This window comes from Haliotis rubra, unplaced genomic scaffold (genome assembly GCF_003918875.1).
Source record: "Haliotis rubra isolate DU_JTF1 unplaced genomic scaffold, ASM391887v1 Scf707, whole genome shotgun sequence".
NCBI classification, from domain to species: domain Eukaryota; kingdom Metazoa; phylum Mollusca; class Gastropoda; order Lepetellida; family Haliotidae; genus Haliotis; species Haliotis rubra.
This window is the reverse complement of record NW_025767421.1, coordinates 1718-145896: the sequence shown is the minus strand read 5'-3', so window position 1 is coordinate 145896 and position 144179 is coordinate 1718. Positions and strand designations below refer to the sequence as shown.

At 40.5% G+C, this 144179-nt stretch overlaps 5 protein-coding genes across 7 annotated transcripts; 1 reads left to right on the top strand and 4 right to left on the bottom strand.

Annotated features, from left to right (window-relative positions):
• Positions 1-1320: 1320 nt before the first annotated feature.
• Positions 1321-22321, bottom strand: LOC124259017 (methenyltetrahydrofolate synthase domain-containing protein-like). Of its 2 annotated transcripts, XM_046693089.1 has the most exons (9): positions 22176-22321; positions 20039-20310; positions 18422-18433; positions 9912-10015; positions 9419-9532; positions 7826-7939; positions 7371-7461; positions 6689-7014; positions 1321-5590 (listed from the first exon to the last, which is right to left on the bottom strand). In XM_046693089.1, exons 2-9 carry the CDS (start codon positions 20271-20273, stop codon positions 5021-5023), a joined length of 1566 nt encoding a protein of 521 aa, XP_046549045.1. In that variant the 5' UTR covers positions 20274-20310; positions 22176-22321; the 3' UTR covers positions 1321-5020. The 2 variants fall into 2 exon arrangements, with proteins under 2 accessions (XP_046549045.1, XP_046549046.1); XM_046693090.1 differs by lacking the exon at positions 18422-18433.
• Positions 22322-24645: 2324 nt separating this feature from the next.
• Positions 24646-50022, top strand: LOC124259028 (hydroxymethylglutaryl-CoA lyase, mitochondrial-like). Of its 2 annotated transcripts, XM_046693104.1 has the most exons (10): positions 24646-24777; positions 28740-28808; positions 36584-36691; positions 38257-38352; positions 40924-40982; positions 41481-41570; positions 42838-42901; positions 43462-43650; positions 44669-44794; positions 48837-50022. In XM_046693104.1, exons 1-10 carry the CDS (start codon positions 24691-24693, stop codon positions 48939-48941), a joined length of 993 nt encoding a protein of 330 aa, XP_046549060.1. In that variant the 5' UTR covers positions 24646-24690; the 3' UTR covers positions 48942-50022. The 2 variants fall into 2 exon arrangements, with proteins under 2 accessions (XP_046549060.1, XP_046549061.1); XM_046693105.1 differs by lacking the exon at positions 24646-24777 and having other exon boundaries at positions 28740-28818.
• Positions 50023-62685: 12663 nt separating this feature from the next.
• LOC124259030 (uncharacterized protein PF11_0207-like) lies at positions 62686-65624 on the bottom strand. The gene is made up of 5 exons (XM_046693108.1): positions 65515-65624; positions 64872-65009; positions 64373-64532; positions 63297-63991; positions 62686-62755 (listed from the first exon to the last, which is right to left on the bottom strand). Exons 1-5 carry the CDS (start codon positions 65622-65624, stop codon positions 62686-62688), a joined length of 1173 nt encoding a protein of 390 aa, XP_046549064.1.
• An 8946-nt stretch (positions 65625-74570) lies between these two features.
• Positions 74571-89168, bottom strand: LOC124259026 (moesin-like). Its single transcript, XM_046693102.1, has 4 exons — positions 89064-89168; positions 77665-77749; positions 76638-76934; positions 74571-75620 (listed from the first exon to the last, which is right to left on the bottom strand). Exons 2-4 carry the CDS (start codon positions 77719-77721, stop codon positions 75570-75572), a joined length of 405 nt encoding a protein of 134 aa, XP_046549058.1. The 5' UTR covers positions 77722-77749; positions 89064-89168; the 3' UTR covers positions 74571-75569.
• A 27322-nt stretch (positions 89169-116490) lies between these two features.
• LOC124259027 lies at positions 116491-134943 on the bottom strand. The gene is made up of 17 exons (XM_046693103.1): positions 134875-134943; positions 134132-134195; positions 133811-133918; positions 131810-132955; positions 129742-129826; positions 129417-129523; positions 128698-128996; positions 128308-128395; positions 127801-127877; positions 126922-126958; positions 126701-126798; positions 125911-126036; positions 121043-121194; positions 120590-120725; positions 119926-120033; positions 119644-119748; positions 116491-116690 (listed from the first exon to the last, which is right to left on the bottom strand). The coding sequence occupies exons 1-17, from the start codon at positions 134878-134880 to the stop codon at positions 116667-116669; spliced, it is 2766 nt and encodes a 921-aa protein (XP_046549059.1). The 5' UTR covers positions 134881-134943; the 3' UTR covers positions 116491-116666.
• Between the last annotated feature and the right edge of the window lie 9236 nt (positions 134944-144179).

Here is a 144179-nt window from a genome sequence, read left to right as displayed (position 1 = left end):
ACTTTTGACTGATGACTTGAGAGAAGTGTACATGACAGTAGTCCAGACTTCTCAGATCATTGTGCCTTAATGTGGTGTCGACAAGATTTCAGGATGCCAACATAGTCAAACTTGACTGTAATCAAGGGTCAAGTGTTTTGGGATGGGATCAGAAGAGCTCGAAGTACTGCTCATGATAATAGTTGAGCACTACAGGGATGTAATTCTGGGTGTGTATGTGAGACAATATACCAGTGCAATTGACCAGACGCACACACGGTAACACACGACTTCATCTCACTGGGGTTATTGATGCCTACTTTGAGCAGGAGTCCATTGTCTGATTGAAGGGGCCAGCTCAGTCACCAGATGTAAATCCTATCAAAACATGAAAAGAGCTGCAGATCGTCCTCTGATCATGCCTTGTCTTCTACAGGAAATCGGCAATGCTCTTACTGAAGATTGGAACATCCCCATGGCAACCATCCAGACATTTGTTGGGAGCATGAGATAATGGTGTCTGGCTGTGATCACATATCATTGACAACATACATACTGAGAATTGGGTTTTTGTTCACACTGAATGTATTTGAGGCCTTTAGATGTTTTTCTTTGGTCAGCCACTCTGATCATCTTATTATTGGCCATATTTGTTGGCATTGTGTCGCAGATGACAGACTTTTGTTCATTTAACATATCTTCAATCAACATTGTCTTTGTCTGGACATACTCAAACTCAATGCAGCCAAAAACAGTTCACTGTAATTTCTACTCGCATCAGCACTCATACAGTTGGTTAGGAATCCATTCCAATCTTATAGTCCGTTTGACTTCATTTTAGACCGACTAACACAAAATCTAACAAAACCAAATTTTGCAGTCACATGAAATCGACAGACCAACTCTGATGATTTGTCTCATAATTTTGGACACAAGAATATAAAAGTTATTTAACAAACGATCATTATTTTGTTGTCACTAGTCGCTATTTCTTATGAGGGAGGACCACTTGCTGGTAGAACAGCCAGGTGTGCGAGTTGTACGTGTTGTATGAGTGAAATTTCAATTTCACTGCACACGCTTGTTGATTACCTGGCTGTTCCATGGCCTAAAGACCCATCTGTTCCTCAAATACTGACAATTGGTTAACTTTTTAGTTGTATGTGCTTAGAGCATCACCAAGGGCGAGAACTTAACATACAAGTGGCCTTATTATTATGTGGCTATTTCAAAAGATGCTCATGATTTGATGTATTACCTTATGAAATGGTGATCCTAAGCAGACCTAGAGTATCATAGGATTTGTTAAAAGCCTGTGAATATGCAACAGATACGCTTGGGTAAAATAAGGAACTTTATTCACAAATGATATCAAATATAAATAAGATAACATTCAATTACATTAGAAAATCATCTAAATGACACAGTATTGCTTACAATGATTGCAACTTGCACCATTCTCTTTTCTGTAAGCCTGTGTACAGCATTAACAATTTCAATGTAAATTCTCAAATAATAGTTCTCAGCCCTCTACCATCCAGTGCCCATGGTTTCTGATATCTGTGTTGATATAAAATTTCAAAAGTGATATTCAAACAAACTTCGAATGCACAGGGGAAAAACTGGAAACATAATCGAGCTGAACATGTCTGAGGGACCCTCCACCAAGAACTACCTCACATGCTTTCCACTTACTCCACACTGAATGAATTCCATGTTGAAGTGAGTTGTTAGACCCATTTTGTTTTACTTTATTATTTTTAAGTGCCAGACCATTGAGCCTGGATTGTTGTGGGAGTGTCACACATTCTAACACACAACAAAAAGGCATTCATATAGATGCCAACATTTTAGAAAATGAAAGTGAATAATGAATTTTCTATTTTCAAAATTTAATACTTATATGTATAATCAGCAAAGGATTACTGAAAGAATGTCAAACAAACATTGTTGGAAAAGTGCATAAGTTCAATTCAATGTATCATAGTTCTGGCTGGTAATCATTCTCTAACAAGAAAATAATATATTGGGCTCTTGGTAATTTCAAAAGGATTTATATAAGCAATTAGCCACATCAAACCATGCAATTTATCAAATATATTCACATAAAGATGAGAAATGAAAACATATTTGGTGCATGTTAATAAACTGTAATGATCATGAAAAAGATATATGGTTAATTCATATCTGTTCACTCGCTAATGTTAAAGCTTCTCAAATTGGTTCTACATGAAGGACTATGGTTGAGTTTTGTCAACATTCACAACACAAATATCTTTGTAAAGAATTTTCAACAAACTAGAAGCCTTTGAGCTTTCATTTCTCTAAAATAACATCACTTTCTTCCGACCTGAACACTGTGCCCAAAATATGTTGATTTTGAAAAGTAAATTTTGTTTCTCCAAAAACCTTTTGTCCTGACATGAGGAATCCACAACAAACACTGAGATAATGTAGTTGTCAGGCACTGAAGAGTAGGGTGAATAGTCATTTCAAAATACCCGAAGAAACTGAAATGATGGCAAATTATCTGTGAGAAAATGTATGTATATATGTTATTTTGCCTCCGGGCTGCCTAGAAGATAGTTGCACTTTGTTATGTACTCAACAATCTCACAATTTCAATAAGGAGATTTCCGCAGTAGACATGTCATACTGACAATTTTAACAACCAGAATACAGATTAAACTTTGAATCGGAAGGTCACAAAGTATGAACTTCAGAGATAGTAGCTGCACATCTAACTCGGTGCAATCTCTATTGAAGAGAAAGTCAGATGATTGAGTACATATTCAGCACCACATTTGTCAACACACAATTATTACAAAGGGAATATGGGGATGAAAAGCTTTCGACCACTATTTCTTCATACAATGTTTTCCTTAAGCAACTGTTTCAACAATCAAGAATAAACAAACGAACCCAAACAAGCTTAAGTAGGTTTTGCCAATGTCAAAAAATGCAACGTCACACATTCATCTATCACCCTACACAGAGAAAAAATGTACTGCATTGAAAAGTGATGTTGAAAAATACTAAATTTTAATTCATATTAAGGCAAAACAGATATTTTTACACTGGAAGACAATTGGTAATATTCAAAACAAATATGATAAACAACCTTGACATAATTTCTTCCATATTACGACAAACTTGTGACCAAATAATTTCTAAGTGATGACAGTGACAAATTTAAGACTTCATGACAGGTTTCCGTGAGTGAACAGAAAGGTAATACACCATAAGTGACCCATACACCATTATAAAATATTTTACTCTCATTTCCTAGATATTTATAACTAATGATGAAGATGTTAGCACTGATTGTATTACACACATTTTCGATTTATCCTTTAAAGACAAAAATGACAATTAAAATACCCATGGATTTTCCAAATATAAATTTCAGTAGGTTTATTGTGATATGCAAACAGTAATTGAGCATGTTTGAATGCTACCATTCTCAAAAAATATCTTGGCAAATTCCAAAACATGTTAATTCAAAAACACTAACATTTTTACATTTCATTGTTTCATTTACAAACAATTATCTCACAAACTGAACAATAAACAACAACCCTGTTTTGATAATTATTGTAACTAAACATATTTAACAATACATTCAAATACTGTAAGAGATTTCTTCAGAGACACCCAACACAAACTTTCTTTGAGGCCTCTACCATGTCTACGAATGCCGGAAGGTAATTCCGTGACATTCATGTGGTCAGCGGAAACAAAATGCCTTTGAACACACTTAGTAATGTAATAACAAACAATCAAATAATGTGCTGGCATAGCCATGATGAATTATGTGAACTAGCATAACTGTTTAACAACAACATAAATTATGAAATTCATTCATAGCTAAATGATCAGATTCCAAACATCTCCACACTCTCATTGTACTGCATTTATTTATAACAAACCAGACACACTTACATAAACAGAATGCATATACATGCCATGTCAAAAACTGACCCAGAACCAGCAAAACCTAGTATATATTGTGCATCAGTGTCATGTAGATCAGGCCATTTAGAATAACATCAAAATCATCTTGTTTGAGAAGTACCCTTATGAACATAAACAGGGGGCGACTACTTTTGCTATTTCTACGGAATTTCTCTCCAGCAAGGTGTCTGTTCACAAAATTACTAAGTTATAAAGAAATGAAGTACATATTGCTGGCATGGAGTTGACAAAATATTGTATAATTTTCTTAGTTTGCATAAAGCGTAACTTCATGACACGCAAATAGTATGTGTGCAAATTATGCAGTGACTTCGTTAATGGCAATTTCTGCAATTAACGACATACAAGTAAAACTCTTACCTGAGTTTATGTAATCATGGTATGGTAACTATAATCATTCAAATTCTACAAACTGAAAAAAATGTCCATTAACATGTTGCAACATATGATATGCAATATATTGTACACAGGCCAAACCCTGAAACTGACAAATAGAATCATGCAACCGCTAGTTTTTCTGCTTCAACAAATGCAAGAATTAACATAACAGGAAATAACATAATACACTTTTCTCTCCATCCTTCCAAAGGCTTAAACCTAAGAAAACATTAAGTGAAGAATATATAATGTTTCTGTAATGCATCTGAGTGAAGCTTTCTAGATGCCAGATCTCATTGTCCAACTTCAGGTTTTAACCTTATCAAACTACACAAGCCTTCAGAGCTAAACAATTCATTAGAACTCACTAAACAAACCTTGCCCATAATCTAAAAATAAAGAGAACAGATCCTCTTTCAAGAGAGTTAAAACGACCTTTCTTTGAAAATATAACTGTCAAGGATCGTGGTACTGGCTCTTTTCAACAAAAGGAGTGTTTTCTGAAATGCCTCATTAATCAAGCCACATGTGATGCAATTTTTCTGATACAAAATCTAAAATATATTTTAATGAGGCTTCAGGTAAATTCAACATATTAAAAGGACATTCTGCCCAAGTGGTTAAAACTTAGATCCATTAGCAGTTACATGAGTAAAGAATAGACTGTACATACATACAATCAATCGTTTTAGTCGCTGCCTGCATCATTCACCTCGCCATCAGCTTCGTTCTCATTTCTACTGTCCTCATTATCACCACGATTACTCCTTGCAAGCTCCACCTTAATTTGACGCCCTCCAAGGTCAAGGTCTTTCAGAGCTTGAATGGCTTCTTCTGCTATGTCGATGTTAGAAAACTGAAGGAAAGCATGACCACTGCCACCATGCCATACAACCCGCAGAGGTTGAACACTACGGTCATGTATCTTCTCCTTAAACTCGCTCACACGCAGTGACCGAGGTAACCCACCTACATAGATAGATGGATCATGTGATCTTCGATTAACACGACCTCTACGTGCTGAATTACGAGGACGCCTTCCCTGACCCTGGCCCTGACCTTGACCTTCTCCTTCCTCTGTTTGCTCTTCTGATTCAGAATTCCTGACGTCATTGCTCCTGCGCCTTGGGCGTCTGTAATTGTTGCGGTAACGTCGTCTGGGTGGGCCACGGCGACGGTAGGAGTTCTCATCATTTTCACGTTTTTCTTCTTCTGGTTCGTCATTGATATAGTCTTCACCATCATCTTCTTCCTGACCCTGCACACAAACATCAACCTTTCAATAAGGAGGGAGTGGAGAAGACTGAAGGACTGAACAGACAACTTTTAGCTACATCTTTCTGTTTGCTAAAAGTAATTTAATTTGGTAGTAATTTGGATACCTCATTCCAGCATGTATAATGTTTGTGTTTTAACTTTTATAGCATTATACAACTAATAGTTACAAAATTCTACTTATATCACTTATGCATGTTTCAGCAATCAACCTCTACAAAATTATAGATACATTGAGATGCTGGATACAAAAATTCTTTTGTTTAATGCCACACTCAATAATATTCCAACAAAATTATGGCTTCCTGTTATATTTAAAGCCTACTTACATTACAACTGTGAGAGATTATTGTTTCCTACACATTCTATGGGATTCAGCATTAGAAAAAAAGCATTGTTAATCCGAAATTCTATACTTTGAATGAATTCTGTTTTATGCCACTGTCGGCCATAATCCAGTTACATCACAGCAGCCTGTAAATAACTAGGTCCAACAGAGACAAACCAGAGACTCATAGATTGGGATATAATTCATGCCAGCATGGTACAGTTACACACAGTCAACTCCATGAAAACAAGAAGACAAAGTCATCAATATCCCCTGCAACGGCAAAATACTCTTTATGAATATGTCTACTAGTTATGATTATGTCAAATGTTTTGGAGTGTAAACAGCAAAATGGAAGGAGAGTAGTGAAAGGTTTTTAAGATCTGCTCCAGAAAGGAGCATTACCACCAAATTCAGTTGAAGCCTAACGTGTTGCCATGGAAATGCAAATTATAAAATTCATATCTGAGGCTAACGCAAAAGGCACATCTAGGGATCATGCTTGACATATGTACCAAGTTTGATGAAGCTAGCATGTATAGTTTGGGAGATCTGCTCCGGACAAGATGACATCCTCATAGTGACAGCCTAAGTTTGGTTAAGCTATCTAGAATAGTTTAGAAGATATGCTTCGAACAAAGTGTGACGAACGTACGGACGAACGCACGGAAGGAACCCGTTTCTTCATCGGGGGATAATAAAAGAATTAAGGAACAAGGAAATTATTTATAGTAACAATAAAAATTTCACTACCTTCAGCCTAACATCTGTGCCCTGTTCACGCTCCCTCTTTCTCAGAAGTTTCAAAACGGGAACTCGATTCAACTTGTCACGGTCAAGTTTGGACCATATGATGCCAGCTGGCTTTGGTTTGGTGCAGTCTGTCTTAATGATCTCTGTTGGTGTGACAATGTAGTCAACTGTCAGATCATGCTCTTCCACAAGGCGCTCAGGTATGCTGATAACTTGGTGGTCATGAACTGTGGTCACTACGACTGTATTCTCATTCACAGCGCCCATCGTTTTCATCATTGCAAACTCCAAGTCAGCAAACCCTTCTCCTTTTCCAATACGGTAACCTGGTAACAAGAATATCAGTGAGACACATTTTTTAACACAACTGAAAGCTTGATTCCATTTAGTCTTCATTCACTAATACAAAGGTGATTTCAATATTTCAGGCAAGCAGAACGAACATGCCTTCAGTCAAATTGTAGTTGATGTCAATATCACATGTTATTCTCAGTGTAACATACAATTGCATCCTCCACCCTCAAAATACAATTTGAATCTGTAGGCAACAGATCCTGCATTTTTTGTTTACAGCTGTGCTATTTGTGACCTGCACGCATTAGGCTGGATCAAGACATTTGATTCACTAGGCAACTAACAATGGACATCCACCAAATGTCATTAGTGACCCCCCAAATCTCACCTTCCCTGGACACTCCCACAGAGCCAATGATGACCAGGTCGATTTTTACAGCATCATCAAGTCCAATTGGTGTGCTGTATTCACGAACCCCCTACAACAGAAAATCATGTACAGTGTGATCACTGTTCATTTCAGAAGAACAGAACATGCCAACAGTATTTTGTTCTACATCAATTCCCTATCGCAATTTTCTTAAGGTAATGGAACACATTTATTAACATTACAACAGAGGCAAGACAAGGAACAAAAGGATATGGTTTAAACAGAAAACACTTATATGCTCGGAATCTTTAGATTTCAAATTTACATGACAATGAGTAAATGTCAGTTCATGGAACTAGCAGTGTACTTTATTTTTGAGAATTTTTCTCATCTTTCATTTTCTTTTCAGATATATCAGAAGTGGCATAGGCACCAGATATCACAAGGCCCTTGATTTGTTTATGACTGCGAACCTGTGAGGTAGAGCATGTTCTCAGGGTCTCCTTGTTGCAGTCAGCTGGAGGAGTAATCTTGTTGAACAGTCCTTCTCTAAGCCTTGGGGTAGGCACAAGCAGTGTCTTCTGTGACTAAAACACACATCAGTTGTCATGGTCAAATGAGAGTAAGGGTTGCAGGGTGGAGAATGGATTATAAGTCAGTGTGTGGGTTGTAGGATGAGCGATTGAGGAGTTGACTGTAGGGCAGTTGAGTGGGAATGTGGGTTGCAGGGTATGTGAATGAGAGTGAGTGAGTGAGTTTAGTTTTAAGCCGCACTCAGCAATATTCCAGCTATATGGCGGCGGTCTGTAAATAATCGAGTCTGGACCAGACAATCCAGGGATCAACAGCATGAGCATCGATCTGCGCAATTGGGAACCGATGACATTTGTCAACCAAGTCAGCGAAACTGACCACCCGATCCCGTTAGTCGCCTCTTACGACAAGATAGTCGCCTTGTTATGGCAAGCACATGGGTTGCTGAAGACCTATTCTACCCCGGATCTTCACGGGTCATGTGAATGAGAGAATGGCAGTTGTTGGGAGAGTGTAGAACTTAAGAAATGAGCATTGATCGTAGGGGAGTTGAGTATGTGAATGCAATGTTGGGTTAGTGTATGGCAGTCGGGTTTGTCGGATGAGAGTGGAGGAATGACAGTGGAAGGTACTGGTTGTAGGTGTATATGTGAGAGGGTTGATTGTGGGGCAATTGTTTGTCCCACACTTGGCACTATTCCTGAAATATGATGGAGGTCTGTAACAATAATCAACACCACTGAGGTACAAGGAAAAGCTATCAACCAAGTAATCAAGCCTTACCCCCTGATCGATCTGGTACAAGTATGTGGTAGTTCAACTTATGTAAACATCAGCAAGCAGGTTTTTTAAAATGAAGTGGAAAGAATACTCCACTACAAACACTGCAACTTGCTCTGAAGTGTTAAGTATTACCACCAACTGATGTCTAATAATGTAAAGGTGAATAGCAGCCAATTACATCACCTGGACCTTCTATCTAAAGCAAGACTGGTTTGTTGTTTAACGTAGGACTCTTAGCAATATTCCAGCTATATGGTGCCGGTCTGTGAATATACAAGTCTGGACCAGACAATCCAGTCATCAACAGCATGAGCATCGATCTACACAATTGGGATATAATGATATGCGTCAACCAAGTCAGCAGGCCTGACCACTCGATCCCGTTAGTCACCTTTTATGACAAGCATGGGTTGCTGAAGACTTAATTCAAACCCGCGATCTTCACGGGTCCCTAAAGTAAGATCATCCTCCACATGTGCAATGATGTATGCTAAAATTCAATCCTTGCAGAATTCATTTACCTTCTGATTTCAGACATTTAGATTTCACACAAACATTTTTTATAAATTAGTGGTTTATTGCACACAGACATGTTACCTATAGTTGGGTGTAACTGTGTAACTATGTTGTTATATTCATCCAACTCCACTCGCTGTTGTAGAGCTTTCAGGAAAGAGTAGAAGTGTGAATTAGGATCTGTCTCTGGTATACAATGCTTGGGCAATGAGCAATGTCACATGGTACATTACCTCCAGTGTGAAGAACCTAGCATCCTGTTGAGGCTTGTCAGGGTTGACCTTCACAACCTTGGCCACCTGGAACTCTTCAAGTTCTTTCACCTTCTCAGCAGCATTCACTGCTCCCTACAAAACAAACACACAAATACCATACCCGAGTTATTTTGTAATTTGTCATTCTGATTTAGAGATTAGCGATAGAGTTTTATTTTCTCTTACACAACGGAGGTGTCACAGGCACATATTAAGGTACCGGTAGGTCTCGGTTTATGGAAATAAGAGTGCCGGGGATAAATAAAAGCGGATGATTCAAATGAAGGAAACTGTAATGTGTAGCATCAAAAACCTAAAGATTCATTGGGTTTCTCAATTTAAATACAGTACACAGCAACACACCAAAGCTTCAATACCAACCATTAAGGATTCCCATTAAATTTACACAGTAATGGATAAACAAATTTCTGATGAAGTGGAGCCGTGTAATAGATTTTCTGAAACCAGTTACCTTGAAGTTTGGTATTCTGTGGTGCACTGGACGTGGAAAGTTAGCCAGGTTGTGATCCTCAATAAAGTCCCACACCTGTTTCCTAATGCTCCATTTAGTCACCTCTGCAACAAGATGGAAACATGCTACACAGCCCTGCCTGTGTGAGTAAAGCCACAAAACAAACTCATGCATTTTGGGGGGAAATCTTAAATGACCCAAGTCTAAATAAACTGTTAAAACATGTTTGGGTATTTGTAAATTCTAAAAACCTTCAGAGGCATGCATTAACAGTACGTGACTATGAGTGAGGGAGTGAGGGAGTAAGGGAGTTTATGACTATGAACTTATAGTAGCTAGCAGTGAACTTATAGTAGCTGACTGATCATAAAAGTCTGAAAACCACTTTTGGTCTACGACTGTAATATTTCAATTTAGTATATACAGAGGTATGCTGACATTTTATTAGGTTAAAACATGTTACTTTGTTACAGTTTCTGAAGGCTAATGTGACAATATTCAGAGGTAAAAAAATAAATAACAAAATTAATGAGATAGCTGTAATACAAATGCAAGAAAATCATTAACATAATTCATTTGATTTTGGAAGAATTATTTATTACAAATTCATCATATTCAATCATTTCAAAGCGACTTAGCTAAAATATGTTACAAGAATTACTTAATTATCCTCACAGTTTTGTTACTTTACTGTTTGTTGCAAGACAAACATCAGAGATGGAACTTAATTATCCTCACAGTTTTGTTACTTTACTGTTTGTTGCAAGACAAACATCAGAGATGGAACTTAATTATCCTCACAGTTTTGTTACTTTACTGTTTGTTGCAAGACAAACATCAGAGATGGAACTGCAACCATGTGTAAAGTTATAAAAGTTTGAAATTTGTGAAACTGCTGGAAAAATAAAAACTTTCAATGCTTATCATTTGGTAACAAAAGGGATCAGGGTTAACACCACATTTGTTATCTGTGAGCAACCAATACAAGTGAGGCCAGAGTTTTACATTTCTCAAAACAATCTACCGCTGAAGATACCAAATGTGAAACTTTTGAAATCTGCATCAAAAGGTAATAATACTTTTAATGTAATGACAGGCAATCGAATCATTCCTGTTACGTTTTTTTCTGTATTTACCCAAACGGATAATGTATTTGAAAAGCGTTACGCAAGATCCTCGGTAATCAGTAGTTTGAAGAAATGAAACTGAGGCCAATGCAATATGTCAGACTACAAACTACAATAGTACATCCTACACATGCACCCCTGTATAAACCAAGGATTTCTTCACTTTCATGTATCAACCAGACTTAGCATGCACCATTGTTGACTACAGGTCAGTTTGAGAAATCCATGTGCAAAACATAAGAATGTATCAATAACATATCTGTAAATCAGTGATCGTGTGTTTACATATACTTGGACATGTTGAAGACCAATAGACATACATGATTCTATCCAAGAATTTTGCTTAAAATCCTTCAACATACTGAATAAAATTTCCCATTACAATAGTAACATCTTTGGCTTCCTGAAACGTTTACCTAGCAAGGGTTTCCAAATTAATATCAATGATAATTGTTACATATGCTAAGGACAGTATATATAAAGCCTATACATATGTATGAAAATGATCTGATACAGCCTAAGCATGCTAGTCTTAGCATGTTGTTAATACAATGAGATTCAACATTGTTGCTATGACAGAGTATATTACATTAACTGCAAAGCTTTAAAGGTCTCAATCAGCTAAACTGAATGTGGTAAAGTGAAAGTGAAGTGTTCCGCCTGATCCTGACATTACTGAAGGATTGAGTTCTAACTGTAAGTGCAGAAAAGGGACATGTAATGGACAGGCGAAGTCAATATGACTGATACAACCACACAGACAAGACTTTACTGAAGTATTTTTACCTGTAGTCTCTACAAAATGTAATTTTTCAAGTACAATTGATATTTTTATACTTATCCTGACTCATGATCTTTTGCTTATCTCCCTTTCCTTTTCGAATGGTAGTGGAACACTTGAATCCCTTGAAGTTCCTGAAGCGGACGTAAAAATACACTCACCCATGAGTTACCTCCCTTTTACCCGTTTCCCGCGCAAAGTCAAAATTTAAAAACAAATTCTTATCCTGACTCTTGATCTTTGCTTATAGAATCCGACGGGATTGGTGGTGGGTCAAGCCACTTCGTGGATTCATTAGCTGTCCTTAGATACGTCCTGTATCCCCCCCCATGGGAACTGAGAAATGGCATTTCCGTGATCCTATCCTTCCAACTTCCGTTATAACTTGGGGGGGACCACTTTCTTGTCTTACTTCAGTCTCCGACAAGTTGAATCATGTTGATTCATGTGGCTACAGATAAATTAGTATCTTCTTATTACTAGACATCTCATAACAACCCATAGATTATGATCTTTATCATAAATGAGTTGCGACCCCTTCACGTACAGGTAAGATCTTTACCCGTACAGGATCTTTAATCACTCATGCTAGCCTGTCCTAGACTGTGCGCATGGACTTTCAAACTAATACTTTTTCCTTAGTAAAAGTTATAAATAAGTCAACGTGATAAACGGTGAGATTTTCCAACTCAGCAGCGCCTTTGAGGAACCGTTAGTTGCTGTGCTACAACGGGAGGCCCACATTGGTGAATGCCTGAGACGTCTTCAGTGGCTATGTCTCGGAGGTAGTGGTTGGCAAACACTGTGTCCGACTTCCAAAAGCAGCCCTTCATAATTGCTGGTATAGAGCAATTTCCGTGCAGAGCCAGTGTTGACGCCAGTGCCCTGACTTCGTGTTGGTTGGAAGCTCTAGGAGGTTCTAGTCCTGCTGCTTTATAGGCTCTCAATATGACGGCTCTCATCCAGAACGATATGGTCGTTCTTGAGACTTCTGCTGATGTCTCTGTTGATAATGCGATGAACAGGCGCTTGAATTTTTGCCTCCTTGTCTCAGTCCTTTGAAGATATATCTTCATGGCTCTGACCGGACACAAGGATAGGTCTTCTATATCCTCTGGTCCAAGGATTGTAGATAGCGCTGGTACGTGGAACTGTCTATCTGGCTGACCAGGTAGTTGGTTCTTGGCAATGAAGTCCCATCTAAGTCCTAGATGAACTGCAGCATGTTGCCCCCTGTCAAATCTGGGTCGACCAAAGTCCAGCGCATGTATCTCTGATATTCAAGCTGCCGTGGCTAGCGCAAGCAGGAACAGAGTCTTCTGTGACAGCAGCTCGAGGGTAGTCTGGTCTAGAGGTTCGTAGGTATCACTCGTAAGATGACGTAGAATTACATTCAGATCCCAGGCCGGAGCTCTGCACTTCTTTTGCTGGTCCTCCAGTTTAAAAGATCTCAGCAGAGCAAGTAATTCTGGTACTTTCGTCAACTTGATGCCTGTTTTCATGGTAATCACTGTACTGATGGCGGCGAGGTATGTAGATAATGTCGAACCTTTCAGATGTCTGGTCTGTCTAAGATGACAGATATTCCGCCACTGGAGGATGAGTAGCTTTCATCGCAGTGAAGCCTTTCTGCCTTGCATAAGTCTCAAACTTCAGCCATTTGTCATCATACAGGTTACGAGTAGATCTGCGCAACGCTAGCGTTACTGCCTTGGCTGACCTGGCGGAGTATCCTCTTTTCTTCAAACATGTTTTGATACGGTCCAAACGTGTAGCTGTAACACTGTCGGGTTCCCGTGGACTTGCTTGGTGTGCGGATGTATGAGTAGGTTCAGCCAATCTGGTAACTTGATTGCTGGACTTCCGAGATCTTCTATTAGGTATAGGAACCATACTCTCGCTGGCCAGTATGGCGCGACCAAAGTCAGTTGTAGCGCCTGTGTCTGTTTGATCTTCAACAGTACTTCTGGAAGTAATATGGAGGTGGAAACGCGTAAGCGTTTAGTCCTTCCCAAGATATGATCAGTGCATCTGTTGCCCAGGCTTGAGGATCTGGAACTGGTGAGACAAACGTCTGTAGTTGTTTGTTGAACCTCGTGGCAAACAGGTCTATACAAGGGTATCCTATTTCCCTTATGATGAGCCGGAACGTTTCTGGATGGAGCATCCATTCCGTAGGTGATGGGTGCAGTGGTCGGGAGAGAGCGTCTGCGAGTACGTTCTTGGCTCCCGGGTATGTGACACGCCTTTGTCCAGATGTTTGCTTCCTCCGTGATGTGGAACAACTGGAATGTGAGCTGTAGCAGGCTTGGAGACCTTGTGGATCCTTGCCGATTTATGGAGAATGCCACTGTAGAGTTGTCCGTGTGGACCATCAGCATTCTGTTGTTCAGCGAGCTCGACCATAGTTGTAAGGCGTTGATCACGGCTTTCATCTCCAGCAGATTGATGTGAAGATGCTGTTCTATTTTGGACCACCTTCATGATACAACTTGATTGTTGAGATGCGCACCCCAGCCCTGCATCGAAGCGTCTACGTAGAGATGTGTGTCGAAGGCCGGCTCTTGTAAATAGGTCCCTCCGCAAACATTCGACCTATGCTTCCACCACAGTAGATACCTCTTGAGGTTGTCTGGCAGCAAGATAGGGTCGACGCTGTCTAGATGTTTTGTCAGGAACCGTTGCAGCGGTCTTAGTTGTAACCTTCCTGTGCGAGTCAAGTCCTGCGCCGAAGTTAGTAGACCCGAGTAGAACTTGCCATGATCGTAGTGTTAACGGAGAGATGACTGCTGGTGGAATCATGGCTTGTATCTTGACCCAACGATCTTCTGGGACGACAATACGATTCTGTGTTATGATAAACCTTATCCCCAGAAATTGCAGATCTTGTTATGGTTCCAACTTCATAAGGTTCACCAGCCATCCTAGTTGAGTGAGCAACTTGATCATGAAGTTCATCTTGGTGAACCTGAATTCCGTCATCCGAGTAGAACGCATTGCCTAGACCTCGATGATGTAGATATGCGACTATAGGCTTGGTTACTCGTGTGAATAGTCACGGAAGCCGAAGATATTCCAAACGGTAGGACGTTCCACTGGAAGTGCTGCCCTCTGAATAGGAATCGTAGATACTTTCTTGATTCCGGATGTATGGGGATGTGTAGATACGCATCCTGCAGGTCTATGCTGGCCATGTAATCTGCTGGACAGATGAGTAGTTTGAGTTGAGGTAGGTGGATCATTCTGAACCTCTCCGGTTTCAGTAGATAGTCTTTGTTGAATTTGCGCATGTTGTCAATCAGTCTGAACTTCTCCTTGGAGTTCTTCTTGGGTACTAGAAATATTGGAGAATAGAAGACTGGAGTGAGATGATGCTGATCTATTATCTCTACCGCCTCCTTCATAAGTAGTGAGTCGATGGCTTCTTGTAGTTTGTCTCCCTGTTCCTCTGCATAGTCGAAGACCATTGGGCTGAGGGTTAGCGGAGGTGTGGCCTTGAGTTGTACTCTGTATCCTTCTCTTAGTACTTGGGAGACGTAGTCGTCCTCAAGTATTTCCCAATTTTTCCAGTACCTTTGTAGACGTCCACCCACTGTAGATAGTTTTACAGGAACGGCTGGGGGTGGAAGACTCCAGTCGTTCCGAACCTTGATATCAACGTTTAGTTCCTCTGGATCCTCTGGGAGTGAGGCCTCTCCCTGAGTTTCCTCTGTAATTTCCGGATGGGCGATGAAAAGATCCTTTGCCGCCTCTGAAGCTGGGGTACTTCTGAAGCTGCCTTCTGTATGCCGGAATATTTGGACTTGCTGTTATACTTTTGCGAAGTATGCCGGATGACGTTGGCCAGAGTATCTATGGCTTTTATAATCATAACTTCTCTAGAGTCGTGCGTAGTTTCCTTAGCTGCATCCTCTATTTGTAATCCAAAGATAGTAGGCGCCTCCCATTGAGCTCAGTAGCGGTTGGGTGAATCTATCACTCCATGAACAGGATGCAAGTAGCCCTTGTCTGCGTAGTAAAGTGAGACCTGCAGATATAGATGCCAGATGGTCCGATAAAAAGTATTGGTCCTTCTGTGTTATGAGGGCCGAATATATCATTCAATCCTCTTCCGAACTCGAGTTCTGGAATTTATTGATCAATGCTTCATTGATGGCTCTGGACCTGGCCAACCCGAAGAAGGATCTCCTTGTAGCAGTATAAGGGTTGATATAACTTTTTATCTTCCACTTTATACATCTTGTTTCGGGAGTCGTTGACTAACTTTATGTTATCATCCCATTCAGGCGCCTTTGTAAATGGATCCATATGATGTAAGGGGAATCTCTTCACATTAAATGATGGTAGATGCTGATTCTGGTACTTGAATGCTTTCGCGAAAGCTGTGCGTAGGTTAGAGGGTACCTTGGATAAAGGTTCAATCAGAGGGATAGTGACGGAGTCGAAGTCGTCGTTACGCATCATATAGGTGTAGACTTCATCTTTATCCTTATCCAAGTTCAACCCGTTGGCAATCCACGCTGTAAACTCTGAGTCTGGGAAGACGAAGTCTGCTTGCTGATCCAAAGTCTCCTGAATATTAGTGCTAGGCCTCTGCGACTCATCCATCTGTGAACCTGTATCCCTTTTCGAACCTTCATCCTTTCGCGAACCTCTATCTGAAGATTCCTCCCTATGCAAACGTCTATCTTGAGAGTGCTCTCTTCGCGAACCTCTATCTGTAGATTCATCTCTTCGCAAACCTCTGTGATGTGAGCTATCCCTTACGCTAGATGTATCCCTTCGCGAACTTCTGTGATGTGAGCCTTCTCTTCGCGGACCTCTGTCTTGTGTTGAGTGACTTCGCGAACGTCTGTGAGAGATATGAGATCTCGATCTAGAGCGGCTAGGTGTAGGAGATGGATCTTTCAATGTTCTCGAACGTTGAGGGATTGCGGATGTAGAACTGTGAGTAGGCATCTCATCTCTTCTAACCTCTTCCAAGATGACAGAGTCGTCCGACTGTGGAGACCTTCGCAAAGGTGTACGTTCGCCAACGTAATCTTGAGACGTAGTTCTATGAGGAGTAGGTTCGCGCAGGTCCATAGGTTTGCGGACGGTGTTGGTAGATGAGAGGCTTCGCCGAGCCTTCGCTTCTTCCTCGAACCTACGTTCCATCATGGCCATCATCTGCTTGGTGACTTCTCATAAATTCACCCGGGTCAAAGTTCTGCGTTGGTTGAAGCTGCTGCGGTGTAGACGAAGCGTTCGTGAACGCTGATGAGTTCTGCGCCTCAACTTCACTCCGTTGAGAAGTAGGTGGTAGTTCGTCTAACAGCTGGCCTGCCGTGTCCGTTGCAGGGGACGATCTAGTAGAAGTAACGGGGATCATCAAAAACGTCTACTTCATGTGGAGGTAATATCTCTTCGTTGAAGGATTTCTGCTGCGTTGACTTACTAGCACGCGTAGATTTACCTTCCGATCTGGTAACAGATGCTTTCTTCTGCGATGTAGAAGAAGAGGACATCTTTTTCTTAGCCTGAGACGGAGTCAACTGAGTTGTAGTCGATCTCTTCTTGGCCCCCTTACCAGCAGACTGCCCCTGCCACTCACTAAACATAGCACCAGTATTATGAACTTCAGCAGTAGCAAGCAACATACGGTTTGCAGGCTGATCTCCTGTTTTATCAGCCGTGACTTGAGATGACTTCCTCACCCGATCCATGGCACATCTATAAATATAAGACAAATATTTATTAAATTGAAAATTTGATAAATCAACACAATAAGTACAGCGCAAGCTGGAAGAACATGGTTTTATGCACGATGGGCACTGGATAACCTGTGCCTGCAAACACTGCAGAGTGAAAAGTAAGGCTGGTCACATGACTGTTTGCGCGGGAAAAGGGCAAAAGGGAGGTAACTCGTGGGTGAGTGTATTTTTATGTCTGTTTCGGGAACTTCAAGGGATTCAAGTGTTCCACTACCATTCGAAAAGGAAAGGGAGATAAGCAAAAGATCATTAGTCAGGATAAGACAAAATTAGACATTTGTTTGTCATTCCTTGTGTGCCAAATTCAATTGTTCTTAGTATGCCATCTATGTCACTTATTTCTCAAATAAATGTGGCAAAAATATTCTGGAAAACTAAACCTGTGGTATTTAATGATCTCCCAGGCCAGTGTCCATATTGCTTTTGTTAAAGATGAAATTTCTTTTACAAACAGTGGGACAAAGTTGTCAATTACTGCTACAGCTGAAGCTTACCATGGTTACCAACAAAGGATATTTAATTTGACTCTGGTTGTCTATCTGACTATTGCCAGAAACCATAACAATAAGTAACAAAGAACATAACAGAAAACTGTCTAAAATATTTCAGAAAAAAACCCAAATACTAAATCAATATGAAATTTAGTGTGACACATGATACTAGCATGAACCAGTGATCCAAGTTTGTAAATCTTGATGTTCTTTTGGGTTGGTTACAAGCCACAACCAACCAAATACACTGGTAACATGGTAAGAATGCATTATGAAAGATGCAATTAATGTTGTACAGAAAGAAGAAAGAAAGACTAACTAAAGATGCCTCATCACCACACAAAAAATGGATCCCTACCTTGACCAGTACCTGTTAGGGTGGAAAAACACTTTGTCAAAAGGGAATCAGGTATACATGGCATGTGAAGTATATGATTCACATTGTGTACATAGGTGAAAAGGGAATTCAGAAAATCTAACATGTCAGTCAGACAATTCTTGAATGGCAACAAAACATTGATATACACAACTGAAGTCTGGTGTAGATTTCTTGGATTCATTTACCAGGCCAATGCAAAAATTAACACTGGATGTTCATTTGATTCAAGGCATGAATGGCAAAGGGCCTGTGGCAACAAACAAGATCTGGTACAATATGTTAAGAAATCGGAAACGTAAAGGGTATGAGTTTAATATTATATATTGTTTGCAATATTGAAAGCATGTTTCTTTAGAGTGGAAAGGTAGAGCATCAGCAATGGCAGCCTGTTGAAGAACCCTTAATGACATTTGAAGGTTGATGCAAGATGCCATCATCAGTGCAATATGAATACTTGATATGAATAAAGTTGAAAGTGAGGACAGCAGCTCATCTGAAGTTTTGGGTCCCATATTATAGATGAATTTGAACATTTCTAATTGGTAACAGTGACCTTTAATATTGTCTGAAAATTCTCTCAGAAAATCTTAAACACCTTGCAATTCCAAATGATACAAGGGAACAAAGATGCATCAATTTCCAGCTTGGACTGAGTGAGAAAAAAAGCATACTTAGCTCAAGTGTCAGGACAAAAGACAAAATGCTTTTCCAATGGACCGAAATCACAAATGTTAAACATTTACAACGGCTGACATCTCAGCTTGTTATTGAAGGTGAAACGTATTTGATGCTAGCGATGAAACAAATCCATGAAGGACTGATGACAGATGAAGAAAAACTGATGAGCAAGATGGAGAACTGATGAAATTCCAAGTTAATGATGTGACCAGATCATAGGACTTTTTACAAAACGTCAAATCTGCCTCAATTCACTTCATTTCACTTTACCACATTCCTTGTTGAAATTCACACAATCCAAAATGTTACAGACCTTGTTGTGCCCAATACTTTGCTTTGGCATGTCTTTACTACAATGTCAACCTAGAGCTGAAGCCTACTGATTTTCATTAAAAATGTGAACATATCTTTACACAAATATGGATACTGATAAAGAAATTTCAATGTAAAGTTGATATCATAATAATGTCCGATGCCATTTGTCTTTAAGTCTCTGCTACCATAGAGCAGAATAAAACAAATCAAATATAAAAAACAATTCTTATTTAGCCAATACTGTTTGCATCAACTCACATCAACATCTTAAAGATCCAGATGCTTTCTAACAGGGGTTAAATATGACTTAATAATACCAGTAATGAAATAAGTACAAAAAGCAAATACTATTATTTCTTATGCTGAAGACCTTCATGGAGAATTTGAGGAATTAGGGACCTGGTCTTAGATTTACCAACTCAGGTTTCAAGCAAAGGGAACTCGCATATGTTTTGGAGGATGCATACATTTATGGTTGTTATGGTACATCTGTGCAAAATGGTTTGCATTTTAAGTGATGCACACTACTGAACATGGCAACATGTTAACCATACCAGCACAGCATTGAACTGAACCATTGACTTTGTGTAACTTTAATTTTACCTTTCCCGATCTCGATAGGCTCAATTGGTCCTTCAGGCTCTTCATTGGTGTTTCTTCTCCTTCGTCGATTTCCTGGGTTCCTCCTTTGTCTGCGATTTCCCCTCTTAACTTGCCCATCGCCATCACCATCACCATCACCACCCCCTTCTTCGTTGTCCTGGTTCTCATCCCTCACTTCTTCTCGGTCATCAACATCATTGTCGATGATGGGTGCTTGTTTGTCAGCCTCTGACATCGTAAGGTAAGATGAATAAATTGACTGGAAGCTTCAGCTGAAAAGAAATAAGTACTGATTACTCCTCATGGACTTTGGATAAAATCGCTGTGCTTCAGATCAATCATGCTAATGTCAGAACCTATGTGCCTGGTTACTTACCAGTGAAAATAATGTGCCATGGATCTGAATTGCTGGGCAAAGGTCACACTCATGCAGTGATTTTGCAAGGGACAAATGACATTTGGACTCTTTCATTAGTTTCAAGATTGTCACTTTTTCATAGCATTCTTCAATGAAAAATAGAAACTTCGCTAAAAATTGAAACTTGTATTATTATGAAGGACAAGTCAACATCCTACAAATGAAACCCTGAGTTTTAGGATATTAACAATGTTTTCAGGGGACCATGACCCAAGCCCCTAGCCACTTTACAAAAATACAGATGGTGTAGTTATATTTCCATTTGATGAGAAGAAAACTATTTGTTCACAGCATTGGGGTGATGAAACAAAATGACACTGTAACCATGGTAACACTGTGTACTCTATCAGTACACACCATAGCACTATAAATATTTAAAATCAAAATCTCTCATTCAGAATTTTCACTAGACTGCCACTGAGAGCAAATGATAGCAAAATGGTAAGACTGCTGGGACGTAATGATTTGTACACAGAATAATTGAAAGTCAAACAGGACTTCCCTCAACACTTGTAACATTAAAAGGATTGATATTTCGGTTACAAAGTTCCCATTTTACTGCATCAACTATATTCTACCAAGTTCCCTTTTCATTGTAATAACTACATTCTTTATTTCACCTTGCATTGAAACAGACCAATTGTTTACAACGATTTGTACCATACATCCTATTCCTAATAACTTTGTCATTTCATTCCACTATCCTGCACATTACATGGCTCTTAACACTGGGCTGTATTTATTACTGAACATGACAGTGCAGTCCTTAATGATGATTTCAATGCACTTATACTTCATTTAAACTGCAACTTGCCACAAATACAATAATATGAAAGTGATAAACCAGCATGGTTAAATAAACTAACATCCAAACATTGAGGGACATTTAACACACAACAGGAAAACAATATCAATCTTTGAATTTTTATCATTTCATATAGTCTTGCATGTGTTCATTGTGAATGTTCAGTCACATCTAACTTTTAACTCAATCTTAATGTTATATCATAGTATACTACATGCAATGACATTTTCTTACCAAGTAAGGTATGAAAAGCAAGTGCAGAAGCAAACAAAGAAGAAGTTCAAAACATCACTGAATTCATCTTAAAAATGATACAACTTTAGAATGATTGATAAGTGATATCTCAGTCATGTAGTGCAGTTGCCGTCTGCTAAAATGTCAAGGAAGAATAGATAAAATAATGTAAACAGACCTATTATAATCAAACAACCTAACACCACCTACTTCAGTGACTATTCAGTTTTAGTTTGGGGAATCTAAGAACAAAATCCCCATTTCTCAAGGACAGCAATTAATACAGCTGTAATTGAGAAAGCAATAAGCCTATCATTATTTGATGAGGATGTGGCAAATTTGTTTTGATTTGGAATGGGTACAAGCTATATTCCTCTGACGTCATTGTCAAGCTTCCACGTGACGTCACCAAACATCCACATGGCACGGCATGTTGTGCAAAGTCCTCGTTGACAGACTTTTAAATGTTAATATTGTATGAATAAACACACTGCAACTAGTTTGAAAACATTCTGTCGTATTTAGTGTGTTTTAAACACGAGTAAGAGAAAGGAGAGGTGTTTGAAACTCGGACGAGAGGAACGACCCACATCAACCGGCATCCATTGAATTTCTCGCCAGGTGAAGGTTTTAAGAGCGCCCAAAAGGAGTTATTTCTACAAATGCGTTAAAAGTCATACTTATGCCTTATCTTGGTTGTTTGCACAATCAGGAAATTGATATTCAAAGAGCACTGCGCAACTTGTAACAGCTGACACTTCTACACGTAAGCAGATGCCGAAAGTTCTACTTTTGCAAGGAGGCAGCCATATTCTGTCTCACGCGGAGTGAAAGTTGTTACAAAAAGTAGAATGCATCACGGTCGGGGGGGAAAAAGAACTTGAAACGGATTACAAATCGAAAATTTGGAAAGGGAACGCAATACAGTCATTATGGCAGTGTTCGAGAGTCTTTTTGAGATGTTTTACATTTTTTACACAGTATAATACTGAAACTAATGTTTTCTCAGTTTGGCGAATGTACGACATTTAGCTTCGAGGACTATCTTGTGAAGGACAGGTAGAAATTCGGAATTATTTTTACATTCCTCTCACCAGGGAGAAGAGAAGAAGCTGTAGATTATCCCTTCTCTCACATATTATCCACTAAACTGGTTTGCATCAAATCTACACACATAAAAACGTATATCATGCCATATGTTCCAAACTTTGGCTGCATATCTGACTTGAGTCCATTCTTTTAGCCCCGTGTATGCTTACCACAAAAGAGAAGGACCTCGTTATGGTTTGGTTGTGAAGATTGGATCAGATGCAGTGTGCTCGGCAATATCGAAATAACTCCCTGGGTGAACATTTAGGGTTCACAGAAAATGTCTTGTCCTCACCTGTGCATTACTTCATGAGATCTTAACAAATCGAAATATATATAATGTTTAAGGTTTCCTTCTCACAAACTACACTGTCAGTATATGTACACCATCATGAAAGTGACTTTGACTTCATTAGCCATGTGAGTATTTAACAGGTTTGTCTAAATTACATTCCTCCATCATAGCGTACACACTAATATGCAGCAACATAAGGCTGTAGCAGTTCGTGAGCGGATGTCTGTTTCCTTTTAAAAGCGTTCATAGCAATGGAGATGAGCGGTCGAGGTACAGCTTCAGTACTCTGCATGCATGTCGCGGGTACACGTGGTCAGTACCTCAGCCGTTATGACAACATACGCACATGATGCAGAGCAAGTCAACATTTTCCCCAATTTCCAAACTCACTGGGGTTCCCTTTCAGATTAAAATTCCAACTCTTAAAAATGCCACTCAAAGAAGTTAGAAGATTAAAATTAGTATATTAACTGAAGATCTCCTTCGGATTTCGCCAATGACGATTAATACAGTATCATACTTGGTTGTCCATTTTGGTTTGAGTCAGATTAGATTTACACAAATCTAAAACTTACCGTCCAATCATATTAATCTCATGGGCGATCGAAATTCTGTGCTAAGGGACCGTTCATAATTTATGGCTATTTATAATCTGGGGAGGTAGGGGAGTCATCAAATTTGAAAACGTGTACTCTGTGCACACATATGTGTGTGTGGTGGTGGTGTGTGTGTGTGTGCGTGCGCGCATGTCGCGGGTAGGCGTGGTATGTACCTCATTCATTATGACAACATACGCACATGATGAAGAGCAAGTCCACATTTTCCCCAGTTTCCTAACTCACTGGGGTTCTCTTTCAGATTAAAATTCCAACTCCTAAAAATGCCACTCAAAGAAGTTGGAAAATTTGAAAACATGTACTGTGTGCACACATGTGTGTGTGTGTGCGTGCGTGCGCGCGCGCACATGTGTGAGAGAGGGCAATTTTGTGCATATTAATTTAAGAAATTATTCTTACAAATTATGGGAGGGGGTGAGGGGTGAGGTCATTGATTTTGTAAATGACATTCAGGGGGGCTCATTTACTTTGTACGTAAATTGGGGTGGGGGTGGGGGTGGGGGTGATTCACATTATACATGCTTGTCCATAAAATTATCATCACCCCCCTAGTCATAATTATGAACGGTCCCTAAGTTAGAGATATGGGCTTTGGGAATGCTGACGTCATAGGGTTTATTCTTGGTGAGGTGTGGGACAGTGTGTGCATGCGATCCTACTGAAAAAAGAAACATTTAAAGCGACCCAATGACCCGTACGTTGAACCGATATGACATACATGAGTGAGAGTCCATATTCGCCATGTCCCTGTACCATACTGGGTCGCATAGGGGCTGGTAAAACGTAATCCTGTATTTATTTCAACTAATATGTGGAAACTGATAACTACAATCTGAAGCCAGTTATGTCTTATGACTTGATACTTTTGAAAACGTCGTCATATGAGCGAAATATTCTCAAGCACGACGTTAAACCCAATTTCACCTCACCTCACCTTTTGAAACATTCTTTGTTTCAATTGCAAACATAGCAAGGCATCTTTCGTTTCACTGTGAAGTTGCTATTTTTGACACAACTCCGTAAACTTCTTAATGGAACGAAGAAAAACTATTATCATATAATATTGGGAATATACTGTTTTCTGTTATGATGAAAAAGAGCTGAATAGTACTTACAATTTGCATTTTGCCAGTTCGAGTTTTGGCCAATAAAAACGTTCCCGTCTGCGTTTTATTTTTGCTGCGTTCTGCCAACATGGCGGCGTCCATCGCAAGTCGGTTTTCTGTCAAATCGACTTTAGGGATTTGGAAGCACATGTGCAGACACTTAACTCAGGTTTCAGTGAGTACTTTATTTACTTATCTACAGTTCGTGGGCCAGTTCGTTTAAACTGCAGTTTGCTGATCGTATGCTTGCCACTTTCGTAAACAAATCGGCTTTATCATTTATGATCAACATGCATATTGAACTAAAGCATAAAAACAAAAGTCAAAACTTGTACCATTGACAATTTTGTTCAGTGCAGATTACCGGGTGCAGCCTAGGCGTGCAAGCATCGCACTGTCTCGCTATGTGGCTAAACTTGCTCAAGCTCAAGTATCTACACCCGTCCTAGTCTGTCTCACAGTCCCATATTATTACCCTCCCTACAGCCTAGCCCTCCCTGCAATGCTAAAGCCCTAAATGAAGCAAGTCTAGATTTCTCCAGGTAATCTCTGGTCTCCCTGGGGCTCCTATCAATTTAAATGGGTTTATTTGTTACAAACAAAATATTCAGAGACTAAGCGTTAGTCTACACCTGTCCCTGCATCAGGTTGGGGAAACCATAACGATCGGCCTATAATAGGCCTTTCTGACTATTTTTCTATAGGCGGATCGGGCTATATTTGAACATTTGACTAATTATTTCACAAACTATCAATTTCCGCACGAAATGGTTTTATATGATCATAGAGATTAGTTAATGGACCTCCTCAGCTTGAAAAAAATAAGTTTTTGGACAAAATAGAAATTTATATCATGTTCAGGAAAAGATGTTTCATTTAAGAACACAATTTTGCTCAGATTTTCTTTTTGAAAACTAAAACTGAATATCTATGTCATTAATTTTCAGTGAAAATTGTCAAAAAATATTTTAGACTTATATTTAATTAGCAGTTCCCAAAATCCTTTATTATGTAATGAAAGTTCTCAAAAAGGGTTTGAATGAAAACCTAAGGACATCAAAATTTGAATGATGTTAATATCCTCATGCGGAAATGCACCACTTAAAATTCATTTGATAAATATCATTATTATAGGCCAATCGGCCTGTAGCAAAATAGGCAGAACGGCCTATAATATCCCGTTTGGCCTGTTAGTATTATAGGCTGATCGGTAGGTTTTCCAAACTTGTACATGGGAGGTAGCTCACATGTCTTTACTAGTAAACACACCTTTACGATCCGAGGGAGATGACACGTCTTTACTACCAAACACTCTTTTATTATCCTGAGGGTTTAGATGTGAGGCTTTTCCTACATATCTTACCTTATTTCAGTGTTATAATCCACTTGTGTACAATTTGAACACTCCCCGTTGCTCTATTGGCTGTTCATATTTGATGGACAGTGGCAGGTGTGACTTCCAGAAGATGAATGAAGAGTGTATGTCACTAACACCCATGTGCAATGTTGTGTTTACTTCATTTGGCATGCATGTTATTGAGGTGGGAATGATCTGTTAAATGAGCACTCATTGTCCGTGATGGTACTTGTGGTCCTGTGATTCAGCGTCGGGTGATTGCAACACTAATTAGCTGATGCAGTTATCCAGCGAAGCATGTCCAAGCCCCACATTGCTAATTGTATTTAAAAAATGTGAGCTTGGTAAGGTGCACTACTCCCCAAATGAAGCCATTAGTGTTCCTACTAAACCTTGTCAGAATGTTTGAACAAAGTTATTATATCTATTCAATAACATACAGTTTACCCATTTAGTCTGGCGCTAATTAGCTCTGGATAAAACTTGATAGGTGTGCCTTGGCCTTGTGGCAATAAATCATTAAGTGAATATTTGTAAGTGAGATTGTGCATTTAAATAAACAATTCATTTTTGAGTATTCATTTGTTTCAATGAAAACAGAAGTCAAATTCTAGCAATTAATGACTAAACTTTAATTTGTCGGGTAATTTGATGGTATAACTAACATTCAGTAGTAACTAAGTGAATTAACTGTAAATATAGCAGTAATGGCTTCCCAGGCTGGGTCGGGTCATGCTGGCTCTAGCACCCAGGTCAAAAATTTGTACCAGTCCCAGAGTTAGTTGTTATTATTGTATAAACAAGTAATGTATTCATCATCACTACTGGTGCTGCTTATTGATATGATTGACATAAAAAACATGATATAGATTAAAAATTGAAGTCAACAATGTACTTTACAGTTCGGTCCAAGAAATTCATAGTTATGGACAAAATATTGAAATATGATAATTTTCTGTAAGAATGCTTCACATACAATTATACATAAAGCTGAAATCAGCTGTGTCAGTATACAGAAGAGGACGCAGGGTGTGCAATGTGGATCCCCCTTGACTACCTGAGGCAGGGTCCAATATTCATGTGACTACCTGTCCATGGACAACAGAGTTATCTGTGTAGCAATTTGATGGTATAACTAACATTCAGTAGTAACTAAGTGAATTAACTGTAAATATAGCAGTAATGGCTTCCCAGGCTGGGTCGGGTCATGCTGGCTCTAGCACCCAGGTCAAAAATTTGTACCAGTCCCAGAGTTAGTTGTTATTATTGTATAAACAAGTAATGTATTCATCATCACTACTGGTGCTGCTTATTGATATGATTGACATAAAAAACATGATATAGATTAAAAATTGAAGTCAACAATGTACTTTACAGTTCGGTCCAAGAAATTCATAGTTATGGACAAAAATATTGAAATATGATAATTTTCTGTAAGAATGCTTCACATACAATTATACATAAAGCTGAAATCAGCTGTGTCAGTATACAGAAGAGGATGCAGGGTGTGCAATGTGGATCCCCCTTGACTACCTGAGGCAGGGTCCAATATTCATGTGACTACCTGTCCATGGACAACAGAGTTATCTGTGTAGCAATTTGATGGTATAACTAACATTCAGTAGTAACTAAGTTGAATTAACTGTAAATATAGCAGTAATGGCTTCCCAGGCTGGGTCGGGTCATGCTGGCTCTAGCACCCAGGTCAAAAATTTGTACCAGTCCCAGAGTTAGTTGTTATTATTGTATAAACAAGTAATGTATTCATCATCACTACTGGTGCTGCTTATTGATATGATTGACATAAAAAACATGATATAGATTAAAAATTGAAGTCAACAATGTACTTTACAGTTCGGTCCAAGAAATTCATAGTTATGGACAAAAATATTGAAATATGATAATTTTCTGTAAGAATGCTTCACATACAATTATACATAAAGCTGAAATCAGCTGTGTCAGTATACAGAAGAGGACGCAGGGTGTGCAATGTGGATCCCCCTTGACTACCTGAGGCAGGGTCCAATATTCATGTGACTACCTGTCCATGGACAACAGAGTTATCTGTGTAGCAATTTGATGGTATAACTAACATTCAGTAGTAACTAAGTGAATTAACTGTAAATATAGCAGTAATGGCTTCCCAGGCTGGGTCGGGTCATGCTGGCTCTAGCACCCAGGTCAAAAATTTGTACCAGTCCCAGAGTTAGTTGTTATTATTGTATAAACAAGTAATGTATTCATCATCACTACTGGTGCTGCTTATTGATATGATTGACATAAAAAACATGATATAGATTAAAAATTGAAGTCAACAATGTACTTTACAGTTCGGTCCAAGAAATTCATAGTTATGGACAAAAATATTGAAATATGATAATTTTCTGTAAGAATGCTTCACATACAATTATACATAAAGCTGAAATCAGCTGTGTCAGTATACAGAAGAGGACGCAGGGTGTGCAATGTGGATCCCCCTTGACTACCTGAGGCAGGGTCCAATATTCATGTGACTACCTGTCCATGGACAACAGAGTTATCTGTGTAGCACAAAAATGTGCAAAAATTGAGCATAATTATGACGTTTTTGAAGGAGAATGTCTTCTATTTGCATATATGTCAGAAACATATTTAAGTGTACAATGTATCTGAAAGCTTATTCATTGCAGAATTATGATATATGTGTCATTTTTCAGGCACACAAATGCCCATATATTTGCTAAAATGGCTTGGTGCAAATGAGAAACTAGTTATTTGTACCATATTAATTTTTTTTTCAGATTGCAGGGCTACCAAGTTTTGTGAAAATAGTTGAAGTTGGGCCGAGAGATGGTCTTCAAAATGAAAAGGTTGGACAATGTATAATGACAATAAGTAATGTTTTAGTTACTACATTTTGTATCTTTTATCATTATAAACATGAGTTCAGTAACTTAGGACATGTTAGAAGATGTATTCAGGTGTAATGTTGAGATATAATATTCACCAGATCAGTGAGCAGATATTGCATGTACTATGTTAAGAATAAGTAAAGTAATCATAACAATTTCTGCCTGATGTTGGGAACACAAGTCTCATGGAAGAATTCCATGATTTGCCACTGAAAACAGCAAAAATCGTTCCTATACATTACAGATGAAAACCTCAACACCTGACATTTTTTCATTATGTATGTTAAGCAGTTTTAGTTTTCATATATTACACTAAGGTATGTAGTATCTTAGTCTTTGAATTGCATTCACAAGTGGTACACATAAGGGAGAGAGTAGTATATATAATGATGAATCTATTACATGGTCCTTTGCTTACCGTTTGGAGACCATCGAGATCCCGACGCGCAGGCCTTTCTCGACGAACAGGTGCATGTCGCAGTCAGTTAAAAGTGCCAGCTTCACCCTGGTCTTTTTCAACAAGGCGTCCCAAGAGAGACCGGGGGTGGAGAAATACCATGCGGGGTCTAGGCTGTACTGTTTCGAGCACATTTTTCTGAATATCTCGAACACGTCGGCCAGCAGCAGCACGTCATTTTTTAAGTACAGGTTGTGGTAGTCGCCCAAATTCTTGCAGCCCAGTTTGTCCCACCACGTTGAGGCGTCTTGCGACCAGCCGTCCATGTATTAAATGGCGTAGGCGCCCTTCCTCAGCAGCAGATGTCGAGTCTCGGCGTCGGTGTATCGCTGGTTGATGTCGAAGTCATTCGGGTCGTTGGCCTTCACCAAACTGTCTAGCGAAGACAGCAGGAACTGAATGCTGTCGATGAATCTTAGACCGTCTAACGAGAAGAAGATGTATTTTTCCATGTTGTTGGAGATGCACTTTAGGTTGCCGTCGACCTTCGCAATGGCCTGCATTATAAGGTGAGAATCGTAACTGCTAAGATTGTGAAACACGACAGGGATTTTGAACAGTTCTGGAACAGCCTCCTCCGTCCTCGTCAATGACATCTTGTATATTATTGTTATTATTATTGTTTTCTTTAAATCTTCAATGCTTTGCCATGATGATCGCCGCGGTCAGAGGAGCCAGTAGCATACTGTACCGGTGGAACATTTCGCAGCTGACGGATCTTTCTGGAGGTCTTCGCATATGTACAGGCGACGTTCCAGCGGAATGGGAAGGAAGTACGACGTAGATTTGCGTCATGGCCGATCCTATGGTTTTCGTCATTTCAGTGCCGAGTCTGACTTTGTATCTCGCGTACAGCTTGTCGTCGGGCATTTTGTGAATTTTGCAGGGAGTGAGGTCCCCACCGAAGTATTGTTTGGCTTTGCCGGCAATCGCCAATCGCCAGCGCCACCAGTCTCTCCCGCTTGTTGTCTTTTTTATTATCATCCTCTTTTATCATTTTATCATTTGCTCGAGCAGGTTGTTGCACTCCATCTTATAATGTAGTAAACTATTTATAAATCTAAAAAAATAAAATCCAACGCACGCGAAACACAGCGATAGGAAAGTCAAGTTACACGCAACGAAAATTTCGAACTTTGTGCTTAAATTTGCTAAAGTTCTTGCTAGAATTTTGTTTAAGCTAGCGAATTTTATACGCTACGGGTTGGTCAGTTTTCAATAGGAGTTTGGCGTGTTTTGTTTCGTCGAGCTGTTTTTTCACGCAGTCAAGTGCTTGTTTGCTCGGAATCATGTCATTTTCTTGCAAGCATTCCTTGAACGAATCCCTGTCCTTGCAGTGAAACAGGGCGACCCATCGCGTCTGCTCCGGTAGGTCTTTGAGCACCAAGTTAAATTTTTGTGTCAGCACCCAAACGCTGTGTTTCGTGTGCCGGCCCGAGAAGGCCAGGTACGACAGCATGTCTCGTTTTTTAACCATCTCCTTGTTGGCGCTGCAGTCGTCCAGGACGAACAGCGTTGACTCCCCTTTAAATTTGCAGACGCGTTCCGGGATCCACTTTGTGCACGTCCGGGTCTGTCATCACCCACGCTCTCTCCGTGTACGTCTTGTTCACTTGCAAAGTCGGGCAGAGAACGACGATGTGGTTGAATGCATCCCGATACTATCCTTCCAGCATGTCCAGCATGAAAGCCGTTTTGCCGCATCCCGTCTGACCGCAGACGATGGCGCAGTGGGGATTCACAAAGCAGATCGATCTCAATATCGAATTTTTCGATCGAAAAATTATCAATAAAGGGCTTGCACGAATCTTCCATTGTCTATATTAAGCTGCGCATCCATAATCACATACAAATATAAATTTAATTTACCGTCGGTTTGAGGATTTTTGGTGAATTGGATGGTGATCCCCTTGCTGCCTTTGTCGACGCGTCGTCCGCTGCAGTGCAGCCGATCGTCGTCCGTTGATCACATGTCCAGCCACAGCGCATACTTGGTGGTCAGGTATTGTCCTAGCGTCACGTAGGTGAGACCTTGACGATCACGTTGATTTCCGGTGGGCGCTTGATTGCCGGTAATTTTTAGATCTCATCCCACTGCTGGTAAGCTCGCATGCCTTGGCTGAACAGCTGATTGGGCACGCCCTCGACGGTCACTTCCACTTTGATAATCTGGAGGTTCCAATATTTTTCATTGACTCTTTGAAACAGTGAAAATTCGTCCACCGGAATGATCAAAATAACCTTCATCGATCGAGCGGGCATGTTCAGATTGATATTACACAACGTATCGCTTTTATTCGCGACGATCTTCCGATGATGCAGCACGCAATCGTACAAGATGGCTAACGTTCCCAAATACTGGTTGAATTTGTGACGTTGTCGAACTCCAAAGAAATATTGTCGATGATATAGCTTACCCCCTCGCTGCTCTCCGTAAAAATAATGCTGCTATAATCGTTAAACATGAGTTCGTATTCCAGCCTATCGCCTAACGCGGCTTTGTAAAATGGCATGTGACCAGTAGTTCGAAGTCGAGCGGAATGCAAAATCGGTTTTCTCGAATGCCTCAGCTATAGCCTTATGTTTCCTCGGTATAGCGGCGAGATCGGCTTGTTCAAAAGCATACCCCACTCGCAACCGAGTCGACAGACAATCGGTTGAACAAATCCAATGGTATTTCATGTTTTCCCGTTCGCTCGCAGTTCTCCAGAGATCCGCATAACTGAAAAACACATCGCTGTCGTCGATGCTCAGGATCTCGTTCCCACTGATTTTGATGGTCATTTTTTTCACGATGGCACGACCCAGGATCCCCATGATTTCTCTTTTATCATCATCGGAATCCAAACTGATCTGAAAAGACAGACAGGCCGTCCCCAGGACAATGACATCGTTCACGCCCAGGTTTGGGAATCAAACCAACAGCGTTTGGTTTTCGTCGATCGTGCTCGGATTGTTGGTGATGGTCACGGATTGACAAATGGCTTTGACCCCCAGGGGTTCCCTCAATCTTCGGAAATGATCTAGTTTTCGTCAGTATTGTGACATTATTTATATTAAAAGTATATAATATAAGTTTAATAAATAAAAAGTAATGGCCGAAGGTGGTGGTGAATATATTCCAATGGACGATTTGGGTGGTGATTTGAAGCCTTGATGTACAAGACACCTCGTTCATGGGTGAAAGCATAGGCGATATCCTGTTAAAGACGACCGTGGCTGATTATTATGATGCCCTAAAACGAAAGGAAAATCTGGTTCCTCTTTATCGCAATTATTCTCAGTTTGAAATCGATGATCAAGGGATACTGCGACTGAAAGATGCTCCGGACCCTGATCTCATGAATTCCCGTACGAGAAAACCCCTATCCTTGTCCAGGCTGGCCAGTCGCCAAGGTGTCGACTTTATCTTTTATCTGCGACAAATTAAACCTGCGAGGTTACGGCGGTGCATAGCCCAAACTTCCCCCGAAGACCGCCCAGGCTTTACAAGCGGTGCGGGCGAGCTGGAGTGCCACGCGTAGCGATCGACAATGATTTGAGAGGCGTGCGCATAAGCAGCTCAAAAGCATGGAACAATATCGAAAAATATTGTCCGCGTGCTGGATCGAACCCTTGCCAGGTTTGAATATCCCGTTTAGGGAACTCGCGAGGGCTAGGCAAGGCCTTCGCGAACCATTAGGTGGAGAACTTCGTGAACAACATGGGCAAAACTAAAGCGAAATCGATGAGCACATGCGGCTGAGTGAGAAAACTTCGGGATCCTGGATGACAAGGCCACGAAAAACATCAATGAGAAAAGATTGCGCGACCTGGAAGGCGGACCCGATTGGAAGCCGCTTCCTCTCTGAAGCGGTAAGCGGGAAGGCTCAACCATCGACCGAGTCTTGAGCGAGGGACACCGTTAATGGCCCGACAGGATCGAACTCTGTTCGGGAACAAAGGGATCACCATCGCCAGCATTCTGACAGCCTTGGGCTTCATCATATCGACCCTGGTCTTATCGCTGAAGGGCGGCGGCGGCGGCGGAGGCGGCACACCAAGCCCAACACCACCAACAAGTCCATCAGGCGACGTCAGAGACTGGAGAAAAAACATCTGAAATCGCATGGGGAAGCCTTGGCAAGACTAGCTGTCAAAGCCGCCGAATTGCTGCCTGGCATCTTGGGCAGCATCGTTTCCTGGCTGCTGGCCACGCTGTGAAAACGTTCACATGGCTTGGTCAAAACCTGTGGCCTCCTTCACAGCTAAGGAATTTTTAACAAAATGAGACACAGTCCAACCGCGATCCCGACGACCACCAGCGCCGTTTTGCGATCGACGTGCCGCTGATTGTTTGCCTGCACGTGCAGAGGCTGCTGCTGCTGCTGTCGTTGTGGTTTTACTTCATGTGTAGGGGGTGGCGCCACGATGCCCGTTTCACCCGTATGCTGCGGCGCGACTCGACTCACATTATTGACATCCGAGTTCAAGCCAAACTTTTGATCGCCAGTGGCGATGACGATTTTGTTGTTGTAGCCCACAACTCTGTTCACCCTCAGTTGCATGTCGCTCGGAGCCATGTCCAGTCCCACGCCGTACATGGCTGGAAAGACAGACACAAGCACCAACGTTACCGTATCATCATACGACTGGGATCAACACCCTTAGCAAGCCTCGATGGGGTTCGTGTTATAGAAACAAAGAAGTCCCTTCATCTCCCGAGTATCTACTTGCACGAAGATCTAAACTTTATCAGCATCAAATACATCAATCAAAGATTGACGGAAATTCAATTAAATATTATTTTCTAAACTTATACCATATTACTTGTATAACCATGGGTGACATTTCAAACCTGAATCTGATCTCGGGTACATGCGAGGATTTGATCAACCCAGTACGGAAAACGCCTAATACGTATTGCGCTTACAAAACAATGTGTACCAACGATGAGAAGTGATAATCGAATCTCAATTGAACTGAATCATCAATATTATCCTTACCTACCCCTATCTTGTCATGGATGAGGTTGGTAATGTCATCAAACTAAAAAGTAATGGGGTTGTACTGAATAGTTTTATTCAGGGTATAAAAAAAAGGGATATACGTATCAACATTACCAGATCCAACAGGTAATATGTTAGTCACCCGTCCGGAAAACAAACAAAAATGGTTAGAGTTAAGAAAATATACTGAAGTCAATGTGATACAAGGTTCTACACTTATTGTAGAAGTCTTTCTTGGAGATGCCCCCACAGAAGATATGAGAATTCTGTTGGGGTTAAAAATACACTGGCATGATCGCCATCAAAATAAACATTGTCGTATATATATACAACCAGGAAGAGCCCCCACCACAAACCTCGAGGGGGTCATGGTTTTTCAGGAGCCTAGCATTTTACTCCGGACCAATTTTTTATACGAACACTTGTACCTCATCAGCTTAAAGTATATTCATCAAAGATTGACGGAAAATGAACTAAATATTATTTTCTAAGCTTATATTCTATTTTCAAGATGGGATTGTATCCGGCCATGGACAAAGTAGCCCAAACGCTCGAAACCGTGGACGGATTTCATTTGCGACAAATCAGCGAGATTAAATGTTAACTGGAACGAGAACGCGAGGTGCGACTAGGATTACCAATAAAATACCATAGAGCAACAAATGCTCTGGACGGTGTAGACACCACGCTCGTAGCAACCAGCATGAGGCTCGGTGCTGCCGGTGTCGGTTTATTATCGACCAGCGGGCTGCACCTGTGGTGCTAGGCATTGAAATAACAGCTGGAGTGGCAGGGTTGGTGGGATTGGCTCTTAAATTCATTTCACATCGGCTGCAACGTAAAGCATCAAAACACGACGAAATTAGAATTCTATCCGAAGCGAAGTTAAGCACGATCGACGATCACGTATCAAAAGCGCTCATGGACAGTAAAATCTCCCAGGAAGAGTTCCGTGTTAGCAGAACTCGCCAAATACCACAGAATGAAACAGGAGATTCGTACCAAGACTCGGAAAAGCACTGGCATCAGCGAAGAGGAGAAAACAAAGTTCATAGAACAAGGGAGACAACAAATCATTGCAACCTTCCTTACCAAGAACAAAGATCTCATAAAAGATTAATGTTGAACTGTTTTGTAGATATCAACATAACATAGAAAGATAGAAAAATAGAAAGGTTGATAAATTAACAAAAGTCCCCGGCAGCCACAATCCCCAAAGGAGAAATTATCGAAAGATTGATGTTGTTGCGCAACTTCTCCCAGGGGATTGCGTCGGCTACCATGCTCTCACCTTGAGAGTGCCCCTACTCAGAAAGACCCTTCCTCAGGATCCAACTGATGTGATCTTGATTCCTTGCTTTGCGTTTGAATTGAAAGGTACAAGGAATCCAACAGAGGCATCGGAGGGATACGAACTCACAATGGCAGAGCTGCGCAACTCCACATCATAAGAACGCACCACACAACCGATTGCGCTACCGGGGACCTGAAGACTGAGTGTTGAAAACTTACCGGTAGTGCCTATCCTGAGATTGCATCCTCCTCCTAAGCTGGGTCCGTCTATATTATCGCAAAGGGAGCCTGGAACCAGTTTATGATGACATTCCACTTCCGCTTCAAAGTTTGAAAATGAGGACGCTCACTTCGAAAACTTTTGTTGGCTTTTTACCTCGAATAAAGGTCTAATAAAATACAAACACGATGCTCTTAGGTAGTTTCAACAACGCTAATCACGATAAATGGGTCGATGTACGCTGAATTGTTTTTTAGAAGCCACAATTCATTATTTTAGAATTGGGTTTCAGCAGCTTGGAAGGCGTATAAGCTGTATATAGCTTTAATGCACTGTCACTGGTAGAGCGAGTCTGCCGGTGTAAAGGGAACAGGCTGGACTTCGGAGGTGTTCGAATCCCTCTCGTTGCTGAAGGAAACATTTTTTTTTCATTCAATGCACCTAAAACTGAGGTCATATCCACATAGGATAAACCAACGTTCAGCATTTTTTATGAAGCCTTATTTAAAAACAAAAGAGCCTTATAGAGGGAACTCACACTTCTCATGCTGCAAGGATGAATCCATCGGTGGAAGACTATTTTTGGAAAATAAGCCTTATAGATGGACCATGTAGTAGAATCATCATTATATATACTACTGAGAGAGAATTTATGGATGTCAACTTCTGTTTTACGAAGAACACAACTTTTGGAGATCACCTATAGCTTGATATGTTGGTTCCTCATATATATATATATATATATATATAAATGAAACATTTTCTTATTTCGCAGACAATTGTTCCAACTGAAACCAAGATTGAGTTTGTCAATCGTTTGTCAGAAGCTGGACTTCCCGTGATAGAAGTTACAAGTTTTGTATCTCCTAAATGGGTTCCCCAGGTATGACATGTTTCTGTGGTATGTTTGAAGAGAAGCGATGGTCAAATGAATCACCGTCTGGCATGAATGTTAAGGAGTACTTCTCCATTGTTGTCATGACTGTAATGTTAAAATTACTGGAATACAGGGTGACTTGACTCGCATACTGTGACATGTGCAAGAGCCCTCAAAGACACAAAGACCCCCATTAAAACAACTGAAGTTGAAAAAGGGGAATGTCCCACCGTGCACCCCCTCTGGAAACTTTAAACTGAGGCTACAAAACATATGAACTTCAAAAAGGAGAATGCCCCTCCATGCACCCTCTCTGGAAACTTTAAACTGAGGCTACAAAACACATTTAGACTGCTGACCTTATTCATCTTTACATGATTGGAGAGGATGCTGATGCAGTATGTATATAATGGTATATGGTCTCTGATAAACTGTATGTTATTCATCTTGTACACTGCTAGGACAGGTATATGTTATGCTGCGTTTACATTAGGCCACGATGGCCATGATTCCGATTTTGTTTGAAAATAATAACTCATCTTATAAAGCGTGAGAGATCGCAGATCCAAATCTTAGTGATCACAAGAGATCTCTATGATCGTGATGCATCTTTATAATCGTGGCAAAATATTAAACATGTTTAACATGGCATGTTTGATATTTTGCCATGGTCATGCTGATTTTTTTAGTTATCGTTTCAAATCACATAACAGCATGAGAAAGCGTGAAAAAGCGCAATGGAGCATCGTAATACATCGTAATAAGGAGTATCAGATGTTAGTTCCAATTGTCCCACGATTGTACCAAGATCTATTGCGATTCTCTAAAGATCTATTACGATTCTATTAAGATCTCCTGCGCTGTGTCACGTTGTACACAATCAATCTCGATCTAATACGATTCAATGCATTTCTATGAACTTTTTAACACTCTGTACAATGATTAACATCCATGATTAACGTCCACAATCTATCATGATCTATTAAGCTCCCTTGTGCTGCGTTTGGTGTGTTTTCCTATAAATTGTGTTACGCTGCCAGACGAAATTCATTGTGATCCAACTGCAAACCGCATTACACTAATTGATCGTCATTTTCATTGTAGAATATAGGAGATGGTACTGAAAAAGGGCAAGGGAAAAGGAAAGAGCTCCAAAGTAGCTCATCGTGTCACAATCGTGTTTAATCGCTCTTCTTTGTCTAAACACAAGACAACAAAAGGTAGCAGATCGTTATGAACGTCTCAAAACGTAAGAAATCGCAACAGATCATATACTCAAATCGTGATGATCGTAAAACGTCGCTACAGATCGTCAACTATTTGCAACAGATCTTCATTGAAGAATAAATTGTAAGAACTTGTAAGCTCGCGTAACAGATCGTATGAAACCATAAAAAAGCGTCAAGAAAGGGAAAAATAAACAAAATGTTCCACGATCATGTTGATCTACTATGATATTTGGTTCGTGTCGGATCGGCATAATCGTGGCCTAGTGTAAACGTAGCATTAGGAAAGTTAGACGATGCCTTGTTATAATGAATGTTTATTGCTACTAATGCTTCTCTGTGTAGATGGCTGACCACACTGAAGTGATGGAGGGGATACATAGGCATGAGGGAGTAGTCTACACTGTACTCACACCGAACCTCAAGGGCTTTGATGCTGCTGTGAGTTGACACCACATACCAGGCATACTGGTTATCAGCACTATTATTCATTTGGACCAGGGCCCACTTGTACAGAACGATCTTAGTTACAATCAATCTTAGGCCCCTACAATCAACTTTACAATCAACATACAATTACCCCAATCCACTTGCACAAAGCCGATCTTAACGCGATTGTAAGACGGCATGTATTTAAGATCACCATCTTAGCTAAGATCGAACTCTTCAACAGTGCAGGTACGAATTTCTTAAACTCGACTCCTGCCTACAGTTGTCTGCAAGTGCGCATAGCATGCTGCGCAAATAAAAAGTTGAACTGGTTACTGCACACAACACATACCTCCCTCAATCGCACTTGAAGAATTTTCATGAAATAATCCCACAAATCTTTGAAGGAAAACGATTATGTGAAAGATAACATATATTTTTCTACATTCAAACTGTCTTGATTAATGAACTTATAATGTGATATTGCAACCACAGAAATACCTACTCATGTTTTATGAAACTACTGAAATACGAAAAAAACCATGAATATATTTGGATCTAGATTTAGTGACTTAATAATTATGAAACTTAAAACATATAATATAAACAAAATTTCCTTATGATATATGAGATTGTTTAGGACGCATCTGTTCTGGAGATTTGGAGTAAAATACCAAATATATCCCACAAGTATTGGTTTTGTAAAGATATGAAAAGGTGACATGACTACTGGAGTGTTGTGGAAAATGCATGACAGGAAAATAAGAATCATAAATAATATTTCGTGTGTGTAGTATGTGTTGTTAAATACCTATTCACAGTGTGTTAATTATTTAACCCTATTTCGTTGATAATTGTTTTTTCTTATTGTGAAATTCCTTTTTACACAAATTTCAAATCCCTCAGCAAGTGTATTTCCCTGTTTGATGAATGATTGTATTATATTTAAAATGCATAGATTAAAAACCCTCGTCTCTCGTCCGACTCAAATTAAGAATGAAAAAGAAACTTGTTTTGGCACTTTATCTAATTGTAGATTATTTTAATGATAAACTAAGACAAAGTCAATGACACGAATGTGACCGAAAAAAAAAATATGTGGAGCTCAGTGATGTCACAACATCAAATACATTGGCACTGCAGACCCTACGGCAACGGCATAATATGCCAAGGGAAACTACTTCCATCTTGCGTAAAATCTAAGATTAGCTGCCCTTGAGTTATTGAAAAGGTCACGGCCATTGCTAATCGCATGCGGACACCATTCGCTTTTATCCTTTCCTTGATTATCAAAAAAGGTATGTTGTTTCACACTTATTCCAACATTGAATCGGGTGGGAATAGTGCTTTGTGATATCAACTTGATAGTTATGTGTTTCGCTACAACAAATAACAATGGATCCCATGTTAAATAGGTTGTGCATTCTCCATGTTGTTGAAGTGTCGAGGCGAACCATACAGTTTTGTGCAATATAGAAGCAATCTCCAAACGTAAAGCTGAATATTTGCGCGTAACGCCATTTTGTCACAGACTACAATGATCGTAGCGCCTTACAATTGGTCCAGACCAATTGTAAGTTTCGATTGTAATTTACAATGATATTAGTCTACAACTGCTTTGTGCAATTGGATGGAGGTTGTAGCCGAGGCCTAAGATCGTGATCTTAAAGAATTTACAATGGTTGTAGTGCTAAGATCGTTCTGTGCAAGTGGGCCCAGTAATGTTAATATTTAAGCTCATGGCTTAGTAATTGGTTTTGTCACCTTTTAGGACAAAATAGTTCCGTGAAAAGCAAGATCATTCATTTGTCATGGATTTGAGTACTACATTCATCCTGATGATAATCCATGATTTATGAAGATCCGGGTTAGAATTGATCTTCAGCAACCCATGCTTGTCGTAAGAGGCGACTAGCGGGATCGGGGGTCAGACTTGCTGACTTGGTTGACACATGTCATCGGTTCCCAACTGTGTAGATTGATGTGTATGCTGTTGATGACTTGATTATCTGGTCCAGACTTGATTATTTACAGACTGCCTCCATACAGCTGTAATATTGCTAAGTGTGGCATTAAACAACAAACAAACCATGGTTTATGAGCACTGTACATCTTGATACTTGAAGTTTCTGGGTCACCTCTGTGTGGGAAATATGTATTTTTCTCAACCATTTTCTGATTCATTTGCATGGGTGTCTTCATTTTATTGGGGTGCCCACTTAATAATTACTTTGCTACACACTTTCAATGCCTCTGCATGTTCAAGTTAAACAGTTGTTAAAGTGGATGGTGTGACATGCTTTGTTCCAAGGTGATCAATTGCGCTTCCTTTATTCAAATTGGCAAAACACGCAACATTTTGGATTTGTAGGACAAAACCATGTTATCTTCCGGTAATTGCAAAGAATTATTGCATAATTTTGTCACAGTAACAAACTGTGCTTTCATTGTAGACCTTTGTTACTTTGTTAATGTGTTGATCAGACTGTGATAAATTTAGTATTTATAACACCACACTGTGCATACCCTTCAAAATTCAGTGAAACACTGTCATGTTCCTCATGTGTTTTCCTTCTCATACAGATGTCGGCAAAGGCTAATGAAGTGGCTATATTCGGTGCTGCCTCTGAGTCTTTCAGCAAGTAAGTAACCTCTTTGTAAAACTTGCTTGCTACAACCATGTGTCGGTATGGGTATTCTGTTCTTTGGATTGAAGTGAAATTCAGTTGTCGGTACATGCATTACTGCCCATACTTGTTTATGTCTGTATAATTATTGAAACATTGCACTTGATTGTCAAGAAAGTTGGTGAAACAGACATGTTTACTTACAGTGGTAACATCCATAATCAACAGAAGGGTCATAACTAATCTAACGCTTCTGTTATTTCTTTGGCCTGAAGCTGACTATATCAGTTGTGTGTTTCTCTTGAGGGTAATACGGTCTGACGTACGCCTGTTTGTAGCAGTGTCACCTGAGCTGGTAGGCGGGCAGTTTGGCAGTTACCGTGGCAGTGGGTAATATTTTTTCCAGTTCCCTCCTGGGAGGGGTGACACGGAAACTTGTTAAAGCATCATTGACCAATGAAATTAGAGCATTTTACGTGAAGGTAAGATAATGTTTCATATCTTAACAAACAGAAAGAACATCAACTGTTCCATTGCTGAAAGTCTTCAGAGGTTTGAGGAGGTTACAGAGGCAGCAAAGAAACACAACATTCCTGTGAGAGGGTAAGTAGATACACTGTAGAACAAATTTTTATGGGTGACAACTTCTTTATTTCGTGAGTGCGGCGCTTCGATACACATTCGTTATGTCATTTGTGATACAGATTCTTGTCGAAACGCCGCGACTCACGAAATTAAGAAGTCATTTAAATTGAGTCTGTTTCGATACAGATTTTGTACCCGTTTGAAGCGGTACAAGAATCTGTGTCATCAAACGCCGTCCTCACGAAATAAAGAAGTTGTCATCCATAAAAAAATTGTTGTATATTGTACGTCTCAACTTCTAAATGCCACTCAAACAAGTTAAGTATATACAGTTGGGCAGCAGCGTTGTAAAATTAAACACACTTAATTTAGTTATTACTTTCACCTTTTTAAATGGGTATTGCTATTTCTTGTGTTGACATTTCTAGATGGTGTTTTTAATTACTCATTTAGATTTTTGACAGTCAGTGTTTAAGATAGTGTTAATCTTTTTTACTGTGATGCTTTAGTAAAGATTATTGATGCTGTAGCCTGTTTGGCAGTGCACATATTTCGTTTATGGTCAGTCAGAATAAGGGGGGTCAAGGCCAAGGTCATCAGTAGCGAGCAGGCACAACACAGACCTGTTTGCAATGAATAAATGCATGTAAAGTCTTGATGGCATTTAGGTGTAAGTGTCTCGGAAGGAATGGCGAATAGTGTCACAGGTGCCATCAATGCAGTGTGTTTTGGTGTGTGTGTGTCATTTGTGTACATGATGCAATAAACCACACCAACTTAGTGACAATATATACCTTGATGCCAGTTGTTTTGCATTACAAGCCTGTGTGGCTGTGTATTGACAAAACATTAAGTTTGCAATGTGTCTGTACATCAATATGTATTGCAACATAGTGGGAGCTGATGTGCAATTATGATCTGTTGCTACTATTTTGTTATCATGGATTCAGGGGATATAGCTACTCCATTTCCATTGTTTTGTCAGTCAAAATGAAAGCCAAATGTCATTTGTGATTAAATTTCTTGGAAGATACAAATGAAGACAGATCTTGTTATATAGGTATCTGTTTTTACCAATATGCCAGAACATGGGGACAAAATATTACAATATATATTGCTTCAAAAGCATATTGCAGAATATTGGTATATAGATAATGCCATATAGTCCAAGTATTTCTGTATATCACGTTCTACTGATGGGTTAATTTTATTCAAAACAAATACATACCTCTAGGTTGTAATGTTTTCAAAGTGTTCCAATTGTTATGAAAACTTCTTTCTGTAGGTATGTTTCCTGTGTTCTGGGATGTCCGTATGAGAAAGATGTTCCTCCAGAGAAAGTGGCTGATGTAAGTTCTTAGAAGAAATATATACTACAATCATGTGTACAGGCTGTCAAATACATGTACATTACAAATAGTTTCTTTTTCCTCTTATGTTTCACTGGTATCTATATGATGAATGTGACGATCATGGCACTAGTGTGAATAATGTAAGACATCAAGTAGGTACACTTTCAGATCTTTAGTCTTGTCATATTTTGTTCTATTTCATACGTATGATTGGTTGGTGTGTAACGATTGATCGCGCTATTAAAACATTGCAGCTGACATGACCCAGGGGCAGTACGTTAATGACAAGTTAAAACAACGATACCAGAAATTATAGTGGAAATGATATGATACTATATTGATGACATCAACCAGTCTGTTAACAACTATGCATGCAAGCGGGTGCATCTATGACTTGGGGATTACATTATGCAAGGAAATCTGTTGCTACATGACATCTTATGTGCTGTATACAAGAGAGTTTCTCAGTATTGTAATACTATTACCTTGTAAAATGGTCCTGAATAGTCATCTTTAATGAAAAGACTTTTTGACACTGTGTATGTATGTATACCTAGGTTGCTAAGAGTCTGTATGACATGGGGTGCTATGAGATATCCCTTGGGGACACCATCGGTGTTGGAACACCCAGAGCCATGAAGAACTTGATATCTACAGTCAGCAGGAAAGTCCCAGTGGACAAACTAGCTGTGCATTGCCATGATACTTATGGCCAGGCTCTGGCTAACATCTTTGCTGCATTACAGGTAGGTTTGTCCTCTTGCTTGTGGTGACATGAGGGTGTCCTAATGAATTCATGTACTGTCCTATCTTGTACTTCCTCTCTATACTGCAGACACTGGTATAGTCCCTTGAACTGTCCTATCTTGTACCTCCCTCTCTATACTGCAGACATTGGTTTTATGAATTGTACTGTCCTGCCTTGAATCTCCTCTCTATACTGCTGACATTGGTATAGTCCCTTGTACTGTCCTGACTTGTACCTCCTCTCTATACTGCTGACATTGGTATAACTACCTTGAACTGTCCTGTCTTGTACCTCCTCTCTATACTGCTGACATGGGTATAATACCATGCACTGTCCTGACTTGTACCTCCTCTCTATACTGCTGACATGGGTATAATACCATGCACTGTCCTGACTTGTACCTCCTCCTCTCTATACTGCTGACATGGGTATAATACCATTGCACTGTCCTGTCTTGTACCTCCTCTCTATACTGCTGACATGGGTATAATACCATGCACTGTCCTGACTTGTACCTCCTCTCTATACTGCTGACATGGGTATAATACCATGCACTGTCCTGACTTGTACCTCCTCTCTATACTGCTGACATGGGTATAATACCATGCACTGTCCTGACTTGTACCTCCTCCTCTCTATACTTGCTGACATGGGTATAATACCATGCACTGTCCTGTCTTGTACCTCCTCTCTATACTGCTGACATGGGTATAATACCATGCACTGTCCTGACTTGTACCTCCTCTCTATACTGCTGACATGGGTATAATACCATGCACTGTCCTGACTTGTACCTCCTCTCTATACTGCTGACATGGGTATAGTACCATGTACTGTCCATGTAAACATCATTCATGTATGTGTTTTCTCATTTAGCTATTTTCATTTATAGTAGATTACAGTGAGACATAAATAATTTTCAGAAAACATTACAAAACTTTTAAATTATGCAATTGAAAGTATAATGCAATGAACAGTTGTCTCTAGATATACAAAGGAGGTTCTCTTTGTCCCAGATGGGAGTGAGTGTGGTGGACAGTTCAGTGTCTGGGCTGGGAGGCTGTCCGTACGCCAAGGGTGCCAGTGGAAATGTATCTACAGAAGATGTGGTCTACATGATGAACGGAATGGCTATCAAAACTGTAAGTATCATGTTACCCACATTTCTACATGGTTTGAGTCAGGTTTATAGAAGCTGCCTATCATAAAATACACAACACAAAGTGCTGTATTTATCACATGACGCTAATATTCCGGTCTCCCGATAGTTTTGTTAGCCATGGAGTATTTGCATACATACTGCCATTCTCATGGGATATTGATGGTTTCTTGGGTGGTGGGTGGTGGGTGGTGCGTGGTGCGTGGTGTGTGGTGCGTGGCTTGATATATTGTAGCTGGTACTCCCTGGGGTAGAGTTTATAAGGTATTTTACATCATACATATATGAAATACAAAATAAACATTCAAGTTTCACTCAGAAATACTGCAAAAACAAATTTCATAATAAATCTGTAAACATGTAAAGGCTCGTGATTGATAGTAGAAACAAAATATGGTGTGTCTAGGCATTTGAAGTTGTGTAGTACAGTCTCTTTTTAGTCAACCAGCCCTCAGTTGGCTGAAAGTATCAGTTTCAGTAGATGTTAGTGTTGTTATACAGACTACTATTTTCTAAGTTTATAAGACCAGAAAAAAATGTTCAAGAAAATTGTGAAATTTTGACTGTCAAGGTATATTTAGGCAGTGTAGGAAATAAGGCCCGTCCGACCGCCCGAGACGGGCTAGATTATTGACGGACGGTCTAAATTTACAGCTAGCCAGCCCGATGGTCTGGTAACATTTTTTCGTAAATTTGAGTAAATTCAACATATCTCTTTGTTTAGTCTGGTTAAATCCATATTGGACTGATAACAATTTGAAGTTTCCAGCCCTGATGTCTGGCTGGGTTTTTGGCTTATGTCATACACTGATTTAGGACATGACTAACACTAAAGCACTTAAAGAATGTGGTCAAATGATTACCGACAAATTCTCCTTCCCATAACTTTGGGTGAAAAAGTTGGCTGGCAACATGAAGGCCAAGTATCAAGTTCAGCTGACTGCCAATGTATTCAATCACAATTGCAGTTGATGTCTTCAAAGTGTCAGACTTGCACTGGATCATAAATTGCAAGATACAATAACAAGATGAACCAGACGAATCTTTGCTGTAATGGCAAGACATATGCATTATGCTGAGACTGGTTTGAAGGTCACTTAAAACATTTCAAGATGAATATTCAGCCTTACTTGTCAGTTTGTCTGTTGTTTATTGCCGCACTCAGCAATATTCCAGCTATATGGGGGTCTGTAAATAATCGAATCTAGACCAGGCAATCCACTGATCAACATCATGAGCATCGATCGATGCAGTGAGAATACAATGACATGTGTCAACCAAGCCTGACCACCCGATCCTGTTAGTCACCTCTTACGACAAGCATGGGTTGCTGAAGACCAATTCTAACTCGGATCTTCATGGCTCTATCAAGATGAATATGCAGGCTTACTTGTCAGTAGGGCAGTGAACAATGACATTGTCACTCATCTATTTGTATGCAACCCTGGATTTTCAACAGACATCTGGCTGCAAACCAGTTGTGAGCTGAGTCAGCATAGTGAGTTATAAAAATCATAATTCATGCAGGTTGACGATAGTTACACTTCATTTATACAGAGCCAACATATAACACTAGATATAGTTCTTTTTAGCCTGAGATAATGTATAGATTTATAAGCTTACACAAAGTTATACCCAATCAAATTGCCCATTGCATGAAAAAACCAATCTCTTGCCCATTTCTTGAAATGAGCAATGTCATGTATGAGTTTTAAAATCTTACATTACTATTCCTAAGACAAATGTATCATACAAACAAACTTGTCCATACTGTAGGGTTGTGATAAATACATGTACTTCTTGTAAGATACAAATACAAACAACTTTTCAAATATTCCATATGCAAATATTGTACTTAACAGTCATATATACACATGGAAAAAAGTATCACAACACCTAATACTTTTTTCTCTCAATATCTTAAGAATTGACATTTGACAGCATTATGAAAATAAATGAAAACAAAACTTACGTGTCTCAAGTGCAACAAATCACGATCCACATGCTGCAGGTAACAAGTGAGGAACATATGAAACACTTACACTCCTTGTGTCATGAAAATACAGTTTCAATTATCATTCACTCTTGTTAGAAAACTTAGCTATAACGCTTACTTATTGTCTTAAACCACTCTATGGGACCCCCTCAAGAGATGGCAAGTTATAGGTATGGTTAATGCCAGGTTGTCCATGAGACAAATTGCCATGTAATTAGGGCACCACCCTTCAACAATCAGTCGATTATTGAGGAAATATCACCAAACAAACAATGTAAAGGATCTGCATTGTTCAGGCAGACCACGCAAGACATCAGCTAGACAAGTTGCAGCTTGTCACAGTGAGAGGAAATCTGAATGGACAAAGATACTAAGAGGAAATCTTTTGACAATCATCCCCTATTAACAAGGCCAATCTTTATGGTTGGCAACGCCAGGCCACATTGGGCACGTGCAGTGATTGATTTCCTGCATCAAGAAGCCATTACCACCCTTCTATGGTCAGCCAGAAGTCATTACCACCCTTCTATCGCCAGCCAGAAGGCATTACCACCATTCTATGGTCAACCAGAAGCCATTACCACCCTTCTATGGCCAGCCAGAAGCCCTGATTTGAACCCTGTCGAGCATGTTTTGAACATTCTAGGGTGTAAGGTTTGTCAGACTGAGAGAGATCCACCAGTACAGAATATTCATGAATTAGAGCTAACATTGCACCAAGAATGGAACAGGTTGCCCCAACATTGGATTCAGTGTCTTGTGCACTCACTATCTTGAGGACAAGGACGAGGGTTCAAAACGTCACCCAGGTGGGCGGAGGTTACACAAGATACTGACTGTGTCTTCTGTTTCTGAAGCTGACCTTATTTGTGGATTGGGTGTATGAATAAGGACCATGCATCGTGGAACCTATTTGGGATGACCATACTTTTATTGACACATTATGTTATGTTAATTTCAGTTTTATTACAGGACCCATATTTAATCAAATTATACCATTCAGATTCTTTATTGTTGGCTTTTGTGTTAATGAAAAGTCATTTTAGCACTTTGGCTCCAAAATAATTTCCTGTGAAGATACACATGACATATAATCTTTGATTAAATATTGGTCCTGTCATAAAACTTGGGTGTTGTGATACTTTCTTCCATCTGTATATTACGTAATATTTGCCTAATTGGAATTGATTTCTCAGCTCTGATTATATGTTTGCCCTGCCTATTATGTGTTAAGTACTCTGAGCAGAGCTCTGCACAGCCTATCATCTATTGAAAAGGAAACTTGCTCTTTAAAAATGGATTACCAAAGGCAACCCTTGCCAGACACCAGATTGAGTTCATTCAGTATGCAGGACTTCACGCTGGAATTTATCACCAGAAGTGCTCAGCATTCATGGAATTGTCTCAGGTACAAAGTGTGTGCGGTGGTCAGGGATATCTGTCATTGCAGGAGCAACTGCTTTTCAAATCGCGGTACTGTCTGAAAGCTGGTCTTTGCTGCAACCTTGCCTACCCGAGCAACAAATCCTATGGCAATTTTGGCCACTAAACTGTTTTGGATGTTGATGGATTAAGCTAATTTATGTCATACAACAGTGCCACAAATCCATAATCTGAATAAAGGAATCTTACAAATATGTGATATCTGCTTGCTTTTTTATTACATGATGTCTCATTCTCAGTGGATTTGACTCAGTCTATGTCTTTGTGTATTAGTGAATTAAAATATTTTATTATTCATAAAAGTTGTTTGTTTTATGAAATAGAGAAGTTTTCATTTGCACATTTCATGAAAATGGCTTGAAGTCTGTTGTTTTATTAACACATATATATACACATGTATACTGCTTAAAAGAACTAAAAGAACATCTGATTCTTCCATATTTCATAGTTAATGTGATTTGTAATGACTAACTACAGCAATATGAAACAATTGGTAGTATAATACAGCAAGTCAGGAATGGCTGTTCCACTATTTCTATATCACTCCCTCAGGGACATGAATTCATGTTTGTTTGTTTCTTTTCAGGGGGTCAACATTCACAAGTTAATTGAAGCTGGGAGTTTTATCTCCAATGCTCTCGGTCGGAAGTCAGGATCCAAAGTATCACAAGCGACAAAGTCATGTCTATAGCATATTGTATGGTTAAATTTATCATCAAGTGGGTTGTATAGAGGATGCTAAACAGATGAGTGGGGAATATTTCCTTGGTTGATTAAATACATGATTATTTAAAAAAATCTTTGCTGATTGTGATAATACTGTAAGGTCAGTATGATACCACAACTGATGTTACGTTGAAGGATCCGTGTAAAAATATTTAAACAGACGCTTTATTGTTCTCTGACTGATCAAACTGGCACTGAGGCCTATACTCCGCACCAATATTCTTTATAAGAATATTTGAACTTTACAACATTTGGTAGATGTTTTCTTCTGTACAACATCATAATGGATTAGTTTCCACTCTTGTAAAGATGTTCTGTAAAAGTCATGGAACTGAGTTAGAGTGTATCATGCTTTTCTAGATCTACAATATGTTTTCACATATATATTGATTTATTTTGATGATAGTACATAACTGTAGAATATTGACTACATTGAAGATTTAAGTCACTTATATTGACATACTAATGTGATGGTTCTGTCATGCTTGATCATGTTTCAAGACCATCATGTTGTTTAATGTTTTTATTAACAGACTTTTGTGTGAAAACTTTGTATTAAACAAAGTGAAATCAAAGAATTATGTTTTCTTCTTCAAAAAGGTTATCTGAGTATGTTGCCAAGTGTGCAGGTTGTCCGTTGTAACCTACTGTTTTGCAGTTTTACCCTTTAAGAAGAATTACCTTCTATTTATATATTTTGGTCGGTCTTCATTTTGTGCTAGAGTTGCTGAAATCTGTAAACCAGTTTAAAATGTTCAAGCACAACATTTCTTCCTTTCTACTGAGAAGTATATAATTATTTATTTAGGATGACTGTATTATTGACCACATGCTAATAATGGCATTTGCTGTACAGCTGACATCCCCCCTGATGAAAGTGAACAATGAGAAATACCTTCATAGGTGAGATTTGGTGGGTTTCCTGTTTAACGCCGAACTCAGCAATATTCCAGCTGTATGGCAGCGGTCTGTAACTGATCGAGTCTGGACCAGACAATCCAGTGATCAATATCATGAGCATCGTTCTGCACAAATGGGATACGATGACATTTGTCAACCAAGTTAACCAGCCTTACCACCCTATCCCGTTAATCGCTTACGACAAGCATGGATTACTGAAGACCAATTCTAACCCGAATCTTCACGGGTATAGTAGGTGGGAATCACTTTTAGAATAAAACTTATGTTTGTTAGATGCTACATTTTGTTTACACTATAATGGCCTGATTTTGGGTATTGTATGATGTGCTAATTATAGGTACATGTATTTTGCATTTCAAAGTATTTATTGATACTGTTGTCTTTATTGCAGAAATGTAATAAATTGTGATAATGATTTAAACATTTTCTTTGTTTTTGTTTTTGAATTGTTGCTATAGCTGTTAAAATATTGACGGACTAATTCCAACAAAAACCTTCCATGTCATGTGACTCTTGTAATCAGAATACATGAGAGTTTTGTTAATAACTGACTGACTGAGTTTGGTTTTACGCCGCTTTTAGCAATATTCCAGCAACATCACGGCAGGGGACACCAGAAATGGGCTTCACACATTGTGCCCATGTGGGGATTCGAACCTGGGTCTTCGGCGTGACGAGCCAACGCTTTAACCATTAGGCTACCCCACCACCCCGTTTTGTTAATAAGAGACGGGGGTTTCAGTATACAGTTCAGTACAATCTATGATAACACATGTTGTGGGGTATCTGGACTTGAATGATCTTGGCATGTTCTGTCGCACAGTGTCTTGTAAAGGCCAGTAGATAAGGAAGTTCAGGCCATGGTACATCTTCTCAATCCATGAATTGAAAATGGTGCTAACTGTTGAAGCAGAAACTTTAAACCGCTTTGCCAAGTCTAAAACAAGAAGTCCTAAGCAAAGTCTCATAAATACCATGAAAAATTCATCTTTTAAGCTGAGTTTGTGTGGTCTGCCAAGCTTACTAGTTGAACCATCATCTATCAGTTCATCAAAAAGTAAGTTGTATGCACTTTTATCCGGTAGACCAGTGAAAAAACATCATTTCTTCATCTGTCAAATCATGAACAGTGAGCCAAGGCCTGTCACTGTCATCTGTAGTTGTAAAGGCGAATGCACTTTCCTCTGTCTGTGTGCCTGTTGATACATGGGATACAAAACTGCTGCATGGGATGTCGATTTGTGTGCTGGCGTCTCTTACACATTGTGAAACTCCTACCTCCTGATGTTTGAAGTTAGTCAGGGTGCTGGGTTCAACCCAGCCTCCATAGTCATGCATCAGTACCGATATATCAAGGCGTGATAATGAGGGAGGAGAGCTGAGACCAACAGCATCTGTCTGCAGGGCTGTGCCATGTTCCTCTTGCTGTTCTCTCTGATGTGCATCTAAGGTCAAAATGTCTGTGTCCTGCAGCTGGAAATCAAATTGGTATATAATCAATGTTAAAATTTTATATATGTGACACATCATGCACATGAAAAGAAAATTATCAATTTCATTTTTTAAAAAACTAGTTAGGCCAGTCAAAATCTTTAAAAAAACCAAGTGTTTGCCACTGATATGGCAATGTCCCCCGCCGCTAAAGAATGGAATATCTATATTTACTACTTTTTATTTTTTGGTCACATACAAGATGCCTGATATGACTGGTGTCTGTATAATCACCCAATGTAGGCTGTCAACATAATTGAAAACATTGGGTGCAATGTTTTATGAGATATCGCGTTTACGTAAGTTTGAAAAGTGGTCAAAGTGTTGTGGTGACCTTGAAGATAAGGTCAAGGTCACCCAAATAAAATGGTGTCTGTGTAATCCCCCAACATACGCTGTCACCAAATTTGAAGACATTGGGTACAACAGTCCATGAGATATCGCATTAACAAGAGTTTATAGTGTGCAAAGTGTTGTGGTGACCCTGAAGATAAGGTCAAGCTCACCCAAATCAACTGGTGTCTGCGTAATCCCCCAATGTAGGCTGTCACCAAATCTGAAGACACTGGGTACAACATTCCATGAGATATCGCGTTAACAAGAGTTTGAAAAGTGGTCAAAGTGTCATGGTGACCTTTGAAATGAGGTCAAGGTCACCCCAATCGCCTTGTGTCTGTGTAATCCCCCAATGTAGGCTGTCACCAAATTTGAAGATACTGGATACAACAGTGCATGCAATGTCACGTTAACAAGCATTTAAAAAGTGTTCAAAGTGTCTTGGTGACCTTGAAGATAAGGTCAAGGTCACCCAAATCGACTGGTGTCTAGGTAATCCCCTAGTGTAGGCTGTCACCAAATTTGAAGACATTGTGTACAACAGTTCATGAGATATCGCGTTAACAAGAGTTTGAAAAGTGGTCAGTGTCATGGTGACCTTGAAAATGAGGTCAAGGTCACCCCAGGTCACTGTCACCAAAACAGTCGCCTTGTGTCTGTGTAATCCCCAATGTAGGCTGTCACCAAATTTGAAGACACTGGATACAACAGTTCATGCAGATATCACGTTAACAAGAGTTTAAAAGTGGTCAAAGTGTCTTGGTGACCTTGAAGATAAGGTCAAGGTCACCCAAATCGACTGGTGTCTGTGTAATCCCCTAGTGTAGGCTGTCACTGTCACCAAATTTGAAGACATTGTGTACAATAGTTCATGAGATATCTCGTTAACAAGAGTTTGAAAAAGTGGTCAGTGTCGTGGTGACCTTGAAAATAAGGTCAAGGTCACCCAAATCGCCATGTGTCTGTGTAATCCCCCAATGTAGGCTGTCACCAAATTTGAAGATACTGGATACAACAGTGCATGCAATGTCACGTTAACAAGCATTTAAAAAGTGTTCAAAGTGTCTTGGTGACCTTGAAGATCAGGTCAAGGTCACCCAAATCGACTGGTGTCTGGGTAATCCCCTAGTGTAGGCTGTCACCAAATTTGAAGACATTGGGTACAACAGTTCATGAGATATCTCGTTAACAAGAGTTTGAAAAGTGGTCAGTGTCGTGGTGACCTTGAAAATAAGGCCAAGGTCACCCAAATCGACTGGTGTCTGCGTAATCCCCCAATGTAGGCTGTCACCAAATCTTAAAACGCTGGGTACAACATTCCATGAGATATCGCGTTAACAAGAGTTTGAAAAGTGGTCAAAGTGTCATGGTGACCGTTAAAATGAGGTCAAGGTCACCCCAATCGCCTTGTGTCTGTGTAATCCCCCAATGTAGGCTGTCACCAAATTTGAAGATACTGGATACAACAGTGCATGCAATGTCACGTTAACAAGCATTTAAAAAGTGTTCAAAGTGTCTTGGTGACCTTGAAGATAAGGTCAAAGTCACCCAAATCGACTGCTGTCTAGGTAATCCCCTAGTGTAGGCTGTCACCAAATTTGAAGACATTGTGTACAATAGTTCATGAGATATCTCGTTAACAAGAGTTTGAAAAGTGGTCAGTGTCCTGGTGACCTTGAAAATAAGGCCAAGGTCACCCAAATCGCCATGTGTCTGTGTAATCCCCAAATGTAGGCTGTCACCAAATTTGAATATACTGGATACAACAGTGCATGCAATGTCACGTTAACAAGCATTTAAAAAGTGTTCAAAGTGTCTTGGTGACCTTGAAGATCAGGTCAAGGTCACCCAAATCGACTGGTGTCTGGGTAATCCCCTAGTGTAGGCTGTCACCAAATTTGAAGACATTGGGTACAACAGTTCATGAGATATCTCGTTAACAAGAGTTTGAAAAGTGGTCAGTGTCATGGTGACCTTGAAAATAAGGCCAAGGTCACCCAAATCGACTGGTGTCTGTGTAATCCCCAATGTAGGCTGTCACCAAATCTTAAAACGCTGCAACCGGTTACAAGCATTCAAAGTTGAGATATCGCGTTAACAAGAGTTTGAAAAGATGGTTAACAAAGAAAAGTGGTCAGTGTCATGGTGACCGTTAAAAAATAAGGCCAAGGTCACCCAAATCGCCATGTGTCTGTGTAATCCCCCAATGTAGGCTGTCACCAAATTTGAATATACTGGATACAACAGTGCATGCAATGTCACGTTAACAAGCATTTAAAAAGTGTTCAAAGTGTCTTGGTGACCTTGAAGATCAGGTCAAGGTCACCCAAATCGACTACTGTCTAGGTAATCCCCTAGTGTAGGCTGTCACCAAATGTGAAGACATTGTGTACAATAGTTCATGAGATATCTCGTTAACAAGATTTTGAAAAGTGGTCAGTGTCGTGGTGACCTTGAAAATAAGGCCAAGGTCACCCAAATCGACTGGTGTCTGCGTAATCCCCCGACGTAGGCTGTAACCAAATTTGAAGACATTGCGTACTACAGTTCATGAGATATTGCGTTTACAAGAATCGGGACGTACGTACGGACGCCGCTAAATACATATAGTCCCCCGTTCCGCGTTGCGGCCGGGGACAATAACTCAACCCATCACCTCACTTACCACATATTTGGATTCATTGAATCTTAATTTAAAAAAACCCGTTACGGCTATTAAAATCTACAATTCAACTTCGTATTTTAGGAAGGACTAGGAATGGTTTGTCATGTGGTGTGTTAGCTTTAACCAGAGACTATATAATATAATTATATGGTCTCTGCTTTAACTTTATAGTCAAATCGATATTATAATCAGCATGATCACTGTGAATATTATTTATGTTTGGTATCTAATAACATTTTGTGTATTGATAGAATTTTCATTGTAAAAGTGAACAGCTTTCATAAACGTAATTTTAAACTTACCTTGGTAGTTTTGAAGACTTTGTGTGCAAATATAGATGGCAGGTTTACTTCATTCCCTCCCTCAAAATGTTGCGAACACACCCGCGTCTATGACGTTATGCTGAAGTTCTTCCGACTGATTCTTGACAACCAAATACTTCTCAGCTTCCGACGTTTTGATGATTTATCGGACGGGAAACGATGTAAACTTACAGTCCTGCCATTAACTACCTTTCCACTGTAATTGTGACAGCCAACAACACAACAATACGTCTTTCCAGACATACTGCCAAATGCCAGCCACAGTAAAGTGGCGCGCCCAACGCTCTGGAAGTGCCTTCCGCTGTGGAGCGCAGTGGTTTTATACTTTCACTTGACTGAAGAGCTCCGACTTTTCGGCACTTACTGCAAGAGGCTATATTTAGGCACTTGTCATATGATATGGGCACGAATATGATATTCTGTTTATTACCAAACTTGTCAAATTGAGGAAAACATATCCAAATCTACTTTCAAACAGGCTGGTTACCCGCCATCGCCGAATGTAGACAGAAACGTCACAGAAGAAACGTGACGTCATAGCATTGTTCATGACGTCACGTCACCATGACAAAGTGATATTTTGCCCTAGTATGAACCCCGATTTTCGCCCTCGTAGGTAATAAAACATTGTAAACCAAAAGACACTGTGTTCTGTAATCTGATTGGTTGAAAAAAACATGATCGAATGGTATTCGATTCCCGGAAATTCGCTGCGTGTTAATACGTACAACCATTGCATTGTTACGTCGTTAGCTGTGGTGACGTCATTCAAATCATATTGTGACGTAAAGTCTGAATGGCGTCACAAATGAGCAGTTCCAGATACTACCATCGGAGACAGCCGAAACGGCCGGCTGATGACATTTCACTGCTGTACCCGTACTCTATGTCAATGAGTGCAGACACAAAAACGTGTGTGGACCATTTTGGTTTACTTTTGTGTTTACAATGTCGATAAACATCATGTGTTGGCCAATTTCCGGGTGTTATTGAGTATTTGAAGCATGGGAATATTTCATTTGAAACTTCCAGCTGACGCCGTCGGTTCCAAATAAATTCCCGTGCTTCAAATACTCAATAACACCCGGAAATTGGCCAACACATGATGTTTATCTCCTAAATGTAAGCATTTCGGTACATACATTGATCATAACAAGGTATGCAATATTGTACATGCATAGTCTTTGATAAGGTATTCATCTTTGTACGTGGCTTCAAAAAGGATAACTTGTTAGCATACTCCTTGTTTGCATAGAGCCTTTTGGCAGAGGCTCTGGTTGAAACCAAAGTTTCTTGAATGTGCTACCCATTCACAGCTGAACAGATAAAACAGGAATAGGGACAGTGAAGTAGCTTAGTGGTTAAAGCGTTGCTCGTCACGGAAGGAAGGCAGGGTTGAAGTTAATTTCTGGTATCACCCGCTGTGATACTGCTTGAAAATTGCTAATCGGCGTAAAGCTAAACTTACTTACTCCCTGAACAGAAATACTGCAGCGTTCAGCCTAATCCACACCCTTTACAACTGTTTCCCATCATCAACCCATCATTAACCCGTTAGGGATTTAGTGAGTGAGTGAGTGAGCATCGATCTATGCAAATGAGATACGAGTGAGTGAGTTTAGGGTTGCGCCGCACTCAGCAATATTCCAGCTATATGACGGCGGTCTGTAAATAATCGAGTCTGGACCAGACAATCCAGTCATCAACAGCATGAGCATCGATCTACTCAATTGGGAACCGATGACATGTGTCAACCAAGTCAGCTAGCCTGGCCACCCGATCCATTCTGTCGCCTCTTACCACAAGCATGGGTTACTGAAGATCAATTCTAACCCGGATCTTCACGGGTTGTTTGGGATTTAGGCAAGAGCTTACTTTCAAGAACAGGGTGTTTCCTTCACAGCGAGGAAAGTTTATGTTGCAATTTTGACAACCAATGTACCGTTTAGCCTGTTGTATAATAATATCTCGCTCCGTAAAGAAAATGAAATGGTTCCACAAACACATGTGCAACATCTCAGTCACGAAGGTGTCCTTGACATTTACCTCGTCATAAATGTCCAAGATGTGTACCATCAGGATTTCAGATTTCAAAATATGAAAAATATCTACATTTACTTTTCAAGGTGAAAGATATCGGCGCACTCTTCGGTGAATTTACACGTCTGAGAGTTGTACATATATTTAGAAATTATTGTTTGAACATTAGACTTCGTTACAAGTGTCTGTTTCTAATTCATGACTGTGTTTGTTCACAGGAACATACAAATCCAACGTCATTTCTAGATAGTGTTATTTGAACTGTGCCGAAAGGTTCATATTGTCTTTACAGGGTGAACTTCTGTACCTTATAGGGATAAATGTGTTGGACGATTTCGAAAATCATCTCCCAAATGTTGTACCAGTTGTTGCCGCTGTTTGGTCTTTAGGACATTGTGCACAGTACCGACAATTGGGACAGTGTTTTCTTGAAAGCACAATTAGAAAGCAGATTAGATTACATTTTGATGAGATCGTCAAGTGATAAATATGTGTTTAGTTTGAATACTGCCATCAAGAATTAATGCTGACAGCGTTTTGGCCCTTGTATTCAGTCATAAAGAAAAACTTAACCCACATTGGGATAAATATGTACACTGTATGTTCATTGAAATACAATATATTTTTGATCTTTTGTAGCGATACCATGAGCCACATGCTTCCACTTACTAGTAATCTCAGCGTTGCCTTCTACATCCCTTGGTGTGTACTCGATGGTGAGCCTGCAGAAGGGGCTGTTTCAGTATTTCTGAACCGTGAGACGTCTCAAGCGTGCTGAACATGTTTCGAAACATCCACCATCAGAACAGCCTGACGGTTCATCCTCTGTGTAGGTCTCCGTGAAGGTCCGGGTTAGAATATTGATCTTCAGTAACCCATGCTTGTCGTAAGAGGCGACTAACGGGATCGGGTGGTCAGGCTCGCTGACTTGGTTGACACATGTCATCGGTTCCAATTGCGCAGATCGATGCTCATGCTGTTGATCACTGGATTTTCTGGTCCAGACTCGATTATTTACAGACCGCCGCCATACAGCTGGAATATTGCTGAGTGCGGCCTAAAACTAAACTCACTCACTCACTCACTCCTCTGTGTAGGAATTATGACATCGCATTTTAATCAGAACTATAGGGAGATGGATGACTATGGTAATCTAGTTTTGTCAGAGCCATACCCATACTTGTGGCTTATAAGACCTGCATCGCTTTTAAGGGTTTCAACTCAATTGAAACTGATGCATCAAGATGCGACTTTAATTCTGTTCAAAGCGTGTTAAAAGAGAAACTCATTTACATTTGTTGATATCTAATTTGTTGACTTTCTGGTTCGTGTTTCTTCCTTTTCTATTTAAATGTGTCACAGCCAACAATTTGTATGTTGCGAATTCCATGTGCTCAAAACACCGTATGTTTTATACTGTATAAAACACTCAATACATTCATGTAAAAACCTATTGAAAACTCATTAAAATTCATTTTAATTTTATTTGTTCAGTCGTTTAGGCGCAATAAATGATGACTGTTTTCTAGATTTGTCAAGGTGTAACCAATGATTAGCTCTCACATGCCCCTCTGATATGGTGTCACCTGATCTGTCCTTGGTTACTAGTCTGATAATGATGTGAATGTACGTCAACAGTCATATCAAGAGCTACAGATAACTTTTTGGGTCACTGAGTTATGTACTCGCTTCTGTTCATCTCAACTGGGTATCCTAATTTTCCTTTGAGTAACCAAATACATTGTACTCACCTCACTCAGGCTCAATTGGGTACTTTGCCATTTTCCATTAATTTTAAAAATATAATAAAGTTTAAATGTTAGTGTTTGTTATTTATATTTGATCTGTAAAATGAGAAACGCGAAGAAAGACTGCAAGTTGTCAAGTTCATGTCCTGAAATAGAACCTCTCAATATACCTCAGTTATATTATCTATCCACAGGTACGCAAGCTAAGATTTGACAGTTTTGTGTGTACGCATGTAAGATCGCATTTATTGAGTATTTACAAAGATTCAAGTGTACTTGTACGCAACAGACTTAATAGGAATTGGGTTTTCACATAAATATTTGCGTAATTTACGCAGATAAGCAGCTTATCTGTACCTCTGGTCATATCTAAATTTCCCCACCAATCACTGAGTCTGTATTCAGCTTTAATTAGCGTTTGCTCATTGCTCCTTGACGATGAAACCGTCTGACTGCATATTTGACTAAACTTTGATATTGATAGAGACACGTACACTTATGAGGTCTATAATCACTGGGCTATTTACGATAACCAATATCCTTATCAATTCTCATTAACCGGTATTAGAGCACCCTTATGTTATGTTCAAAGTCCTTTTGCTTGTAGTAGTGGAAGAGATTAATATCATTTCTGTAATCAACATGGCGTTAAGTCAACCAGCCCCAACTTCACCATTGGATCAGTTAGAAGGTTCAAAATAACAGCATGATCTGAGTTGACACAACTGTTCTTTTTGGGCCAGAGCTCGACGTTTCGTTGTTCTTTGATCAAAATTTCTACTTTTTGAATAGGTGAGGCAAAGTTTGGAATCCACTAATTAAAAGCTGTGAAATGACTGACGGATTGCAACGTGTGATCCAGATGATTTTATGTCGCTGTATTTGGTCAGGGTTTCATAGCTTAAAATATATTTCATGTTTCCTATGACATTTCATGTGTCATTGGTGTCATTCGCAAATTAATCTTGCTGTTGGAGAATGATCTTCTCATGATGTTAGCAACAGAAACATTTTCCTTACACCGTTAGCCCCTGTCTCCTCACACCATTAACTCCAGTCACCTCACACCATTAACTCCAGTCTCCTCCCACCATTAACTCCAGTCTCCTCACACCATTAACTCCAGTCACCTCACACCATTAACTCCAGTACCCTCACATCATTAACTCCAGTATCCTCACACCATTAACTCCAGTCTCTTCACACCATTAACTCCAGTCTCCTCCCACCATTAACTCCAGTCACCTCACACCATTAACTCCAGTTCCTCACACCATTAACTCCAGTACCCTCACATCATTAACTCCAGTATCCTCACACCATTAACTCCAGTCTCTTCACACCATTAACTCCAGTCTCCTCACACCATTAACTCCAGTACCCTCACATCATTAACTCCAGTATCGTCACACCATTAACTCCAGTACTCTCCACCATTAACTCCAGTATCCTCCCACCATTAACTCCAGTATCCTCACACCATTAACTCCAGTCTCCTCCCACCATTAACTCCAGTATCCTCACACCATTAACTCCAGTATCCTCACACCATTAACTCCAGTCTCCTCACACCATTAACTCCAGTCTCCTCCCACCATTAACTCCAGTCTCCTCCCACCATTAACTCCAGTATCCTCCCACCATTAACTCCAGTATCCTCACACCATTAACTCCAGTCTCCTCACAACATTAACTCCAGTATCCTCACACCATTAACTCCAGTCTCCTCACACCATTAACTCCAGTCTCCTCACACCATTAACTCCAGTCTCCTCCCACCATTAACTCCAGTCTCCTCCCACCATTAACTCCAGTATCCTCACACCATTAACTCCAGTATCCTCACACCATTAACTCCAGTCTCCTCACACCATTAACTCCAGTCTCCTCACACCATTAGTCTCTCCAGTTAACTCCAGTCTCCTCACAACATTCCAACTCCTCCAGTCTCCTCACATTAACTCATTCCTCCCAACTCCTCAGTCTCCTCACACCATTAACTCCAGTCTCCTCCCACCATTAACTCCAGTCTCCTCCCACCATTAACTCCTCCTCAGTTAACTCCTCCTCACCATTAACTCCAGTATCCTCCCACCATTAACTCAGTATCCTCACACCATTAACTCCAGTCTCCTCCCACCATTAACTCAGTCTCCTCACACATTAACTCAGTCTCCTCACACCATTAACTCCAGTCTCCTCACACCATTAACTCCAGTATCCTCCTCACCATTAACTCCAGTCTCCTCACACCATTAACTCCAGTATCCTCACACCATTAGCTCAGTTCCTCACAACATTAACTCCAGTCTCCTCACACCATTAACTCCAGTATCCTCACACCATTAACTCCAGTCTCCTCACACCATTAACTCCAGTCTCCTCCACCATTAACTCCAGTCTCCTCACACCATTAACTCCAGTCTCCTCACACCATTAACTCCAGTATCCTCACACCATTAACTCCAGTCTCCTCACACCATTGCTCAACATTAACTCAGTCTCCTCCACCATTAGCTCCAGTATCCTCCCACCATTAACTCCAGTCTCCTCACACCATTAACTCAGTCTCCTCCACCATTAACTCCAGTCTCCTCACACCATTAACTCCAGTCTCCTCCCAACTCTCAGTATCCTCACACCATTAACTCCAGTCTCCTCCCACCACCATTAACTCCAGTCTCCTCCCACCATTAACTCCAGTCTCCTCCCACCATTAACTCCAGTATCCTCACACCATTAAGTCTCTCCAGTCTCCTCACACCATTAACTCCAGTATCCTCCACCATTAACTCAGTCTCCTCCCACCATTCCAGTCTCCAGTCTCCTCACACCATTAACTCCAGTCTCCTCACACCATTAACTCCAGTATCCTCCACAATTAACTCAGTTCCTCCCACCATTAACTCCAGTCTCCTCACTCACCATTAGCTCCAGTCTCCTCACACCATTAACTCAGTCTCCTCCACAACATTAACTCAGTGCTCCTCTCCTCCATTTAACTCCAGTATCCTCCCACCATTAACTCCAGTCTCCTCACACCATTAACTCCAGTCTCCTCCCAACACCATTAACTCCAGTCTCCTCACACCATTAACTCCAGTCTCCTCCACATTAACTCCACTCCATTATCCTCTCCTCACCACCATTAACTCCAGTCTCCTCCCACCATTAACTCCAGTATCCTCCCACCATTAACTCCTCCAGTATCCTCACACCATTAACTCCAGTCTCCTCACACCATTAACTCCAGTATCCTCACACCATTAACTCCAGTATCCTCACACCATTAACTCCAGTATCCTCCACCATTAACTCCAGTCTCCTCACACCATTAACTCCAGTATCCTCCCACCATTAACTCCAGTCTCCTCACACCATTAACTCAGTCTCCTCACACCAGTGCTCAAGTATCCTCCCACCATTAACTCCAGTATCCTCACACCATTAACTCCAGTCTCCTCCACCATTAACTCAGTCTCCTCACACCATTTAACTCAGTCTCCTCACACCATTAACTCCAGTAACTCAGTCTCCTCACACCATTAACTCCAGTCCTCCACCATCTCCAGTCTCCTCACACCATTAACTCCAGTATCCTCCCACCATTAACTCCAGTCTCCTCCCACCATCTCAGTCTCCTCTTAACTCAGTCTCCTCCCACCATTAACTCAGTCTCCTCCCACCATTAACTCCAGTCTCCTCCACCATTAACTCCAGTCTCCTCACACCATTAACTCCAGTCCCGTCTCCTCACACCATTAACTCCAGTCTCCTCCACACCATTAACTCCAGTCTCCTCCCACCACTAACTCCAGTCTCCTCCCACCATGAACTCCAGTATCCTCCCACCATGAACTTCAGTCTCCTCACACCATTAACTCCAGTATCCTAACACCATTAACTCTAGTCTCCTCACACCATTAACTCCAGTATCCTAACACCATTAACTCCAGTCTCCTCACACCATTAACTCCAGACCCTCATACTGTCACCCTCAGGGGCCAGTAACTTTCATAGATATTTAAGTGGTATTAGGTGACTAGATAAAATACTTGTGATAAAGAGTCCTTTTTATACAGTGTGATCCAGAATAATATATGAAATCAAAATCAAAACTAAAAATAAATTTTCAGCTAAAACAGATTTATTTTTCAAATGGCCTTTTCCTTTGTCAAAGGTACATCAGTACAGATACATGATGGTTGATACACACAGTTGCAGCTGATGTACGTCCAGCTGGAAGCATCTCTTGCTGAAACGCAGGATAAAAGTGTCATTAGTACAGATTGTTCTTGCCCTAAAATGAATGCATATTTTCTCTATATATTGTAAAAACGCGACTAGTCGTTCTTGTTACGGGTTAGGAAGTGTTAATTCACGCACACATTGCATGGACAAGAAACGTATTACAGATGATTAAAATAATGTTTAGTAACATTTTACCCGGCCTTCTATTGCACATTCAGAATGAGAGATTCGCAGTGTATGCTTTATATAAACTTTTTGCTATTCCTTGTTCAAGCAACAGAAGTACACTGAAGGGGCGGTGGTGTAAACACGTGAATGAAGTCAGTGTTCCTGACGTCGATTCCCATTTAAACCCACTTTAAACCCATTTTAGGTATCAGTAGACTAGTGCTGAAATTGACACGCGCACACGCTCTGAATGTAGATACACAAGACCTACATCTGACTCACTCCGAGAGTTTCCTTTTAAACAGCGTTCACCAAACACTCTACTGGATATATTATAAACACGAAATACTCACTTTGCCTGATCTCGACCGTTTTACTTTTCCGCTTCCGCTTCTGCTTCTTTGATTTCTTTCCCTATCTTTTCTTCAATCGCATTTTCTTCTTTGAGTTCTTCTTCTACCTTGCTCTCAAGCGCCATCTCTTCTTTGAGTTCTTCATTTACTTTGTTCTCAAGCACCTCCTCTTCTTTGAGTTCTTTTTCTACCTTGTTCTCTAGCGCCACCTCTTCTTTAAGTTCTTCTTCTACCTTATTCTCTAGCAACACCTCTTCTTTCAGTTCTTCCTCTACGTGTTTCTCTAGCATCATCTCTTCTTTCAGTTCTTCCTCTACGTGTTTCTCTAGCATCATCTCTGCATTGATTCCTCTTCCTACCTTCTCCTCCAGTACCACCTCCTCCCTGATTTCTTCTACTACCTTGTCCTCTACCACCTCCTCATCTTTGACTACTTCTTTCATCCTCTCTTCTTCTATCTTTGCTTCATCTATTTCAGCTCTCAGTTTCTCTTCTTCCGCCTTTAATTCCGTTACCTCTTCTTTCGCTTCGTTTATCTCTTCCTTCAACACACTTGCTTCCTCTTTCACCGCTTCTACCTCTCCCTCAAGCTCCTTTTCTAACCGGCTTTCTTCTCCCAAAAGTTTATCCTTTCCTTCAGTTAGGGTTTCCACTCCCTCATCAACGTTTTCTTTCGCTACATCTACTTTGTCATTCAGTATTTTCTCTGCATTAGTGACCTGGAACACAAGAGACATTTTGTACGAGACTTCTACAACACAAAAGAAACAGTGCTTTGGAACACTTTCTGCAGCCTTCATGCAAAAGTGTTCAGTGCGAGAGAAGCAGCAACCTTTTAGTACTATCGTGTGTAACGTGGCATGAAAAGGAACTTGATAATCACTGTGATCTTGAAAATATCTAAACATCTATAGAGTTTCCTCTATACAGCAGTCTAACATTTACCTCTCACCTCCACATCCGCTTTGCTAAATTAAAACCTAAATTTCCAGATCTACTTACCTTTCCTTTCCATTCCAGAAAGTCCCTCACAACATCCAGATCTACTTACCCTTCCCTTCCATCCCAGAAAGTCCCTCACAACCTCCAGATCTACTTACCTTTCCTTTCCATCCCAGAAAGTCCCTCACAACCTCCGGATCCTCCCTTACCTTCCATCCCAGGAAGTCCATCGCGACCTCCAGATCCTCCCTTATCTTCCATCCCAGAAAGTCCCTCGCAGCCTCCAGATCCTCCCTTATCTTCCATCCCAGAATGTCCCTCACAACCTCCAGATCCACTTAGCTTTCTCTTCCATCTCAGAAGGTGTTTCACGACCTCTAGGTCCCCCCTTACCTTCCATCCCAGAAAGTCCCTCGCAACCTCCAGATCCTCCCTTACCTTCCATCCCAGAAAGTCCCTCGCAACATCCAGATCCTCCCTTACCTTCCATCCCAGAAAGTCCCTCGCAACCTCCATATCCTCCCTTACCTTCCATCCCAGAAAGTCCCTCGCAACCTCCAGATCCTCCCTTACCTTCCATCCCAGAAAGTCCCTCGCAACCTCCAGATCCTCCCTTACCTTCCATCCCAGAAAGTCCCTCACAACCTCCAGATCTACTTAGCTTTCTCTTCCATCCCCTCCAGATCTAGTCCCTCCAGAAGGTGTTTCACGACCTCCAGGTCCCCCCTTACCTTCCATCCCAGAAAGTCCCTCGCAACCTCCAGATCCTCCCTTACCTTCCATCCCAGAAAGTCCCTCACAACCTCCAGATCTACTTACCCTTCCTTTCCATCCCAGAAAGTCCCTCACAACATCCAGATCCTCCCTTACCTTCCATCCCAGAAGATCCCTCACCTTCCTCAGATCCTCCCTTACCTTTCCATCCCAGGAAGTCCCTCGCAACATCCAGATCCCCCCTTACCTTCCATCCCAGAAAGTCCCTCAGATCCCCCCTTACCTTCCAAGAAGTCCTCCTCCTCCGCCCCACCTTCCATCCCAGAAGGCCTCCTTACCTCCTCCCTTATCTTCCATCCCAGAAAGTCCCTCACAACCTCCAGATCTACTTAGCCTTCTCTTCCATCCCAGAAAGTCCCTCACAACCTCCAGATCTACTTAGCCTTCTCTTCCATCCCAGAAAGTCCCTCACAACCTCCAGATCTACTTAGCCTTCTCTTCCATCCCAGAAAGTCCCTCACAACCTCCAGATCCTCCTTACCTTTCCATCCCAGAAGTCCCTCACAACCTCCAGATCCCCCCTTACCTTCCATCCCAGAAGTCCCTCTCACCAACCTCAACCTCCAGATCCTCCTTATCTTCCATCCCAGAAGGTCCCTCACAATCTCCTCCAGATCTACTCCCCTTCCTTTCCATCCCAGAAAGTCCCTCACAACCTCCAGATCTACTTACCTTCCTTTTCCATCCCAGAAGTCCCTCACAACCTCCAGATCTACTTACCCTTCCTTTCCATCCCAGAAAGTCCCTCGCAACATCCAGATCCTCCCTTACCTTCCATCCCAGGAGTCCCTCACGCAACCTCCAGATCCTCCCTTACCTTTCATCCCAGGAAGTCCCTCGCAACATCCAGATCCCCCCTTACCTTCCATCCCAGAAGTCCCTCGCAACCTCCATATCCTCCCTTATCTTCCATCCCAGAAAGTCCCTCACAATCTCCAGATCTACTTACCCTTCCTTTCCATCCCAAAAAGTCCCTCACAACCTCCAGATCTACTTCCCCTTCCTTTCCATCCCAGAAAGTCCCTCGCAACATCCAGATCCTACCTTATCTTCCATCCCAGGAAGTCCATCGCAACCTCCAGATCCTCCCTTATCTTCCATCCCAGAAAGTCCCTCACAACCTCCAGATCTACTAAGCCTTCTCTTCCATCTCAGAAGGTCTTTCACAACCTCCAGATCCTCCCTTACCTTCCATCCCAGAAAGTCCCTCGCAACCTCCAGATCTACCTACCTTTGTCTTCCATCCCAGAAAGTCCCTCGCAACCTCCAGATCTACTAAGCCTTGTCTTCCATCCCAGAAAGTCCCACCCAATCTCCAGATCCACATCCACTTCTCTTCTATCCCAGAAGGTCTTTCACAACCTCCAGATCCACTTAACCTTTTCTTCCATCTCTCATCCTTTTCATTTGCGGTTGTCATACCACATACAGATTAGAAGAATACGAACATGTCTGTCCGAACGGGATATTAAGAAAAATACCTACCGAACTCAGCAGTGAATTCATGATGCCGGTAGTGTGTGATTCCACGATTCAGCAACAGTGTGAAGTCCGTGCAGTGAGTGGCTGCATATCCTTATATACCGTTGCGACTGACACGCCCCAGCTATCAGAGTAGAAAGAACACTATTCCTATCACGTTCAGTGATGCTGAATGCCATTTATGGATAATGAGTCTGGCGAAAATGGATGAGTAAGCTCCTTTATATGAGTAGTGGTAATTTTGGGGGGGTTAATTCTATATGTACACACAAAACGATGACCATATTTTATTTTCTAGTTCACCATGGATTGAGTGCCTGAAATGCCAGGTTTTTCGGGCATAGAAAACACATGAATAAGTTTTGAGTGTCCGGTAAATACGGTAAAATGGTTTCCACATCAGCCAATATTTAAAAGAATCAACAAACAAGAGTCAAACCGCTGAAGTTATTCAACATGTTATTTACACTAAACAGGGAAGATCCAGTAGAAATGTATGTGTTGTATGCAAAATTACATCTTCCATAACCATGGTTTGGTTGTCTGGAAATGAGTTTTTTCGGTTATTTTATATTTTTTAGGAACGTTTTCTGCATTGATGCGATGTGATTCAAAAACGAAAACAAAAACAAAACAAAACAAAAAGACCGTTAATGTTTATAGACCAGGTTTAATGGATAAAGGAATTATAGAGTTTATAGACTGTTTCGTAAATTAGACCAGTCACGCCAGAAACCAATTGTGGATTCGAATCCTGGTTCTCCCGGATTGGGTTGCAGGTTTGTCCCGCGATACTGTTAAAAGTAGCCTTATGATCAACTCACTCACTCACACAATCGCACATTTTGGCTCTATTTCTCTATTTAAATGTCAATGCTCCGTTTCATCTCTCTGCATTCAAATACTATGTTTTCAACATTATATCTCAAATACTATTTCATCTGTATTACGATAAACCGGGTTTCATAATATGCCGAGCAAGGTAGGACGTGACCCCAAGCCTAGCACATCCAGGTAGCATTAACTGACGAAACCACTCCGTGAAATGTGGGACTCTAGGATACAGTGGACCAGCTGTCAGCGAAGAAAATATGAAAAAAATAACCTAGTCATACGATGAAATATACATATATCCACGAACCTCCATTATACACCAGACTTTAGTATATATGCTGTACCATTCACTGAATTTATATTCCTATACATGTATCATATGTGCGTGTCCCGGCATGGGAATTTCCACAGTGTCCCTTCCCTGAGAAGCATGGCAACTATCATATTGCCATCAGCTGACTACCATCCCTTTATACGTGTAATCTCAGCATATTCTGTTAACCCCAACAGTTTGTATTTAATGCCAACTATTTCTAAATAATTGCAACCATTTTCAACCATTAAAAATTCCATATAATCACAACTATTTCTAATAATCACAAAGCTTCCTTATTGAAATCATTCCTATATAATCACATTTCTAAATATATTATAATCATTTCAACAAAATCACAACAATTTCTGTAAAATTACAAACACTTCTATGTAATCGTAACCATTCACACTTTTATAATTATTTATGCATGATCACAATTATTTCTATATAATGACAACAATTTTTACAAATGTAAATAGAATCATTTTGGTAAATTCACGATCGTGTCTATATCATCACAGCCATTTCTGTAGGATTATTTTGTAACACCTAATATTGAATGAGAAAAGTTGTAGATTAATCACGTCAGTATTGCATATCGTGCCAGTTTCGCTTCAGGTTGAACGTTTCAAGTGTTCACGCAGCTTACACTGATAACCAGTCTATGGGGAGAGGGGCGATATTCAAACTAATCTGTAGTTTTGTTTGTCGTTTTGCTTGGGCGCAGACATTTTAGACTTGCGGAGAGACACAAGACACATTCATAAAATGTATTCACATTTAATAAGCTATGCACAGACACGTAATAGAACAATGTCAATAACATGCGAATTCACTTTCACTCAATGTAGGTACTTCTTTATGTTTTCGCCCATGTGTTGGATTGGTATTAAGTTCCAGAAAAATGGTTATCCCATATGAATATATACTCCCCAAAAAAGAAACGCATATAGGAATTTCAACTGTATTTTTATGTTTATTTTGAAACATCTTGTAGGCTTTATGAGTTAATGAAATATAGCGAAATTGTACACTGGGAATGCAGACTTATCCGTCTTTGGCAACAACTCGAGGAAAGTCAGTTTGAGTGTCACATGGAGACGTGTGGTGGCGCTGAAGTCAATACCTCGTGTGACCACCGTGGGCATCCAGAACTGCACGGCATCGCCTCGGCATCGAACGAATAAGTCTCAGAATCTCGTGTTGCCCAATCGCAGCTCACTCTGCCTGTAGTGCCTGTGCGAGTTGCTGAAGTGTCTGGGGCTGAGGGTTATGGCGTCGCACCCGTCTGTCCAGGGCATCCCACAGATGTTCGATCGGGTTTAAGTCCGGTGATCTTGAGGGCCAGGGGAGCACATTGATGTTGTGGTTCTGGAGGAAGTCTCTAGTGTGACGTGCTGTGTGGGGCCTGGCATTGTCCTGTTGAAACAACTCCCTCTGGCGATCAATGATTGGAAGGAGGTGTGGGCGTAGAATTTCGTCACAGTACCGTTGAGCTGTCAGGTTGCCCTGGATCATCACCAAATCACTTCTTCTACGGCAGGTGATTCCTTCCCACATCATAACACTGTCCCGGCCGAATCTGTCCATCTGGGGAACGCAAGCGTCGGTGAAACGTTCACGTCGACGTATGTACACCCGCATTCTTCCATCGCGTCGTTCCAATAGAAATCGTGATTCATCACTGAACCAGATTCTACGCCAATTCGGTAGGTTCCAGGCCTGAACGTTGGTGCACCATTGAACTCGATGTCGACGATGTTGTTGTCGAAGCACAGGACCAAAATAAGGTCTTCTGGCACGTAAACCAGCCTCTCTCAACCTGTTCCTGACGGTCTGTGCAGAAAGCCTCCTCAATCCGGGTATTTGTCGAGGGTACTGGTCGCCGTAGCTGTTCAATGACGCAGGTGATGTACCCGAATGTAGCGATCCTGCGCCGCAGTGGTCGCTCGAGGTCGCCCACTACGAGGGGCATCTGCTACTGCTCTGCCTGCGATATCTCTCCCAGAGCCGTGAAATGGTGCTTTGGTGAACATTCATGCGTCGGGCAACTGCACGTTGAGACTGGCCAGCTTCAAGCAAACCAATGGCGATATGACGGTTGGCTGCAATTAGACGTGGCATTTTGCGTCCGTCAACAATATTCCAAATACAGTCACTAATCGACAGACAGCGATCAACCTTTTATACCCATCATTGAGACTATCTGATCCCCAACTTTCCCGTGCATTGCAAGTGAATTGTGTATTCTGTGACACTACACGCCGAAATTGAAAATCATGCTGTTAAATACGGGTATTTTACGGATGGTGCGTTTTGTTGTGATATTTCAAAACATAAACACCATAGGACTCATAAACAGAGCAAAACCTTTTGTAAAATGAATCACGTTTTAATTCATTGCTACATGAAATTGCTATGTTCATGATGCGTTTCTTTTTTGGGAGAGTATACATATCCAAGAAACATTAATAATTTTGGGAGGTGTGGTAATCTAGATCTAAGTGTTATTATACTTCAGACAAGTTTGTTCTGTAGGGTCTTGGAGACAGATTACCCATGCGTATTGAAAAACACAGCTCCAATGTTCCAGTGACCTAAGGGTACGCGAAATAGTTCTCGAGTATGACATGACTAGAACATGACTAGAATTAGTCCCATATTGAAATCCCGGCATACAGAGAACCCACGTAACCCACTTCAGAGACGACAGTTTAATAGATTTTTACTTCAAACAGGGTATGAAAGTCAAAAAACATTATGGCAGACCTCAGGGCTGGTTAGATGTAAAATTTGCCAGCCCTGACGAAAAGTTACCTGCCCGCAAATAATTTAGGTTTGACAAGCGACATATTTTATCATTCAATTGGAATTCATCATTTATTTTTACGAGTGAATTAATAATGATTTCTTATCCTGAAATATGATAAATATCTTCATATTCAGTCTAAATTTTCACACGACCGTGGGGCAGGTGAATTTAAGAATCTGGCAGTACGTGTTGAAAATAACCCGTCCCGGACGGTCGGGCAGGCAGGTATTTCGAACGCTGCTTCTAATCAATATATGTGTTAATATTTAACAATTATCGGTGTGTGGAACATGGTTTTATGTTGATCACGTGGCGACTGTTCTAGAAGTGGGCGTGGCGATCGTCACTGCAAATATTTCGTCATGATTTAATGTTCCTCAGTTCAGAATGTGTCATCAGGGACCGTATGTATACACAAATTATCACTTGAGTCAGTATTGCCTACTCATATCAGATTTGGGACGGGAAGATTTTCACTTTCCTAAACAGTAGTTTGTTTAACTTGAAAAAGTAGGATCGCCCTGGAGACTACCTATTGTTCAAGGCGGATCTCCCTTTCAAGGCATTTTGTCCATTGATGTACATGCTTTGTCTACAAGTCTACAGATACACACATTGCGTGTGCATGGTTTGAAGTCTACAGACACTCACTGCGTGTACATGTTTTGAAGGCTACAGACACACAGTGCATGTGCATGGTTTGAAGTCTACAGACACAGAGTGTATGTACATGTTTTGAAGTCTGCAGACACACAGTGCATGTACATGGTTTGAAATCTACAGACACGCAGTGCATGTACATGCTTTGATGTCTACAGACACACATTGCGTGTACATGCTTTGAAGTCTACAGACACACAGTGCATGTGCATGGTTTGCAGTCAACAGATACACATTGCGTGTGCATGGTTTGAAATCTACAGACACACAGTGCATGTACATGGTTTGAAATTCAAAGACACACTGCGTGTACATGATTAGAAGTCTACAGACACGCAGTGCATGTGCATGGTTTGAAGTCTACAGACACACAGTGCATGTGCATGGTTTGAAGTCTACAGACACACAGTGCATGTACATGGTTTGAAGTCTAAAGACAAACATTGCATGTGCATGGTTTGAAGTCTACAGACACAGAGTGTATGTACATGGTTTGAAGTCTGCAGACATGCGTTACTTGTATATATTGATATGACATTGAAGTCGAGATTTTGATGGATACAATTAACCAACATAAGACAAAGTGATATCCCGATTCATACCACAACGTCGTATTTGTGGCTGACAGACTGACTATCAGAAGCAGTGTCACCACCTCAATATGTTCTGCGTTATGCAAAGTAAGCATGATGTAGCAGGTCGTGCGATAGCTGCCATGTTGATTTGCGATTTCAGTAATTATAAATTCAACCCTAAACAAAGCACGTATTAACTATTAGGCTGCATATCAATGCGCTAACATGTGGCTTACATTTAGTGACATATATACTTCAAATAGGATTTAGGTCCAAAACTAAACGTGAAGCCGTATTCATTTAAAGACAGAAACAACATGATACACTCCAACTGTTCAGGGATGGTCCTGTCAACACGATACACTCAAACTGTTTAGGGATGGTCCTGTCAACATGGTACACTCCAACTGTTTAGGGATGGTCCTGTCCACGTGATACACTCCAACTGTTCAGGGATGGTCCTACCATCATGATATACTCCAACTGTTCAGGGATGGTCCTACCATCATGATACACTCCAACTGTTTAGGGATGGTCTTGTCAACATGATACACTCCAACTGTTCAGGGATGGTCTTGTCAACATGGTACACTCCAACTGTTCAGGGATGGTCCTGTCCACGTGATACACTCCAACTGTTCAGGGATGGTCCTACCATCATGATACACTCCAACTGTTTAGGGATGGTCTTGTCAACATGATACACTCCAACTGTTTAGGGATGGTCTTGTCAACATGGTACACTCCAACTGTTCAGGGATGGTCCTGTCCACGTGATACACTCCAACTGTTCAGGGATGGTCCTACCATCATGATACACTCCAACTGTTCAGGGATGGTCCTGCCATCATGATACACTCCAACTGTTTAGGGATGGTCCTGTCCACATGATACACTCCAACTGTTCAGGGATGGTTCTGTCCTCATAATATACTCCAACTGTTCAGGGATGGTCCTGTCAACATGGTACACTACAACTGTTCAGGGATGGTTCTGTCCACATAATACACTCCAACTGTTTTGGTATGGTCTTGTCAACATGGTACACTCCAACTGTTCAGGGATGGTTCTGTCCACATAATACACTCCAACTGTTCAGGGATGTTCCTGTTGACATGATACGCTCCTGTCTCCAACTGTTCAGGGATGGTCCTGTCCACATTATATACTCCAACTGTTTAGGGATGGTCCTGTCAACATGATACACTCCAACTGTTCAGGGATGGTCCTACCATCATGATACACTCCAACTGTTCAGAGATGGTCCTGTCAACATAATACACTCCAACTGTTTAGGGATGGTCCTGCCATCATTATACACTCCAACTGTTCAGGGATGGTCCTGTCCACATGATACGCTCCAACTGTTCAGGGATGGTCCTGTCCACATGATACACTCCAACTGTTCAGGGATGGTCCTACCAACATGATATACTCAAACTGTTTAGGGATGGTCCTGTCCACATAATACACTCCAACTGTTCAGGGATGGTCCTGTCCACATAATACACTCCAACTGTTCAGGGATGGTCCTGTCCACATGATACACTCCAACTGTTCAGGGATGGTCCTGTCCACATGATACGCTCCAACTGTTCAGGGATGGTCCTGTCCACATGATACACTCCAACTGTTCAGGGATGGTCCTACCAACATGATATACTCCAACTGTTTAGGGATGGTCCTGTCAACATCATACACTCCATGGGTACAACTTGTGAAGCCCATTTCTGGTGTCCCCCACCGTGATATTGCTGGAATATTGCTAAAAACGGCGTAAAACCATACTCAGCCAGTCAGCCAGTCATACGCTCCAACTGTTTAGGGATGGTCCTGTCATCATGATACACTCCAACTGTTTAGGGATGGTCCTGCCATCATGATACACTCCAACTGTTCAGGGATGGTCCTGTCAACATCATACGCTCCAACTGTTTAGGGATGGTCCTGTCCACGTGATACACTCCAACTGTTTAGGGATGGTCTTGTCAACATGATACACTCCAAATGTTCAGGGATGTTCCCACCATCATGGTACACTCCAACTGTTCAGGGATGGACCTGTCCACATTATATACTCCAACTGTTCAGGGATGGTCCTGTCAACATGATACACTCCAACTGTTCAGGGATGGTCCTACCATCATGATACACTCCAACTGTTCAGAGATGGTCCTGTCCACATAATACACTCCAACTGTTTAGGGATGGTCCTGTCAACATAATACACTCCAACTGTTCAGGGATAGTCCTGCCATCATGATACGCTCCAACTGTTAAGGGATGGTCCTGCCATCAACATACACTCCAACTGTTCGGGGTAACTTTCTGTCCACATAATACACTTCAACTGTTCAGGGATGGTCCTGTCAACATGATACACTCCAACTGTTTAGGTATGGTCTTGTCAACATGATGCACTCCAACTGTTTAGGGATGGTCCTGTCAACATAATACACTCCAACTGTTCAGGGATAGTCCTGCCATCATGATACCCTCCAACTGTTCAGGGATGGTCCTGTCCACATGATACACTCCAACTGTTCAGGGATAGTCCTGCCATCATGATACACTCCAACTGTTTAGGGATGGTCTTGTCAACATGATACACTCCAACTGTTCAGGGATAGTCCTGCCATCATGATACACTCCAACTGTTTAGGGATGGTCTTGTCAACATGATGCACTCCAACTGTTCAGGTATGGTCCTGTCCACATGATACTCCTGTTCGGGCTGAATATATCATATAAATGTTGATGTCTTCACGTGTGGAATGCCATGAATGCCTTTGCAGACCTTTCATGTTTCTTTAAGACAAGTCACTTTTTATGTGTTTAATGGAATATCGTCATATATGTGTCGGTGGGTAATCAAGTGGTTAGATACAACAAACAAATATATGTGGGATAGATGTATACAAATATTTAATCTCGAACAAACAGTAAAGAAAACTACAATCACAACTGGTTCCAACTACGAATAACAGAAACACAGAGACCAAGAACAAACTCGACATATTGCTGCCCTCCATCATTCACCTTGTGGTCAAATCTCTTGGCCTTCGAGCAGCACCCAGTGTGAGACTGCCAGGGAAACTGTTGAGTACAGGCACCTGCACATCTAATTAAAGGTATGGTTGAGCACTTTCACCAGGTGCTATACCCAAGGCACAGAAGATTTGATCCACGATGAATGATTCGCCACACATATAGTACTGACCAATTATCAACATCGATGTAAATATTTTCAAGCATATGTATATGACAGAAGTCGCATATATTTAAATACATCAGAACTTATCCATATGTTCTGTTTGCAGGTACATGAAGATAGGCTGTGTCTACTGGTTGTTCTACTAGCACGTGTTACGCCTCGCGGCACAGGGATGACATGTGATACATACTGACGGGTACACGATACGTCAAACAGACACACATTACGGCTGCCATTTTGTACTCTATCACTACATCGAAGAAGGCACCTAAATGCTTTAGTTTTGTCAAAAACGCTGCTGACAACCATACGTCTGTTGGCTTGTCAGTGATTGCATTTAAACCAATAAGTTTTCCAAGATTTAATACACTTGTTCCAAGCTATTATCCCATATATTTTTTGTAGGGTTGTGTGTCATTTACAAAGCAATACAGAATGACTCGCCCATGCCGTGAAGGGAACTGATATAAGGGAGACAACTCGTCTATACTCGACAACAACTTGTTATCAATGATATGTTTTCGCGGGAGATGTGACGACGCTTCGTTTGCTGCTAACCTGCTGAGACCGTGCGGTCTCTGCCGCGAGATGCAGATATGTATTTATTTAAGTGAAATGTCACATTGTTCTCACAAAGTCGAGAGAAGATGAAACTGAAGCGACACAACAGTCCGTGAGATGAAGAGTACTAGAAGCCAAACTTAGAGGCGCCCTGGGACAACATGCCGCCTGCTGCCTCCTGAAACAGAGAGGTGAACTGGATATACAGTACATACACAACCAGTATCTTCTACGCTTAAAGCTACACATTCGTCAATGTACAATGTGAAACATCTCAGGGGCGGTGGGGTAGACGAACTGGATATATATACAGAATGAGGATCTTCCACGCCTAAAGCTACACATTTGTCAATGTACAATATGAAACATCTCAAGGGCGGCGGGGTAGCCTGGTGGTTAAAGCGTCCGCTCGTGTGGCTGAAGACCCTGATTCGATTCCCCATTGGATACAATGTGTGAAGCCCATTTCTGGTGTCCCCAGACATAATATTGCTGAAATATAGCTACAAGCGGTGTAAAACCATACTCAGTCTCTTGGACCATTTTAAAGTGGTAAAGGGATACAACTCTGTATGCACTATGGCTGACATAAGCCAATTGACTTTCATCAGCTGTTCTAACATTTGACCTCATGTCATCCAAAACATATATGGTACAACCGTGGACCGCAGCAGGTTTGCTTAGACTAACGCACAGTCCCTGAATATGTATAATGTTGATAGTAACAAACAAACCCATTTAAATTGAAAAGGAGCCCCGTGAGAATATCCTCGATAATCTCCAGGGTATACATTCCCATAAATCTCCACTATACATCCTCGATAATCTCCAGGAGATTTATCGGAACACATACCCTGGAGATTATCGAGGATGCAGGGAGACCAGAGATTCAGTACCCGAGGTAATCTAGACTTGTTTCATTTAGAACTTGAGCTCTGCAGGGAGGGCTTGGCACTAGGGAAAATAATGTGGTTCGGGGACTGTGAGACAGACTACAGGTTTGCACTATATTAGTACATACAACCTGGAAGCTGTGAAGGGACGCAACTCTGTAAGCCGGTGAAGGGGACGCAACTCCATACGCCTCAAGGTTAAAACGTAGGGGGAAAAGGTGGAGGCGGGTTCCATATGGTCAGTTTGCAACTGTTGGTGGTGGTTGGTGGTGGTGGGACATATTACCTCTTTTTCAACTCACCTTGATATTCCCGAGTCCCTCCCCTGACGTCAACTGTGCAATTTGGTTCTTGAGGTCCTCCAACTGCTTTTTGTACTTTGCTATCTGATCCATCAGCCCAGTCTTCGTCTCCTCCGCCTCCTTCTTTACGGTCTCTACTTCCTGTTTGGCATTTTTGACCTCTTCATCGGCCTTGACTTTGACCTCTTCGACCTGTTTCTTGGCGTCCTCAGCCTCGTTCTTGTATGACTCTACCTCCGTCTTGTACTTCTCGACATCCTCCTCAAGCTTGGTCTTAGCGGCCTCCAGGTCCCCGACCTGTCCCAAAATAGATGGCATCTCTAGCTTAATATCTCTAGCTGGATTCATCTGGTCACTTCATGGAACACCCTCTTACAGATAAATAGCGCAAAGGAAGAACTGTCTTCTTTTAATGGACAGCTATTTTACAGATTCATATAGCAAACGAGGAACTGACGTCCTTGTGGTACTTAACAGCCAATCATCGTGTGCCATGGAACATCATACTGTATATTATCCCAACTACAAACAACTACCAACTCTGATATTTCCTGATAGTCAGCATGTCTTTCTAAACCTAGGTGACTTCGTCCATGTCCATATGTACAGTATATGGTATAGAAACGTATGCTGTGATGCTTCGTTATGTTATGCATGTAAACAGGTAATTACTTAATGTTAACATTGTTTTACAAAGAGGATTTGCATGGTGATCAGGCACTGCTGGACTGACAATGAATTTATCATCCTTTGTGAGGCAAGTAAAATGTGCAACTAATCTTTTATAAATGCTGGACAGAAAGGACACACTCTCATGTGTCAAGGTATGGCAGGCTCATGTCCGATGTTCGCCATGGCATCTGATGATTATAGTATGTTATGCACTGGTACGTGGAAGTATATAAAAACGGCGTGAATCTGTCAGGCATCATGATAAAGATGGTTTGTGGACAAAGGGAGCATTGTGTTTTAGCCAATGTCCACCCCATGTCATGCTAGCCGGGAATGTGCCATTTTACGCCGTTACCTTGGACTTCATAAGGTCTTTGGCACTGCTGCCCTTCTTTCCAAGTCCAAACGGCATTGTGTCAGGTTAAGTGGTTTGAACGTGTCTGCAAGACAAATGGAAGTCAGAGTTAGATATATCTATAGATACTGATGAAAGAAAGCATTACATTGAAAACTTCATTTGCACATACAATCGATTATAACGTATACTGATATTCAGAGAGAAACCGAACATGTTCTATAGATTAACAATGTAGTGAAATATGTTGGCATAGACAACCATTTTCTGGGCATCTCGTGAACTGGCATCTCAGACATTCTCTATGGAACCTTGATGCCAGTGCTCTTGGTGCCTACACGAGTGGCCTGCATGACATGACTCGTCAGTGCATCTTGCAGCTATGTCCCCAATGTTTATATAGTATCAAGTGTGTTGCAAGCAAATGCATATTCAACTGGACATGGCTGTCCTTCGTCTTAGGCGCCGCATTTCGCTGTTCTGCGTTCGTCTATTAGGTCTACCGGAATTCTTTGAACTATTTCCCCCAACATCAAACTGTTACACCGTGATATAGCTAAACTACCAATCAAAAATAGGTTGAACCCATCCCACCCACTTAGGCTTGACTCCTTGCCTTGTCAGATTGTTTTGGGAAACTTAGAATGGTCAGCGCCAAATCTGAATATAAGTGTACTCAAATATTTATTTTCCATTCTTTATTTAAGTGTATTTATTCGCGAGGCGAATGATATCATTAGTTATTCTTCGATCGTACATAAACAAAAACGTATTGGTTTCTCAGATGTTACTCCAAATATCAAGTGCATAAAACACTGTTAGCATTTTACAAATTCCTTTTAGAGAAATTTTCTGAACATATACATAAATATTCTTCAGGTGTTTACGAGCAAATTCCATTTCATGTGAGTGGGTTAATAGCTCATATCAACACACACCGTGACAATACTAAATAGAAATTTAGTTCTGATTGCTATTTGACCTCAGTTGACCCCTTGCAGTTCCCCTTGGCGACAACAGATGCCAAGTAGGCATCCCGCGTGTACGGCCGACTTGTCCACCGACTGGCAACATCAGTCATGGGTCATCGACTTACCTTTGATGTCACCGCTGGTTGTTGGGTTGCGTTGCGTTTTATACGGCATCTGTGCTACTTTCGGGTTAATGCACAGGTGAGTCATCGATAGACTTACTGACAGTCTGTTTGTGCCATGGTATAGTGTTGTGTTGGACAGTTGCTTTTGTTATGGAGCAATGACTCATACTATGTACTATTGATCAGCTTACTATATAACGGAATCAACAAATGCTTGCTCTAAATTGGCAAGAGTGCTTTCAGTCAGGAGGACATATCACGACTGTTCAATTCCTGATACATGAATGCCTTCAGTCAATCCTTCTGTTGCCTTTTCAACTAAATAAACTTTTTTTTATATATTGATTATGCAAAGGGCTGTCGCATTTATTTATAAAGCCTCTTTGAAAAGACTAACCTAAATACCTCCACTAGAGACAGGTCTTTAGGCGCAGGGGCCTGGTCTTGAAAGATACTATACAGCACAAAGCTAGAGGTCATGGAGATCTCCCTGAGATGAGGCCAATGCAATCAAACACACCCCTGCTCGCCCACATGGCTGCTGCAGGCGACCGCGAGCGGCTAGATACACGTACCGGGAGTATTCAATTCGCTGTTTGCTCATCCTGAGCAGAATATTTAACAGGGTTTGATTCTAACAAAATACGCGAATATACATACGTATATAACAGTTGCGCTATACGGGGTTACGAGGACCTAACGTATTTAGAGTATGAGGGTGGGATGGACGGACAGGTGGGGGTAAAAATTTGAATTCAACCCGACAATACGTAATGTGAATTCCACTCCTTCATGAAATGTGTTTGGCTTGATAGTCTGTCTCGCCGTGGGTAAAAAGTAAATGTTGCGATAATTATAACCTGATGGAGAATACTGGTAATTAGATCAAAGGTAAAAGATTGTTAGAAGTATGAACAAAATGGTTGTAAAATATTCAAACAATGTGTTAATTAAAATAATCAAGGAATAAAAAGTTTCAATGTGATACCCTAGAATGCGTGTGTGGGGTTTTAACTAATTGCGCTTGGGAGAATATCTGCGTTCTACAGTTAGTAGTTTGAATGGAAGTACTATCTCTAAGATTATAGTTGCTTTGTACAAATACTCTACCTTGTACAAGATCGTTCAGATAATCAGGATAATCAGACGATGATACATTTTATAGAAAGTTATGAGTTTAGAGCGATATCGTCTCTCTTTCAGTGTGCTATAATTAGTTTCCCTGTATAGTTTATCGTGACTGGTGCCACATACTATCGATGCATCGATAGTTTTTCATTTCTACCATCGATTAATTGCTATCGGAGACTCAACAATTGCAATCAATCGATAGTTTGGTGCATCATTACAGCCCTATTAATTATATAAATTAACATATTCATATACATATATGGTGTGCTAAATAAGATCATGTTTGTACTACTAAACATCCTTGTTAAATTATCTTAATTTATATTGTATATGCTGTATATAAGTCATTATCCATAACTTTGGATCAATCCATTACTAATTAGGGCAACAGACAGACAGACAGACACAATAGTTTATTTATGTGTCACGTGAATGTACATGTCAAAAATAGCAACGGTAAAAAGACATAGAAAAATACAGACCCCAGGCCAGATGGCCAATGAGACACACTAGACAATATGTGCATAAAATGTATAAAATATAAGATTAAAACATTAAGGAGTAACAGTGCAGTGTACCTGAGTGCAACCAACCATAATTTTGTTGTTTTAACGTGTCTGACAAATGGGACGTCTAACTGATGGGAGGACACCAGAGAGTAAGATGCATGCAATATTTTTAATATTCCCCTTCTAGATTTCCATTATGATTCGCACACATTATGTTTTGCACAGTGTACATCACTATCTATGTAATTGTATTATTAAAAACCAAAAAACAAAAAAACTGCGATGGGGTGTGGTGGTATTTTAGATACAATCTTTATTGTAAATACCATTTGAGATTCAACAGAAATTTAAAGTGAGTGAGTGAGTTTAGTTTTACGCCGTACTCTTGGCAATATTCCAGCTATATCCCGGCGGTCTGTAAATAATCGAATCTGGATCAGACAACCCAGTGATCAACAGCATGAGCATCGATGTACGTAATTGGGATACGGTGACAAATGCCAACCAAGTCAGCGAGCCGGACCACCCGATCCTGTTAGTCGCATTTAGGACAAGCATGGGTTACTGAAGCTCAATTCTAACCAGGATCTTCACGGGTGGAAATTTAGATTGTACAAGCATATGTAACAAACACTGAAAACGCATGTTACACACATCTGCATATGTGACTTACATTGACCGCGCATGTTACAAACATGGACTTTACATGTCAACACTAGTATATCCTGCTACAGTAAAAGTCGACATGCACACGTCCACAATACCCGCAAACCCTGTTGCCAGACCCCGCCCACAGACACACACACCAATTGCAGACACGCCCATTTTCCGGTGTAATGTATATTTAGCAGACACTTAGACCTTTAGCTAAACTCTATTCCTGGGTGTTCTAACGCTCATTTACGTTTTCAATGTGCCCTGTACCCATAATTATAGAGTGGCAGGTTGACAACCGACAGATTGTATGAACAGGGCCCTGCTATAATTATGTCTACACTGTAAGATTACTTATATATTAACATAACAACAAATAACTTTAATACACGACGACGAACATCGGTTAATTGTATAGTAACACAATGAAGTGATTATTTCCATATTATTGTGACAATCAACAGTGATTACTTCCATAGTAACACGACAACGCGTACGTAAGTGATTACTTCCATGGTAACACAACGTAAGTGATTACCTCCATAGTAACACAACGCTAGTGACTACTTCCATAGTAACACAACAACGTAAGTGATTACTTCCAGTGTAACACGACAACGTAAGTGATTACTTCCATGGTAACACAACGTAAGTGATTACTTCCATAGTAACACGACAACGTAAGTGATTACTTCCATAGTAACACAACAACGTAAGTGATTACTTCCATTGTAACACGACAACGTTGATTACTTCCATTGTAACACAACAACGTAAGTGATTACTTCCATTGTAACACACAACGTAAGTGATTACTTCCATTGTAACACAACAACGTAAGTGATTACTTCCATTGTAACACAACGTAAGTGATTACTTCCATAGTAACACGACAACGTAAGTGATTACTTCCATAGTAACACGACAACGTAAGTGATTACTTCTATAGTAACACGACAACGTAAGTGATTACTTCCATACTAACACGACAACGTAAGTTACCAGATAATTGTGGCAATCAACAACGATTACTTTTATAGAAACATGACAACGAATATGATTACTTCCATTGGAAAATGACAAAAAAGATTACTGTCATCCTAACATGACAACAAACTTAATGTGATTACTTCCATGAGAAAATGACAAAAATAATTTCTTTATTAGTAACACGACAACGAATGTAATGCAATTACTTTTATAGTACCATGGCATGAAAACAATTACTTGCGTTCAAGGTAAAATATACATTTTTAGAATGTGGGTTATACTTCTCTATTCCCGATACAGTCGCAAGTACTTCAACAACCTAGCTTTGTTATAGTATTTACGAAACATACATATGCTACAATTGTTGCATATATAGTCTATGCAGCTCGAGTTATGTTTATAACATATGATTCATTCTGGTCCCTACTTCCAACGGCAGGCAGCTGGCAACAGCTGGTCACACAATTTTATGACAACTCCTCTGTCGTATAGTGTTAGCTTCTCGGCTATAAGGAATAACATAGATTCACAATTATAGCCTGCAGTCAAACATTTCATGAAAGAAATGCGAAAACTGAAAGTTAGAAGCGTTTTGTGACCGTTATCACCCAATTATGATTTTATGCTGCACTGGAAAGTTCGTTATTTTTATGATAAATTGCAATGTTGGCTAAGGAAGGATATTAAGTTGGTCTACTGTTTTGTTACCGCACACGATGTCGCTTCAACCTTAAGTTTCATCTCGACTGCCACTGTGGCCAATCAATATTGAAACTGGTTTCCTGCATGTGACTATCACTTGACACAGCTAAATCTAGACTTACCTTACCTCTGAATACATGTATTTTTGATAGAAACTAATAATTCTATTTAACGTGAACTGGAGCCCAAGTGAGTTGAGAGATTCAGAACCTAAATCTAAGGAAATGGAGACTTCATCTATGGCTTTAGCACTTCAGAAAGAGCTGGGCGGAAGATAAAATAATACGGGTAATGGACTGTGAGACAGGCTGAGCTAGATGCCACCTTGACGTTAGAGGCGTGTCTTTTCGCTTTTATCGCCGAATTAAGTGAATACCAAATTTATGTAAATTCGGTATGCATGTCATGAAAGCTTTATGCCACAGGATTTGTCGACATAACGATTACCTCGATTTTGTGCCATATTGTTACTTCATTGCTGCCTAGGGTATCACATGAATAGCAGAATACGCTGACTGAACGCATGTTGTAATCATTTCTGTGATAGATAACATAAAACTGCCAGCATTATCTAAACCTGTTTTATTGTTCCCAAACCTCCGTGACACTTCCAAGTTTCACTGGGGTTAGGGCATTGCTATCAATACACCTTTACCTGTACAAATAACCATCAAAATACACCTGCTGTTTAAAACATTATAACCGGGTTAGGGTACAAACATTGAACACAGCAAAATGCTAACTTGTAAATATAGGAATTTCAAGAATGCTATTCATCTCAACACCTGCATACCAGCTGATAGATAGACCCACCCGACCAGTGCTTAATGAGGAGAAGATTCCGTGGATACCAGTGTGCTTAATAATGGTGTCCAACGACTTTAATATCCAGAATGATGGCACGTAAAAAGTCCTATCTGATTATAATATAGTACAGGTGCTATCTGTACGATAGCAGGGGGTGTTCAGTGAGTCACCATTCGGGTAGTATCTACATGCCTGGGAGGAACCTTGCCCGATAAACCCTACTGAACCCGTCATACACAGGGCATGCGTCGGATACACTTGTTGAGCGTATGGTAATATTGTTGAATTCATTCAACTGCAACGTTCAGTAGGAATGATTCATGCCAACTGAATTTGTCGTAGAGCGGGCACAAGTGTCCTGAGCGGCCATGAAGCACTCCGATTATCTTCGGGTACATGCAAGATATGCTTCAATCCATAATCGTATATTTTCATCAGTATATAAGCAATGCTTACTTGTTTTGAAACCACGTTTAGTTTTTACTAGAGCATCACTAGTCACAAAGCTCAAACCGTATCCTGTGTTTGCTGCATATTTACCGTACCGCGAAATGCCATGCACATATCACACCTTTAATCAATAGAAATACAAGAATGTCAAACAAGGCAGGGTGCATCAACATAAGTTTATTACTTTCAGAATATGCACCTTGATATCCAAACAAAGCATGCTGTTTTCAGTTACACGATTACAATACTCAACCCAGTAGGATGTGATGGTAGAACCTTCTAGCGCCTCACGGCACCTTGGAACCCTATAGAGCAGAGAATGGAAAACGACCCATAAAAAATTCTGAAACTTTTCCCTTATCCCCTTCTACCACTTTCTTTCCTACTCTTGACCATAATCATTCGTTTCGATGAGTTCATTATGCCAGACGGGTAAATGACGTGTGCAGTTTTAACTATTGTAGGGGAACTGGGATGTAGTTGTAATGGAAAGTAGGGGTTGGGGAAATAGCCGACCCTGGTGATAGTGGTTTCGTTAACGCCATGATCATCTATTTGATAATGAAACCCGCTACACTATATTTACATATGCAGTCAGCGTGTGTTACATACACAATCTATGTTTGTAACATATGCAGTCAATGTTTGTTACATATCCATGTTTGTAACATGCAGTCCATGTTTGTTACATATCCACGTTTGTAACATGCAGTCAATGTTTGTTACACATCCATGTTTGTAACATATGCAGTCAATGTTTGTTACATATCTATGTTTGTAACATATGCAGTCAATGTTTGTTACATATCCATGTTTGTAACATGCAGTTCATGTTTGTTACATATCCATGTTTGTAACATGCAGTCCATGTTTGTTACATATCCATGTTTGTTACATGCAGTCCATGTCTGTTACATAAACCGTCCATGTTTGTAACATATGCAGTATGTGTTTGATACACTTCCAGTCCCTGTTTGTAACACATGCAGACAATGTTTGTAACATATGTTTGTCACAGCGTGGACGAAATACAAGGGCGGTACAAGAATCCTCTATTGCCCTGTGTAGCTACCGACGGCGCAAATATGACAAAAATGCAACGGAGGGATTGCCTCGTGGGCACAGACGGTCGCGGATAATGACGTGACTGGCTGAAAGCAACAATAACACTGTTGTACGTTGTTGGAAAATACTGTGTCCACGGTCAGGGCTAGAGGACGGAAAGGTGGTATGGGTATGCATTGGTCTCACTGTAGTATTACCGTAGGTGAAAAGAGAACGTCATTATTCAAAGACCGCCAGAAACATTGACTGACCGATGCATTTTTAATGGCGTTGACCCTGATCAATTAGAATAATTAATTGAAGATATTTTCGCATTTTATCCCTTTGTACATTGTCTTAAAGATCACTTTACCCTTACAACGTCTCTATTTAAATATCGGTGAACAATTAAGTTCAGCAATGAACTTAAATCCCATGAATTAGATTCCTTCTATTCGATCCCTCTCCATCAAATCGGACGACCATCGTCATAAGGCAGTGCAATGGACCTTCAGAAAGGCCTCTCAACCGAGAACCGGTTTGTAATTAATTAATGTCGGCAAGTTATCTCGGTTCTTAGCTGCAAGAAATCAATGTCAGCAGTTAGTTTAATGTAGGTCAACTGTGGTATCCGTGGTGCAGTCAGGCGTATCTTTTTCATCTACATGACCTCACACTGAATATCGACAACTCAGTCTCCCTCAAGCATGACTCAAACCACGCTTCTCCGTCCCAAGCAAGCTCCACACACTGTAATTCCTATCAATTCTATTTATACACCACCATTAAGCGGTGTTGTAGGATGCGCATGAGCGATCTCTCTGGGTTGCTCAAGTACTGGGTCAGAGATATGTATTGACGAGAGTTTCAGTATTACTACGCAAAAACCAGGTTACCACGACCTGTTACTTTCTAAAAGCCGTATTTTCTAAAGGTGTTTCTTGAATTAGGTGCCAGTGTTATTTAATGGGAGTAATCGGGTCCTAGTTTTGTTCAAAGGGCTGGCGTCATTTGGTGTGGCGAGCCTGTGACCGCTGTGTACTTTGGTGCACAAACAAGCCGTGCACTTTAACTATATCACCTCCCTGGCTGGGAACCGGGCTAATGTGCTGCCATAGTCATTATTAACTGCCTCGATAAACACAAACATATGCTAGCTTGAGAGCATAAATCGCCTATTTTTCATGTACACATTTCAGTACGCTTAATAATGATTAAAAGAGAGCAGTTGGTGAAATGGCGAAACGACTATTACGTAAAGAACGGCGTAAAAGCGTTCCATATGTGTGCGTTTTGACATGTGAATGTCCTTCTACAAAGATTGCATAGCATGACGAGATGACAAAAAACTAAAATTACGATGTAAGACATGACCAACTAGAACGGTACCAAACGTACGGCGACTAATCAGTATCTAGGTATGGATTAGGACGACAATAACCATCCTTAACATGATAACGAAGACGAGGATAATCGTCTTCATGAACAAGAAACCCACAATTGTATTCTTCTTCTTTTTTTAATTATGATTTTTATTTGCGATGACACTAATAGTCATTTGCGAAAAGCACAACACCCACCAATTCCTTGTTCTGGCAGCGGTGGGGTAGCCTAGTGGTTAAAGCGTCCGCCCGTCATGTCGAAGGCCCGGGTTCGATTCCCACAAGGGTACAATGTGTGAAGCCCATTTCTGGTGTCCCCGCCATGATATTGCTGGAATATTGCTAAAAGCGGCGAAAAGCCATACACACTCACTAACTCACTCACTCTGGCGAAAAATTCAGCAAGGCGGTAATGCTAACGGTGATGATAGAGGTATTATGTGCATGTAACACAAACACAAACGATATACGAACGGACCTCAACACAGACACCAACAAACCACCTATGACCTACAACGGTGAGTACCACCTGTGATGACATCTAGAGCAAATGGCCCACAATACTACCAATACACCGTGTGTCTCTGAAGGGCATCGTTTTCTGGGATCTTGGGTTCGAATCCACATTCGCCCTAATAATGTGTGTGGGTTTGTCCCCAACACCACATGCTCGTGGGTCTCACCAAGGCGGTTAAAACCTACATCACTTGACACCTCAATCAACTCAAGTTTCCTCCACAAGGCGTGCCGTATATACGTTTAGGACGAACGCGTTTATAACGAAATAACGAATATAACGAACATCTATTTTGGCTCTTTGCTGTCTATATTAGCGGAAATGCGTACAACGAACTACAGTTTTAACATTAGCGCTCCCTTCGAGTTCGTTATAACCGAAGTATTCTGTAACTAGAATACTGATGAAAGTCATTTAAAAACCAAATTCATTCATGATCTGTTTGATTGTCATCTTAGAAGTTGGTGAGTAAAACCAAATTCATTCATGATCTGTTTGATTGTCATTTTAGAAGTTGGTGAGTCATTTAAAAACCAAATTCATTCATGATCTGTTTGATTGTCATTTTAGAAGTTGGTGAGTAAAACCAAATTCATTCATGATCTGTTTGATTGTCATTTTAGAAGTTGGTGAGTAAAACCAAATTCATTCATGATCTGTTTGATTGTCATTTTAGAAGCTGGTGAGTAAAACCAAATTCATTCATGATCTGTTTGATTGTCATTTTAGAAGCTGGTGAGTAAAATCAAATTCATTCATGATCTGTTTGATTGTCATTTTAGAAGTTGGTGAGTAAAACCAAATTCATCCATGATCTGTTTGATTGTCATTTAGAAGTTGGTGAGTAAAACCAAATTCATTCATGATCTGTTTGATTGTCATTTTAGAAGTTGGTGAGTAAAACCAAACCCACACCCTCGGCACATGTTTAAAATTCCACAGCCCTAATGTGCTAAATATATTCTTGTTTTTTAGCTCCACGTAAACGGCATGTCAAGGTAACATCTCCGCATCGTTGATCAGTATTGTCAGCGAATCGTGGCAGGTCGGGATCTATAAATTTCCTTACACGTTTCAAATCATGACGGTTGTCAATGACAACTGCCAATATCTGCCATTTTATAGCCTGGAGCGGTTGGGAGTGTCTGGAATGGTATCAGAATATGACAGATGATGACGAACTGTTACCCCGAGCCGCCCTGCACTCTTGCTCGAAGGGGAACGTTTGAAACACGTAAAATTACAACTGTAGGCTTTAAAATGAAACTTGCAACAATCCAGTTTGTCTGTTGTCTAAATTACTTCAAATTATATTTGACAATGATAACGCAAGTAAACATACCTACTTAAACCCCCCAAAATGTTAGTGGAAATAAAATGTTGTTACTAGTCCTCATTGTGAGCATAAAGCATTCATTATTTCGTTGTAAAAGTCCACGATGTTCTCATGAACAGTTCGCAAGGAAAAGCGTGTTCCGTCTCCAGCAATCACGCTCTGGTGATCACAACATCATGCAGCAAGCACCGCTACTCTAGATACATATATTATCAAACGTTCTAAAGATATAATATCACAGGCATCCTTTGAGTCACCGCGGGCTGCACGCCTCTGGATGATGTGTGAATCATTTCTCAACACCCCCTCACCCCCGTTCCTAAAATGCATCACAGGTGGCTTGTATAACCCATTTGAATGTGCATTTGGGACCATTTCTGTCTGTCGACAAAACACATCCTGTGTTAAAATAGGTTTTTCTAATCATATGTAGATTACGCCATTATCCAAATGGTAAAGGTATGTCTTCAGTATACAATAAGTAGCACTGCGTTGTCTATACACATACTAGTCATTGGTGAAGACTAACGGATATATGATATACTCTAGCACCAACGCATTACACAGGATACACAGGCGCTTTCGGATACATCCGCCATTATATTTTATTGATTGTTTTATCAGTCAATGAAGATGCACCTAACTTATATATACCTTAAGCAGTGTTAATTGTACTTTCTCAAACGCATTTGTATTCATGAAAAAATACACACATATTAAGACGACCCGAAGTATGCTTTCGTACACTGGAAACTACTGAGGGAGTAAGACTACAACTTACCTGTGTGAGGAGCAAGCAACCTGTATGCGAACACTAGACGCTACTGGTGCTCGATTGCCTGGGACGCGCTTTGTGAGGCTCTCGAGGGGGACCCACGCAGTCAGGAATTAAATTTTACACTTCCGAGGCTCGCAGGGAACCGAATGTTCTTATTCGTGGTGAATGGGTGTTTTTTTTAGAATCGGTTACTTGCCGCTTAGTATTTGCTTACTTTAGAGTACGATAATTATCGAACAATGGTGGCATAATGTATATGATGCATATGTGTACGCTTAGGTTTTGCCATTAATCATCCCACAACCGGTTTAATGTCGTTTCCCATATATTTACATACATTAAAACATTCCATTGATTGATGACATAGTTTAACGGCGAGGCAAACTAGGTAGAACTCTCTATAGTTATACAAACCATGCATAGATCAATTTAGAAATATCAGTTGTGAAATAATAGCATAGCTGATATAGTATTTGTGTCAACAATAAACGTTTCATCGCTTGAACGAACTATCATCATGTGACTCATAGGTAGTAGAGAGGCCTTGGGTGAGCTAGTTGTAGAACCACTCTCTGAATCTGTTACTGTGCATGCATTAGTCAGTCGGAGAATACGGCACACACAAAGGTGCATGGGCGTCTGGTTTTGTAGTGCATGTAGGTGTCTGGCTTGTTGGGTGTGTAGGTATCTGGTCTGTACTGTGTGAAGGTGTCTGAGTTGTATTGTGTGTATGTGTCTGGTCTGTAGTGTTTGGGTGTCTGGTTTGTAGTGAGTGGGTGTCTGGTCTGTTGTGCGTGGGTGTCTGGACTGTTGTGTGTGTAGGTATCTGGTCTGTACTGTGTGAAGGTGTCTGAGTTGTATTGTGTGTATGTGTCTGGTCTGTAGTGTTTGGGTGTCTGGTTTGTAGTGAGTGGGTGTCTGGTCTGTTGTGCGTGGGTGTCTGGACTGTTGTGTGTGTAGGTATCTGGTCTGTACTGTGTGAAGGTGTCTGAGTTGTATTGTGTGTATGTGTCTGGTCTGTAGTGTTTGGGTGTCTGGTTTGTAGTGAGTGGGTGTCTGGTCTGTTGTGCGTGGGTGTCTGGACTGTTGTGTGTGTAGGTATCTGGTCTGTACTGTGTGAAGGTGTCTGAGTTGTATTGTGTGTATGTGTCTGGTCTGTAGTGTTTGGGTGTCTGGTTTGTAGTGAGTGGGTGTCTGGTCTGTTGTGCGTGGGTGTCTGGACTGTTGTGTGTGTAGGTATCTGGTCTGTACTGTGTGAAGGTGTCTGAGTTGTTTTGTGTAGTGTGTGTGGTCTGTAGTGTGTGGGTGTCTTGTCTGTTGTGTGTAGGTGTCTGGTCTGTTGTGAGTGGTTGTCTGGTCTGTAGTGTGTATTGTCTGAGTGGGTGTCCGGTCTATAGTATGCAGTGTGTGATCAGGTGTCTGGTCTGTAGTGTGTGGCTGTCTCGTCTGTAGTGTGTGTCTGGTTTGTAGTGAGTGGGTGTCTGGTCTGTACTGTGTGTAGGTGTCTGAGTTGTACTGTGTGTATGTGTCTGGCCTATAGTGTGTGTCAGGTCTGTAGTGTGTAGGTGTCTTGTCTGTAGTGTGTGTCTGTTTGGTCTGTTGTGTGCACTGTGTAAGTTGGTGTCTGGTCTGTAGTGTGTAAGTGGGTGTCTGGTCTGTAGTGTGCGTGGTTGTCTGGTCTGTATTGTTTTAGTGGATGTCTGGTCTGTAGTGTGTGTCTGGTCTATAGTGTTTAAGTTGGTGTCTGGTCTGTAGTCTGGTCTGGTCTGTAGTGTGTGTCTGTTTGGTCTGTTGTGTGCACTGTGTAGGTTTGTGTCTGGTCTATAGTGTGTAAGTTGGTGTCTGGTCTGTAGTGTGTAAGTGGTTGTCTGGTCTATAGTGTGTAAGTGGGTGTCTGGTCTGTAGTGTGCGTGGATGTCTGGTCTGTAGTGTGTTTCTGTTTTGTCTGTTGTGTGCACTGTGTAAGTTGGTGTCTGGTCTGTAGTGTGTAAGTGGGTGTCTGGTCTATAGTGTGTAAGTGGGTGTCTGGTCTGTAGTGTGCGTGGCTGTCTGGTCTGTAGTGTGTGTCTGTTTGGTCTGTTGTGTGCTCTGTGTAAGTTGGTGTCTGGTCTGTAGTGTGTAAGTGGTTGTCTGGTCTGTATTGTTTAGTGGATGTCTGGTCTGTAGTGTGTGTCTGGTCTGTATTGTTTTAGTGGATGTCTGGTCTGTAGTGTGTGTCTGGTCTGTATTGTTTTAGTGGATGTCTGGTCTGTAGTGTGTGTCTGGTCTGTATTGTTTTAGTGGATGTCTGGTCTGTAGTGTGTGTCTGGTCTGTATTGTTTTAGTGGATGTCTGGTCTGTAGTGTGTGTCTGGTCTGTATTGTTTTAGTGGATGTCTGGTCTGTAGTGTGTCTGGTGTATTGTTTTAGTGGATGTCTGGTCTGTAGTGTGTGTCTGGTGTGTATTTTTTAGTGGATGTCTGGTCTGTAGTGTGTGTCTGGTCTGTATTGTTTTAGTGGATGTCTGGTCTGTAGTGTGTGTCTGGTCTGTATTGTTTTAGTGGATGTCTGGTCTGTAGTGTGTGTCTGGTCTGTATTGTTTTAGTGGATGTCTGGTCTGTATTGTGAGTCTGGTCTGTATTGTTTTAGTGGATGTCTGGTCTGTATTGTGAGTCTGGTCTGTATTGTTTTAGTGGATGTCTGGTCTGTATTGTGAGTCTGGTCTGTATTGTTTTAGTGGATGTCTGGTCTGTAGTGTGTGTCTGGTCTGTATTGTTTTAGTGGATGTCTGGTCTGTACTCAGTAGCATGTGAGTCTGTGTGTCTGACCTGCAGTATATAGTTGTCTCGCCTGTAAAAGGTCTCTGGTACCAAGTGACGGGTGGTCCCTTTCCTGCGGTGTATGGGAGAGTCTTCACTCTCGGGGAATGCCTGGCTACTGTTGGTATGTAGCTTGAAGGAGATCTGTTTTCAGTGTGGATATGATATTCCAGCTCTCGTATACTTGGCTGTTAGGATGCCACTTGCTGGTAAGGTTGACAAGTTGGTAAGGAGCATGCTTAAGTAATTTTTATCTATTTTGAACCCAATCAAAGAAGCAGATCTTATCCTGAGCCACACGGGATATAACCGGATATAATTAAGTAATTAGGGTTTAATAATTGTCCTTTTTAATAAAATTGACTTGAAGAAACCGCCTCGATTCTAAATGGGACACGTTTGGCACCCTAAACTATATATCTACATCGCGCCAGGCATGTGGTTCAAACAGTGCAAGAAGCGTGGGATGACGATGACGGGTGTGACATGACGGATGACGGTACAGGTTGATGGTGCCGGGGGCACCTTCTCACGAAAACGGAGGCCGATAAATAGACGCAAAACTTACAGTCCATAGTTTCTAGACATTTACCAAATCACCCAAATACATAAGATATTTAAGTTTAAGAACGCTGTGTCTGTCCGTCTTCCATTACAGCTGACGTCTTGTAGAATGAAAACTGTGTATATATGTATGTAGGTGCGCAGAAGTCATTCAGTGCATGGAGAGAAGAATGGTCACCACCAGCGTCGGCCGTTCACGGTCCTGAGTTGTAGATAATCGATATGATCCTCGTCACCTCTCCATGCTTTATTAATACACAAGTGCCAGGGTGAAGGTCCATAGCTGTCACGACGCGAACGCCACTTTCGTCAAGAACACAGGGCCATGTCGAGGTACTTCATTAGAGCAGCCACCTTGAGAAGTTTGCTTCACATGGGTTACAATACATTGTTCTGTAACATGGAAAGGCAACACTAGATTTTCTCTGTGTGTACTGATACTGTTAAGGCCATCGAGGTGTTGACACAGGACACAAAATGTTATGTCAACATAACGCCATGTTCAAACGACAGTGAAATGGTCGTACCTATTGGATGGATGTAACAGAAGCGTCATGGCAGAAATCAGTATTGAGTGAAAATATAACACACTCAGCGTCTTACGTCGCTAAAATCAACCTCATAGTTTTTTCAACCAAGCAAATGAAATATTCACTTTATCACTGAGCGCTCATGCTGATGCTCACTGGGTTGTCTGGTCGAGGCATTATTATTTACAGGCCGTGGCCATATAGCTAGAATATTGCTGAGTGCGGCGTAAAACTAAACTCACTCGCTCACTTATTACTCAGCGACTACCCAAGCTGCACACACAGGATCTTGTATGGAGTTTTCAAAGGTAACTTCGCGAACACCGAGAGTACAATAACCGGTTGCGCATTTAACCGGTTTACCGGTATGTACCGGTTCAGACATGAAAACGATACGTATTGCGATACGTTGATCGAAAACCGGTATTTTGACATGCATTCGGAAAACTTCGTAACACTCGGAAAACTTCGGATATTTCCGTTTTTCACACAGGAAGTCATGCGTTTGTTGTAAAATCTCGACCCCCCAACAACGAACAATATTTATTGTGATGCAAAATACTAGGGCAACGCTTCAGTATGCGAGCATTTGGGGTTGAAAAAAGTTCACGGTAGATGGAACTATTATATGGTCTCTGGTAAAATATGCAATGGTAAAGTAATTTCTTTTATTAAAGCTTAATCAGGCATAGTGATTTTGTTGTGTTTTTGCTTTATGAATCAAGCATTAACTTCTTGCAATATATTGCAATACATATCGCAATATATGCTTTCGCATCGCAATATATCGCAATATGAAAATTCTCTGCAATACCCACCCCTAACAATAACCCAGCCTGCTGTGCGAGGGTTCTGGTTCCTGGCCGTCAATATCCCATTTGGAACATTCGCATCCTTTAGCCACCAATTAGATCGACTGTCGTAGCACTAAGGTAGTGCAGTCACACGGCTCAAAACGCTCGTGACACTATGATTGCCGTAAATAATGTTAAACTATGGAAGTTACGGCAATCACAGAGCTACTATCGTATTGGGGAGCGGACAGATAGTATTGACGTTACTATGAATATAGGCTGAAGAGCGCCAAGTGTGGGCCAAACACCTAGTGTCATACTGTGAACGTTCTTGTCGTCCACTCAGCTCTGGGTTACTGAGTAAGTATTGTTTTAGCAATATTCCCGCAATATCACGGCGGAAACACCAGAAATGGGCTTCACATTGTACCCATGCGGGGAATCGAACTCAGGTGTTATATGGAGTATAACCAGCGCTTGCTGACTCTCAAGCTGTTGCTGAAACTGGCCTCCGCCGCTAGGATGGATGGGCGATGACGAGGCAACCATGGACTTGATTACTTCCAGGTATTTACAGAACCGGTTCCATGTGACCTACTTTAAGTAAACAAGGCTCAGGGCCAGTATCTATTCATCTGTCTATCTGTCTGTCTGTCCATCTTGCTGGTAGCAACACATTACTAGTTGATATATTTTAACGCTTGCCTTGTTAAATTCGTCAGAAATTTGGGAATTAGAAAATCAAATATATGGATGCAATAATGTTTTAATAAGTTTTTTAAAGCTATAGATCACGTGTATTTGATTCAAACATGAATATTGTCAGACAGATAGGAACTCACAAATAGTAAAGCATACACTAGATTGAATATATGAAAGATTTTCTATGCAATTGAAATCCGTTCGTGCAATAACCAGACCAGCTGCCGCTGTAGGTTATACAGTGCAAGTATTGTCATATTTATGTTTTAATATTCGTTTTTTTTGGCTTGATTTCTTATTATTGACAAACATAAAATCATTGATCACATGTGTTGTACGTTATTCGACGAATATTCCCTATCATCAATACTTCACGGACATTGAACACAATGAAATAAAATTCATGAACATCAATGTGCTGTACCTTGTTCCTAAAAATGAAGACATATCTATGAAAACCAGACTGACTTTAAGATTATTATCAATATTTCAGTAATTCAAATGATTTCAGTAAATATGTATAATTTTGTTTCTTAAATTTCAGGAATTATGTATAATTACTGAAAATTTCAGTAAATATACATAATTCCTGAGTGAATCAGACATTATACATAATTACTGAAAATTTCAGTAATTATACATATTTACTGATTATACATATTTCCTGTAACATATACACGTTTCATCCCTTACATATGTAAATGTCGTGTAGCCGTGACGCGTGTCGACGTTAAGCCCAGTTATGGAATGAGTACGTGGAAGGACAATGGCCACATATCCTTAAATTAACTTCCGTTGCTGTAAACCGATATTGAATTACTGTTACGAATAGATGGTCGCAAGCTATCACTTGTGGCATGAAACATTGCTGCTGCCGTGTGTGCTCACAGGAATTTTACCTGAATATGACTATGGATGCTCTTTCTGAGGGACAGTTTAACTTAAGTTTTACATTGATTTTGTATACGCTATATTGTTCCCCAAAGTTGACATTTTCATTTTAAAATGTCATTTGTTCAGATAATCACTTGTCTCGTGCTTTGTCAGGACATACGTTAACAGGATCGCTATACCGGTATGGAAAATGTCAAAATCGCGGGATTTGGAGGGATCTGAAACTACTAACAGCTGGTACCTGTGCATAGCAGATAGGGGTAATCGTGTGGGTACCTCACAGCCCGACAATGACACTGGACGCTGTCCATATGCAACAATTCACTCAGGTCACGCTACGTTTGCTTCCAATTTGGAGAATCTGCTTTGCCTCCGACACAACTTGAACCCTGGACCTCATCTAGCACCTTCTTGTACAGAGGAAGTGGCCAATATATCAGTTGAATTACGGAATCCATTTGAACTGATTTTATGTTGCTGTAGAGCTGTATGTATCTATACAGCCAGTATTCAACCTGAAACAATACAAAATTTAACAAAGTATCTACTACTGATTCAAAGTCGATATTTCAACTTCCAAATTCAACCAAATGTCATTCCTATTGTTTAAAGATTGGTATCTTGATTCATCATTTTTTCAACTTTCAAATCCTTGTCACTTCCACGCTGAAGCACAACATTAGCCCTGGAATCTTATCTTTACTCAACGTCGATATTTCAACGCCATTTCAGTTTTTCAGTCAAAAAAATAAAATAAACAATGCTATCTGATTATAATTCAGCATTATTTCAATTCTCAGATCCCACCAAAAGTCACTGTCCTTTCAACGTTGGAGCTCACCATTGATATCTGATGTTCATTTAACGTCGATATCACAAAATCATTACAAATATTAAATCGAAAAACCCAAATCACTATTAAAATCTTTGAAGGGCATTTAGAAGTGGAATGCATAAGAAAAGCAAGATTTATGGATGTCAACTTCTTTATTGTGAATAACACGACGTTTCGGAGTGTATGCTTACTCCTTCATCACCCGATCAATCTGATGAAGGATCAAGCATACACTCCGAAACGTCGTGTTATTCACAATAAAGAAGTTGACATCCATAAATCTTGCTTTTCCTTTCAAATCACTATTATATCAACGTTAAAGCACAACAATGATTCAACCGAGTCCGATGGCACATAGCTATAGGGACGCTGTGTCGTGTCACAGATTGAATATCACTCATGGCACGTATAAGGAATAGAATGATATTGAATGATACATGACAATGGCGACTGCAAGGAAAAGGTTGATATTAACCTATACAGTTTGTCCAGCTTGGGTCGTAATTTGGGATACGCATCGTTTGAGCTTCAGAACCCACCATTAGATATTCTTGTGATTTTCTTTGCTTTTGAGTCGGTAATCTGTTTGAAGTAATAATCTGTAAGTAGTGACAACACATTTCTGTTCAGAACATCTAACATATCCTGTGAGCAATTTATGTTTTTGGTAAAACTTAGGTCATTTCCACAATTTGTCGGAACACATTTATTTATAGAAAGTAACATTCCCTCTAATCCATTCGCCTCTCCTAATAACAAACGTCCAGTACCTTCGTAATGACGATGTCATACAATGTAACAATTACCAGCAGCAACTAGAGCTGACCAAACCGAGTCCCTATCTGACCATCCCTGGTCAAACCATTACGAGGCAATCAAAGACAGACTCGTTAGCGTTATGGCATCGATCTCCCTCTGATCTGCACTCTGGTAAACTTTACAGCTGTGATTTATGTCCTCCTAAACACCACGGTCAATATTTATACAGATAGTTGCTTCAGCCGAGGCCTCGCCTGGACACCCTTGTATGATGGTAATGGAAGGTGTAAGCAATGCCCATAGGTTACAGTCAAATACCTGGATTCAAAATAGAGGCGCATATTTAGTTAATAACTGGATTCCATTTCCACCCTCGTTCATGATTCAAAATACCTTTGCCCTACACTAATAACACCACAGTTTTCAAACTAATACAATGCGTTTGATAAAGGGGTTTGCCTTAACAGTATTCTGTTCACGGCATGAACAAAACAAAACAACGATAAACAAACCATTGAGCACAGCGAGTCAGGTTTTTAACCAGTTTGGTTAAATACACGGCTATGATACCAACAAACCTTGAAACAGGATGAGGAGGAACTTGAACCCAGAAGCGTATGTTTCTTATGCGTCTTAGGGACGCACGATGAACAAGGTAAATATATGGATATACAACTTCTTATTACTATAATGCGACGTTTCGGTGTAGACGCTAATTAACGCCGTTGTGAAGCCACTAATGTACAGTGCTGTGGGTAAAGTATTTATATTTTAAGTCATAACCATTTAATGGTTAAATGTGCCAAAGACTGTTTTAATATACTTAAACGTCGTCGTAATCTTCTATATTCTTAAAACTCAGAGTGTTCAGAGTGTATACTTTTTATCGTATAAATTAATTATGTTTTAATTGTGTATGCCTGTGTTTTACCTTTTAAGTATTCTGTATGTATATATTTTCATATGATATGTTTATGCATTTAAAAAAAAAAAAATTATTTTTATTTTTACCCTTTTATTTATTTATTTATTTTTTTATGGTATATACTTATGTATGTGTGTGTGTAAACTTTTAGCATATAAACAAGTCTCTCGTAACTCTTATAGAGTGGCTCATATATTCCTTATACTGCTATATTTTCCCAATTCTACGTGTACTTTTACTGTATATATGAGGTGAGACTCAAATAAACTATCTGTCTGTCTGTCTGTCTGTCTGTCTATATACACGCTCCATGGTTTGTGGTGCTGTAGACTGGGCCCTCCATGATCACTGGTGCAGTCTGAACAGATGGAGTAAAGAGTTGCGTCTTGGAGTCTGTGCTGGATACTTAATGAACACATTCTCACATTTGATAAAAAGAACGGTAGGTGCTGATCAGATTTATAAAGTCAGCGGTGCATATGTACACCTATCATGAACAACTATGAAATTCGCTAACATGTTGCATATACAATGGGTTCATTCACAGCCCGCCACTGACTCTTTTCACACAGTCAACGACAAATAGTTTCTTTCTTTGTGTCGGGCGGACCGGGAGAAGCAAGATAAAATAACCGGTTCTCGCTCAAATATTTATGTCGATGAAACTAATTTTCTCTCCGCTTCAGCAATTCAATCAATCTTTATGCACCAGGCTGTCACAACGAGCTACCAATCAGAAGCTCCGCGTGTGAACCTGTTTCTCTGGGGCCACGTCAGTGCAGTAGGCGCTAGTTTCCATGACGTGCCTAGCGGGCGCAACTGTGCTTCATGAAATGGGAGATAATTACTTTCAAGGGTATGGGGTTTTCAACAAGCCGTTTGTAAATCGTTGTATTCATATGTAGTTGTAATATGGCAATATGGCCTTGAGTAATGCACTCAGTTTGTGTAACACCAAGAGCTGTAGTGCAATACGTTACACGTGTAGCAATTGGAGTGTGCGTAAAGAGTATTTGTTGTTTAATACTGACAGCAGTATTCGTTGTTTAAAGCTGGTCAGCAGTATTCGTTATTTAATACTGGTCGGCAGTAACCGTTGTTTAATACTGGTCAGCAGTATTCGTTGTTTAATACTGGTCGGCAGTAACCGTTGTTTTATACTGGTCAGCACGAATCGTTGTTTAATACCGGACAGCAGTATTCGTTGTTTACTACTGGTCAGCAGTATTCGTTGTTTAATACTGGTCAGCAGTAACCGTTGTTTTATACTGGTCAGCACTAATCGTTGTTTAATACCGGACAGCAGTATTCGATGTTTACTACTAGTCAGCAGTATTCGTTGTTTACTACTGGTCAGCAGCATTCGTTGTTTAATACTCGTCAGCAGGGGTCTAGTTTTACAGACAGCAGCAGTATTCGATGTTTAGTACTAGTCAGCAGTATTCGTTGTTTAATACTGGTCAGCAGTATTCGTTGTTTAATACTGGTCAGCAGTATTCGTTGTTTACTACAGGTCAGCAGTATTCGTTGTTTACTACAGGTCAGCAGTATTCGTTGTTTACTACTGGTCAGCAGTATTCGTTGTTTACTACTGGTCAGCAGTATTCGTTGTTTACTACAGGTCAGCAGTATTCGTTGTTTACTACTGGTCAGCAGTATTCGTTGTTTAATACCGGATCAGCAGTATTCGTTGTTTACTACAGGTCAGCAGTATTCGTTGCTTACTACAGGTCAGCAGTATTCGTTGTTTACTACAGGTCAGCAGTATTCGTTGTTTACTACAGGTCAGCAGTATTCGTTGTTTACTACTGGTCAGCAGTATTCGTTGTTTACTACTGGTCAGCAGTATTCGTTGTTTACTACTGGTCAGCAGTATTCGTTGTTTACTACTGGTCAGCAGTATTCGTTGTTTACTACTGGTCAGCAGTATTCGTTGTTTACTACTGGTCAGCAGTATTCGTTGTTTACTACTGGTCAGCAGTATTCGTTGTTTACTACTGGTCAGCAGTATTCGTTGTTTACTACTGGTCAGCAGTATTCGTTGTTTACTACTGGTCAGCAGTATTCGTTGTTTACTACTGGTCAGCAGTATTCGTTGTTTACTACTGGTCAGCAGTATTCGTTGTTTACTACTGGTCAGCAGTATTCGTTGTTTACTACTGGTCAGCAGTATTCGTTGTTTACTACTGGTCAGCAGTATTCGTCGTTTACTACTGGTCAGCAGTATTCGTTGTTTACTACTGGTCAGCAGTATTCGTTGTTTACTACTGGTCAGCAGTATTCGTTGTTTACTACTGGTCAGCGGTATTCGTCGTTTACTACTGGTCAGCAGTATTCGTTGTTTACTACTGGTCAGCAGTATTCGTTCGTTTACTACTGGTCAGCAGTATTCGTCGTTTACTACTGGTCAGCAGTATTCGTCGTTTACTACTGGTCAGCAGTATTCGTCGTTTACTACTGGTCAGCAGGTATTCGTCGTTTACTACTGGTCAGCAGTATTCGTCGTTTACTACTGGTCAGCAGTATTCGTCGTTTACTACTGGTCAGCAGTATTCGTTGTTTACTACTGGTCAGCAGTATTCGTTGTTTACTACTGGTCAGCAGTATTCGTTGTTTACTACTGGTCAGCAGTATTCGTTGTTTACTACTTGTCAGCAGTATTCGATGCTTCTACTACCGGTCAGCAGTATTCGTTGTTTATCACTGGTCAGCAGTATTCGCTTGTTTACTCACCGGTCAGCGGTATTCTTTTGTTTACTACTGGTCAAGCCGGTATTCGTTGTTTACTACTGGTCAGCGGTATTCGTTGTTGTACTACTTCTGGTCAGCACTATTCGTTGTTTACTACTGGTCAGCAGTATTCGTTGTTTACTACTGGTCGGCAATTATTCGTTGTTCAGTACTACTGGTAAGCGGTATTCGTTGTTTTACTACTGGTCAGCGGTATTCGTTGGTTTACTAGTGGTCAGCAGTATTCGTTGTTTACTGCTGGTCAGCGGTATTCGTTTGTTTACTACTGGTCAGCGGTATTCGTTGTTTACTACTGGTCAGCAAAGTATTCGTTGTTTACTACCGGTCAGCAGTATTCTTTGTTTAATACCTGGTCAGCGGTATTCGTTGTTAATACTGGTCAGCAGTATTCGTTGTTTACTACTGGTCAGCGGTATTCGTTGTTTACTACTGGGTCAGAAGTATTCAGTTTGTTAATACCGGACAGCGGTATTCGTTGTTAATACTGGGTCAGCGGTATTCGTTGTTTACTACTGGTCAGCAGTATTCGTTGTTTTAACTACTGGTCAGCAGTATTCGTTGTTTACTACTGGTCAGCGGTATTCGTTGTTTACTACTGGTCATCAGTATTCGTTGTTAGTAATACTGGTCAGCGGTATTCGTTGTTTAATAGTGGTCAGCAGTATTCGTTGTTTACTACTGGTCAGCAGTATTCGTTGTTATTACTGGTCAGCGTGCTTCGTTGTTTACTACTGGTCAGCGGTATTCGTTGTTTACTACAGAGTCCAGCAGTATTCGTTGTTTTACTACCGGTCAGTGTATTCGTTGTTTACTACTGGTCAGCAGTATTCGTTGTTTACTACTGGTCAATCAGTATTCGTTGTTTACTACTGGTCAGCAGTAATCGTTGTTTACTACCGGTCCAGCGGTATTCGTTGTTTACTACTGGTCAGCCCGGTATTCGTTGTTTAACTACTGGTCAAGCCGGTATTCGTTGTTTACTACTAGTCAGCAGTATTCGTTGTTTACTACTGGTCAGCGGTATTCGTTGTTTTACTACTAGTCAGCGGTATTTGTTGTTTACTACCGGTCAGGAGTATTCGTTGGTAATACTGGTCAGCAGTATTCGTTGTTTACTACGGGTCGGCAGTATTCGTTGTTTACTACTGGACAAAAGTATTCGTTGTTTACGACTGGTCAGCAGTATTCGTTGATTTTACTACTGGTCAGCAGTATTCTTTGTTAATACCGGTCAGCAGTATTCGTTGTTAATACAGGTCAGCAGTATTCGTTGTTTGCTTGTCGTCCAGCAGTATTCGTTTGTTTACTACTGGCCAGAAGTATTCTCTTTGTTACACGCCGGTCAGCAGTATTCGTTTCGTTAATACTGGTCAGCAGTATTCGTTGTTTACTACTGGTCAGCAGTATTCGTTGTTTACTACTGGACAGAAGTCATCCGTTGTTTACTACCAGTCATCAGTATTCGTTGTTTACTACTGGTCATCAGTATTCGCTTGTTTACTACTAGTCAAGCGGTATATGTTGTTTACTACTGGTCAGCAGTATTTCGTTGTTTACTACTAGTCAGCAGTATTCGTTGTTTACGACTGGTGAGCAACATTCATTGTTTACTACTGGTCAGCAGTATTCGTTGTTTACTACTGGTGAGCAGTATTCGTTGTTTACTAGTGGTCAGCAGTATTCGTTGTTAACTACTGGTCTGCAGTATGCGTTGTTTACTACTGGTCATCAGTGTTCGTTGTTTACTACTGATCAGCAGTATTCATTGTTTACTACTGGTCATCAGTGTTCGTTGTTTACTACTGGTCAGCAGTATTTGTTGTTTACTACTGGTCAGCAGTATTCATTGTTTACTACTGGTCATCAGTATTCGTTGTTTACTACTAGTCATCAGTATTCCTTATTTACTACCAGTCAGCAGTATCCGTTGTTTTAATATTATTCGTTTTTTTGGCTTGATTTCTTGTTATTGACAAACATAAAATCATTGATCACATGTGTTTGTACCGTTATTCGACGAATATTCCCTATCATCAATACTTCACGGACATTGAACACAATGAAATAAAATTCATGAACATCAATGTGCTGTACCTTGTTCCTAAAAATGAGAACATATCTATGAAAACCAGACTGACTTTAAGATTATTATCAATATTTCAGTAGGTGAAATGATTTCAGTAAATAATGTATAGTCTTTGTTTCTTAAATTTCAGGGAATTATATTATAATTACTGAAAATTTCGAAATAAATATACATAATTCACAATTGAATCGAACATTATACATGAATTACAAGAACATTTCAGTAATTATATACAACATATTTACTGATTATACATATTTCCTGTAACATATGCACGTTTCATCCCTTACATATGTAAATGTCGTGTAGCCGTGACGCGTGTCGACGTTAAGCCCAGTTATGGAGATGAGTACGTGGAAGGACGTGGCCACATATCAGCAAATTAACTTCCGTTGCTGTAAGCCGATATTGAATTACTGTTACGAATAGATGGTCGCAAGCTATCGCACTTGTGGGCTGAGGGACAGTTTAACTTAAGTTTTACATTGATTTTGTATACGCTATATTGTTACCCAAAGACATTTGTTCAGATAATCACTTGTCTCGTGCTTTGTCAGGGCATACGTTAACAGGATCGCTATACCGGTATGGAAAATGTCAAAATCTCGGGATTTTGAGGGATCTGAAACTATTAACAGCTGTTACCTGTGCATAGCAGATAGGGGTAATCGTGTGGGTACCTCACAGCCCGACAATGACACTGGACGCTGTCCACATGCAACAATTCACTCAGGTCACGCCACGTTTGGTCTCCAATTTGGAGAATCTGCTTTGCCTCCGACACAACTTGAACCCTGGACCTCATCTAGCACCTTCTTGTACAGAGGAAGTGGCCAATTTATGAGTTGAATTCGAATCCATTTGGACTGATTTTATGTTGCTGTAGAGCTGTCTGTATCTATACAGCCAGTATCTAGCACCTTCTTGTACAGGGAAGTGGCCAATATATGAGTTGAATTCGGAATCCATTTGAACTGATTTTATGTTGTTGTAGAGCTGTATGTATCTATACAGCCAGTATTCAACCTGAAACAATACAAAATTTAACAAAGTATCTACTACTGATTCAAAGTCGATATTTCAACTTCCAAATTCAACCAAATGTCATTCCTATTGTTTAAAGATTGGTATCTTGATTCATCATTTTTTCAACTTTCAAATCCTTGTCACTTCCACGCTGAAGCACAACATTAGCCCTGGAATCTTATCTTTACTCAACGTCGATATTTCAACGCCATTTCAGTTTTTCAGTCAAAAAAATAAAATAAACAATGCTATCTGATTATAATTCAGCATTATTTCAATTCTCAGATCCTACCAAAAGTCACTGTCATTTCAACGTTGGAGCACACCATTGATATCTGATGTTCATTCAACGTCGATATCACAAAATCATTACAAACATTAAATCCAAACCCAAATCACTATTAAAATCTTTGAAGGGCATTTAGAAGTGGAATGCATAAGAAAAGCAAGATTTATGGATGTCAACTTCTTTATTGTGAATAACACGACGTTTCGGAGTGTATGTTTACTCCTTCATCACCCGATCAATCTGATGAAGGAGTAAGCATACACTCAAAAACGTCGTGTTATTCACAATAAAGAAGTTGACATCCATAAATCTTGCTTTTTCTTTCAAATCACTATTATTTCAACGTTAAAGCACAACACTGATTCAACACTGATTCAACCGAGTCCGATGGCACATAGCTATAGGGACGCTGTGTCGTGTCACAGATTGAATAGCACTCATGGCACTTATAAGGAATAGAATGATATTGGATGATACATGACAATGGCGACTGTAAGGAAAAGGTTGATATTAACCTATACATTTGTTCAGCTTGGGTCGTAATTTGGGATACGCATCCTTTGAGCTTCAGAACCCACCATTAGACATTTTTGTGATTTTCTTTGCTTTTGAGTCGGTAATCTGTTTGAAGTAATAATCTGTAAGTAGTGACAACACATTTCTGTTCAGAACATCTAACATATCCTGTGAGCAATTTATGTTTTTGGTAAAACTTAGGTCATTTCCACAATTTGTCGGAACACATTTATTTATAGAAAGTAACATTCCCTCTCCTCCATTCGCCTCTCCTAATAACAAACGACCAGTACCTTCGTAATGACGATGTCATACAATGTAACAATTACCAGCAGCAACTAGAGCTGACCAAACCGAGTCCCTATCTGACCATCCCTGGTCAAACCATTACGAGGCAATCAAAGACAGACTCGTTAGCGTTATGGCATCGATCTCCCTCTGATCTGCACTCTGGTAAACTTTACAGCTGTGATTTATGTCCTCCTAAACACCACGGTCAATATTTATACAGATAGTTGCTTCAGCCGAGGCCTCGCCTGGACACCCTTGTATGATGGTAATGGAAGGTGTTAGCAATGCCCATAGGTTACAGTCAAATACCTGGATTCAAAATAGAGGCACATATTTAGTTAATAACTGGATTCCATTTCCACCCTCGTTCATGATTCAAAACACCTTTGCCCTACACTAATAACACCACAGTTTTCAAACTAATACAATGCGTTTGATAAAGGGGTTTGCCCTAACAGTATTCTGTTCACGGCATGAACAAGACAAAACAACGATAAACAAACCATTGAGCACAACGAGTCAGGTATTTTAACCAGTTTGGTTAAATACACGGCTATGATACCAACAAACCTTGAAACAGGATGAGGAGGAACTTGAACCCAGAAGCGTATGTTTCTTATGCCTCTTAGGGACGCACGATGAACAAGGTAAATAGTTCTATGGATATACAACTTCTTATTACTATATTGCGACGTTTCGGTGTAGACGCTAATTAACGCCATTGTGAAGCCGCTGATGTACAGTGCTGTGGGTAAAGTATTTGTATTTTAAGTCATAACCATTTAATGGTTAAATGTGCCAAAGCCTGTTTTAATATACTTAAGCGTCGTCGTAATCTTCTATACTTAAAACTCCTTTCAGAGTGTATACTTTTTATCGTATAAATTAATTATGTTTTAATTGTGTATGCCTATGTTTTACCTTTTAAGTATTCTGTATGTATATATTTTCATATGATATGTTTATGCATTTTTTTTTTTAAATTATTTTTATTTTTACCCTTTTATTTATTTATTTATTTTTTTATGGTATATACTTATGTATGTGTGTGTGTAAACTTTTAGCATATATACAAGTCTCTCGTAACTCTTATAGAGTGGCTCATATATTCCTTATACTGCTATATTTTCCCAATTCTACGTGTACTTTTACTGTATATATGAGGTGAGACTCAAATAAACTATGTCTGTCTGTCTGTCTGTCTATATACACGCTCCATGGTTTGTGGTGCTGTAGACTGGGCCCTCCATGATCACTGGTGCAGTCTGAACAGATGGAGTAAAGAGTTGCGTCTTGGAGTCTGTGCTGGATACTTATGAACACATTCTCACATTTGATAAAAAAAGAACGGTAGGTGCTGATCAGATTTATAAAGTCAGCGGTGCATATGTACACCTATCATGAACAACTATGAAATTCGCTAACATGTTGCATATACAATGGGTTCATTCACAGCCCGCCACTGACTCTTTTCACACAGTCAACGACAAATACTTTCTTTCTTTGTGTCGGGCGGACCGGGAGAAGCAAGATAAAATAACCGGTTCTCGCTCAAATATTTATGTCGATGAAACTAATTTTCTCTCCGCTTCAGCAATTCAATCAATCTTTATGCACCAGGCTGTCACAACGAGCTACCAATCAGAAGCTCCGCGTGTGAACCTGTTTCTCTGGGGCCATGTCAGTGCAGTAGGCGCTAGTTTCCATGACGTGCCTAGCGGGCGCAACTGTGCTTCATGAAATGGGAGATAAATAGGGTATGGGGTTTTCAACAAGCCGTTTGTAAATCGTTGTATTCATATGTAGTTGTAATGTGGCAATATGGCCTTGAGTAATGCACTTTTTGTCAGTTTGTGTAACACCAAGAGCTGTAGTGCACGTGTAGCAGTTGGAGTGTGCGTAAAGAGTATTTGTTGTTTAATACTGACAGCAGTATTCGTTGTTTAAGGCCGGTCAGCAGTATTCGTTATTTAATACTGGTCAGCAGTAACCGTTGTTTAATACTGGTCAGCAGTATTCGTTGTTTAATACTAGTCAGCAGTATTTGTTATTTAATACTGTCGGCAGTAACCGTTGTTTAATACCGGTCAGCACTAATTGTTGTTTAATACCGGACAGCAGTATTTGATGTTTAGTACTAGTCAGCAGTATTCGTTGCTAAAACATGTAAGCAGTATTCGTTGTTTAATACTTGATGGCAGTAATCCTTGTTTACTACAGGTCAACACTAATCGTTGTTTAATACTGGACAGCAGTACTCGTTGTTTACTACTGGTCAGCAGTACTCGTTGTTTACTACTGGTCAGCAGTATTCGTTGTTTACTACTGGTCAGCACTATTCGTTGTTTACTACTGGTCAGCAGTATTCGTTGTTTACTACTGGTCAGCAGTATTCGTTGTTTACTACTGGTCAGCAGTATTCGTTGTTTACTACTGGTCAGCAGTATTCGTTGTTTACTACTGGTCAGCAAGATTCGTTGTTTACTACTGGTCAGCAGTATTCGTTGTTTACTACTGGTCAGCAGTATTCGTTGTTTACTACTGGTCAGCAGTATTCGTTGTTTACTACTGGTCAGCAGTATTCGTTGTTTACTACCGGTCAGCAGTATTCGTTGTTTACTACTGGTCAGCAGTATTCGTTGTTTACTACTGGTCAGCAGTATTCGTTGTTTACTACTGGTCAGCAGTATTCGTTGTTTACTACTGGTCAGCAGTATTCGTTGTTTACTACTGGTCAGCAGTATTCAGCGGTTTCGTTGTTTACTACAGGTCAGCAGTATTCGTTGTTTACTACTGGTCAGCAGTATTCGTTGTTTACTACTGGTCAGCAGTATTCGTTGTTTACTACTGGTCAGCAGTATTCGTTGTTTACTACTGGTCAGCAGTATTCGTTGTTTACTACTGGTCAGCAGTATTCGTTGTTTACTACAGTCAGCAGTATTCGTTGTTTACTACTGGTCAGCAGTATTCGTTGTTTACTACTGGTCAGCAGTATTCGTTGTTTACTACTGGTCAGCAGTATTCGTTGTTTACTACTGGTCAGCAGTATTCGTTGTTTACTACTGGTCAGCAGTATTCGTTGTTTACTACTGGTCAGCAGTATTCGTTGTTTACTACTGGTTTTACTACTGGTCAGCAGTATTCGTTGTTTACTACTGGTCAGCAGTATTCGTTGTTTTTACTACTGGTCAGCAGTATTCGTTGTTTACTACTGGTCAGCAGTATTCGTTGTTTACTACTGGTCAGCAGTATTCGTTGTTTACTACTGGTCAGCAGTATTCGTTGTTTACTACTGGTCAGCAGTATTCGTTGTTTACTACTGGTCAGCAGTATTCGTTGTTTACTACTGGTCAGCAGTATTCGTTGTTTACTACAGGTCAGCAGTATTCGTTGTTTACTACTGGTCAGCAGTATTCGTTGTTTACTACAGGTCAGCAGTATTCGTTGTTTACTACTGGTCAGCAGTATTCGTTGTTTACTACTGGTCAGCAGTATTCGTTGTTTACTACTGGTCAGCAGTATTCGTTGTTTACTACTGGTCAGCAGTATTCGTTGTTTACTACTGGTCAGCAGTATTCGTTGTTTTTTTACTACTGGTCAGCAGTATTCGTTGTTTACTACTGGTCAGCAGTATTCGTTGTTTACTACTGGTCAGCAGTATTCGTTGTTTACTACTGGTCAGCAGTATTCGTTGTTTACTACTGGTCAGCAGTATTCGTTGTTTACTACCGGTCAGCAGTATTCGTTGTTTACTACTGGTCAGCAGTATTCGTTGTTTACTACAGTATTCGTTGTCAGCAGCAGTATTCGTTGTTTACTACTGGTCAGCAGTATTCGTTGTTTACTACTGGTCAGCAGTATTCGTTGTTTACTACTGGTCAGCAGTATTCATTGTTTACTACTGGTCAGCAGTATTCGTTGTTTACTACTGGTCAGCAGTATTCGTTGTTTACTACTGGTCAGCAGTATTCGTTGTTTACTACTGGTCAGCAGTATTCGTTGTTTACTACTGGTCAGCAGTATTCGTTGTTTACTACTGGTCAGCAGTATTCGTTGTTTACTACTGGTCAGCAGTATTCGTTGTTTACTACTGGTCAGCAGTATTCGTTGTTTACTACTGGTCAGCGGTATTCGTTGTTTACTACTGGTCAGCAGTATTCGTTGTTTACTACTGGTCAGCAGTATTCGTTGTTTACTACCGGTCAGCAGTATTCGTTGTTTACTACTGGTCAGCAGTATTCGTTGTTTACTACTCGTCAGCAGTATTCGTTGTTTACTACTGGTCAGCAGTATTCGTTGTTTACTACCGGTCAGCAGTATTCGTTGTTTACTACTGGTCAGCAGTATTCGTTGTTTACTACTGGTCAGCAGTATTCGTTGTTTACTACTGGTCAGCAGTATTCGTTGTTTACTACTGGTCAGCAGTATTCGTTGTTTACTACTGGTCAGCAGTATTCGTTGTTTACTACTGGTCAGCGGTATTCGTTGTTTACTACTGGTCAGCAGTATTCGTTGTTTACTACTGGTCAGCAGTATTCGTTGTTTACTACTGGTCAGCATTATTCGTTGTTTACTACTGGTCAGCAGTATTCGTTGTTTACTACTGGTCAGCAGTATTCGTTGTTTACTACTAGTCAGCAGTATTCGTTGTTTACTACTAGTCAGCAGTATTCGTTGTTTACTACTGGTCAGCAGTATTCGTTGTTTACTACTGGTCAGCAGTATTCGTTGTTTACGACTGGTCAGCAACATTCGTTGTTTACTACTGGTCAGCAGTATTCGTTGTTTACTACTGGTCAGCAGTATTCGTTGTTTACTACTAGTCAGCAGTATTCGTTGTTTACTACTGGTCAGCAGTATTCGTTGTTTACTACTGGTCAGCAGTATTCGTTGTTTACTACCGGTCAGGAGTATTCGTTGTTAATACTGGTCAGCTGTATTCATTGTTTACTACTGGTCAGCAGTATTCGTTGTTTACTACTGGTCAGCAGTATTCGTTGTTTACTACTGGTCAGCAGTATTCGTTGTTTACTACTGGTCAGCAGTATTCGTTGTTTACTACTGGTCAGCAGTATTCGTTGTTTACTACTGGTCAGCAATTCGTTGTTTACTAGGTCAGCAGTATTCGTTGTTTACTACTGGTCAGCAGTATTCGTTGTTTAATACTGAGTCAGCAGTATTCGTTGTTTATACTGGTCAGCAGTATTCGTTGTTTACTACTGGTCAGCAGTATTCGTTGTTTACTACTGGTCAGCTGGTCAGTATTCGTTGTTTACTACTGGTCAGCAGTATTCGTTGTTTACTACTGGTCAGCAGTATTCGTTGTTTACTACTGGTCAGCGGTATTCGTTGTTTACACTTACTGGTCAGGTCACAGTATTCGTTGTTTACTACTGGTCAGCGGTATTCGTTGTTTACTACTGGTCAGCAGTATTCGTTGTTTACTACTGGTCAGCAGTATTCGTTGTTTACTACGGTCAGCAGTATTCGTTGTTTACTACTGGTCAGCAGTATTCGTTGTTTACTACTGGTCAGCAGTATTCGTTGTTTACTACTGGTCAGCAGTATTCGTTGTTTACTACTGGTCAGCAGTATTCGTTGTTTACTACTGGTCAGCAGTATTCGTTGTTTACTACTGGTCAGCAGTATTCGTTGTTTACTACTGGTCAGCGATTCGAACTACTGGTCACCTTGGCCGACTAGTCATCAGTATTCGTTGTTTACTACTAGTCAGCAGTATTCGTTGTTTACTACTGGTCATCAGTATTCGTTGTTTACTACTAGTCAGCAGTAATCGTTGTTTACTACCGGTCAGACGTTGTTAATACTGGTCAGCGGTATTCGTTGTTTACTACCGACTGCATGTCACTGAGTAACGACGAATCCTGACCTGGCCGACTGCATGTCACTGAGTAACGACTTTGAGTCACCATGAACCGACCGGGTCCGAACTGCCCGACTCTGTGCAACAGTTCGTGATACTGTGTGTCAAAGCTGACTGTGTGTCACCGTGACGCATCAGTGTGTGACCTGGGTAATGGTGTGTCACCGTGACGCAGCAGTATTTCATCTAGCTGTTGGTGTGTCTGTGATGCAACAATGTGTGACCTGGATAATGGTGTGTCTCCATGATGCAATAGTGTTTTACCTAGCTGACCGTGTGTCACCATGGCGCAACAGTGTGTGTGTGTGTGGGGTACAACAGTGTGTGGGGTTACACTATGTCCTTAGCGGCCACGGCAGCCCCGTTTCCCCGAAACGAAGTGGGATTTTGGACATTTTTCCCCTCCAAAGTCAAGTTTTGTTAGGTCCTGCCAAGTTTTCTCAAGGTCTAACACGGTATCCGTGATGGGCCGTTGGGAAAAAAGGGAGTCCCGGAAGCTCAAAGGCGCACGACGGTTCGGCCCGCAGGCCACTACGGATGCCATTACGTTTCCTGCCTGCCTGTCGGGTTCTGATGGGTACCCTCACGTTTCTCACGTTTTGATCAAGGTTTTGACACGTTTTGCGCGTGTTAAGACTTTCTATGGATGAAACGTGGACGCTGGCCAGCTTTGGACCACGTTTGTGCCCACGGTATAAAAATAAGGCATCCCAAGCAATAGCAGCCATTGTATCCTGAGGCACAAAAGCTGCATGAACCCCTTAGATGAAGAAGATTTTGTGTTTGTATGTTTGCTGGGGGCATACATCGAGTCCCTGCGTTAGCAAGAAGGCCAGAATCAGCTGCAGAGAGTGAGTGAGTGAGTTTAGTTTCACGCCGCTTTTAGCAATATTCGAGCAATATCACGGCGGGGAACACCAGAAATGAGCTTTACACATTGTGCCCATCTGGGGAATCGAACCCGGGTCTTCAGCGTGACGAGCGAAGAGCTGCAGAGAGGGAATGCCAGAGAACACAACGTGCCGTATCTCGCCTGCCTTGTAAACCGTCACACGCCTGGATGCGCCGTGAAAGAACGGGACGAATCGGCGACCACACAACATAGCTTGCCGTGAGAACCGGGACAAAACGGGCACCAAGGGTGAAACAATAGTGACAAAACGCCACTCAAACGAGGCCAAACGTGCCAAAACCTTAAAGGACCGTGAGATGCCGGGGAATACACATGCCTCCCGTCCCACTACGGACCCACTACGGACCGTCTACAAGTTTTGTTACGGCCTATTACGTGCTGTCACGTTTTGTTGCGTGCCCCCCCGTATTACTACAGCCGACTAGGTTTCTCATTAGTACCGTGACTGCCGTGGCAAATTTGTGAACAGTTTAAAAATCTAGCACGGCATCCACCGCAACCACGGACCGTCACGTTTGCTCATTCCGTACCGCCACGTTGTCTCACGTTGATCCCGCTTTGTCCCCGTTTCGGTGAACCGGCCTGCCGTGACCGCCGGGGACATAGTGAACCCTAGCATTAGCCATCTGTGTGTCACCGTAACGCAACGGCGTGTTATCTAGCAGACTGTGTGCTACCGTGTAGCGATGGTGTGGATCGTTGCTGATGTAGACCGCCTCTGCTCGATTATTTACAAGTTGCCGTGATACAACTGTACCATTACCGTTTTAATAAAGTCTTGGCGGGTCTGTAACACAGACAACTGACTCAAGACATAACAAATGTTATACTGATCCTGAGTCATATGTGTAAGTTAACTAAACAAACAACGATCTAACCAAAGGTTTCTGTATATTTTGATACATTTAATCCATAACAAAGATGACAAAACGCACGATAAAATTATGATACGGTAAGTTGCCTTTAAAGGTCATCAGTTTTGTTATTAAATTTAAAAGATAGATACTTCTTCAACCATAAAGAAGTGCAAACATTTCCCAATTAATAAACTATACAAACAATTCCTAGGAAATCAGAATATATTTAATAAGAGTGTACTTATTCACAGATAGCCTTGCGTTTAACGACATTGATCCGAAACCAGAAACCTTAACAGGGCCCCGAAGACTAAAACAGTGTCAGACAATGTTGTGTGTGAAAAGTAGAACAAAAATAATAAACTCAACAAAATTGAGAAATAAAAGCAAAATTATGAACGATAAAATGTATGTACAAATAACTAACGTATGTATTTTAAGAGCAGGGGTCATGTTTCACACAATGACATTTCAGTAATGATCCACGTATAACAAAATAAAGGACTGTCACATGCCCTATTTACTCAAATTGCTATGTTGTAGTTGAACTGTACCCAGCTGAACTTGATGAGCCATGCATGCCCCAATACTGAAACAGGACCTCCCCATATCTGTCGTCTCCGCGATCTCCGCTTCACATGAAACAGTTTCTGTTTCCACCCAGTTTATGAATAAAATCAACATAATTCATCATACTAAGTGAGAACACAATTTAAATATTCGTTCTTCGCATCGTTGATCCCATTCCCAGCGTGACGATAGACGGACGAGATACTTTTTTAATCGAAAACATGTACTTCCCATCAAAAGTTTAGACTCACTAGTGTCAATATAGTCACTTACTTCAGGCAACTGTTCTAAACTAAATTTTGCAAAATATTCCATACTGTTTAAAGGTACTGTTTACACATGAACTGATGTGTTGTAAAACACATTCGTAACGTTGAAAAGATTATTGTCATGAGTTTAATAAATGATAAAAATCAGTGAAAATTGGCGAATTCTTAACAAAACTTTACACCAAAACGCAGCTTTTCACGTGCATGGTATTTGCACATGCTTTTCAGCAATTAGATGCATGATCCTCGTGCAATTCATCTGCATAAGGTTTGTGTAGTTGGTCCCCCCAAGTTAGTGGAGAAATTAATCTTCGATGTAACCCTATATATATATATATACACATAACATATAGTGAGTGTTTTATGTGAGTCTAAACTTTTGATGGGAAGTATATATTTTGATGGAGTGTGCAATCTTGCTTTAAATATTTGTTTCTCTTTCAATAGGTTAATGTATAATCAATTTATATCGTGTCTTGGCGCCACATTTTGGACCCTAGGTTTAAGAACATATGTTAGATAGCAATCTGCTGTATATATTGTTGACACCTCACAAATGGGATCCGGTATGCACCTGGCAACTGAGAAAATTCCCTTCCATGAATACATTTACAAAATGTACTAAACGAAGAATATATACAAGCAGTCGCATATAATGCCTGAAAATTATGCAAAATGATACCTTTATTGATATCAATTTTTAGTCTTCTTGAATCCCATCAGAGACTATATAATAGCCGGGTGACCTGAAGCAGCCTACCCCTCGTGCACGTTGATTGTATACACATGAAAATAAGTATCGCAATACATATATTTCATAGTATCAATATGTTACCATTAACCATAGCTACATGAGCTTATCCAAACTTACTATCTGGATAAACTGAACCTCAATGAATATTTCAATGGCAATTAAAGCGCAAAATGAAAGAGGTTTATTTAGGGAAGCAAACATAACCATGAGTCATGATCACAAATAGTCGATTCCCGTCCTCCCATTGGACCCTTCCCCATGACGCCCATTGACATTAACGGATGACGTCTTATGATGCTGAAGGAAGAGTTGTCACTCGTGGTCGACCTGAACGCTAGGCCCTTAACGTCATGAGCTTGCTGATGCTTTCTGGCCAATGGCTGATAGTCGATGGATGCCAACCAACATATCATGCAGTAGCCTTCAGTGACACGCCAGCATTCCGGATACCGATAACTTGGAAGCAGTGGTCATCTGAGAAGGCCCCGCAGTTGCTTATCAACATCGAATATTAATTGATTTTCCAAGTTACCATGCCGTAAGAACAGTTTACTGAAATTTAATATTTGCTTCATGACGGGTATGCACACTGCATGTGATGCTAGCAAGTGCATATCTAAAATCAATGCATGGTGCGTCCTAAGGGTAAAAATAATCATACAAGCAAATATAATAATGATATGAATATAAATGGCTATACATGTATTATAAATGTTGCGATACTTTTTTCTATGTGTATACCTTATATGTACAGTTTGACATCAAAGTGGTTATTGTTAAAAGAACGTAAATATATACAAATTAAAATAATATTGACATGTATCTACATGATCGTATTAATTTGCATGACATGAAGTATGTACACATATAATATTAATTAACATTACGAAAAACATTCTAGCTTCCTACAATATCTGTCATGCTTGATGAAACGGGTTGGCAACTTCATGAGACGCTAAAGCCTATGAAAGTTTTATATGTGGTTTTATGCACAAAGGCTCGAAGTGACAATATGACGAGTACAAATACGATTTGATTCAACTGTCCCTATTTGCGAACAATATTCAAACATATTTCGTGTTTACTGCATTTCAAAATGTTTGAGGTACTCTCGAACACGCTCTTTTCATCCAGATTTTAGAGATTACCTACGTCTCTTGCTTTCCTTTCGCGCGAACCCATGGTGTCATAGCTATAGCTATTTACTAATGGTTCATAAACATATGGCTTTAACACAGTCGGAATCGTACAATGAAATCTCGTTTAAAATGAGATGTTGTTGGATCATGGAAAGGTCTTTGTCGTGCTTCCAAGTCATTGTTTATGACAGTTCTGTTCATCCGTACACCATGATTTACTGTTATTTTGTAGACAAGGATAGGCTAAGGGTAAAAGGGTCAGTACTTGTGTACTGATCTAGTCAAGTATATCCCTTGATACTATATTGTCGGAGAAATTATCACTTAGTGTTTCATATGCACAATAAATGGGCATTATATATCGGATAATTTTATGAACTGGCAACAAGAAAATATTATTTTAAATTTCACATTTTACCATGAGAATACACAATTTCCCTGTAGTTCTATTTTATTTCAAGCATAACAAGTAAAACCGATACCGATACCCTACTGATGGTGAATCAAAGGATACTATTGATATGTATATATGTACTGTTTGAACAAAACTGTTTCATTCCTTAGATATCTTTGACCAGGAAATATTTAAATAACATTCAGTTTCGGTGAAGTGTCACAGGAAATGTTTCTACTGACACGTTTACCTCGAGTAACTTAACCATACTGTGAATATAAATGATTTTTTCGAGACCCATACATGATGTTCTTTATGTGATGGTTTTTTTTTTTTTTTGTTTTTTTTTTTTTATTTTTTTTCTTTTTTTTATTTTTTTTTTTTATGTGATGTTGATATCACAAACTATTTGCTCCCGTGACAATCCTGGCTGTAATTTATATGAGGCGACTAACGGGATCGTGTGCACAGGCTCGATAATCCAAGTTAGCAGATCGATGCTCATGATGTCAATCACGTGATTGTCTCACCCATACTCGGTTATTTATATACCGCCCTCATATAAATGTTCCTGTTAAACAGGCTTTTAACAGGAAAGATAAAAAGATACGGCATTAAGGGTGGCGGTGGTGATGAGGGTTGTAGTGGACGAGGATGGTCAGTGTTTCTCGTCACACGTTTTCGATTTTTGTAAATGGTATGAGCGTAATGATTGCATTAATTCAGTTGAGAATGTTTACGTCACATAGTAACGCACACATTGACAATTATGTTATAAATAATTACAACAATAGAGAAGAGTGAGTGAGTATGGTTTTACGCCGCTTTCAGCAATATTCCAGCAATATCACGGCGGGGGACACCAGAAATGGGCTTCACACGCTTACCCTTGTGGGGAAACGAACCCAGGTCTTCGGCGTGACGAGCGAACGCTTTAACCACTAGGCTACCCCACCCCCAATAATGAAGAACTTCGATGTTGATGGAACTATGTCTTGATGCGATTGTGTTGACACACGGAACTTTGTCTTCAGGTGCTGACAGTCCTGACACGGTTCTTGAAATGTTCACTGGTTCAAGGTCAACTGAGCCTGTACAGAAATGACAACATAGTTATGAAATATAAGACTGATCATATTGCGAAGTATATTGATCACATGCAGATTGTACTGATTGCAGGGCGTAATGCTGTCTCTTTATTTTGCTTGAGGCTCGTAGCAATGTTATCCTCGTCTGAAAATACCCCTTTATATTCAACACAACCTAACAGTAAAATATGATTGGTGTGTTGTTATTTTTTATTATTACTATGTATAAAACCAATCAGTTTGAAACCAACAAACACGAAAGAAATGGTATACAATCAATAACAAAGGTTAACAGAAGAATACAGGTTACTGCACTGGCAGTAGATGGTAGACTGAACGTACAAATATAATGGCAGAACCATTTTAGTGGGAGTTCAGTAGTGGTAATAGAGATTAGGTCAGTGAGAATAATGCTGACGTAGCAGGGGCAGGTGTCTAGCTTCCAAAATATACCCGTGCCAGACATGCATGGTGAAAACATTCTTCACACCAGCGCAGGACGTGATGGTGGATGTACTTTGAGTGAGTGAGTGACTGACTTTAGTTTTACGCCGCTTTAAGCAATATTCCAGCAATATCACGGCGGGGGACACCAGAAATGGGCTTCACACATTGTGCCTACGTGGGGAATCGAACCCGGGTCTTCGGCGTGACGAGCTCGAGCGAACGCTTTAACCACAAGGCTACTCCACCGCCCCTGAGGTTCTTTGAGGTAGAGTCCGAGTTAAAATAGGTCATGAACATCCTCAGCTGACTGCACCCTGCTGACTGAACAGAATCCAAGGAACCTATGCTGCGGGTACCCAGTGGATTCTGGGTTAGAATGGGCCCCCAGTAATGCTTCTCGGTCGTATCCACAGTGGATCCCGGGTTAGAATAGGCCCCCAGTAAACAATGTCGGTCGTATACACAGTGAGTCCTGGGTTAGAATAGGCCCCCAGTAAACAATGTCAGTCGTATCCACAGTGGATCCCGGGTTAGAATAGGCCCCAGTAAACAATGTCGGTCGTATCCACAGTGGGTCCCAGGTTAGAATAGACCCTCAGTAAACAATGTCGGTCGTATACACAGTGGATCCTGGGTTAGAATAGACCCTCAGTAAACAATGTCGGTCGTATACACAGTGGATCCCGGGTTAGAATAGACCCTCAGTAAACAATGTCGGTCGTATACACAGTGGATCCTGGGTTAGAATAGACCCTCAGTAAACAATGTCGGTCGTATCACAGTGGATCCTGGGTTAGAATAGGCCCCAGTAAACAATGTCGGTCGTATCCACAGTGGATCCTGGGTTAGAATAGGCCCCAGTAAACAATGTCGGTCGTATCCACAGTGGATCCTGGGTTAGAATAGACCCTCAGTAAACAATGTCGGTCGTATACACAGTGGATCCTGGGTTAGAATAGACCCTCAGTAAACAATGTCGGTCGTATCCACAGTGGATCCTGGGTTAGAATAGGCCCCCAGTAAACAATGTCGGTCGTATCCACAGTGGATCCCGGGTTAGAATAGGCCCCAGTAAACAATGTCGGTCGTATCCACAGTGGATCCCGGGTTAGAATAGGCCCCCAGTAAACAATGTCGGTCGTATCCACAGTGGATCCCGGGTTAGAATAGGCCCCCAGTAAACAATGTCGGTCGTATCCACAGTGGATCCTGGGTTAGAATAGGCCCCCAGTAAACAATGTCGGTCGTATCCACAGTGGATCCCGGGTTAGAATAGGCCCCCAGTAAACAATGTCGGCTGTATCCACAGTGGATCCGGGTTAGAATTGGACCCAGTAAACAATGTCGGTCGTATCCACAGTGGATCCTGGGTTAGAATAGACCCTCAGTAAACAATGTCGGTCGTATCCACAGTGGATCCTGGGTTAGAATAGGCCCTCAGTAAACAATGTCGGTCGTATCCACAGTGGATCCCGGGTTAGAATAGGCCCCCAGTGAACAATGTCGGTCGTATCCACAGTGGATCCCGGGTTAGAATAGGCCCTCAGTAAACAATGTCGGTCGTATCCACAGTGGATCCCGGGTTAGAATAGGCCCTCAGTAAACAATGTCGGTCGTATCCACAGTGGATCCCGGGTTAGAATAGGCCCTCAGTAAACAATGTCGGCCGTATCCACAGTGGATCACGGATTAGAATAGGCCCTCAGCAAACAATGTCGGCCGTATCCACAGTGGATCACGGGTTAGAATAGGCCCCTAGTAAATGATGTCCATCGTATACACAGTGGATCCTGGGTTAGAATAGGCCCCCAGTAAACAATGTTGGTCGTACACAGTGGATGTCGGGTTAGAATAGACCCTCAGTTAGCAATGTCGGCCGTATCCACAGTGGATCCCGGGTTAGAATATGCCATCAGTAAACAATGTCGGTCGTATCCACAGTGGATCCCGGGTTAGAATAGGCCCCCAGTAAACAATGTCGGTCGTACCCACAGTGGATCCTGGTTTAGAATAGGCCCCCAGTAAACAATGTCGGTCGTACCCACAGTGGATCCCGGGTTAGAATAGGCCCCCAGTAAACAATGTCGGTCGTACCCACAGTGGAACCTGGGTTAGAATAGGCCCCCAGTAAACAATGTCGGTCGTACCCACAGTGGATCCCGGGTTAGAATAGGCCCCCAGTAAACAATGTCGGTCGTACCCACAGTGGAACCTGGGTTAGAATAGGCCCCCAGTAAACAATGTCGGTCGTACCCACAGTGGATCCTGGGTTAGAATAGGCCCCCAGTAAACAATGTCGGTCGTACCCACAGTGGATCCCGGGTTAGAATAGGCCCCCAGTAAACAATGTCGGTCGTACCCACAGTGGAACCTGGGTTAGAATAGGCCCCCAGTAAACAATGCCGGTCGTACCCACAGTGGATTATGGGTTAGAATAGGCCCCCATTAAACAATGTCGGTCGTACCCACAGTGGATTATGGGTATAACAGGTCAAAAGCACAAACAAACCTGGGATGGTAACAAACGTCTGGGAACTTCTGGTATTTGGTCGTTGCCATGGTGAATTACGACGCTGTGATCCGAAAATGGGTTCTTTGCCGGCTCACGAAATTTCTATAAAACATACCTATCGTTCAAATATGTGAGAAAAGACGATGTACAGCATGCCGGTTTGCAGTAGAATATATAACCAGCATAACTACTGAATACCAGGGAAGGAATTGGGATGTGGAAAAACGTTATATTGTACATTCTAGATTTGGTAATCATAATCCTATAAAATATAATCACCTCCACGTTTTCGTAATCCCCAGTACCGTTGTGGACGAGACTGGGCCTCATTCTGTCACAAGACGGGAGAGCCTCCATTAGGGCCTCATGGAGAAACAGGAACTGCTCCTAGTGGGCGAAAACACAGTTTATTGCTTACGGAATTCAACATTATCACATGGTGTAACATGTGAAAACACAAATGAAATATGTACGTCGAAATAAGCAATATAAAAGCAGCGTTCGAAATACCTGCCTGCCCGACCGCCCAGGTCAGGTTATTTTCAACACGGACTGCCAGATTCTCAAATTCACCTGCCCGACGGTCGGGTTAAAATTTAGACATGTATATGAAAATATTCATCATATTTCAGGATAATAAAACATGATGAAGTGATAACATGAATTCAAGCAAACATGTATTAAAAACACAAATCTGAATGAACAGTTAATTCTTTTCTTGCACTGGTATTAGTTCTTTCAATATTTTACAAATTTTAATTTAATCATACTAAGTAAATTAGTATTAGTGTGGGCAGGTAGGTTTTGGTCTGGGCTGGCAAGTTTTACATCTAACCAGCCCTGTGGTCTGGCTGAAATTTTTGGGAGTTTCATACCTTGATAAAAGTCGTTATCAAACTTGAAATTATGTATTTCAGCTAGTACAGACTCCATGACATCTCACCTCGGTCTGAATGAGATCCATGCGCTGGTGTCGGAGTCTGACAATGCACTCAAAGACATCCACCACACCTTCCGCCTTAGCTTGTTGGATCAAATAGTCCAGAGCGATCCACGTTCCAGTCCGACCGACACCAGCACTGTCAAATACAACAACATGAACTCTACGAACCCAAGTAATTCCCAAACCATGAAACAAATACTACACTGGCCAATAACATGTACACATACAGGCCGAGGTCACACTCACAACGAATTCAGCTTTCATCAAGTACGACGATGCATCGAGTAATCAAATGGTTAAAGCCTTGGCTCGTTGTGCCGAAGACCTCGGTTCACTTCCCGATATAGGTACAACGCGAACATGACAGTACAGAAAGGCAATTGGTTAATCCCTGACCCACTGTTTCACAATAATAACATGTACCCTCCATGAAGGTAATCACAGTACTGGTACCTGCAATGGACAACCGCTGGGCCTTTCCCAGTTGACGGTGCGTTCTTGACCAGTCTGTGGAAGTCCACCAGCGTCCCGACATCTTCTGGCACTCCTTTGTCTGGCCACGCTGTGAAGTGGTACTGCTTCAGTCTCCGAGGTAACTCCGCCTCCTGTAAAACAAATGAGTGTATTCATTTACATTTTATCATTAAAAACTGTCATTGATGGACAGAATAACAATCAGCAATACATTTTGTATTGTTGTGAAATCTCGAGTTAAATTGCCCTTACCCTGTGTACAGAGGACGTCCTGACTGTGTAGTTTATCCTTACCCTGTGTACAGAGAACGTCCTGACTGTGTAGTTTATCCTTACCCTGTGTACAGAGAACGTCCTGACTGTGTAGTTTATCCTTACCCTGTGTACAGAGAACGTCCTGACTGTGTAGTTTATCCTTACCCTGTGTACAGAGAACGTCCTGACTGTGTAGTTTATCCTTACCCTGTGTACAGAGAACGTCCTGACTGTGTAGTTTATCCTTACCCTGTGTACGAGAACGTCCTGACTGTGTAGTTTATCCTTACCCTGTGTACAGAGAACGTCCTGACTGTGTAGTTTATCCTTACCCTGTGTACAGAGAACGTCCTGACTGTGTAGTTTATCCTTACCCTGTGTACAGAGAACGTCCTGACTGTGTAGTTTATCCTTACCCTGTGTACAGAGAACGTCCTGACTGTGTAGTTTATCCTTACCCTGTGTACAGAGAACGTCCTGACTGTGTAGTTTATCCTTACCCTGTGTACAGAGAACGTCCTGACTGTGTAGTTTATTTATCCTTACCCTGTGTACAGAGAACGTCCTGACTGTGTAGTTTATCCTTACCCTGTGTACAGAGAACGTCCTGACTGTGTAGTTTATCCTTACCCTGTGTACAGAGAACGTCCTGACTGTGTAGTTTATCCTTACCCTGTGTACAGAGACGTCCTGACTGTGTAGTTTATCCTTACCCTGTGTACAGAGAACGTCCTGTGTGTAGTTTATCAGAGAGGACGTCCTGACTGTGTAGTTTATCCTTACCCAGTACAGAGAACGTCCTGACTGTGTAGTTTATCCTTACCCTGTGTACACAGAGAACGTCCTGACTGTGTAGTTTATCCTTACCCTGTGTACAGAGAACGTCCTGACTGTGTAGTTTATCCTTACCCTGTGTACAGAGAACGTCCTGACTGTGTAGTTTATCCTTACCCTGTGTACAGAGAACGTCCTGACTGTGTAGTTTATCCTTACCCTGTGTACAGAGAGAGAACGTCCTGACTGTGTAGTTTATCCTTACCCTGTGTACAGAGAGGACGTCCTGACTGTGTAGTTTATCCTTACCCCTGTGTACAGAGGACGTCCTGACGTGACTGTAGTTTATCCTTACCCTGTGTACAGAGAACGTCCTGACTGTGTAGTTTATCCTTACCCCTGTGTACAGAGAGACGTCCTGACTGTGTAGTTTATCCTTACCCTGTACACAGAGAACGTCCTGACTGTGTAGTTTATCCTTACCCTGTGTACAGAGAAACGTCCTGACTGTGTAGTTTATCCTTACCCTGTGTACAGAGGACGTCCTGACTGTGTAGTTTATCCTTACCCTGTGTACAGAGACGTCCTGACTGTGTAGTTTATCCTTTCCCTGTGTACAGAGAACGTCCTGACTGTGTAGTTTATCCTTACCCTGTGTACAGAGGACGTCCTGACTGTGTAGTTTATCCTTACCCTGTGTACAGAGAACGTCCTGACTGTGTAGTTTATCCTTACCCTGTGTACAGAGAACGTCCTGACTGTGTAGTTTATCCTTACCCTGTGTACAGAGAACGTCCTGACTGTGTAGTTTATCCTTACCCTGTGTACAGAGAACGTCCTGACTGTGTAGTTTATCCTTACCCTGTGTACAGAGGACGTCCTGACTGTGTAGTTTATCCTTACCCTGTGTACAGAGAACGTCCTGACTGTGTAGTTTATCCTTTCCCTGTGTACAGAGAACGTCCTGACTGTGTAGTTTATCCTTACCCTGTGTACAGAGAACGTCCTGACTGTGTAGTTTATCCTTTCCCTGTGTACAGAGAACGTCCTGACTGTGTAGTTTATCCTTACCCTGTGTACAGAGAACGTCCTGACTGTGTAGTTTATCCTTACCCTGTGTACAGAGAACGTCCTGACTGTGTAGTTTATCCTTACCCTGTGTACAGAGAACGTCCTGACTGTGTAGTTTATCCTTTCCCTGTGTACAGAGGACGTCCTGTGTGTGTAGTTTATCCTTACCCTGTGTACAGAGACGTCCTGACTGTGTAGTTTATCCTTACCCTGTGTACAGAGAACGTCCTGACTGTGTAGTTTATCCTTACCCTGTGTACAGAGAACGTCCTGACTGTGTAGTTTATCCTTTCCCTGTGTACAGACAGAGAACGTCCTGACTGTGTAGTTTATCCTTACCCTGTGTACAGAGAACGTCCTGACTGTGTAGTTTATCCTTTCCCTGTGTACAGAGAACGTCCTGACTGTGTAGTTTATCCTTACCCTGTGTACAGAGAGGACGTCCTGACTGTGTAGTTTATCCTTACCCTGTGTACAGAGAACGTCCTGACTGTGTAGTTTATCCTTACCCTGTGTACAGAGAACGTCCTGACTGTGTAGTTTATCCTTACCTGTGTACAGAGAACGTCCTGACTGTGTAGTTTATCCTTACCCTGTGTACAGAGACGTCCTGACTGTAGTTTATCCTTACCCTGTGTACAGAGGACGTCCTGACTGTGTAGTTTATCCTTACCCTGTGTACAGAGAACGTCCTGACTGTGTAGTTTATCCTTACCCTGTGTACAGAGAACGTCCTGACTGTGTAGTTTATCCTTACCCTGTGTACAGAGAACGTCCTGACTGTGTAGTTTATCCTTACCCTGTGTACAGAGAACGTCCTGACTGTGTAGTTTATCCTTACCCTGTGTACAGAGAACGTCCTGACTGTGTAGTTTATCCTTACCCTGTGTACAGAGAACGTCCTGACTGTGTAGTTTATCCTTACCCTGTGTACAGAGAACGTCCTGACTGTGTAGTTTATCCTTACCCTGTGTACAGAGAACGTCCTGACTGTGTAGTTTATCCTTACCCTGTGTCCTGACTGAGAACCTCCTGAGAACTGTGTAGTTTATCCTTACCCTGTGTACAGAGAGACGTCCTGACTGTGTAGTTTATCCTTACCCTGTGTACAGAGAACGTCCTGACTGTGTAGTTTATCCTTTCCCTGTGTACAGAGAACGTCCTGACTGTGTAGTTTATCCTTACCCTGTGTACAGAGAACGTCCTGACTGTGTAGTTTATCCTTACCCTGTGTACAGAGAACGTCCTGACTGTGTAGTTTATCCTTACCCTGTGTACAGAGAACGTCCTGACTGTGTAGTTTATCCTTACCCTGTGTACAGAGAACGTCCTGACTGTGTAGTTTATCCTTACCCTGTGTACAGAGAACGTCCTGACTGTGTAGTTTATCCTTACCCTGTGTACAGAGAACGTCCTGACTGTGTAGTTTATCCTTACCCTGTGTACAGAGAACGTCCTGACTGTGTAGTTTATCCTTACCCTGTGTACAGAGAACGTCCTGACTGTGTAGTTTATCCTTACCCTGTGTACAGAGAACGTCCTGACTGTGTAGTTTATCCTTACCCTGTGTACAGAGAACGTCCTGACTGTGTAGTTTATCCTTACCCTGTGTACAGAGAACGTCCTGACTGTGTAGTTTATCCTTACCCTGTGTACAGAGAACGTCCTGACTGTGTAGTTTATCCTTACCCTGTGTACAGAGAACGTCCTGACTGTGTAGTTTATCCTTACCCTGTGTACAGAGAACGTCCTGACTGTGTAGTTTATCCTTACCCTGTGTACAGAGAACGTCCTGACTGTGTAGTTTATCCTTACCCTGTGTACAGAGAACGTCCTGACTGTGTAGTTTATCCTTACCCTGTGTACAGAGAACGTCCTGACTGTGTAGTTTATCCTTACCCTGTGTACAGAGAACGTCCTGACTGTGTAGTTTATCCTTACCCTGTGTACAGAGAACGTCCTGACTGTGTAGTTTATCCTTACCCTGTGTACAGAGAACGTCCTGACTGTGTAGTTTATCCTTACCCTGTGTACAGAGAACGTCCTGACTGTGTAGTTTATCCTTACCCTGTGTACAGAGAACGTCCTGACTGTGTAGTTTATCCTTACCCTGTGTACAGAGAACGTCCTGACTGTGTAGTTTATCCTTACCCTGTGTACAGAGAACGTCCTGACTGTGTAGTTTATCCTTACCCTGTGTACAGAGAACGTCCTGACTGTGTAGTTTATCCTTACCCTGTGTACAGAGAACGTCCTGACTGTGTAGTTTATCCTTACCCTGTGTACAGAGAACGTCCTGACTGTGTAGTTTATCCTTACCCTGTGTACAGAGAACGTCCTGACTGTGTAGTTTATCCTTACCCTGTGTACAGAGAACGTCCTGACTGTGTAGTTTATCCTTACCCTGTGTACAGAGAACGTCCTGACTGTGTAGTTTATCCTTACCCTGTGTACAGAGAACGTCCTGACTGTGTAGTTATCCTATCCTTACCCTGTGTGTGTACAGAGAACGTCCTGACTGTGTAGTTTATCCTTACCCTGTGTACAGAGAACGTCCTGACTGTGTAGTTTATCCTTACCCTGTGTACAGAGAACGTCCTGACTGTGTAGTTTATCCTTACCCTGTGTACAGAGAACGTCCTGACTGTGTAGTTTATCCTTACCCTGTGTACAGAGAACGTCCTGACTGTGTAGTTTATCCTTACCCTGTGTACAGAGGACGTCCTGACTGTGTAGTTTATCCTTACCCGGTGTACAGAGAACGTCCTGACCGTGTAGTCCATCAGCTCCTCCTCGGCGACACATTGGACATGGACATCGTTATAGTCAGAGCCTGGCTGGCCGAAGTCCGGCCAGTACTTCTCACACTTTGCCTGGAAAATTTGAATGAGTTCGTGTATTTAAATACTGTCCTTCTTATAAATATCAGTTCATATGCAAATAACATAATTCACACAATATTATAATGATGTGCACTACAAGACTTCCCATATTATTCCATAACCAAAACACCTCTCGGGAAAACCTCATGCAGCCTGACGCAATTTTACTGAGAGTTGAAGGCAAAGAGATATGCATTGTGTGTAGAACAAAACATCCAGGGAGATAATTCGATTTTTTCCATATGTGCATCGTTCGAATATTTGCGGGGTCTAACAATTTTACAAAATATAAAATGATATTGAAAACAATACACAGCAAAAACAAACAAATTAGGAAAATACCAAAAGGAGTTTAGTGTTTTCGGGGTTTACAATTACATAAGATATAACATTATCACAGTTACCTAGACAGATGAAGAGGACGTGTTAATCATAAAATCAAGGGCAAAAGTTGTTGTGACTCACAAACAATCAGTGCAGAACTACAAAGGCTTGATCTTGATTATTTGAAGTCGGTTAAAGTGTTCGCTAGTCACACCGGTTCGATTCCCCATATAAGTACAATGTGAGAAGCCCATTTCTGGAGTCCCCCGCCGTGATATTGCTGAAATATTGCTAAAAACGGCACAAAACCTTACTCACTCACTATTAATACCTTTCTGTTTTCTACACAGTTTGTTAACATGATTATTTTGCTGGCATCTATTTCCCATATCATCCTCCAGAAGTCTCGAATAACGTCTCCATAAGGTCCTGAAAAAGTAGAGAGAAAATTGTTTTATAAAATTAGATGCCAGTTCACACATTTCATCTGGAACAATTTCCTCCCAAAACGGTTGCACTGTAAACAGGAAACAGCAAGCCTGGGAATATTACCTTGTGTGGCTACAAATGTGTGTTTCTCCCCGTATCCCTGAAACAAGGAAATAACAGTGTCAATAGCCATTGAATTAACGTTTCATGAGTGAGTTAATGATTGAGTATGGTTTTACGCTGCTTTTAGCAATATTCCAGCAATATCACGGCGAGGGACACCAGAAATGGGCTTCACACATTGCACCCATGTGGGGAATCGAACCCGGGTCCTCGACGTGACGGGCGAACGCGTTAACCGATAGGCTACCCCACCACCCCTAACATTTCCTGAGTATTCAGCACCTTCATATAATAGTAAGTATAATTTGATCAGTGTCACAAATTTACTGTATGATCTCAGGGTTGATGCCCCTAAAAACCAACTCCAATGCATTGAATTTTAGGCTTAGCATAGCTCTAGTTATATTATGAGGGCGAGGGCGAGGGCGAGGGCGTGGGCGAGGGCGAGGGCGAGGGCGAGGGCGCGAGGGCGAGGGCGTTGGCGAGGGCGTTGGCGAGGGCGTTGGCGAGGGCGTTGGCGAGGGCGTTGGCGAGGGCGTGGGCGTAGGCGAGGGCGAGGGCATGGGCGAGGGAGGTCTGTTCTGTAATATGCCTTACCTACACCCATAACAGATTTGAGCATCGATGTACGTATTGGGGTTACGATGACATGCATCAACCAAGGCTGTGACCCCGAGAAGTCGATCTGGACGTGTCTTAAGACAAGCTTGGGAGACTAAACATAAATTATGTCTTCACGGGGATTGGGAATTATCTGGACAGGTGTTGAACAATTTAGTCTTTGGTGATTCATGTAATACTGAAGCTAAAAGTTATCAGTTTATAATCTATTTTCCAGGATAGTTCAATAATAATGTCGCTGCCATAATGATAACTTACATTTATGTAGCTAGCGTTGATGTAGTCGGATCTACGGATGTTGGGGATAGGGGAAAGTTTGACTCTGCAATGATCATCTGGAAAAAGGAAAACATAGCTTTGTCACAAAGTATACAATATACAACATCCAGGCCTAGAATGATTAGACTCCTTTATCTGCCAAAACAGATTATATGGTGCCAAGAGGCAATACACCTTTGAAAATAGATACTATTATATGATATATACATAGATCACTGAAAGTTTGGAATTACGGGAAAGGATTACTGATGACACCGGGTGTTCGCGAAAAGGATAAGCATGTCCTGTTCCACTGGTACCACAACTACCAGAGTGATATACACTTCGGTAACATCAAAGATTATATTGCACTGGATTAGAAATGATCTAAACGTTATAAACACACCAATATCCACTACAGTTGAACTATAATCTACAAATATAGATCTTCCTGAACCGCTGTGGCGGTATGATGGTATTGTAACTAACTCGTCTATATATACTTACATGGCAGTATGTTTCTATATCTGTTTTTGCAAACATTTTCTGGCAATTCGGCTTCGTCACACGGCCCAAGTTTGCCACACGGAAGTTCCTTTAACATCACAAATTTATATATCAGACTTAGAATTCATCAACCCATGCTAAAATCCTTTGTAAGTCAAACGCACTCGTGTGTATGGAAGATTATCGTGGGTCTAGAAAGAAAATTAATGAAATAATCGGATATCCACCACTCGCTAAGAACTTATGTGGTTGTTAGGCACCAAAAGGTGAATTGATATCTAATTGAAACTTGGAACTAGGAATGATAGGAACGTATTCGTAAATGCTAAAACACCTTAAATGACAGCTGGGTATACCCTACATGCAAATACAATCAGCAATATGGCATACATAACACTGCTCTGTGAAACCACCCCTTCTCTTCATCTGTTCAACGTAGAGTCGCAGGCCTTGCACCATCACCTCTGTTGACCACATAGCTACTAGGTTTGACTTGTCCGTTACGTGACACGCAGGAGGACCAAGGTCACCATCATGACATGACTCTCTGGGTGAGATCAGGTGAGCGGATGCAGATTGGTGGGTGAAGGCAAATCCTGAATGTCTCGCTGTGATGTAATCGTCCTCGACGTCTGCACTTGTCAAGGGCTGCCACTCTTGATAGTCAGAGTTCTCAGGTGTTGCAACACCTGGAACACAATGTGGGGTTTTAACAATTCATTCATTTAAATGTTTCAAACCAAGCGCCTGTACGAAATCTCGACTACGAGTACCCACATTATACAGTGACATTGTCCCACTTCACACATGACACTAATGTGGGGCGGTGGGGTAGCCTAATGGTTAAAGCGTTGGCTCATCACGCCGAAGACCCGGGTTCGAATCCCCACATGGGTACAATGTGTGAAGCCCATTTCTGGTGTCCCCCGCCGTGATGTTGCTGGAATATTGCTAAAAGCGGCGTAAAACCAAACTCAGTCAGTCAGTCATGACACTAAGCACTCTTGTGGAGCACTCAGCACTCAAGATTTATAATGATGGTATGATGTTTAAGCTACCAAATGTTTCTGATTCAATGATTCAGTGTGTATTCACAACTTCTCAGTTACCTCTGGGTGTTGACTGATACGAAGGGTTGATCAATGACATTGGAGTCGGGCTGCTTCCAGGATGGCCGACAATGTATCTCCATTTCAGGATATTGTTAAGTTTATTCCTGAAAGGAGAAAACATAACAGTCAATATGAGCAACTGAGAAATCTCAGAAAAACTGGTTTCTATGACACACTTCATGAATAATGAAATCATGTTGCTATTTGCAAGTCAGATAGGATTGTTTTCTTGCTGTTTAAAGCTGCACTCAGCAATATTCCAATATGTTAACGGTCTGGCATGATAAGAAATAACATAGATTATGATGTTTGTATTACCTACCTTTTTATGGCATATAGAGCCATTGAAAGAAGAATGATGATGATCACAAACAGAGCCGGCAGCCAATGGACAACGTTGCTGTCACCTGTTGCAATAGTATACGATATGAAATATGCCATAATATCCTCAAAAGTTATTTATTTCTTCCCATGAAATGGCAGTAGATAATGTTTCCATTCCGTAACATTTACCATTGAAGAGTTGTGTGCCTCGCATTTTGACATAGATTCCGCCAATTAAATATTTGCATGTTTTCGGATTTCTCTTAATATTTCCAATAACATCAATATATTTTTAAAATATTTATTCTGTTGGACTACATGTACAAATGCATATTCAAAGTTGGGAATCAGGACTTTTACACAAGTTAATTTTCTTAGATTTAATAAACTACACTAAAGACATCCATATTTCGTAAACATGTCTTCTTGAGGGGCGAACCTGGTGACATTTCCACCTACCACAGAAACAGGTGCCATTTTTATTTTAATAATCACGGCTTAAACTGTCGTGTTTGATGTGTGCTAACGACCTAATGTCAGTTTGTCGCCCTTCTGAAACCTTGAAACACCGTGAATCAGAGATGAGAGTCAATCGCCCATACGACCGTACATATAAAGCAAAAAAAAGGAAAAAAAGAGCAGCGTCTCGGCGTTTGCTTTGCAATGAAATCCCTGAAGTTTCAATTCGTAGCGTGATATTTAACTGACGTCATCTGTAAATTGTCTCTGAGCGTTAGAAATGGAGAGAAATTAAGTAACATACGCAAGTCTGCATGATCGGATAACAGTTGCAAAATTTTAGTGAGTGAGTGAGTGAATGAGTTTAGTTTTACACCGCATTCAGCAATATTCCAGCTATATGGCGGCGGTCTGTAAATAATCGACTCTGGACCAGACAACCCAGTGATCAACAGCATTAGCATCGATCTACGCAATTGGAACAGCATTGCACACCGACACTCAGATAGTACAATGTTTCCTTACGGCTAAAACATATCAAATAGTTTATTATAAAGTTCAAAAGTGAAAGAAATTGATAATTCTATTTTCGAATGATTACTCAATATGCCTGTTTACTCGGGTGCGAATCCGGCGCGGCAATAAGTAAGTAATAGGTTCACGTTTCATTTGTAGAGTTACACAACAGATTAATGAAATACCACAAAAAAGATAAATGCTCTCATTGCATCATTATAAATGCACAAAACATATGTACTATGTCTAAACTTCGTTTGTCCCAAGGCAATAAATAAATGGTTTTGTCAATCATCACAAAACTGACTCAATATTTCTCATAAAATTTATCCTTAACATTTAGTTAATTAATAATGGATGGACCTGTCTAGTTCGCTAAGGAAATATAAACATTATTTCCATCAAAACCTGACCCAACTTCCGCACAAAAACGTTGCAATATGTGACCTGTGGCAATATACGCTTTACGTGTGTCTGATATAGCATATGTCACTATGGATAGTTAGCGTGATACAAAGATGATATCAATATATCTGTTTTGAAATAAATGTATATATCAAATAGATTGTTTCGGACCCATCGCTATTTAAACAATATACATTATATCTAAAGATTGCTTTTGAACCGGCGACAATGGTGCATGACATATTGGTGTGCAATGACAGATACCAGGAATGACAGTCTTGACCTACGTTTTGGCTAATAGTATCCTCTCGATCGAAACAAATCTTTTACAGAATAATAGTGTTACAATTCAAACCAGTATGTAAATGTACCTCTATATTTAATGATGAAAGAAATATACAATAATTCATGTAACGATGCCAGCTTATTGATATAAATCTGAACTGATACTCACACATACACTGTTGTATTTGGGATTATTCTTCGTCAGTAAAGTAAAGATTCTAGGATTTTTTAACAGAAAGAATATGGAGTTTTAACATATATATTCTTGCTTTCTTCTATCGTGCATTATCGTGTCTAGGGAACTGAATATATTATTAGTGGTTGTCTGAACACTTTGTATGTGAAGGAATACTGAACGCTTGTCTGTCAGTCCTATGATATTCTGAATCTATGGTACTCACTTTTCACAGCGGCCAGGGCTACAACCACACACAAAAACACCACAAGTACTTCCGTTGCATGACTTACATTCTCGCCCATACAAATTTGGTTTACATCCGTCAATGCAGAATCCATCTGTGATTTCACACCTCCCATTAAGGCAACCGTTGCACTTTTCTCCACAGGTGTTTCCAAAATAACCAGGCTCACACGACATACAGTTGCTGGCATTCTGGTCACATTCAACACAATGTCGAGGACAGGACATGTTACAATATGTCCCCTGAATCCCTCCCTACAAGACAAACATGAGCCATCGTATCTGTTGCAGGCACCAGCAGCACAGTTGTCAGGACATCTGGTACTACACGTCGGTCTATACCACCCCAGTACACAACCATACTCACATTCCCCAGATGTCTGACTACAACTTGTGTTAAGACAATTTACACTGCAGGTATTACGACACTGGTGGCCAAAATATCCCTTTCTGCATTGACAACTTCCATCCCTGTTACACCGTTTCGTGGGACATCCAGTAGAACAGTTTTTCTTGCATTGGTCGCCATGAAAACCATCCAAGCACTCCATGCATGTTCCGTTCTGATGGCAGTTTGAATGTTCACAGTTGTTACTGCAGCGGGTGTTGCATCCCTTACCATGCCATCCACTGTTGCAACCTTTCAAACATTCACCTATTGTTGAACAAGATTTATCCACACATTCTCCACAGTTTTTATCACATTGTGGTCCGAAATGTCCTTCCTTACAACCATCAATGCAGATTCCAGAGAAGTTACATGACTTGAATCTACAGTTACTGTGGCATTTCTGTCCACATGCATGTCCATAGAATCCAGGGCTACATCCACACAGACAGGTTCCATTTGTGCGGTGACAGTTTGAGGGTGTGTCTGTACAGTTACCACAGTTGTCACATGTTTTGTCGCACTTCTGATCATATCTGTTCCGTGGACAGTTTGCACATTCACCAGAAATGGGGTCACAAATACCATCCAAACACCATTTGTTGCACGTATGTTCACAGTTTACTCCCCATCTCCCAGTTATTGTACAAGGACACTTCCCGCTGTACTCAGGAGGCATTCCATCCCAGCATTCCTCGCAGCTGCTGCCATTCCAGTACTGTCCACGTTCACAGTTCACTGAATAACAGAATCGTCGTTGTATTAAACCAGTTCAAGTCAGACGAGGTTTTACATAATATTGTATTTGAATAAATAAATTGTGAATAACTATTTATGTTAGCTACGTCCGAACGTTTATGGACGATCTGTGGCTCGACAGACGAGGCCTCCGAAGTGATTTATACCTACAGAGGATTTCATCCTGTCAGAGAATTGTCAGCACATATTCCACTCGGCCTTATACCTGCAGATTTGTTAATCCTGACAGAGGAAAGTTAGCATATATTTCAATCAATTTGGTCGGAAACAAATATTTTCATGAAAGGTGTTCAGACTCTACACATATTTGAGGATACTGGTTACTACTGATGTTAGTATGGTATGAACTGGAACTGAATTGTTTTTATGCACTATAGAGGCATTTGACAATAGAGGAAATAGACAATAGAGGGTTTTCATAGCATCCTGTAAGTGATTTTGCAGCAAAGAAATATTTGAATATTTTAACAATGAATAGACGCCCGAAGTAACATTATGATGCAAAGGATTCTACTAATTTATTCGAGGTGACTTGCCTTGTTTATTTGAGATAGAAGAAGGGAGTGTTTTAATGTTCAGCGTGTAAGTAATCTCCTGACACATAAATCATTACGAAGTGAAAGGATGTAAAATTCACTGTGCACACAGGGACAGCTGTGGATGGATGACTTCGCGTCAAACTGTGTGACATCAACATGCTTATAAATCCCAAACTAACTTAAGTCGTCGAAACATACCACTTCGGTGAAACCGACAATGACTGGTGTGCTGCTAGCAGGTGTACATTCGGTGGCTCTATTAAATCTGATAGAGAAATATAGGAACGTTATTAACCTGTGGTGTTACAGCGTCCACATGTCATCGGGCAGCTGTCCGCAATACCAGGGCTGTCACAGCTGGCGGACTTACACCAAGAATGTGTATCCTGACATTTTGCATTATCTGAAATAACAAAACAAAGTCAGATCTTCTGTGCACAGACTTACATTTAAGAGGCGTCATTCCTATGGGAGACGTTGAACAAAGAGAGAAAACTGTCAGAGTTAGTATTACTTTAATTTTACTGTTATGACTTTGCCCTTTGCAGTTGCTTTAATAATATAAATCTAGCAAATCTGGAAGTATTTTGACATAATGATATGAGAAGTGATGTACCTTTCCCAGAACCGAGTTCGGCTTCCGCCAGTATGCATGCAGACACGTAGAGCACAACAGTCGCCTGAAAGGTAGGTATATTGTACAGGAGGGTTTCACATGTTGCTTCATAGATTAGAGGACAAGTGACAAGTGACAATGACACATCATCAGCATGAACTTAGCACGACGATGGTGGAGATAACAGGTTGTTCAAAGTTGTTAATTTCACACAACACCACCGATAGACTATCCATAGCTTGCCTAAAATAGAAGTGGATCAAGCAAGCAATCTAGTAATCTAGTGATCAAATATTAACAGACACAATATCTTAGAAACATTATGTAAAGCACCAACCTTCATGTTCCCCTCATGTACTGGGACAATATGAATAAAATCACCAGGCGTTGTCAGCCAGCGGCTTCAACTGTTTCCTTGGATATACTCAGTGTGGGAGTGGACTTAACACCGAAACAGAAATCATCAACAAGGAAGAAATTCATTTAAGTGAAACATTTTCGAGTGCAGGAATATGTTTTCAAACCAAACTGTTTTTGCTTGTATTGTGTGTAAGGTGTCCACTCGTGTGTAAGCTCGGGCTTATTTTCTTAATGGAAGCTACGCCCCTGGAAATAACACGACTACCGATAAACTATCCATTGCTTGCCTAAAATCGAAATGGACCAAGTAAGCAATACGTACAAATCTAGTAATCAAATATATACAGACACCATATCTTAGAAACGTGATGCAAAACACCAACCTTCATGTTGCCTGCATATACAGCAGCAGCATAAAATCACGTTTGCCAGTGACCGCCAGTGTGTTTGTACAGACTTCAATTTCCTTGGGTACAGTGTAGGGATGGATTTAAAGCCCAAATGGAAATTTTCAACATGGAAGAAATTCTGGTTAACCCATCCAACACCTGAATAAATTTGGAAGGTGAAACATTTTGTTTCAAACCAAAGTGCTACCTCCAATGGAAACTCGAGTTCCTCTTTTTTTTATCCTTTTTTTTGGGTGGTGTGTGTGTGTGTGTGTGTGTGTGTGTGTGTGTGTGTGTGTGTGTGTGCGTGTGCGCGTGTGTTTACAGTTGGACTATTGCTTACTGCGGCGTTATCAAAGATCAGATATTCACAATATATAACGTCAACAGTCTCGATTACCCACTGACACAAGGTAGCGGGCTGGTTTGTTGTTTAGAGTCGCTCTCATCAATATAGGACAAAGTCTGGTGCAGCTCGAACAAGGGAACATGAGTTCTATTTAAAAATTCCCAGATCCCCAAAACAAGAAGGAATTTATGGGAACACTGGTGTTTTCGTTTTTTATGATTTTTTATTTTTGATTCTCCATACATCCAGGTCATACAGTTCATTACATAACGGGTTGGTATAAACACGATTCGCAAATATATACAAAGTCGATTTACAGGCAAATGTGTATTCAGGTGGAAATGAATAGGTACTTGAAAATATAATAGCAGTACATTATATATAGCGCTAGGTTAACAGAACAGATTGTGACGTAGTGACCGAAATTTTGTGAAGCTGTCATATTTGCAATTTGAATAGGCATTAAAACGTTCAGCATAATATGTTGTCTTTACGTCTTCTATAATGTAGTTCACATTTGGTCTTTTTATCTCTTTGTTTCATTTTGTATATATTATATTTCACTACTGTTATTATCAAATTCAGAGCATGGTTTCTCTTTTCACAATATCCTAGAATAATATTTTTCCTTGAAAAGATAATATTTGACCCTGTTTTTTCGAATATCCATTCTTCTATTTTCTTCCAAATAGTTTTTATGACTTTACAGTCAAAAAATAGAATTGATTCTTCCTCGGATTAGCAAAATGTGCATGTGTTGGAATCTTATATTTAATTTTTGTTAGCAAATCATTTGTTGGCAGAAACCTATGCAGTATGCTGTATTGAAACCACGAGTGTTTTACACTATTATACGATTTAAAGGTTGTTTGTTTAAAGGTGGTGGAGTTATCATGTATATTAATCACGCTCTCTGTTTTACGAGATTATGTCATCTTGAAAATCACTGTGATGAATCTATATGGGTTAAAGTATTTATCCCACAAAAGCCGCTTGTGTTATGTGTCACCTACAGACCACAATACCAAGGTTTAGAATACTGGAGTCGGCTTGATAGTAGCATTGAGACTGCATTAGATATCTCGAGTAAAATTACCGTTGTTGGCGATCTAAACGCAAACCTTTTGTCCAATAATAACACGTATCTGCATGATTTAATGGCTAGAAAAAATCTGAAAAATGTTATTAAAGACCCAACGAGAGTAACAAAAACAACGAGCACACTGCTTGATCCCATCATTATATCTGAAGATGTTGATGTTTTTTGAACAGTGGTGTTGTAGATTTATGTAAAAGTATAAGTGACCACAAAGGTACGTATATCACCGTTGATGCTCATGTAAATACCAGGTTAGCCTATACAAAAGAAACGTATTATGTTATGAAAGAGGTGACTATGAGAAACTCAATGCTATGATTAATGAGACAAATTGGTATAACATATTTAGTAGTTGCAGGAATGTTAATGAAGCCTGTGCACTGTTTATAAGCATCTCAACCGTTTTATATTTGTGTGTATTCCTTCTAGAACGGTCACCATTCGACCAACTGATAAACCTTGGTTTAATTCAGAACTTCGGAGAGAATGTAGAAAAGAAATAGAATGAGAAAAAAAGCCCAAAGAGACAAACCGTCTAGTACATATTTTGGCTTATAAGAAACAAAGAAATAAAGTAAATAATATGAAATGTTATGCAAAGGATTCATTTTATGCCAGTCTCACAAACGATTTTTACTTGATCTGTATTCTAGTAATAAAATTCCTATTGGAAATTACTTCGGTTTTGATTAATGATTCAGGATCAGTCCTTTGCATTCCGTCTTTAAGACAAATGATGCAGATGAAAACCCAACGTTATTTACTGATATGCAGAAAGCAGAGAAACTTAATCAGTATTTTCAGTCTATATCTAGTATTGATGAAGAAAACACAGATATGCCATTCTTTGACAAACGCACTGATTCTGTTTTAGATAGTGTAACAATTGATGCAAATGAAGTGTCCGATATAATCAAATGTTTACATCTTAAAAAGCTTCTGGCCCGGACAGAATCAGTCATAAGTTTTCTTAAAAATGTTGTACATTCAATAAGTATCCCACTGTGCATGTTATTTAATCAGTCATTAAAAGTAGTAGATATCAAGTGTGTGGAAAGAAGCAAATGTAATGCCCCTATTTAAAAGGGTGATCCCTCAATGGCCTCTAACTATCGGCCTATATCCTTGATCAGTTATTGTGGGCAAGGTGTTTGAAAAGTGATGTTTAAACGTCTGTACAACTATTTTCATGCAAATCGATTATTGTATAAGTATCAATCAGGTTTTCAGTCTGGTCACTCAACTGTCCATCAATTAATTGAAATATATGACCAAATCTGTGCGGCTTTAGATGATAAAAAAACACTATTGTATGGTTTTCTGTGATGTCTCTAAAGCTTTTGATCGTGTGTGGCATAAAGGTTTATTGTTAAAATTAGAAAATACGGAATTCATGGTTCATTGTTAAATTGGCTGGCAGATTACATAAGTAATTGTTCACAAAGCGTCTTTGTGAATGGAGCCCTATCAAGCCGGAGTATTTACAAGCTGGTGTCCCTCAAGGGTCAGTCCTCAGTCCCTTCTTATTTCTTGTTTATGTCAATGATATTGCTGATGATTTAAACTGCTTGACACGATTATTTGCTGATGATTTGTCTCTTGGGTCATCTTCTCATGATCGTCTATTCATTGAAAGAGATTTGAATTCAAACTTGGAAAGGCTGCAGGCTTGGGCAAAGCGGTGGCTTATAACATACAATCCTGATAAAACTGAGGCAATCTTTTTCTCCTTGCAAAAGAATGTTGATGCACTAAATCTGTACTTTAACGGGGTTTGTGTCAAAACAGTTAATAATCATAAACATTTGGGATTAACATTTTCAAAAGATTGTAAATGGTCTGACCATATTGATAATATTGTAAAAATAACTTCAAAAATGATATCTTCTCTACGTAAACTCAAATTTTTATTACCACGCTCTGTATTGAATAGAATTTACGTTATGTTCATAAGACCCCATTTTGAATATGCGTGTGAAGTATGGGATGGATGTGCTAAATGTCAAGCAAATAAATTAGAACAACTGCAATTAGAAGCAGCAAGAATTGTAACAGGTTTACCTAAATATACTCATCATGAACATCTGTATTATGAAACTGGTTGGGAATCTTTAGCAGAACGTAGGAGAAAGCGTAAACTTCGCCTTTTTTACAAAATACAGAATAATATGGCACCATCGTACCTTATTGATCTTGTTCCTGGGGACATAGCATCTAAATGTAGCTATAATCTTCGCAAACTCTGATGATATCTCACTTCCTTTCTCGCGATTAAAATTTTCCTATGATTCTTATTTTTCATCCCACAATTAGAATGTGGAATGAACTTCCAGTTAGAAGTGAGAAAAAGCGGAGTCATTGAATTCTTTTATATCGAATATTGTTATAAAACATAAAACTGCTCCTCAATACTTTGATTCTGGACCGAGAATCACTAACATCATCCTTACAAAACTACGTTACATCTGTAGTCAGTTGAATTATGATCTATTCCGTGCTGGTTTTAAAGAGATAGCCCAAGTTGTTCTTGTGGAAATGTTTGTGAAAATTCTTATCATTACTTATTTGACTGTCAATTATATACAGTACAGAGAACTATCATGTTTACTAATTTACGCAGTATTACAAATGTGGATATAACCTATGAGTTACTGTTACATGGCAATGCAGATCTGACTGTTCACATAAATCAAAACATATTTTTAAAATTGTTCAAACATATATTTGTCATTCAAAACGATTTTCTTAATTGTTGCAATTGTTCCTCTTTTCCCCATATTTCTGCTCTGTTCTTCTCTGTCCATCTTGTAGAATGAATGTAAATAATACTATGTAAATACAACGGAGAGGGTGTTCTTAGTTGTATAACTTGTACCCAATCCTTTTCTCATGAATAAAATATGTTTAAAACAAACAAACAACAAAGGTTGTTTTTTCTATCTTCAATAGACTCATTAAGTTCTTTTTGCCACTTGTTTCGATATGTTAAAGGCTTTCTAGATTTACCATTTTTGAGTATGTCATAGATATCTCTACATCCTTTTGGGTTTCCTACTATATTTCGTAAAAGATAGGGCAAGATCGGAGCTTGGATTTTCTCTTCAATATGGATGTTTATGGATTTGCAGTAATATTTAATTGATTCCACTATTCCTTGACGCTCTAGGAAGTTAGTTTTGCACCAAAACGATGTTTGTAATTGTTCCACCGTCAAAAAGTTACATTGGACGTCAAACTTGTCGTTTATATAAGTAATCCCTTGCTTGAATAATGTTTATAATTGCTTGGTTTTCCATCTATTTTAATATTGTCATTTAACCATAAGGGTTGGGATAAAATATCACATGCATTTTTTGCTTTTTCTGCTTTTCTGGTTACGAATTTACCCCATGATTTCAAAGTGTCTTTCCAAATGCAATTTGTTTCTTGTGTTATTACTGATTCAAGTATGTGTGTTTCGCATGTTTGTATAAAGCTGTCGATGTCCCAATGTGTCTTCGTTTGTAGCAATTTCCTTACTTTTTGAATCTGAGTTGGTGAGTCTTTTAATCCATGATGTTTTTTGTGATTGAATAAGATTTTTTATCTCTGGGGCTCGTATTCATAATTCTTTGTGATAGTTTCTCGACTGACTTTGTCTGGTTTGTTTTTCAATATAAATTTATAGCAAAGCTGCTCAATTCCCTTAATCATTTGATCATTTCGGTTGGGTAGAGTTACAAATAAATGATTAAGTTGCGGTAAAAGTAAACTTTTCAATATGGTATTTCTACCTAAAGGAGTTAGATCTCTTGCTAGCCATTGATTCATTGATATTTTGAGAGTCTTAAGTTTATCTTTATATTTGCGTTCAACTATTTCTGCGATGTTATGAGTAAATACAATTCCTAATAGTGTAAAAGAATCATTCTTCCAGTCTAAATTCCAGTTTCTGCAACATTTTCTTTTAGAGTTTTTTTCTGAGTCTATCCATAATACCTGTGTTTTGTTTACATTTATTTTTAAGCCTGAAAATGAGGCATATTTACTAAGAGTTTCTAATGTCGCCTGTAAACATTTTTCAGTGCCATCTAGCATCAATGAAGTATCATCAGCGTATTGGGAAATTAGGTATTCTTTATCTCCAATTTGTATTCCTTTTATTTTAAAACACTGGTGTTGAACCTGTCCTGTTGAAGGAAGATGCATCAGGTTTTGAAAGGAAACTTGACAAACATCAGAGAAATATTGCCACCGTTGCTAAAGAAAGTTTGGCCTAGTGTAACCTAGTACTACTTTGTTTCCTTTTCAACTGATCAACATCTGATTTTCTTCATAACACAAAGAACAAACATCATCGCATCTTGGCATTGATTTTTGTGCTTCGACATCAACATCGTCGACATCGAGTTCAATGGTGCACCAACGTTCTGGCCTGGAACCTACCGAATTGGCGTAGAATCTGGTTCAGTGATGAATCACGATTTCTATTGGAACGATGCGATGGAAGAATGCTGGTGTACAGACGTCGACGTGAACGTTTCGCCGACACTTGCGTTCCGCAGGTGGACAGATTCGGCCGGGGAACTGTTATGATGTGGGGAGTGATCACCTGCCGTAGGAGAAGTGATTTGGTGATGATCCAGGGCAACCTGACAGCTCAACGGTACTGTGACGAAATTCTACGCCCACACCTCCTTCCAATCATTGATCGCGAGAGGGAGTTGTTTCAACAGGACAATGCCAGGCCCCACACAGCACGCCACACTAGAGACTTCCTCCAGAACCACGACATCAATGTGCTCCCCTGGCCCTCAAGATCACCGGACTTAAACCCGATCGAACATCTGTGGGATGCCCTGGACAGACGGGTGCGACGCCGTAACTCTCAGCCCCAGACACTTCAGCAACTCGCACAGGCACTACAGGCAGAGTGGGCTGCGATTGGGCAACACGAGATTCTGAGACTTATTCGTTCGATGCCGAGGCGATGCCGTGCAGTTCTGGATGCCCACGGTGGTCACACGAGGTATTGACTTCAGCGCCACCACACGTCTCCATGTGACACTCAAACTGACTTTCCTCGAGTTGATGCCAAAGACGGATAAGTCTGCATTCCCAGTGTGCAATTTCGCTATATTTCATTGACTCATAAAGCCTACAAGATGTTTCAAAATAAACATAAAAATACAGTTGAAATACCTATATGCGTTTCGTTTTTGGGAGAGTATATATGACAATTAATACAATAATACAATACAAAAAAACGCAATTAATATATAACTATACATTGAGATTTGACAACTATAAATTGAGATTTTTGAACTATGCACTGAATATAATGGCTGACTTACACATTGAGATTTGACAACAAGTGAATATAATGACTGACTTACACATTTAGATTTGACAACAAGTGAATATAATGACTGACTTACACGTTGAATATAATGACTGACTTACACATTGAGATTTGACAACATGTGAATATAATGACTGACTTACACACTGAGATTTGACAATATGTGAATATAATGACTGACTTACACATTGAGATCTGACAACATGTGAATATAATGGCTGACTTACATATTGAGATTTGACAACATGTGAATATAATGACTGACTTACACATTGAGATTTGACAACATGTGAATATAATGACTGACTTACACATTGAGATTTGACAACATGTGAATATAATGACTGACTTACACATTGAGATTTGACAACATGTGAATATAATGACTGACTTACACATTGAGATTTGACAACAATATAATGACTGATTACACATTGAATGACAACATGTGAATATAATGACTGACTTACACATTGAGATTTGACAACATGTGAATATAATGACTGACTTACACATTGAGATTTGACAACATGTGAATATAATGACTGACTTACACATTGAGATTTGACAACATGTGAATGTAATGACTGACTTACACATTTAGATTTGACAACATGTGAATATAATGACTGACTTACACATTGAAATTTGACCACACGTGAATATTCTGATGGACTTTGCTTTGTCGCTTCTATTGATTGAAAAGCCAAGATTAGACATTAATGTGGTCATCTTGTAGCTGAGGGACAGTTTAACTTAAGTTTTACATTGATTTTGTATACGCTATATTGTTACCCAAAGACATTTGTTCAGATAATCACTTGTCTCGTGCTTTGTCAGGGCATACGTTAACAGGATCGCTATACCGGTATGGAAAATGTCAAAATCTCGGGATTTTGAGGGATCTGAAACTATTAACAGCTGTTACCTGTGCATAGCAGATAGGGGTAATCGTGTGGGTACCTCACAGCCCGACAATGACACTGGACGCTGTCCACATGCAACAATTCACTCAGGTCACGCCACGTTTGGTCTCCAATTTGGAGAATCTGCTTTGCCTCCGACACAACTTGAACCCTGGACCTCATCTAGCACCTTCTTGTACAGAGGAAGTGGCCAATTTATGAGTTGAATTCCGGAATCCATTTGGACTGATTTTATGTTGCTGTAGAGCTGTCTGTATCTATACAGCCAGTATCTAGCACCTTCTTGTACAGGGGAAGTGGCCAATATATGAGTTGAATTCCGGAATCCATTTGAACTGATTTTATGTTGTTGTAGAGCTGTATGTATCTATACAGCCAGTATTCAACCTGAAACAATACAAAATTTAACAAAGTATCTACTACTGATTCAAAGTCGATATTTCAACTTCCAAATTCAACCAAATGTCATTCCTATTGTTTAAAGATTGGTATCTTGATTCATCATTTTTTCAACTTTCAAATCCTTGTCACTTCCACGCTGAAGCACAACATTAGCCCTGGAATCTTATCTTTACTCAACGTCGATATTTCAACGCCATTTCAGTTTTTCACTCAAAAAAAAAAAAATAAACAATGCTATCTGATTATAATTCAGCATTATTTCAATTCTCAGATCCTACCAAAAGTCACTGTCATTTCAACGTTAGAGCACACCATTGATATCTGATGTTCATTCAACGTCGATATCACAAAATCATTACAAACATTAAATCCAAACCCAAATCACTATTAAAATCTTTGAAGGGCATTTAGAAGTGGAATGCATAAGATAAGCAAGATTTATAGATGTCAACGTCTTTATTGTGAATAACACGACGTTTCGGAGTGTATGTTTGCTCCTTCATCACCCGATCAATCTGATGAAGGAGTAAGCATACACTCCGAAACGTCGTGTTATTCACAATAAAGAAGTTGACATCCATAAATCTTGCTTTTCTTTTCAAATCACTATTATTTCAACGTTAAGGCACAACACTGATTCAACACTGATTCAACCGAGTCCGATGGCACATAGCTATAGGGACGCTGTGTCGTGTCACAGATTGAATAGCACTCATGGCACTTATAAGGAATAGAATGATATTGGATGATACATGACAATGGCGACTGTAAGGAAAAGGTTGATATTAACCTATACATTTGTTCAGCTTGGGTCGTAATTTGGGATACGCATCCTTTGAGCTTCAGAACCCACCATTAGACATTTTTGTGATTTTCTTTGCTTTTGAGTCGGTAATCTGTTTGAAGTAATAATCTGTAAGTAGTGACAACACATTTCTGTTCAGAACATCTAACATATCCTGTGAGCAATTTATGTTTTTGGTAAAACTTAGGTCATTTCCACAATTTGTCGGAACACATTTATTTATAGAAAGTAACATTCCCTCTCCTCCATTCGCCTCTCCTAATAACAAACGTCCAGTACCTTCGTAATGACGATGTCATACAATGTAACAATTACCAGCAGCAACTAGAGCTGACCAAACCGAGTCCCTATCTGACCATCCCTGGTCAAACCATTAC

Excerpts from the sequence above, each read along its gene's own strand:
- LOC124259017 (XM_046693089.1), bottom strand. The coding sequence starts at position 20,273 with ATGTCAGAGGCTGACAAACAAGCACCCATCATCGACAATGATGTTGAT. Across the intron at positions 7,462-7,825 it reads GAACATGCTCTACCTCACAG|GGGGTTCGTGAATACAGCAC; the intron begins GTTCGCAGTCAT and ends TTTCTGTTGTAG. Across the intron at positions 5,591-6,688 it reads GCACAGATGTTAGGCTGAAG|GGTCAGGAAGAAGATGATGG; the intron begins GTAGTGAAATTT and ends GTTTGTGTGCAG.
- LOC124259028 (XM_046693104.1), top strand. The coding sequence starts at position 24,691 with ATGGCGGCGTCCATCGCAAGTCGGTTTTCTGTCAAATCGACTTTAGGG. Across the intron at positions 28,809-36,583 it reads ATGGTCTTCAAAATGAAAAG|ACAATTGTTCCAACTGAAAC; the intron begins GTTGGACAATGT and ends CTTATTTCGCAG. Across the intron at positions 43,651-44,668 it reads ACATCTTTGCTGCATTACAG|ATGGGAGTGAGTGTGGTGGA; the intron begins GTAGGTTTGTCC and ends TCTTTGTCCCAG.
- LOC124259030 (XM_046693108.1), bottom strand. The coding sequence starts at position 65,624 with ATGGAAAGGAAGGGGAGTAGATCTGGAGGAGATTGTGAGGGACCTTCT. Across the intron at positions 64,533-64,871 it reads GGGATGGAAGAGAAAGCTAA|GGACATTCTGGGATGGAAGA; the intron begins GTAGATCTGGAG and ends GGAGGTTGTGAG. Across the intron at positions 62,756-63,296 it reads GCAGAAGCGGAAGCGGAAAA|CAAGAGATGCTTCCAGCTGG; the intron begins GTAAAACGGTCG and ends CCTGCGTTTCAG.
- LOC124259026 (XM_046693102.1), bottom strand. The coding sequence starts at position 77,721 with ATGCCGTTTGGACTTGGAAAGAAGGGCAGCAGTGCCAAAGACCTTATG. Across the intron at positions 76,935-77,664 it reads AAGACCTTATGAAGTCCAAG|GTCGGGGACCTGGAGGCCGC; the intron begins GTAACGGCGTAA and ends ATTTTGGGACAG. Across the intron at positions 75,621-76,637 it reads AGGGACTCGGGAATATCAAG|GAGGCAGCAGGCGGCATGTT; the intron begins GTGAGTTGAAAA and ends TCTCTGTTTCAG.
- LOC124259027 (XM_046693103.1), bottom strand. Across the intron at positions 129,827-131,809 it reads AGCCCTGGCCGCTGTGAAAA|GTGACAGCAACGTTGTCCAT; the intron begins GTGAGTACCATA and ends CTATTGCAACAG. Across the intron at positions 126,037-126,700 it reads ACTGTGTAGAAAACAGAAAG|GCAAAGTGTGAGAAGTACTG; the intron begins GTATTAATAGTG and ends CAAATTTTCCAG.